Source organism: Excalfactoria chinensis, chromosome 26, assembly GCF_039878825.1.
Source record: "Excalfactoria chinensis isolate bCotChi1 chromosome 26, bCotChi1.hap2, whole genome shotgun sequence".
Taxonomy (NCBI): Eukaryota; Metazoa; Chordata; class Aves; order Galliformes; family Phasianidae; genus Excalfactoria; species Excalfactoria chinensis.
Window position 1 is genome coordinate 1,888,664 of NC_092850.1, and position 121,896 is coordinate 2,010,559.

The following is a 121,896-nucleotide window of genomic DNA, read 5'->3' on the forward strand; positions in this document are numbered from 1 at the left end:
ACTGCATACAGCGGAACGTGCCTGTTATCCACCATCCACATCCAGAGCTCCAAAGAAACATCTTCTCCATTCAGCATACAAGATAATGAAGGGGTCAGCTCAGCTCACTGAGAGCATCTTGTGATGGTCCCCTCCTCAGAGGGGTCAGTGCTGCTCCTGGTGCTGCTCAGTGACTTCGGGCCCATTCTCAGTAGCTTTCCTGACTTCTGGAATCCTCCTGTCCCTCCACTTCTGCTGCCCTCATCTTACTCTGAGTGCGGAACACCTCGCTGTCATTCTGGGGCTGGATGCATTGCTCTGCTGGTGCTGCTGGACTTACCCCAGTCCTCATCCGCCTCTGAACTGCTCTGTCTGCCCGCATCTGAGCAATAGGAACAGCTCGGTTCATTGCCATGTGGGTTCCGTCAGCTTGTAGAGAGATTGTGGTGTCCATTTAAGCTGCTTCCATCAGCCTCGTGCCGTGGCAGGGATGACAACCCGGGGCAGGAAGGGGATGTGGTGGCATTGCAAGAGGTAAATGCATCCAGCACCACAAAACGTGTATGAAAGGCTTTTGTGAAGGCTGCCCTTGGCAGCTGTGTTTTAAGGCTTTCATTGGGATGGGAATTTGAACTTAGGAGCGCAGCTGCGATGGGGTAATGCTGATTCAGCATCCTGTTCTGCTCAGCTTTGGCTTTGGGCTCTGGGCAAAAGATACGCTTTGTTTTTCAGATGAGAATCTAAAAGATATGCATGTATGTATATTAATATGGAATAGAGATTGGTATGTATTAGCATATATAAAAAGGTTTTAAAATAACTATTAACACCTTATGGCATGCAGCAGATAGAGACTGCTCCTGGAAGATGGCAGCTTCAGTTCCACCTCTGCTGCTCTCTCTGCTGCCACCTCTTTGCTTTTCCCCAGTCCCCCGAGCAGCCTCATGGAAGGGGGCAGAGCTGTGCCATAACCCCAACTGCTGTGGGCAGGGCAGCCAGTCTGGTGCTGTCCTCAGCTCCAAGCAGCAGGGTAGAAAGGATAGAGCGGGGTTTGCTGCCCCAGGTAAGGCCTTTGTCTTGCGGAGCAGCCTTGGGTGGCATTGGGAATGCTTAGCACTGAGGTGGGAGTGCTGCCACCTACACCTGGCAGACGTTGTAGTGCACTCCCATCTGCTCGAACAGAGTGTCCTCGAGCAGTTGGATCACGTTGTCTTTGGGATGCAGAAGTGGGGGCTCCGCAGCAGGAAACTTGTCTGTGTCGCTCACTGCGTCTTGCTGTGAGAAAAGATAAAAATGCTGGTTTAGTTTCTTACCCAACCACGTTTGTTTGTGTCTGTGTGGCCTCAGAGCACCCCGTGCGCCCAGAATAACCGGACGTACCTGTGGGGGCTTTGGGGCAAAGTCTTTCTTGCAGACGTGCTGTATGATGCCAGCAGCCAGCGCGTCCCCGAGGACGTTGGTCATGGTCCGAAATCGGTCCCTGCAAGAGAGAAATGCTGGGGCTGCAGCCAGTGGTCCCGTAAGGCATCGCAGCACTCGGGATGCAGCCCTGCTGTCCCTGCTGCTGGGATGGCAGCGAGTGAACACAGAGGGGTGCAGAGCAAAAGGTCTTACAGGGCCCAGTCCACCGCGACGATGAGTGTGATGTCGGCTGTGGGCAGCCCCACCGAGGTCAGCACGATGACCATCGTGACGAGTCCCGACTGGGGGATCCCGGCCGCCCCGATGCTCGCTGCAGTTGCTGTTATGCTGAGGAGAGAAGGCTGCGGGATTAGTGTCCTCAGAAGGTGGTGTGGAAGAGCAGGGTGAGCTCCGGGACGTTCCAGCACTGTGGATGGTTCGTCCGTGGGCGCATCCACAGGTGGAGAGCAGGATGGGATGCAGTGCCAGCACCTCCCTGCCCGCTGCTGCTCACACGTACCTTATGGTCACGATCTGCCCCAGATCCAGGTCGTACTCGTTGACCTGGGCGATGAAGATGGCAGCGACCGCCTCATACAGCGCCGTGCCGTCCATGTTGATGGTGGCACCCACAGGAAGGACGAAGCGTGCCACGCGCCGGTCGATGCCGTTGTTTTCCAGGAGACACTTAAGGGTGATGGGCAAGGTCGCTGAGCTGCAGAGCAAGGAGATCAAGTCATCATTTGCCACAGCATCACCAGTGCTGCCTTTGGAATTACTGAGCGAGTGCTGCAAAGGTGAAAGCCCTGGAGAAACGTAAGCAGGAATGTTGTACAGATTGCTGTGCCAACAGGAGCCATTTGCATCTCCTCAGCTTACAGCACCTGCAGGACACACGGAGCACATGCCATTGGACAGGCAGTGTGGCTGCAGTGCCAGTGGGAAACCCAGAGCCCCCCAGCACCACGGCATCCCAGCAGGGAACATCGCTCTTCCTTCTGCCCATCACAAGATGGGGAGCTGTAATGCAGGGGCTGCTGGAACTGGGTGTGACATATTTCAGCCACGTTTTCATACCTGGAAGATGTAGCTAAGGCAATCAGCAAAGCTTGCAGTATCCCCTTAATGAAAGCATAGGGGTTTTTCTTGGTGATGAGTACAAAGAGCAGCGGTAAGAGCACGAGTCCATGGATGGCCAGCCCCGACACCACGGTGATGGCGTACAGCCCCAGCTTCTGGCCTGTAACCGATGGGTCTTCCATCTCCAGGATCTTCCCAGCAATGAGAAACACGATGCCGAAAGGAAAGTACCTACCAGGGATAGGGGCAAGTGTTCAAGAGCACTAAGCACTGCAGCAGCCATGGCAGCATTTGGTGCAGCTGTGCTGCTCTGAGTCCATTGCTCACAACATACGTGGCATCGGCACCAGCGAGCGGCTGAGGAAAGAGCGGAACCGGTGACGACCCGACTCACCAGACGGCCATGGAGACGATTTTCATCACGGCCTCATTCAGACACTGGCACACGTTGACCAGCGGCGCTCCTCGCTCACCCATCTTTCCCAGGAGGAGCCCTACAGCCCAACACACGGACCTGTGCTACTGGGCAGCATCCGGTGCGCAGCACCACGTGCCCTTGGGCTGCGGATGGAGGAATCTAGACGGGGATGGACTGGCTTTTTGCTGACAGCTCCGCTGGTGCCCCCGGTGCTGCCCTCACCTCGCTGCCCCCACCCCAGGTCCTCGGATTGGCTCTCGGGTTCCTGATACGCTGAGCTCAAGCTCCTCGCCCTCACCTCTCCCCATAATCCGCCCCACGCTGATCCCATCGCCTCCTACTCTTCCCCCCCCACTCCCTCCTCTCCTCCTGCAGGTACCGATGGTCGCGGAGAAGATGACGATCCCAAGGACGTTCATCTCGTTGCTGGTCCCTGGCAGGGTCCTGTAGGTCATTTCCGGGGATGGTGTGAGCTCCAGAAACACGGGACGGTGGATTTCAGGGTTTTCCTCATCCGGTGCAAAGTAAATAAAACTGAGGGATTTCCCTGGGATTGCTGGGAATCGTGGAGACTTCACCACTGGGACAATGACAGTTCGATACTGGGATGGAAGCAAAGCAGAAGTTACTGTCCCGTGGGCAGCGAGCTCCAGCAAGTGGCCCTGCAGCTTCACCAGTGGAGTGAGAAGGCGGGCAGGGAAACAGCGGCTGGGATTAGAGGTGGATCCCTGCTGGGTCCCGGTGTGGGATGAGACGAGAAAACGTCGTGGTCCCTACAGAGGGGACCCTCCAGCCCCATCCTGGCACCCCACAGACTCCCCGTGCCATGAGCTCACTGTTCTCCCTGCACCCTGCCCGTCTTTGCCCCGTCTCCTTCAGCCCAAATCTCATCATTCTCATCCTCCTGCCCGCACCCCTCTGCCCTGCTCCCGACCTCACTGGGACTGGGAGGGGGATGGGTTAGGGACAGGGATGGAATTGGAATGGATGGGGACGGGGATGGGATGGGAATTGGGTGGGGATGGTGGTGGGATCAGAAACGGGCTGGGTCTGGGATTGAAGGTGGAACTGGGGATGGGAATGGGGCTGGGAACAGGAATGGGAAAGGGGCCGGGGTTAGGACTGGGACTGCAACTGGGGCTGGGAAGCCACCACACAACAGCAGGGCCCGACTGCAGTGCTGCAGAGCAGGGAGGCCAGGCTGCCAGGGGCTGGTTGCTCACCTGCTGGAAGGAAGCTTCCACCAAGTTGGAAGGGAACATGTTCCTGGAAGAGAGCAGCAGTGTGGGGGTTAAAGCTGCTGTGTGGGAGGCAGCTCTGTGGGGCACGAGGTGTGCTGCAGCCTTCCCAGGCAGTTCCACAGCCCCCACGCTGCTCCCTGACCCCACAACACACCTGATCAAATCCAGCAGCGCGTCGGCAGAGCTGAGCACCACCTTCCCTGCTGAGTAGTCCTCCTTCTGCGCGGCCATGCCGGGGTGGATGCTGACTACCAGGATGATCCCGATGGTCACCGCCATGAAAGTGGTCCAGAGGTAATAGGTGATGGTGATCACCCCCATCTTCCCACAGGCCCTGGGCTCCATGGTTGCCAGCCCAGACATCAGGCTGTGCCAAGAAACACCATACTCAGCACCCGCTCCCAAACTGCATGGGGTCAGCGCTGGGGATCCCGATTGGACCCCCCCATGTGCTGCAGGTGTAGGAGGGAAAGAACCCCAAGCGGCCCCCAGTTCTGCTCCCACCAGCCCAGGGCCTGGCACCCACACCTGGGCAGCCGCGTGTCCTGTCTCATGGTCCTTTAGATGCAGAAGGTGGTATCTCACCTGGAGGTGATCAGCGGCAGGATCAGCATCTTCAGCATCCTCATGAGCAGCTCCCCAGGAAAGGAGAAGTACTGCTTCTCCTGCGGGGAGCAGAGCGTTGGGAGGGGGGGGAGTGGGGAGGTGAGCACTGGTGGGCAAAGGGCTCCAACTGGGCAGATCTGCTCTTTTTCCCAACGGGACCCAGACGTGAACTCGCTTCCCTGGTGTGACAGTGTGGTTTCGCTGCCTGTCCTCTACCAGAGTTGCTGGGGGGAAGAAATCCCATTCCATGGGGAAATCTGGCCAGGAACTGAAGAGGGATTTGGGGCCAGCCCCATCCCAGAGGCCCATCTCCCTTTGGGAACAGCCCCGTGGCCACACTTTCATTGCTCCACCACTCTGGGTGCCTTCCTGCCAGCCATCAGTCCATCCATCACCCACTCACCCACCCACTGTCTGTCCACCCCTCTGCCATCCCTTCCTCCACTTACATCCTCCTGGAGGCTCCCTCCCTCCCATCCATCCACCCCTCCATCATCCATCCCTCCCTCCCATCCCTCCCTCCCTCCATCCCCCACCCAACCTTCCCCAGTGCCACGTGGATTTGTTGGGCACCCTGGGGTGGGGGCAGCGGGATGCTGCCTCTCTCATGGCCACGTGCATTGGGGTGCAGTGGGATTACACCCCGCTTCGGTTAAGTCAGATCATCCTCGCTGCGGGCAGTAATGCTGCGGGGTGTAATTGAAGTGACAAATGCCAAATCCTCGCAGGTTATGCAGGGCTGAGCGTCCCACAGAGCAGGGCTGAGTTAAAACCGCTGTGATTTTAGCACGGTGGTGGTTAATGGCCCTTTGGGAACAGGAGGGGACCTGGGAATCCCGTGTGCTTTGTGCCGGGACTCGCCGGGCACAAGCGGTGGAGGAGCGGCTGCGGGATGCCAGCGCTGCTGCCCCGTGCCGTGGGGCGGCCCCGAGCAGTGACGCCCAGCACAGCGCACAGGGCAGCGGCTGCCTCCCCCCCTCGCCCCCCTGCAGCCCCGCGGGGTCCCGGCGGAGGGACGCGGGATTTGTTTGCCTCTCTGGGGCCAAAGTTCGAAGCAAACGCGCCCTTTGGGGGCGGTTCTCCCCGGCAGCGTCCCACGCGCTCCGGGCCGAGTCTTCCTGCGCTCCCGTCGCTCCCAGCCCGTCCTTACCAGCTCCGTCAGCTCCAGCGCCCGCAGCAGGAAGCCCAGGAGGCAGCCGGTGGCCACGGACAGCATGGAGAGGGTCAGCAGCCCGTTCCTGCGCCAGAAGGCCCGGAGCTGCACCCCGAGCTGCGCGGAGCCCATCGACAGCGAGCCCAGCAGCGCCGCGCGGGCGCGCTCCCACATGGCCCCGCTCAGCAGCAGCTCCGCACTCCGCGCATCGCAGCCCGCGCTGTGCCAGCCCGTAATCCCAGACCGAGAGCCTCGGGAGCCCTTCCCGTAATGGAAAGTGACGTCCTGCGCTGCTTAATCTGGGCTCGGCTTGCAGCGGGTGAGCGGGGGGGGGTTTAACCCTTCCACCCTTCCCTGCTGCCCGCACCCCGCGGGGCCGCGTGCTCCTGGAGCGCGGATGGAGCTCCGTTCCCAGCGCGGTTCCCGGCCCGGAAGGATCCGTTCGAGGCCCGGAGGCGGCATTTTCAGGCAATGAATTCATCCCGTCCCAACCCGCAGTGCTGCAAAACCAGCCCAAAGAACCCAACCAAACAGCGCAGGCTGGACCAGACGAATCAGTGCCACGTTTCACAGCAATCAAACAAAGCGCCGCGGGCTCCATCTGAACGACCCTCCCAAAGCTCCGCTCTGCAGGGCCGGACCTCGCAGCCCCTCCAGCATCAGAACTTCAGCCCTCATGGTCCGGCGCTGCTCCGTGGCTTTGGGTCGGTCACTCTGCCGGTGGGAACAGACGTTCACCCACCAGCACCGCAGCGATGCAGCCGTCCCCATTTGGGCTGCAGGGCGCTCAGCAGGGATCCGGGGGGGGTCTCGAAGGACGTGGAGGGCTCCGCTTGGGGCACGTGGGACCGGCTTTACTCACACCTACCGTACAGATCAACATCGTCGTAGATGTCCGTGTCCCTGTGGGGGAAGAGCAGTGAGTGGTCCAGGCCCCCGCAGCCCCCACTGTGACGGGTCAGCCCTGCTGCTGCTCTGCCCCATCTCTGCCCCTTGTGCCCCCCCGGGCAGCTCCTCCGCAGAGGTGGGACAGCAGGTTGTCCTCAGAAGGAGCCACATCTCCCTGCGGCCACCGATCTCTGCCATGGGGGGGGTTGGTGCCAGGAGGAAGGGCTGGGGAAGGAGATACTCACAGGTGCAGCATCGCAGCGCGGGGCACGTAACCGTCTGCAATAGAGTGGGGAGAAGCATTGCAGGGGGGAGAGCAGGGAGCAGAGCAGCTCCAGGAATGGAGCTGGGATCCCTCGGGAGCGATGCTGAGCGTGGGGCAGCTGCTGACTTACATCTGCGCTGGCTGTTCCTGCAGAGGATCTGCTCCTTGTTGGTGAACTGAATGACATCGAGGATCTCACCCCGTCTGAGCGGAAGGTTCTTCCCCCCTCCCCTCTTCTCCGTCGTCGCGGGGTCGACCATCATCCGGGTCAGGACGGTGATGTTCCCTTCGAACTGAAACACGAGCACAGGAAGCTGAGCTCCAACCTCTTCCTCTATGAGCAGCACGGCGCTGTGCGCTCGCTCTGTCCTGGGGGAGCCTCGAAGGGGCGGCCGGCTGGGCACCGCCTGCTCTTGGAGCACGCAGCTCCTCTGCACAGCGTCCTCCCTGCGCAGCGAGGGGGAGCTCGGAAGGAAAAGCTCCTTGCTGCTCACCTTGAATTTCTTCTGAAACTCCCTGTCTGCTTTCTCTTCCTTCTTGCATTCCTTGAGCGTCATTGGCTTCGCCTTCCAGGAGCTTTGAGCTCCTCTGCAGAGACGTTGTGAGTGGTGGGAAGGTTTGGCTCACTGCCTTCTGCTGCCCCCCCGGTGCCCTGGCCCAGAGGTGCCTCCTCCTCCCCGTCCCCCCTCCCAGGGCCATTGGGGCTCTATGGATGGGTTCCCATTGCAGATCCAGTGGAGGCCACCGAACAACAAGGCACCGGGGGGGACTCAGCGCTCACCCCCCTCATTACCTTTGTGCAGCAACCAGCAGTGCGACCGTGCTGGGGGCCTGAGCAGCACCTCCCCCTGTAAAACCAAGCATGGAGAGAGCTATGCAGGTTGGCGGGGGCTGAGAGCATCACTTCCCATGGCCTCCAGGGTGCCCACACACCGTGAGTGCATCTGCACCCCTGGGACCAAGCAGGGCTGGTGTCAACAGGCCCCACCGGCCAGTGGGGGCACCTCGTCCCCCCCGCCCCACACCCGTCCCCCCCCCCCCTCACCTCCTCTGGGGTGCAGATGAGCTGGAGGCCGGAATGTGGGGGGCGGCGGAAAGCTTCGGTCTCTCCCGAGCAGCTCAACGCTCTCAACGTCATCGTAGATCTCCTCCCCACCACTGGGATGGAGCAGAGCACCGTCAGGGAGCCCAGGATGATGTCTGCACTGCCCTGCATCACGGGGAGCCCCGGCCCACCCCCCACCATCCCTCCTCATGCTTTTCCCCCTCGGTCAGAGACCCCCAAAGTAAAAGTGCCTCCCCAGTACTGACCCTGCTGCGCTCTGAGTGTCCCACGGCGGGAGCTGCATTGGGAAACCTGGGGGATGAGGGAGTGGGACCAGAAGGCAGCTGGGTGTGCGGCTCCCCCGAGGAAAGGAGGAGGTTGTACCACAGCCCACAGGCCTGGAGTGAGCCATACATCCATCCCTATGCCATACCCAGCTCCAATCCATCCCCAACCCCACGCCATACCCACACTCACCCTGTACCCATCCCCACACCGTACCCATCCCCATCCCGTACCCATCCCCATCCCGTACCCATCCCCATCCCCACGCCGTACCCAGCACCGCACTCCTTGGCCCCGCAGCGGTGCGGCCGGGCTCCCCGGGGGTTGCAGCCCTGTGGAACTTCTTCAGATCCACCCCCGGAGGCCGCCGTGGCTTTGCCGGTCTGGCTCCCAGCACCGCGGCGTGCGGCAGCGGCTTCCTGCGCGGGGGGTGCCCCGAGCCCCGGATCCCACCGGCAGCGGCTGCGCCTGCGGCGGGGAGCGCCTGAGCGGCCGCGTCTTTGAGCGGCGGCCATTTGTGAAGGGGTTGGTTCCTCGGGGGGGGATGGGAGGCGCCTCCGACCCCCTTGTTGTCCGCCGCGTCCCGTCCTCCCGGCTTGGCAGCGGGGGGGTGGGAGGCGGCGCTCGGAGCGATGCCCTTCTTGAGCCGCGCCATCCACTCCGGGCTCTGGGGGACGGGCATCGGACGGGAGCCGGGACCCTCAATGTGAGCTTTGCTGCGCGGCGGAGGGGTTCTGCTGAGACCCACCGTCCCGGCGAGGGGGGACGAGGGGGGCGGTTCGCCCTTGGAGCCCGACGTGGGCGCCCGTCCCGTCTCCGTCGCGAGGAAAGCTGCGGGGGGACCCCGCGCCCGGCCGGCCGCTGCGGGAGGAAGTTTCATGCCGTCCTTCAGCTTCGCTCGCAGGTGTCGCCCCGTCGCCTCTTTACCCTCCGGGTGCTCCTGCGGGGATGAAGGAAAGCTCCGGTTCTGCCCTTACGGAGGGAAACGGAGCCCGTGCCCCGCGGGGAACGCGGCGGTGCCTCCCCGAGCCCCCCGGAAGGAGCAGCGGCAGAGCTCCCACCCGGCGAAGCCCCGACGGCGCTGCCGGAACCCGTTTCGCTGAGGGCCAAAAAAAAAACCCCAAACCAACAACGGAAAGAAAAGAGGTCGAGAGGCGGCGGATCTGCCCCACTTTTCTGACCGGAGCGTTTCCTGCGCTGCTCGCCCTGCGGTGGGTGCACGGAATTGGGGCGCACGGCCGCAGCGCGGGGCTGCACCACGAGCATCGCTGCGGGCACCGACCCGGACGGGATCTACGCGGGGCCGAGGTGCTCTTCTCCCCTCCGGCTCTTCTCCCCACCAACCTCTCCCCTTTCCCTCTCCCCTTCCCCCGTTGCACACATCGCGGTTCTGCTCCACCCGCCCCGTCTCTTGCTCTGCAGTTCTGCCGTTCTCCTCCCGCCGGGATTTCGGTTCGTTTTGCTCTTGCATCATTTTCTTTTCTTTCACAACAGATCGGCCGGAGCGCAGAGAAACCAGCGCGACGTTTTCAACCGCGGGAGCTCAAATGTGGGGCATTAAATAATGTTCAATTGAGGTTAAATAGGGGCAGGTGCCCCCTCGTCCCCGGGCAGAACCCAGGGGGGCTCAGCAGCGCACGTCGCCCACGTCCGACACGGACGGCAGCGAAAAACGGTGGAAAAGGGGCTTTTTGTGCTCGGAGCGCGCCGAGGTTCCGGCCGTGACCCGTCCCGGTGTTTGTGGCCGCCAGAGCCGCTCTGTGAGCTGGACGCGGAGCTGCCCGCGGTTGCGCCGTCGGGGTGACGGCACCGCTGCCACCGCGACCCGAGCAGCGTCTCTGGCACCGCGCGGATTTCTCCTCTCTGTGCCCACCCGGCGCCGACCGCTCGTTCACCCACCCCGGGAGCCGCTCAGGGGGCTCCGGAGCTGCGATGGGCCCCGGCCCGGTGCTGCTGTGAGGAGTGTGGCTGCGGGTCGGACCCGGTTTTCCCGCACGCATCCCGGCGCGGCTCGCGCTCACCATTCCCCATCCGCGGACGCGTCCCACGAGCTCTGCTCCCTCCTGAGCAGCAGCTGAGCCGGCCGAGCTGAAGGACCTGGGGGAGCTCAACCCGCCCGGCGGGGCTCCCCGGCACTGAAAGCAGAAGCTCTTTCCTAACGTTGGGCTGCCGAGGAGCTGCGCGCAACGCCAGGAAGCGGCTGCGGACTGACGGCACGGAGAGTGGGGGGGGGGGATGGAGCTGCCGATGGCCCGTCCAGAGACGGACGTGGGTTTGGGGAGACCCCGGGCCGCAGCATCGGCACAGAACGGCTCGGGGCAGACCGGGCTGAGCAGAGCCCCCCATCCGTGACCGTGGGGGGGGATCAGAGGGGGCTGCAGGGCCGCGTTTGGGGCACAGGGCGGGCGAAGAGCTGAGTTTGGGCACGGAGTGGAAGAGGAGCCGCGCGTGGGGACACCGCTGGGGGCCGGATGTGGGCGCCGGGTGGACGGACGGGCAGTTCGGGGGCGCCGGGCGGACGGAGCGGCGGGAGGCGGCGGGTCCCGCTGGGGGCGCTCGGGACGCTCCGCTCGGCTCCGCGGCGCAGCGCCCCCCAGCGGACAACGGAGCTCGGCGGGCGCTCCGCCCTGCGGCGCGGCACTCACTGCGCACGCGCGGCGCGGGATGGCGGCGGCGGGGCCGGAGGCGGCGGCGGAAGATGCGGGCGGAGCGGGGCCGGGAGCGGCTCGTGGTGCCCGGCTGCCGCTGTCCCGAGTGAAGGCGCTGGTGAAGGCCGACCCGGACGTCAGCCTGGCCAGCCAGGAGGCCGTGTTCGTGCTGGCGCGGGCCGCGGTGAGCAGCGGGCACGGGCGGGGCAACGCGCTCCGATCCGTTCCGTGCCGTTCTGTGCCGTTCCGTTCTGTTCCGTGCCGTTCTGTTCCGTTCCGACACCGCCCGTTTCCGCCCCGCAGGAGCTGTTCGTGGAGAGCATCGCTAAGGACGCCTTTGTGTTCGCCCAGCAGGGGAAGAGGAAAACCCTGCAGAGGAAGGATCTGGGTACGGAGCGGCGCGGGGGGTTGGGTTGGGTTGGGTTGGGTTGGGGGGGTTGGGTTGGGTTGGGTTGGGGGCGTTGGGTCCGAAATGTCCCCAATCGCCGCGGCTGGTTCTCATCCGTTATTAGCGCTGAGCTCCCAGTCCGGCCCGGCAGCGAACGGCCGCTGATCGGCGCTGCCTCCTTCCCCCCCCGCAGCCGTTTGTCGGCGCTGAGCCCTTTCCCTTTGCAGATAACGCCATCGAAGCTGTTGATGAATTCGCCTTTCTGGAGGGTGAGTTCCGGTTTCCCCCATTAGTCCATAATCCCTCTCAAAGGGAGCAGCAGCCCCGTGTCCTCCTATATCCCTCCTGGGTCTGTATCTGGGCCTTCCAGCCCCACACCCCACTTGTAGCCCCCCCCTATAAACCTACAGCCTCCTATAGCCCCCTCCCCACTGCTCCCTGTGGCCACATATTCCTCTATATCCCTGGTACAGCCCCCCATAGCCCCCTATTTCCCCCCCATACTCCCTTTATCTGGGCCTTTTAGCCCCACATCCCCATATAGTCCCCCCCATAGACCCACAGCTCCCTCTAAACCCGAGTTGCAGTTTCCCTTCTGGTCCCTGAGGCTGCTTTGCTTCATCTTTGTTTTTGTTTCCAGGTACTTTGGACTGAGCTGCTCAGGAATGGGGTTCTGTGCAGAAGGGGACGGTCGGCACCGGCTGCACTTCCCGGCAGTGGGACACCAACGTGGGCAGCCGCAGTGCTCTGTGTCACCTCTGAGTCTCTGTAAAATCTCTGTTGAAAGCTTTGGTGTAAGTATTTTGTAGGACTCTGCGCTCCATGTTCTGCTGCTGCTCCCCAGCCCTGCCCCCCCCGGGCACCGTGGAGCAGAGAGCTCAGCTCCCGAGGCAGATCCCTGTTGGTTTATCCCAATGCTGCTTTGTAGATACATTATGGAAATGGATATTTTGGTCTCTGTGTGTTTTGGTGGGTTTCTTTTTGGCCAATGCAGCTGAAGGCGGAGCTGTTTTGAGTGGCTGCCCTGAGTGATCCCGTGCTGCTCTGCTGTTCCCGTGGCACCGATGTGGTTTGGAAGGGATGCTCTTCTCCAGGCACACAACTGAGCTCCAGAGAGGCTCGTGTTGCTGTTAGGGCCACACAGCTCCATGAAGTTCTGCGATGGTCACAGCTGGACAGCAATAAATCCCTGCTTTGAAGGCGCTGCCTGCCGTGTCTCACTGCTCTTCTCCTTTGCTCTCACTGCTGAACCTGGCCGAGCCCTTTCCCTGGGTGTGGATCTGCTGTGCTGCACTGCAGCCCTCCTTGCCCTTCCCAAAGCACAGTGTGCGGCCCCGTGAGCTGTGGTGGTTTGTGCAGAGCTGCACGGTGCCTTCTTTGCCAGCAGGTTCCTTTTGCTGCCCTCGGGGCTGATTCAGGCCCATTGAGCAGAGGTTTGCCTTTGGGCTGAGCCCACGAGCTGCCTCGTGGCAGAGGCTCAGGGATGCTGTGGAGTGTCCTGACAGGACACAATGGATCCCTTTGTTCACCGAGGGTCCGTGGCCTTCGGGAGCAGTTCTGGTTTCAGCTCCACGTGCAGCTGTAAAGTGTTGGCCACTAAAGTGGTGCCAGAGTCACTTAGAGATGAGAACTGCAGACCCAGTTGTCCCAAACAGCAAAACCTGCTGGGGTGAAGCAGAGCGGGGCCCTTTGGTGCTGCACTGTGAGTCAGAGGGAATGGAATGGTTGGTAGCATCCGTCCGATGGGGGTCTGCAGGGACACACAAGCAGCATGAAGTGCTCATTTCCAGGGCTGGGAGAATCCGAGCACCCCACAGGTGTGACAGGAAGGTGCAGTTGTCCCCAGGGTGGCTGATGGTGCCTCATTGGGTGATAACGGCCCAGCTGGGAAATGCCGACTGACCCCCCCCCCCTTCAGCTGTGTTTCCCACTGCCCCGGGGCCACTTTCCTTCTGCATTTCTGCTGTCCAAGCTGAAGGTTTGCTGCTAGCACCGGAGGAGGGGGGCTCAGAGAGGTTGTTGCTATTCTGTGCCTGCACATTGCTTGGATGGTCAACACCTACATGGTCACAGCATGGAGAGCTGTGGGATGAAGGAGCAACACCTGCCACAGCAGCTCGGAATGTGCTGCTCTTGGGGGGGTCCACCCTTTATTGCCCCTCAGCCATGAGGTGTCGTGGTAAAAACATCCCCCATTCCAGCAGTCTGGGGCTCTCATAAGGAGTTACTGGGGATGGGGGCTCCTTTCCAAAGCCAAGTGAGGGAGCTGAGAGGGATTGATTTGGGAGGCAGTTTGGTGGTTGGATGCCGCGTCCCCAGAACCTCCCTGTGGCTCTGCCTCCCCCGGGCTGTGGATTGGGGCCGCCCCCTGGGGTGTCCCCATCGAGGTGCTGAGGGGGATCTTCGCGCCTTTGTGTTGCAAATCTGTGCAGGAAATTGAGGTGGGAAGGAGTTGGGGCCGCTGCTCCTCGGGGGATCCCCGCCTGCTTAGGTAAGCACAGCTGCCAGCTGCCCCGGCCCACCACCCCGCCGTGATGCCCTGCAGCTCCTGGGCTGATTTGGGGATAACAGCTGAGCGGATTCAGGGCAGCACCCTCTGCTTTGCCTGCATCCATCCGTGCAGTGCTGTGGGCTGCAGAATAACCCGATGGCGACGGCGGTGCCCCACGGCAGCAGATGCAGATGGGGGGAGCTGCCGGTGGCATCCCCTGACCGCAGTGCCATCGGAGCTGCTCTGATGCCCGTGGGGTGGGATGGGGACGGGAGAGGGATGTTCTGCTGGTTGGTTCCGGCCGGGAGGGGCAGATCAACCCCCAAGGGCAGAAATCCCAGCTCTGTGTGGGCGCTTTGAGCTCCACTGGGAGGAAGGGACAGACGGCCCTTGGGTGAGGAAGGCAGAGCTGGGGCACAGGGGGTGGGGGGCGTCCAGCCCTGTTCAGAAGTGGGCAGGGGTGGCCGTCCAGCAGTGCAGGGGTGGGGGGTCATCAGGTGGGGCCACTGTGAGACCCCTGCCAGACTGTCTGTGCTGTATGTAAATGGCAGAAGGTGGCTTGTAGCAATGAGAGCCGCTGGTTTCAATGAGAGCAGCACTCGTTGGAAATGAACCCTCTGCAAAATGCTTGGCAGCTTGTAAGGTAAACAAACATTGCAGGCAATTGGCAGCTCAGCTCCAACATCCCGGGATGCTGCCCTGCACGTGTGGCGTCTGGCACTGCACGGCCAGCTGCTCTGTGCACAGCATGGGCAGAATGTGGGCAGGAGGGGGATGGGGGGGTGGGCACCTCGGGTGGTGTGGGGAGCAGCCCTGGTCCTATGGGATGCTGGTGGCAGGGAAGGGGAAGGAAAGGATGTGAAGAGCTTCCTCTGCCAATTAACCCAAGTCTATCTGTGTATTCTGGGTAATTAATGGCCCTTTCACCGTCGGAATGTGGGGTTGGGGTAGAGGACAGATGGCAGCTGGCCGTGCAGCTCGGGGTGCGCTGTGTGGATGTGCACAAGCAGGAGGTGGGCTCTCATCCCAGCACAGCGACCCTACAGCCACGACCTGTGTGGGAACAGGAGGAGATGCAGCCCGGTCCAGCCTGGCTGTGGTGTTCCTGTTGGTCCCATTGGTGCTGTCATTAAAATCCAGTTAGTCTCCTATGCAGAGCAAAGGCGGCCTGGGCAGCCTTGCTGAGGGGTGCAGCTGGACCCTTGTCCCCCCAAGCGCTGCTGCCAGCCCTCCCCTCCCGTTGTGTACTGGGGCTAATTGGTGCAGGGTGCCCATCTTTGCACCTTGTTAGCACGGCTATTAGCTCTCTTTACCCTCCTGATTGCCCATGTGCATATTTGACTCCAATCCATCTTTCCAGCCAGTTATAAATGCGGGGCTGGGGTTGCAGAGAGGAGTCGGGCTGGGACGGCAGAGCCATGCTGGGCGCTGTGCTGCTGCTGCTGGCCTTGGCACGGCCGGCGTCCCCGGAGAGCCGCAGGGCTGAGGCTCTCAAAAAGCTGCTGGAAGTTTTTGGCATGGAGGATCCCCCGCCCCCCCCGGCCCACGTCAAGCAGCCGCCGCAGTACATGGTGGATCTGTTCAACACGGTGGCCAACGCCGACGGCGTCACCAAAAACCCTGATGTCCTGGAGGGCAACACGGTCCGCAGCTTCCTGGATAGAAGTAAGGGGTGGGGGGGTCCCTGCGGTGCTGGGGATGGGGGCTGTGGGACGGGGGCTGTGGGATGGGGGCTGTGGGACGGGGGCTGTGGGGTGCAGCCATTTGGTCTCACTTCCCGACCCGTCCCTCCCTGCAGCTCACAGCGAGAAGATGCGGTTCCTCTTTGTCCTCTCCAGCGTGGCCAAGAATGAGAAGATCCTGACGGCAGAGCTGCACCTCTTCCGTCTGTGGTCGAGAGCCACTGAGGGGCCCAGGAGGCACCACTTCTGTCAGGTGAGGAGCCCAAAAGGACCATTTCTGCCAGGTGGGGGGTTGGGGTGCGGACGGGGGCCGGGATGTGCCCGGCTGTGCCCAGCAGTGATGCCGCCACTGCTTCCTCCCTGTATCCATCCTTCCCCCCCCTCCATATCCACTTCCTCCCCCCAGGCCGTGGCTGCTCACCGCCCTTTGCCTCCATCCCCAGGTCAGCGTGTACCAAATCCTGGACAAGGCTGGGCCGGACTCCCCCGAAGGACAGAAGCTGCTGGCGACCAGGCTGCTCTCACTGCAGGGCTCGGGCTGGGAGGTCTTTGCCATCACGCAGGCTGTGAGTGCCCCTTTTTAACCCATTTCACCCCATTCTGGGCCAGCGGTGCCCGCCCGAGGTCGGGGTGCGCAGCCTGCAGGGAGGGCTGGGGGTGGGTGCCCCATTGCAGTGCCGGTTCCATTGCTGTCCCACCGCCCACCCTGCCGTGTCCTGGGCACGTGGGGACACAGCTGCAGCCCCGACCCAGTGGTGATGCCGCGTTTGCTTCCCCAGGTTCGGGATTGGACCCAGGATGAGAGCAGCAACCGAGGTTTGCTGGTGACGGTCCACGGCCTGGGCGGGAGCACACTCGAGGCCCCCGCCGTGCAGTTTGCATCCAGTGGGGACCACCATGAGAGCAAGAAGCCCATGCTGGTCCTGTTCACCGATGACGGGCGCCGAGGAGCATCCCTGCCCGTGGCTGGAGTGCCAGGTGGGTGCCGCACAGACGGGGCCGTGCCCAGGTCCCTGCCTGCAGGCTCCAGCTCTGGCTTAGCCTGAACGTGGCCGTGCTCAGAGCTGAGCCCGTGCTGATGACCACCGTGGGGCTGCAGAGCTGTCACCTCGCAGTGGCTCTGCAGTGACTGCACGGAGGGGTGGCTCCGCTTTCTGCCCTTCCTTTCAGGCTGGTGCAGTCATTGACGGGATGGTTCTTTTATCTCTGGCAGCCTCGCAGCCCCGGCATTTCCCTGCCAAGCTGACCGGCCCGCGCAGCGCTCGCTCTGTGGATCGCCTGCAGCCCTGCCAGAGGCAGCCCCTGTCCGTGGACTTCGAGGAGATCGGCTGGTCGGGGTGGATCATCTCCCCCCGGGGTTACAACGCCTACCACTGCAGGGGCTCCTGCCCCTTCCCCCTGGGTGAGAACATGCGGCCGACCAACCACGCCACCGTGCAGTCCATCATCAACGCCCTGAAGCTGAGCGAGGGCGTCAGCAGCCCCTGCTGTGTGCCCGACAAGCTCCACTCCATCAACCTGCTCTACTTCGACGACGATGAGAACGTGGTCCTCAAGCAGTACGACGATATGGTGGCTGGGAGCTGCGGCTGCCACTGATGCAGAGACTCCCCCCCATCCACCTCCATTGCAGAGCAGCTCTGCTGGGGTCTCCCTTCGGCACCGCTGTGTGTTGCAGGAGAGCAAAGCAAAGGGGTGCCCGGCTGTGCTGGGGTGACCCCGTTGGTGCTGGGAAGGCTCGGGGTTGGACTCAGGGCTGATTCTGTGCGGGTTTCCCCGCCTGCAGTGGCTGTACCATATGTATATAGTGAGAGCACTAATATATGGCCGAAATCGGTGTCCTGTAAATGCCTGTACATTGCTGTGCTTTGTAAAATGAACTCAGAGGAACTATTAAACGTGCTGTTCTCAGTGGGGTTCCCTCTGTGACGATGCTGCCCGTGGGATGGGCACTGGGGGGGGGTATACGGGCAGTGGGTGCACTGGGTGCTGCTGCCCTGGCCGTGCAGCACAAGGGGTGAAGAGGGGTAAAGGGTACAAAGGGTAAAGAGCCCACTTGGACACAGCAGTGTGCAGGAGCTGCTGAACAGGGGCAGTGTTCGATGCCCTGCTGTCACGATGCTGCTCTGCGCCAATGACCCGAGACAGAGCACAGTTTGAGGCTGGTTTATTAAATCCTGCTCCCCAGCTCAGCTCCCCACACGCCCGGTGCTGGGACTCAGTGGTGGCCGTGGGGATCGGAGCGGCAGCACTCCGACAGCCTCCGCAGGACGCGCTGCTTCAGACGGAGCCGCCGGGAGAGCTTCAGTGAGAGGCTGCTCTCGTTCTCGTGTGCCTTCAGCTTGGCATAGTAGTCCGAAAACTTGTTGTAGAGGATGGAGATGGGCATGCCATTGAGGATGATGCCGAAGGAGATGCAGCCGAACGCCACAATCCGGCCGAGCACCGTGTCAGGCACTGTGTCCCCATAGCCCACAGTGGAGAGGCTGACCTGGAGGGGGACAATCATAGAATGGCCTGGGTTGCAAAGGGTCACAATAACCATTGAGTTTCAGCACCCCGTGCTGTGTGCAGCGTCACCAACCAGCTGCCCAGGCTGCCCAGAGCCACATCCAGCCTGGCCTTGAACGCCATCACCCACCCACGCTACAGCTCCAGTACGGGGCGATGCACTGACACAGCAGGGCCATGCAGGCTGGGGGTGCTGCAGAGCGTGGGCAGGAGACGGGGTTTGAGCGTGGGTTTGCTTGGGAAAAGGAGCACGTGGAGGTGGAAGCAGGGAAGGGCTGACGGCCCCAGCTCGGCTCCTCGCCGCCTCCACCCCATCCCACAGCCACACCGCAGCCCCCCTTACCGCTGCCCACCACCACGCGTAGGGGATGCTGGTGAAGTTGGTGCCCGGCACGTCGTGCTCCACCGAGTGCATGAGAGCGGAGAAGGTGAAGACCCCCATGGCGATGAAGAGGAAGAGGCAGCAGACCTGCTGGTAGCACTGCCTCATGGTGAAGCCGAAGGCGCGGAGCCCCGTGGAGTGTCGCGCCAGCTTGAGGATGCGGAAGATCCGCATGAGCTTGATGAGCTTGAGCACCTTGCCCAGCTTGCTCACGTTCTCCACCTTGTGCAGCTCCTCGTGGTACAGCGTCTCTCCCTCGTCCAGGTTTTCAAAGAGGATCTGGATGTAGAAGGGCAGGATGGCCACCAGGTCGATGGCGTTGAGCGCCGCCCGCAGGAAGTTCTTGAAGCTGGAGGAGGAGATGAGCCGCATGAGGTACTCGGAGGTGAAGAAGATGGCGCAGATCATCTCCATCTGCTCCATCCACTTCTTCCCTGTCTTGTGCTTCATCTCCTCCACCGTGCTCAGCGTCATGCCCACGATGGAGATGAGCACGAAGAAGCTGGACATGACGGCGATGATCTTGGCCGGGACGGACGAATACGGGTTCTCAATGAGGTTCCAGATCGCCCTGCGGAACTTCCCCAAACATTTGCCCTCAAACTGCTCCGCCGAGTCCGTGGGCTCCAGCTCCGCCTCCAGCTCCTTCTGGATCTTCAGGTACTCGCTGAGCTCGTCCTGCTTCTCCTCGAACAGGATCCGGCAGCAGCGCTGGGAATACTTCAGGTGGATCCCCCAGTACTCGATCTCCTCCACGAAGTTACTGGGGCACATCTCGTCCATGATCCACAGCACCCCGCTGCAGTAGAAGTGGAAGATGTAGTGGAAGATGGAAGGGTCTCTGTCGAAGAAGTATTCGTTCCTCTGCACGGAGTAGTCGTCACAGAGCTGCAGCTTCTTCGTGGGGTCAGTGCAGGTGGCCAGCTTACCCAGCCTGGTGACGGGGTACCGGGCCACCACCCTGCATGCGATGTGGAACAACTTGCCACCCACATTAAGATTGAGGAAGTACTTGTTCCTTCGAAAGGGGACCTTGCTGTCCTCCTGGCTCCGCTCTGCCACGTTCTGCATGGAGCTCCATTGCTTCACCAGGCTCTCCTGTGCAAACGGGATGTGCAGCTCCTCCTCCTCCGGCGTGCGGCAGCCCCGCCGTGCCCCGGCCTTCAGGCTGGCACACAGACTCGCACGCCGCCTCCCCGGCTGCCCCATCGCTCCCAGCTATGGGCTGTGGGGCGGCAGCTGCTCCATGGCTGTGCTGCCCCACACACCGGCTGCTGGGACGGCCGCCCCGAGCTGCTGCCCTGGCTGTGGTGGCACCTGCTGGGCTCCCAAAGCCGATTGCTGAGCAGATTGCACTGCAGGAGCCGCGGGCAGCTGAGTGTCCGCTCCTTAAGACACTAATGAGATTGGAGCAGTAACCCTTTATATAAGGAACTAATTCCAGCCCTGAACTTTTCCCTTACTCTGTTTTTATTAGCCGTATGTGCTTGGTGCACCTCACAGCATTGCCAGCAGGACACCCCTGCTGGTGCAGCCATGAGGTTGTATGCCTACAGCAGGGGCAGCTCTTGGCCCCTGTTGTTCCTTAAGCACGTGAGCACAAATGCAGCTGCCCCAGCCCTGCCATCACCCAAAGGGAAGCACTCAGCACCTCCCAGCCCATCCCTCAGAAGCCCACGGCAGCACAGCACAAAGCTGCCATGAGGCCCAAAAGCAGCTCCAGTCCACAACGATCAAAGCCACTGAGCCCAGGGATCAGAACAACAGAAACATTTCTGGTACGGAACAGAGGAAGGGAAATGGCTGTCACAGATGCACTCCAAGTCTTTGAGACCCATAACCACGGCCTTGCTTTCAAGCCCAAAGCACTCAGAGGTCAGTAAGCAAAGCCTGCAGTGGGAAGAAGCAGCCCGAGTTCACTCTCCAGCCTCACTGCTGACTGCAGAGCCCAGCAGAGCAGGACAGCACGGTTCAGCTCAGCAGCTCAAGCTAAGAGGATGATCCAGGACAGGCTGCTGACAGCTGACCTCTGCCATATGGCCCCGACACCACCAGCTCAGCAGCAGCCCCCACAGTCCTGTTGGGACACCTGAAGCACCCCCTGACCACCAGGCACCCCACACCTTCCATCTGCTCTAAGGAAGAACAATGAGCACGTTTTTCCTCCACCTTATTCTCAGGCTGAGCTCCATTTGTCACCTTCCAGCTGCACACCTCACCCCCGCTGCTCCATTCACTCTGCTCCCCATTTTTCACTTTCCCACAGAGCTGCTGTGCACTGCAGTCACAGGATCAGAATGGCAACAGAGGCAAAAGTAATGCAAAAACCAGGCGAATCCAGAAGTCATTCCAGCTTCACATTCTTTATTCTCCCATATCGTTCCCCAACAGCTACTCCTACTTGTCCCTATGGGAACAGAGGCAAGGTCGTGCATACAGCCTCTTGGTACAACAAATACTGATGTGCTGCAACGTGCCCAGCTGATCCCATGGGTTACAGCTGCACATTTCACACTACACACCAGCAGAATGCTCTGCTCTGAGGCTGATGGGGAGGGTCTGCTCTGCCCAGCAGCACAGAGTAGCTCTGCATCATCTGTGCACCCACTGAGCCCTTGGCAAGGAGCACACAGAGCAGAGCTCAGCACTGGATTAGAGGCACAGGTCGGTGATCTCCTGCCCTGCTTTCAGCTGGGACAGGTTGGGTGATTGCAATGTCTGGTACGATGCTGTGCTTTGGCTTTGGGGAATGAAGAAAGCTGCTACCACGATGTGCTTCAGCTGGGCAGCACCAGCAGGTGCTGAGCAACTCATTGTCCATCCTTTGTTTGTTAAATATATATATATTAATTACTTTTCCTTTCCCCTACTGGGAAGGAGGTGCTGCGGGGTGCTGAGCTGCTGTTGGGTCACACAACACAACTCCAACACTGTCAGTTCCACAAAGCGCACAGCACAGAGCCATGCAGAAAAAACTGCAAAGCAGAGCTCACAGTGCAGAGCTCACAACGCAGAGCTTGCAAAGCAGAGCTCCCAGCATCTGACCCAAGGAACTCATTATTTCAAACCGAAAGCAAGAGACACCGAACACTCAAAACCTCCAGCAAAAGGAGGCTCAGGGAGTGCACGTCTGATGTGGGTTCGGTGAGCTCTGCTGAGGGGGGTGGCAGAACAGCACCTGGCACTGCACCTCCGTGGGGGATTAAACCTTTAGGTTGAAGGCCACGGTGATGAGAAGCAGCTTTAATAGTCCTTGTAGGCAAAACGAGTGAGGGAATTTCCGCCACCTTTAGGAGGGGAGATTCCACAGCCCTGGGGAAGGTCCTGCCCTATTTTGGGTGCCACCATCCGGACCCATTTCCAATGGGAGCATTTGAGTGTTGTCCAAATTCAGTCAGGTTCCGTGGTGAGCAGCAGGCAGAGCAGGTCAGTCCCATCTCACCACCTCACAGCAAAAGATCCCTGTTACAGGACACAAAAACACGTGGTTGTTGGCAGCCCTTTTGCCATGAAATTCAGTTCCAATTCAGTTCCAATTGAGTTTGTCAGAAGTTTGGAAAATCAACCCACGGCAGGAAACGTGTCTCAGTGTGAGTGCTCAGAGCCCTCGGCAGCAAAGGGAGGTCAGAAGAGCACTGACAGAAGGCAGCACCTTTTCACAGCAGGTCGTGCGCCGATCCCTGAGCTCAAACACGAGCTCTCATGGCTGGCAGTGAGGAAGGAAGGGGAAGTTCTGCTGCTCCAGGGCAAACCAAAACCACAGGTGTGTGGCTGAGCAGCAGCAGGGGGGGCTGGGAAAAGCTTCCCAAAGGGAAAGCTGCTAGAAACAGGGCAGGAAGCACCGCTCCTTCACATGGGGGCAAAGAACTTACCTCTCAGGAGAACAAGTCTGCCTGGCTCTTGTCAGGCACCAACAGCTCCCTGGATGCGCTTTCAAGACTGAAGATGTCAGACCTGCTTTTTGCTTTGGACTTCCCCCATGCAGCGATACCACCCACAGCTACCAGGCAGCACAGGAGCACTAAAGAGAAGAGTGCATAAGCAGAGAACCTCTCACTGCACCTGGCCTGGATATCTGCACCAGGCTCTGCTGCTCAAAAGCATCAGTGAGAGATCAGCAGCCTGAAGAATAAAGGACGATCAGCATAGAAGTGTTAGTGCCAGCCGGGATGGAGCGTCGGAGGGGAGGATCTCTGAGGTTCTGACATCCCCTCAGGGTAATTAAGGTGAAACATAGTGTGCTCTGAGTGAGTCTCACATACCCGCAATGATCAGCATCCACATGCGGCCGTGGTTCCTGGACTGCAGAGCGCGGCCGGGCGCAAGGACAGCGGGAGCCTCTGCCATGGGAAAAGCCAAAAGTCCACCGGGCTGCACAAACACACTGAGCTCCACAGCTCGCTCAGGAGCTGGCAGGGCTGTGAAGCAGAGCCTGACCTGCTCGTACTGCCATTAGCCCACACCAGCAGCTGGGAAACTTTCCTGACCTGTCCTAGACTGGGAGGAGACAAACCAAGCGAGCAGGAAAGCTTGATTAAAGCAGAACCTGAAGCAAGGCGGCTGCAGCCATTGTACCCATAGGGCCAAGGAGCCCAAGGACAAGTTCTTCACTGTGAGAGCGGGGAGGTGCTGGCACAGCTGCCCAGGGAGGCTGTGGATGCCCCGTCCAGCCCTGGAGCTGTTCAAGGTCAGGTCGGGTGGGGCCCTGGGCTGCTATGAAGTGGGGAGGTTGGTGGCCCTGCCTGCAGCGGGGGGTTGGAGCGTCGTGCTCCGTGGGGTCCCTTCCAACACAACCACGCTGTGACCGTTCTGCGCTCCGAGCGCAGCGGGCCGGGAAGCGACGCTCCAAAGCTCTTCCTGAGGAAGCTCCGCGGCGCCTGAATGCTGCCCCCCCCCCCCCGTATCCGTACCTGTTCCGCCGGACGTGGGCACCGCGGGGATCGCGCTGGTCCCGCAGCCCCGCTCGTCCCGCCCGTCCTCGCAGTCGGGGTGTCCGTCGCACAGCCAGTCCCGCGGGTAACACTCGTGGGGAGCGAGCGGCTCCGAGCAGCCGAAATGACCGGGGGGGCAGCGGGACAACGAGCCTGAGGGGCGGGATGAGCCGAGCGGGGGAACCCGCCGTAAGGAACCAGCCATAAGGAACCCGCCATAGGGAACCCCGTTATAAGGAGCCCCGTTATAAGGAGCCCCGTTATTGGGGAGCCCCGTTATGGGGAACCCGCCACCCGCTCCCGGGGTGCTCGTGAGCCGCGTGCGGCGCCGGCCAATGAGAGCGAGAGCCGCAGACGGCGCCAGCCAATGAGAGCGAAGGGCGTGCGCAGGAACGCGATGGGGAGAGAGGACGGGGAGCCGCGGCCGCACTCACTCACCGTTACCGGCCCCGTTACCGGACTCGTTACCGGACTCGTTACCGGGCAGCGGTCGGGCGGCGCGCAGCAGCACCAGCACCGCCAGCAGCCGCGCCATGCCGGCACCGGACACGCCGCCGCGCGCCTATAAAGCGGGCCGCACGCGGGCAGGGCGCACGCGCGCCGCTCCGTCCCTCGACCAATGGGCGGCCTCGGGCGAGCGCGCGACCTTCGGGAAGCCCCGCCCCCTCCGCCAAGCCCCGCCCCCTCCGCCTCGGCCCGGCCGTGTGACCTTGTCCGGTACCGGACCGACCGCTGGGCCGCGAACCGGCCAATGCGTCCAATATGGGGACACCGGGCTGTGTCGGGACTCCCCTTGCAGGACTTGATACACAAACAGCTCATAAACGAGCTGAAACTCATACAAAGTCCCTCGAAACCGTTTCACATCCCAGACGGCAGCGAGGGACAATAGCAGGGACTCCAACAATGGACAGAAGGGGAGGATCAGCGGTTTTAAATACGTTTATTAGCGGTGTGTGCAAACACGTTCTGTAGAGCATCTTCATAATGGGATCCGCTGCAGGCTTACCAAAACGAGCTGCACGGAACGAACAGGATCCTGCAGCCCCGCCGGGCTCCTCCCTCACAGGTAGGGCTGGTCCTTGGAGAGCTCCCACCTCTTCAGGGCCGGTCCCGGCGTCACCGGCTTCTTGTCCGCCGCCGTCACCGCGGGGCTGGAGCTGGGCGGGTCAATGTTGGAGCAGGGGCCGCATTGCGGACAGGCACAAAGAACCGGCTCCTCTCGTCCCTTGGCTCACACCCACCCACACTCACACCCACACTCACACCCACCCCCACCCGCCCCGCTCTGTGCAGCTCCCACCCACCTGCCGCCCTGCGCCACCGCGCTCAGCGTTTTAAGGCCCGAGGCGACCACGACGGGCGGCACGTTCTCCCGGCGGCCGTCCCGGCTGCAGTAATAGTTGTCGGCGAGTTTGTGGCTGGGGCCCGTCGGGAGGCGGGGCGGGGGCTGCGACCTGCACGGGAGCGAGAGCGGCGGCTGCTGCCGGGGGGACTCGGCGCCGCCGGTCACACGGCGCCGCAAAGGCCCCGACCCGGCGCACGGCGGTACCTCTTGGAGATCTCCCCGTAGCGCAGCGCCAGCTTAGCCTGCAGGTCCCGCTGCAAGGCAAGGCGGGACGACCTCAACGGGAGGCCGCCTCGGCGCAACGGCCTTGAACGGGACGCGCGGGGCCGGACCCGGCCTTACCCCCGCCAGGAAGTTGCGGAGCCGCTGGATGAGGCGCGTCGCCGTCGCCATCTTGGCTGCTGTGAAGGGCGGGGGGCGGGGCGGGAAGGCGCGGCGCATGTCGGGTCTCGCGAGACTCGTGGAGACGTACCGCGAAGTCTCGCGGCGGCTCGTTGGGTTCCGCGAGATTTGGATGCGAGATCTGCCCCTATATAAGGTGGCGCCGGAAGTGTCCTCCCCCTTCCTGCCCTCAGAGCCGCCATGGACACGAGCCGCGTGCAGCCCATCAAGTTGGCCAGGGTGGGGGCTCGGGGCCGGGCGGGGGGGGTCCGTCGGGTGGGGGAACGTCCGGGTTCTGACGTGCCGCTCTGTGCCCGCAGGTCACCAAGGTGCTGGGCCGGACCGGCTCCCAGGGGCAGTGCACGCAGGTGAGCGGGGCCGCTCGGCCGGGCCGTGGGGCTGCCGGGCCGCTCCGGGCCGCGCTGACGTTGCGCTTCGCCGCAGGTTCGCGTGGAGTTCATGGACGACACGAGCCGCTCCATCATCCGCAACGTGAAGGGGCCGGTGCGGGAGGGAGACGTGCTCACCCTGCTCGAGTCGGAGCGCGAGGCCCGGCGGCTGCGCTGAGCAATAAGGGCCGCTCCAGCTGCCGGGCCGGCCGGGTGCGAGCAGCCAAGATGGAGAGAGGATGGAGCCGCGCAATAAAGGCGTTTTCCAGTAGCGCTTCGCCCGGGAGTCGCTTATTGTGTTCGATTTAAAGCGTCCTTTTGTGTGTGTTGGGTTCCATAGAGGGAGCAGAGCATCTTCTTAGGGCTGGTTGCACACAGTGCCTTCATCCTGGTGCTGCTCTGTTGTGCTCCTGTTGACTTCCTGCTTATAGCAGAACTAACTGTGGTTCCAGCAGCCCCATTTCTGCACGTTCTGCAGGTGCTGCTTGTAGTTCTATGGAGCTCTGTTAGAGTTTGGAAGTCAAGTTACCAGCCTGTGAAGTAACTGCCTGCAGCCTCAGCCCTTCTGCTCCCAGTAATTCTATCAGCCCTGCTATAAATACAGATCCTTGCTGTCTTTCCTGGCAGTCACCCACAGAGAACAAGGGCTCGTCTTTCTTCTTGGAGGTGTCAGTAAATCAACATCAGCTCCTTCAGCTTTTGTTTCTACCACAACATCAGCCAGAAGAGTTTATTTTAGGCCACTAAATAAAGGCAGAGGTAGGACAAAGTGTTAAGAATTGGCCTGCAAACTGTCCGAGTTCAGGAGGTGTTTTTAAGCTCTTCGCCCTTGTGACAGATTGGTGTTTTCTGGCAGTGATGGTTGTGATGTGTTCTAACTGAGCCAGGTCTGTGGTGGATAACTGTGGTCTCCATCATATATTGGTCTGTCTATGGGGACCTTTGTCTTCCTTTAGTGTCCTGAATGCCATTAAGGCAGATCAGTGACTGGCAATACAGTTTGAGCTCCCAAAAGCTGAGGAGAGCATTTGTGGAACTGAATGTTCAAATCACTGGGCTTAGGATTGTCAGGTATGTGCACGTGCTGCTGCTTTATCTGATTCTTGATTCCTCTTTGTGTCCCTTTAATTTCAGATCATAGAACGAGCCTGCCTTCCTTCGGCTCTTGTGACACAGCAGAGCTCTCAATGCAAGAAGCCTGCTGTGGAGTTCTCTTATCTGGCCACTTTTCATTCCCAGCGTAGCATTGGCAGTGACCAAAGAATGCGCTGTGCTGAGGACAGGCAGGCTGCAGAGCAGGGCTGCCAGCTGTGCTGCTGAGTGACACAAGGCATCGGCTGTGAGTGGCCGGCTGGACGGGCATATGCAGTGAGTGGGGTGCTCTGGAGCAGCTGTGGCCCTCCCAGTTGTCTCTGTGTGGTCACTGTGCCCTCCTGCCCTGCAAGGACCTCGCAGCCCCGTTCTGCTCTGTAACAGCGCAGCTGAATGGGCTCAACCCCAGGGAGCAAAGGGCTGCATCTGGTCTCAGTGTTACACTTGGTCCTGTGGAGTGAGACAGGCCCGAAGCCATCACCTCACAGGATCCAGGCTTCAGGTTTTCTGCTCTGAAACGCTTCAGCAGGAAATAAAAAGCATCACGGGTGGGTTTGGGCAGTTCCTGAGCCTGCAGGGTTGGAGGGCCGAGGGCTGGGGCAGCAGCCAGACAAAGAGGCAGGAGAGTGCTGATGGTGGCTGTAATATTTCAAAATAAGTTTCAGTTTTATTTGTCTTAAAAATAAACATCAGTATAAAAATGTCAGTAAACAGACGTGAAACAAAAGCGGTGAGTGTGGGGTACATACAGAGCGGTACTGGGGGTGGCTGGAAGCATCGTGGAGTAACTTCAGTGCAAAGCTGGAGCGGGGTGAGCGCGGCGCTGTGCTGCCCTGAGCAGCTCCTGGCAGCACCCAGCTGGGGAGATGGCTCAGAGCAGACCTGGTGTGCCTCAGTGGAGCCGAGGGGCAGCAGTGGGGGCTGCAGCATCGCTTACCTTGGTGAAGCAGGGCCTGCTTCACATGCAAAAGCCTTGTTTTGTTTGTCCTCATCCTTACCTCGTCTGTTCCCCCCCTGCCTGGTGCACGCACACTTGCGCAGACACGCGTTCCTACATACGCGTCCATCTTTGCAGGCCCTGGGCTGTCTCTGAGCTCTTCTTGCTGCTCTATTCTGGAGCCAGCAGCCACGCTCCTCCCCTTGGGGAGGCCGAGCAGAACGGTGCAGGCGGTGACAGCCCCGATGGTCGGTGGCCGTGGGACTTTTAAAATGGGAAATGCTTGTGGGGTGACTTTCATCTCTGCGGCTCCTGGCGCAGGCTGGGCAGGCTCCGTCCCTAAATGCAGCTGTGGCTCTCGTCTCCCTTCTGTCAGCTTGGCTGCAGCCCTGAGCACTCAGAAGTTTTGGCTCCCATGAAGAGAATCAAATCATTGAGTGATTTGATGTTCAACTTTTATATATATATATATATATATATGTATTGCTTAGTATATATATATAATTTGTCTCCGGTGTGCGTGTGTTAGAGAAGAGCCAGGGTTCCGCTGGGAAAGGAAATGCCAGGGAAGATGAGCGCATATTTCAGTCTGGAAATGCTGCTGTGGCCGTGAGTCAGCTGCTCCACGTCCCCCCTCCTGCTGCTGCTGCTCGCCCTCCCACAGCCCCGCGGTGCCCCCCGCCACGGGATGGTCCTGCACAGGGACTGCCTGCTGTCAGCGAGGTGGGAGACATCCGCAGCCTCAGCACGCGAAGGAGCAGCGGGAGAGGGGACACAAGTGACAGCCTGGCTCTGATAATGGCCAGCTGGCACCCGGCCGGATCCGAAGGTCATTCTAATTTGGCTTCTTTGGGCTCGCCGTGCTCTTGGTGCCTGCTGCTGATGGCCCCTGCTGCAGAGAGGGAGCAGAGTCACCGAATGTCACCAGAGGCCCCTCCTGTGGCTCCTGGTTGAGGCTGGCTGGGCTGTTCCCTGCCACCAAGGATGCACTGAGCATCTCCACCCGTGGGACGCTGCTGTTGCCTCCGCAGCACCTTCCTTGGGTCCTGTCAGCCCCTCTCGCTTGTCACGGCCCCATTCCCTTCCCTGTGCCACCAGGCAGCCCTGTCAGCGGTGCGGTGCCACCTCTGTGTCCCTTACAAGGGCTGAGGGGGCTGCAGCACTCACCTGCGGCTGCGCCTTTGTCCCGTTGAGGTGGGCGTACAGGAGCACTGCAATGTTGCTGTGTCCTGCCTCCAGCGCGATGGTGACGGCGTTGTTACCATCCTGAGGAGGACAGGAGAGCAGTTGGGAGGGGTCTGGGTTTAGGTTTGGGTCTGGGGGTGGGTGGATGTGCTCATGCCCCGGCAGCAATGCCTTACACTGTCCACAATGGAGACGTCGCAGGTGGGCTGAGCCAGCAGCAGCTTCACAGTCTCGACGCGGCCGTGCTCGCAGGCACACATGAGTGCAGTCGAGCCTTCCTCATCCTGCAGGTTCACGTCGGCCCCGCAGGCCAGCAGGGCTTCCACCATCTCCTGCCGCCCGTGGCTGACGGCCAACATCAGCGCTGTCTGCCCGGCCTGTGACACGAGGGATGCTGCCAGGATGCTTCTAGCCCAGCTGTGCCGCCCGCTTGTCCCTCTGCTGTCCCCGGGAGCTCCTGATGCGATGCCCTCCCCACACACCGGCCCCTCGTGGTGGGCTCAACATGGAGCCAGGAGCTGCTCGAGGGGTCAGGACGTGGGGACCCCCACCCTGCACCAACCTGGCTGGCCTTGGCATTGACGTTGCCCATGCTGAAGAGCCTCCTGACCACATTCATGTCATCCTCCTGCTCCACAGCTGCCAGAGCCGCCAGCATGAGGGCCGTGTAACCAGCTTTGTTCTGGTGGTCCACGTTGCAGACCCCTGTGGGGAAGGGGGGAGGGTTTGAGGCTGCTGCTCCCGGGGCATCCTGGCAGCGGGATGTTTATGGGGCGGTGCAGACCCGGGAACACCCACCTGTGTCCAGCAGCAGCTTCACAATGTGGAAGTTGGAGTGGGAGACGCTGTAGTGCAGGGCTGTGTTGCCATTCCCGTCGGCCAGGTTGACCACGTGGGTCAGGAGGGCTGGTGAGAGCTCGGCAAAGGCCAGGAGGTGGTTGGCAACCGTGTCGGGGACGGACGACTTCTGGCTGGACAGACGGAACCACTCCTGCAGGACCAGGCTGCTGCTGGCGAGCTGCGGGCAGCGAGTGGGGCTGAGCCTCTGCATGGCACAGAGGAAGGACCCCCCAGCCCAGCCCCGTGCAGGGACAGCCCCGAGTCTACGTGGGATTTTGGGGTACTCGGGCCGTGCCTTGGGAAGGGAAGTGCCGGTGTGAGCATTGCTGGCCCATCCTTGGGGAGGGCTGGCCTGGCGGTACCCACCCCAGCTGCAGCACCCAACTTACCGCCTCCTTGCTCTTGGTGGCTGTGGGGTGGCCCAGGTGGGTCTTGACAATGAGGCAGGCCTCCCGCATCCTGGGGCTCAGCTCGAACCTGGGGGGCACAAGGGTGGTTATGGCACCAATATGCCACCAAGGTCATGGAGCCGTTGCTCCCTTCCCCTCCAGCCCTGAGGTTTCACTCCTCCCCCTGATTTCTCGCACCCCCCCCAAGGAACATCCCTATTGCTGCAGTTCTTTGGCCCCGGGGGGTCCATCCTGTCAAACAGCCTTATAGGGACGTGCTCAGACACCGATCTGCCCATTTTTAGGCTGAATTTTTTCCCTTTGTTAAAAGATGCCTTTTTTCCCCTCACTCATGTAGGAAAGGCAGAGCTGCAGCCCCGCTCTCAGGGTTTCCTCAGCAGATCGGTGACGCTGGAACAGCTTTTCCTGCCCGCTGCCTTCAGCAGATGAGTGTTTTTCCCATCAGCAGCAGCTCAGTGCAGGCAGCACTTACTTCTCCTTCACCTCGGTGGGCTCTGGGGGGGCCGTGCTGGTCCCCTCCCCCTCCTGCTGCCCGCTCAGCTCGTTCTGTCCGTCCCCACACACAACATCCTCTTCTTCCTCCTCCGATGTGTCGTCGGTGCCCCCCGGCTCCTCACTGTCAGAGCTGTCAGCTGAAGCCTTCTCAGAGGAGCTGTCTCCTTCCTCCTCCTCCTCCTCCTCCTCACTGGATGTGCTCTCGTACCTGCACAGAGACAGGGGCTCAGTGGCTGCACCCACCTGGTCCCCCCCATTGCTCCATGCCTGGGTGCAGCCCCCGGCACTGTGAGGACCCCAGGCACGTACTCCCCGTTCAGCACGCCCACAAACTGCAGGCTCTTCTTGCTGCCCTCAGCCTCGCTCCGAGGTCCGTCCCGCTTCTTCATGATGGATTTCAGGGCTCCTGCAGCACAGAGATGGGATCAGGGCCTGGTGAGCTGGGGGGCACCCCGAGCCCCCACCCAACTCACTGGCTGCAGGGCTGGGGGCTGCTCTGCCGTCCTGTGCCGGCACCTGGCTGCCATCCTCCACCTCTGCTGAGAGGGCCGTGGGATGCGTGGCAGCCCCCATTGCTTCCAGCCCTGCTGCACGCTGCGCTGTGGGGGCGCTGGGGCTGCCCGGGGGGGGCTGCTGGCATCCGGCATCGCTCACACGGGGCTCCACCTGCTCACATGCTGGGACGGCGGGGCTGGGATCAGTGGGGTCTGTGCTGGTGCGATGTGGGTCGGCAGTGCCTGTATCAGCAGGACCTGCTCTGGGGGGGCCCGTGTCGTCAGGGCTGGAGTCAGCAGGGCCTGTGTAGGGGGGGCCTGTACCGATGGGGTCCGCGTCGGCAGGGCCCACATCAGCCTGGCTGCCTTTGTCTTCGTGGCCCACGGCCGCATCGGGCCCCACAGCCACGTCCTGCCCGCGGGGCCGGCAGCCGACCCCAATGCAGGCGGTCTGTGGGGCGCAGCCCACGGCCACGTCCGCCATCTCCACGCTCTCTCCAGCCGCCCGGCTCTGCGTGGCCACCGCCGCCTCCACCAGCACCTCGGCCACCTGCGGCCTGGCCGTCACCTCCTTGTCCACGCAGCTGCGGGGCTGCCGGGCGCACACCTCCATGCGCAGCTCCTCCAGCTCACGCGTGGCCTCCTGCAGGTGCCCCTCCATCAGGGCGATCACGTCCTTCTGGTGCCCCACCGTCTGCTGCAGCAGCTCCAGCTCCTTCTCCGCCTCCGGGGTCAGGCCCAGCGAGGACTCCAGCACCCACACGGCCACGTCCCGGCGCTCCCTCCCGTCCGGCACGTCGCTGCCGTCCCGCTGCGATCGGTAGTAGAAGACGGCGTCGCTCATGGACCGCTCCTCGCCCACCGCCACGGAGCGGCACTGCCTCTCTGCAGCCCTGGGCCTGCCCGCCATGCCTTTGCCCGGCACGCTGCGGCCACCCCGCTCCGGCACAGCCAGCTTCTCCGTCAGCTTCCTCAGCTCTGCTATCTTGCTCGCTCGTCCCTTTGCCGGCTCCCCTTCGCCCTCCAGCTCCGCTTGAGGCTCCTCGCTCCCATCGGGATGATCCGACACCGCCTTGCTGGGCTCCGCCGACAGCTTCTCCATCAGCTCGGCCTTCTCCCGCTGCAGCTCGCAGATCTGCATCTCCAGCAGCGGGATGGTTTTCACCTGCTCCTCCAGCTCCCGCAGCTGCCGCAGGGCTGCAGCCATCTGCTCCCTCACGTGCTGCAGCGGGGCCGTCCCGAGCCCTGCAGCTGGAGTGCTGCGCCCTGAGCTGCCGGGGCTCATCCGCACGGAGCCCGGCTGGCCCTCGGACCCCGCCGGCCCCCACGGGTGCACCTGGCTCGGGGCGCCCGGCTGCGAGCGGCTCTGCTCCTGCTCCAGCCTCCTGCTGGTCTCCAGAAGGGTCTTCTCCACCTGCGGGTTTCTTGCCAGGCACTTGCGGGCAGGAGGTGGGAGCAGCCGAACCGCGGGCGGTGGGGACGTGGGGAGCGAGGTTTGCTTGCCGGGGGGCTCGGGGACCGGCCGGCCGTGCGGGGACAGCAGCATTGCATTCCTCCCATCCTCACTGAGCGTGGAGGCCAGGGACTCGGTGGAGGTCCAGCCGCTGGGGTGGCTGCTGGGGCTGCGCAGCGTGCCGGGCTGCGGCCGCGTCCCTTTGGCCCTGCGCGGCAGCGGAACCTTCCGGAGCGTTTGGCCGCTTTGGATGTCGTCGACGTATTTCAGGAAATCCAGGTCCAGGAGGAACCCGTAGGGGGTTTCCACTGAGTACGAGCTCTTCTCGCCGTCATCCTGGTCCCTGTACAGGAATGGGCCCCCGAGATCTGCAAGGCAAGCAGAGATGCTCAGGCAGTGGCCCAAATGGGGCCATTTCTGCTGCGCTGTATGGGGATGCTGCTGCCATTGGGTGCTGCTGGGCTCTGCTCTGCTTTGAACTCAGCGCTGGGATGAGGAAACCCATCGGGATGGCTCAGGTCAACCCTGCACCTGGTGGTGCCCCCCACCCCCAATCCCCACATGCAGCTCCCTTTACCTGGCAGGTTCTGGTTCAGGTGTGCAGGCTGAGACATCTTCTCCCTGCAGTGCTGCTGAGCAGGGGACCATCAACCTGAAACAACAGCGGGGCCCCATGCTGCACAACGCCACAATCCAGGCCAACCCCCCCAGGCCCCGCACCGCTCCCCCAGCTGGGGTACCCCAGTCCCAAAGCCGGGCCGTATCCCTGCAGCCATGCCCCGACTCTGGCTGGGTCCCACCCGGTGCCTGAGGGCTGGAGCTGCTCCCAGGGATTGTTTGTACATTTAAGGAATGCTCTGCAGCCTGGGCTGACTGTGCTGCCAGCTCCGAGGGTGCAAAAAGCCATGAGTCAGAGTGGGGAGAAGGAGCAGGGCACTGAGCCTTCGGCAGCACAAAATCTGCCCGGGATCACACGAACAGCTGCTTCACAAAGCTATGTGACCACCAGCAGCTCCCAGCGCCCACCACTGCTTTGCACCACATCTCCCACCCCACCAGGGGCTGCTTGGTGCCCCCAGGAGGAACCTGGCTGCGTTCCCTGATGAAAGCACAGGAGGAGCGAAGGGGGGAAGGGGGGGGGGGGGAGGAAGAGGGAGGAGGGGATGGGGGGGTGAAATGGGAGCCTGGCTTTCCCAGGAGCCAGGCACGCGCAGGCTGGGTAGGAGCCAGCGGGATGCCCGCCCGCCCACGAGCCTGGCACCCAGCGTAAGGAGCATCGAGAACCAGAGCTTCCCTTCCCTGCAGGAAAAAGGCACACAAAGGGGCTGGGCTGCTCTGTGAACCCAACGGGAGGCGAAGGAAGGGAAATGGCAGCGTGGGCTGCGCTCCAGGGCTGAGCTCACAGCACAGGGAGCTGCCGCCGCTCAGCCCCAACCTGCTGCAGCATCTGCGCATGGGGCAGAGGGTGGGAAACAGCCGCACCACTGCGATCCCTGTGCTGGGAACGGCCCCTTCCCAGCTTCCCTGACCCATGGCAGGCGACTCTCATCCCTCAGCGGTGTCCCCGGGGCCCAGGGGCTGCCTGCATCCATCCCCACAGCTCTGGGGCCGCACCCTGGGCCCCATAACCCCATTGAAGCCACGCAGAGGGGAGCGCCAAGCCCCCAAAGCGCAGCGCGTCCCCTCCTCGCTGAGCAGGGAGGCGGTTGGTTTCCTCCCTGCAGGTCGTTAAGCAGCGCCAAGGCCAGGATAAACTTCCCCCGAGCACCGCAATGAATCGAGAGGGAGGAAGGAGAGCAACAGGAACGGCCGCTCGGCCCCGGCGCTCCCTTCCGCCCCGCGACCGGGAATTGTCCTGGCTGGGGCCGTGCCAGGAACAGCTCCGGCCCCGCTCCGGCCCCATAAGAGCCGGGCAATTCGACCCTTCCTGCACGGCTCGGGGGGCGCTGCCCTTCCTCAGCGCTGCTCCACGTGTGCGCACCCACCTGCGCCTGAGGACGGGAGAGCATCAGCTCAGCCCTGAGCTCGGGAAGCGGAGGCAGGCGGGGGTGGCGCACCGTGGTGAGAGGGTTAATCCTCCGCCGTCACCTGCTGGGTTTGGCTGCACAAAGCCAGCCTTGTCCCCTCGTCCTGCAGCCGCCAGCGCCGCGGCACCGCTTCAAAGAGCGGCCGCTCTCCGTGTCCCGGCAGGAGGACCGCGGTGCCTTTGTTGCTGCAGGTGGGGTCAGGGCACGGAGCACAGCGCTGGGCAAAGCCGGCTGTGCCCGCAGCCCACTGGGCACCCCCTGCTCCCCGGTGCGCCGCTCCTACGGGCAGGAGGACCCCGTGCCAACCCCACCGATGCTGAAGCATTGCTTCTGGCGCTGCCATCTCCCCAGGCAGGGGCAGAGTGGTGCCAGGCCCGGCCTGGCTGTGCCATCCGTGGGGCTGCAGTGGGGCGGTGGTTGTGGCCGGACACACGGACAGCACTCAGCAACCTTCCTCCGAGCCAAACTCTGAGGTCATGAGGAACGTGAGAGGAACAGAGTCCAGAGCAGCCCTGGCCGCTGCAGCTTGATTTATCTCTGCAGGCACGTTTCCCTCGAAGCTGCGCGCAGCGATAAGCCCCAAAGCCCGAAGTTAAAGGGAAAGCACTGAGCACAGACAGCTTCCTCCGCAGCGGGAGGGCCGGAGCTGCCAGCACCCCGCTGTGATTCGGGATCCTCGCATGGAACCATCGTGGTGACACGTCTGCACGTCCCCTGCGATGCCACCAGCAGTGCAGCAGGATGGGTACGGCTGGGGCTGGATGCTCAGCACCCCTCCTCCTGCCCCAAAGAAAGGGGACAACAGCTCTGCCCACACCCCGTGCCAGCAGGCTGTCCCCACTATGACTCCAATGCACACGATGTGCCTACAGCAGCCCAGGGGTCCCATGGCACCCCCAGGACCCCATCACCATCGCGTTCCCCAAAGAACCCCCAGCTCTCCATGGAGCTCCACAACTCCCCCAGTCCTCCAGGTCCCCATCACCATGAGGTTCCCCACAGCACCCCCAGGTCTCCAGTGCCCCAGGGAGCACCACGGCACCCCTCAGCTCTCCCTGTCCCCAGCATCGTGGGGCGCCCCACAACACACCCGGGTCCCCATCGCCATGAAGTGCCCCGCAGCACCTCCAGATTCCCATTACCGCGGGGTGTCCCGCAGCACCCCACATCTGTGGGTCCCCACCGCCCCGGGGAACCGCTCGGCACCCCCAGCCTCAGACCCCGCAGGGTTCCCCTTTCCCACGCCGACCCGCGGGGCCCGGCCCGGCCCGACGGAACGCAGCCCCCTCTCCGGCCCCGCTCCGCGTCCCGCCCGCGATGCCCGGGGCCGCCCCACCCCTCCGCGGTCCCGGCAGCTCCGACGCGGTCCCTCCGCGGGCCCCGAGCGGCGGCTCCGTCCCGCAGCCCTCACCGAGCCCCCCCGCCCGCCGCCCCCGCCGCCCTCACCTCGGGTCCGGGCCGGGCGCGGGGCTGCAGCCCTACGCGGGGCCGCTCGGGGCCCGGTGGCTGTAGGTCGGAGCCCGGCGGGGCGGGCCGGCAGCGGGGCCGGGGCGGGGCGGGGGGGGGGCGGGAGCCCTTTCCCTTTCCCTCCCAGCTCGATCCATCCCGAACCCTCGGGTGTTTTTCCGGCGCTCTTCCGTAACGCGGCTCGCGGGAAGAGCGGCACTGCTGGGAAGGGCGGCACTGCTGGGAAGGGCGGCACTGCTGGGAAGGGCGTTTGGGCCAAAAATGGAGGATTTCTGAGCCGGGAGCTGCGGCGGAGCCGCGCGGGGCTCTGCGGGGCGAGCAGTTCTGCCAGCCGACGGGCTTTGGGTCACAGGAAACACCGAACCGCTTTTTTAAGGCAGAAGAGCGTCCCGTAGGGCTCCTTTCCCTGCGAACCCAACTGCTCTGCTCCCTGCCGGCCCCGCCTGTGCCGATACGCGCGGCCGTGCCGCAGTTTCCCCATCGGGACTCCCGACCCCGCGGTGTCCCCCCCGAGTGCTGCTGCTGGTGCCGGCCCGGGGCAGGACCGCTCCAGCGCCACCCCCTCCATCTCCGTGTCCCCGCGCCGTGTGTCACCCCGTCTGCCCTCCCGGCCCCGCGCTGCTCTGCCAACCCCCGCGCAGGTTCCGGCTCTGATCTCGCCGGCTGCAGGTGCCACCCGTCGGGTTCCGGCTGTTATCTCTGTTGATGCCCGCGGGCGGCTCTTTTTGTGGCCGCTCTTCCAGCCCGGCCCTATTGGGGAACTCCTCGCGGCTCTGCCGTGCCGGGTTTGCTTTGGCCGCGGTCCAGCGGTACCGGGGTGAGGATCGGCCCCTTGCTGCCGTTACACGGCCGTAAACGCTCCCCAAAGGTGGGGGTGCCATCCCGGGGGGTGACGCCAGCTCAGCTTTACGCACTCATTTCCCCCCGCCCCGCAGGGTGGGATCGGGGTGGGCGCGCACCGGGGCACAGCGCGGCCTCAGGTCGCCTCCGGGCCCCCGGCAGCACGAAGGATCCCGGCCGGGTCCGCGGGGTGAGGCGGCCAGCGAACATCTCTCCGTCCTTCCATCGGAACTTTCCCGGCCGCTTCCACCCCCTGCCCCCCCCCCCCCCACCCTCCGCCCTCGGGCTCCAGCAGCCGCCCCTCGTTTGACATTTCCAGCAGCGCCCCCCCGGCCGCTCCCTGCCCTCTTTGGGGCCGCACAGCCCCTCCATTGACGGCGGCAGAAAAGCCGCATCTGTTCCCGGCGCACAATCGGGCCATTGACGGCAGCGACGCCGCGGGGCCGCCGATACTTTCCGCACCGCTTCCCCTCCGGGGGCCGTTCCGCACCCCCCCTTATGGCACCGCATCCTTCCTCCCGCTTGGAGCGGGTCGGTCCCGGGCCGCCCATCCCGGCCCAGCGCTCCCCGGGGGCGGCTCCGAGCGGAGCTCCGGGCACGGCCGGGAGGGGGCGGCGGAGGGCCGAGGAGAGCGAGAACCGCGGGGGGAGGTGCGGGTGGGGGCAGGGGGTTTGTGTGGCGGGGGGGTATGGGTGGGTGCTGCGGAGGGATAGTTGGGTACCTACGTGGGGTGCTGAGGGTGCTTGCGTGGGGTACACGCATTTCGGGGGGCTGCTCCATGCCAGTTTGCCCCCCCACCGCCCCCCTTGATGTGCCTGGAGCTCTGCAGAGGGTGTCTGGGGACAGGGATGCGTGACAGCCGTTTAGGAAAGCAGTGGAGGAGCAGGCTGAGCTCTGCCCGGCCATCAATCATTCAGCGCCGTTAATTTTTAATGTGCAAAAGCGGCTCCTGGTGAGCAGCGCTGCACAGAGTCGGGCTGATGATTAATTCAGGTGGTGACGCACCGATGTGAGCGCAGGGACGGCTGCTGGGCACCGGGCGTGGGGCACACGAGTGGCTCTCAGTGGGGCAGTTAAGCAGAGAATGACCCACATGGAGCCGTAGATGGAGAGGAAAGCACGGAGGGATGGCGTTCTGCTCCAGCAAACAGCCTGGCTGCGCTGCCTCAGGGGTGGATGGAGAAGATGCTGCTGAAAATTGGGTTTTTGGGGCCCTGTGTGGATGTGCAAGTCCCCAAATTCCACGTGAGACTCAGAGGAAGGAGCGCTAATGAAAGGGCTCCGCTTTTGGGAGGGAGAGCTTAAATAATTAAGCGGCGTGGTGAGGTGGAAATGAATGTACAGAAGGTTTGGGGCTCCCTGGAAGGGAGCAGAGATGAAAGGAATGGCTTTGCTACAATATTCATAAAGCTGCAAAGGCGGCGGCACGAGAGCCTGCAAGGAAGGTGGTGGTGGAATCATCAGGGCAATGGCACCGGGGGCCAGAGCTGGGAATGGGGCTGGAAAGCACCTAAAAGAATCTGTCCATAAGCAGCGTGGGATGGAGGGAGCGCGGTGCTGCAGCAGAGGTCAGGGTGCTCCTTGGAGGGTCCCAGTGTGGCACAGCCGTGCAGTGCTGGGCCCTTCATGCACCCCTGGGAGATGCACGCTTTGCAAACACTCGCTTGTCTGGGTTGTGGTTTATTTTGAGAAGAAGCCCATCCCAGCTGCTGCCTTTTCCTCCCCATGGGCAGGGGGGAGTTTTGCCTGGTTTCAGCTGCCCACGGGCATTTTGTGCTGCGTTAATGTGAGCTCTGGCACAGTGAGTGTTGGATCAATGCTGCGGGGTTCAGCCTGGAGGGACCTGGGCTGGCAAGGAGAGGGAGAGCCCCTGCTGCAGCCTCAGCACCCCCAGATGTGCCCAGGGCTGTTGAGTGCTGCGGATGCCCCACACGCTGCGGGGTGGCTCATAACCCAGCGGTTTGCTGAGCTCCATCACCATGGAGATGGTGACTAATGAGGAGGGGCTGTTAATGAGGTTCCTGGGCACTTTCTCCCAGTGTTACGCACCGTAACCAGCAACAGGCTTGGGGCTGCCCCTGGCTTTCCCCACAGTCCCAAGCCCTTGAGGATGTGAGTCCACTGTGTCCACAGGGGGTGAGGACAGAAAAAGAATGTGGCAATGAAGAGCAGCGCCCAGAGCCCCAAAACGTTCCAGAAAACAGCCTAAAAGCAAATAAATTGGTCTGGTGGTGGATGGTGGAAGCCCCATTGCGCTGTCCCCAGCCCCAAATGCTTTATGCCTGGAGCTCCTGGGGCTGGGATGCTTTCAGCATCACCCCAACCTCCATCACTGCGGGGAGGGCAGAGCTGTGTGTGACACTGAGGGGGTGTCACAGCCATCAGAGCGGGGCTGCCTGGGGGTCTGTGGTGAGGGGAGCTGGGGATGGGGCTGCCAAAGCTGCTTAAGGGATTGGGATTCTTAATCCCCCTTAGAAATTGATGTCCAAATCCCTAAAGTGGCGGCAAATCCCACCCCAGAAGTTGATTTTTCTTCAAACCAGAAAGGAACGCGGCCGGTAGGAGAGCAGCACCGCCTGCTGCAGCCACTGCATCTCCTCTCCATGTCGGGACGCTTCTCTCCCAGGCATTAAACCTGGGGGGCACAGCATCGCCCCCGCGCTGAGCCATCCATCCCTGCAGGAATCGCTCTCCTCTGCAGCCGCCCTTTGGGAATCCACGCGTGCTGCATCGCTTTGGTGGCGATCCCCATCTGACTTAACAAAGGGCCGAGCTGATTTTACACATGGCTTCCCTTCACACCTTGAAGAAGAGGCGGCTCCTTTCCGGATGAGCAGCACGCGTGGAAATGGATTGTTTGCCAAACGAGTGGGAGCACGCAGCGCCGAAACCGCGCCGGGTCACCCAGCCATGGGAAAAGGGCGGCACAAGTTGATCCAAAAGTGATTTATTTCCCCCCCAGGTGCGACAATGAGCAGCTCTCTGCATCTACACACACAGGAGCTGCAAACGCTGCGGTGGGGGCCGCCTTACGCTGCTGGCAGAGGTCGCAGGGAAGGAAAATCTCAGGGCACAGACACTGCGGGTGCCCGGCGCATCCGGCTGCTGAGCTTCCCAAACATCCCCGCCACGGGGCAGCCAGGAGCTGTCGGTTTGAATGGCGCTTTAGTTCAGGTTAATGAAGGGGTTGAGGCAAGAGCAAACAAGCAGACAGCCTGGAAGCGATGGAGGGCAGAGCTGAACCCGAGCTGACAGCCTCTTTTTTCCCTGTCAAACGGCGCTGCTGGGGGATGTGCTCATGAAATATAAATGTGAGACGCCAGGGATGAGCACAGGGCCTGAGCGTGCAGCATCCTACCACGGCTGTTGTTAATAATGTATGGCTTCCATACTGCAGGCTGCGGGCTGGGAGTGCAGCAGGGCCTGGAAGGGCTGCCCCAGCATTGCACACACACACACCAAACAGGATCCATCCGTGGCTCAGTGCTGTCAGGAGCCGGACACCGTCCCCACTGAGTGTGGGTGGTGATGGGGTAGCAGTGGGTCGGGGATGGGGTGAGGATGGGTGATGTTGGCCATGGGTACATGGTGATGGGATTGTGATGGGTGGGTGGGGAGCTGTGATTGGCAGCAATGGGTTGAGGATGAGTTTGTGATTGGTGATGGGCTGGCCATTGGTGGCAATGAGTGGTGATGGCTGCCCATAGCACCACAAATCTTCCCAGATGTGGAGCAGAAGGGGCAAAAAGAAAGGTGATGGCTTGTTTGGGAATGGCTTCCTCTGGATGAAAACCTCATAGCCATCCCTGGGTGAATGACTCCATATCTGCATCGCCCACATCTTGCAGGGAAGGTGACCCAAAACAGTTCAAGTCCAGTGACCCTGAGACTGTGCCAGGGAGCCTCTGGGATGAGGTTCAGAGGGGAAGGGACCCATCTGTGCCCATGTGAGGAGCAGCACGGAGCTGAACTGGGACCAGACCCGTGGCTTCTGACCAGGCTGTGATGTGAGCACAATTCCTGAGTAACAGCCTGTCGGCACCACGGGCCTGGCCGGCACATGATGCTTTCTGTTCAAAACAACGATGTTGCAAGGCACAGCTTTAAAGTCCTGTTGGGAAATAGTCCAGTGGGTGGCAGGGAAAGGAATAGGCTTCATCCAGCGATGCTTGTAAGTAAAGAAGTCCCCCTCCCGGCTCCTGCTCCGGTTTCGACTCAGTGTGAAAACAAACCCGTTGTTTTTTTAGTTCATTTCCAAACTTAGCTATCCCCACGGCCCCAAGGGCAGATAAAGGCAGGTTTATTCCTTCCCCCTGTTTACGGCTCTGCTGGAACATGCTGCTCCTGTGAATATGACACCAAGGGAGTGAGGGGAAGGCTCGCTTTCACTCTCACCCACATCTGCCCATCGCAGCTCAGTGTCCCAATGCAGGACCCCTTCCTGGTGCTGGTCCCTGTGCCACCAGTGTGGGGATGGCACCAACTGGGACGCATCCTTGCACTTCTTTGGCCACGTGGGCAGTGTTTGGTCCCATCCCAGCTCCAGGGCTCGTGTTCCAGCAGAGCCATGGGCTCGGACTCTCACCAGCCCAGTGCAGGCAGCACATTGCTCCTGGGGCTGTTGCAATGACACGAGGCTGAGAGCTGTGTTTGCTTTGCTGGAACAGCATATCACTGCTGACCGAGCTCTGGTTGCATCATCCTGATGAGGACAGGAGGGTGGTGCCCGGCCCCCACCCATGGGGACAGGAGTGGAGAGAGGAGGGGATGAGGAGGGATGGAGGCTGCTGGCCTCAGGTTGTGTTGGGGTTGTGTTGGTCCATGCAGGGATGGAATGGAGGCTTTAGTGGCTCTTTGTGAAGGTAGCCAGACTCACCCATGAAATGCTGGTGGGGGGAGGGATGCTGGAGAGCTTTGGGGCTTCCATCAGCACCACTGGGGCTCTCCATTAGCACCAGTGGGGCTCTCCACCCCTACCAATGGGGTGCTGCAGTGTGGGAGGACTTCATGGTCCCTGAACTCAGCCCCGAGGTTGGGGAGCAGTGGGTCAGGGACACCCCGAGAAGTGCTGAGCCCTGAGGGAGGGCATGAGGACGGAGAAGGAAATCAGAGATATGGGCAGGAAATAATAAATGTGAGTCAGCCCAGAAGCACTCGGGCAAGGGCAGTTTGGGGAAACTAATCTGTGAGGAGATAACTGGGGAAATCAGAGAACAGCTCATCGGAAGGGAGAAGCACGGCATGTGATGCTCCAGCGCCCACCGTGGTCCTTGTGCACCACAGCCCAGGGCAGCGTGGGCTGCAGCACACCAGCAGCCAGCCTTGGGGCTGCAGGACACGGAGGATTCCGTAGCCCCCCAGATCCTGCCCTGGGCACTGATCCCCTCACAGACAGGGTGAGCCAGCCTGCTTTTAGTCTGGTGGAGATTAAGCTCTCCGGGGCCTAATGGCAATTCTTTTGGCAAGCGTTCAGCGAGCCTTAATCCATCTGATCTCTGCTCTGAAAGGATGAATTCGGCTCCTCTCGGAGTGCGCCATGGGGAGCCCCAGCGAGGCAAAAGCTGCTGTGGGCTCCCTGGGGATGCCCTACATATGGCAATGGGGTGGTGGGGCACCTCTCTGCCTGGTGCTGCATCACTGAGAGCCCTGGCTGGAGTGATGAGAGCAATGATTTCAGGGCTCCACACCAGCACCAGCGCCTGCCCACTGCTTTGGCTCACTTTGATCCTCAGCGATGCCCCCAGTCCCCATCTCAGGACACCTGAGCACATCCCCCTGCAGTGCCACATCCCCACCGCTGCTCCCACACCAGGCACGGATTCCTCCACCCTGCTCAACTGCAAACCCGTCCTGACAGCACTAATAATAACTGCACTAATTGCGCAGCTCTCCCAGCTCTGCCTGATCCGTTCAGTCAGGTTTGGGGCTCCCTGTCACAGTAACATCAATGAGGGCTGGCATTCTCCTCCCCGCCGCTGTCTGACACCCGGAGCAGTGTCTGGGTCCTGGGGCAGTGAGTGCCACAACCAAGGGCACCGCGCATCAACCCAGGGCAGGTGCCCGCTGAGCACACTGAGCCCCAGAAGCTCCCGGGCTGTGTCCTGGCTGGGCTGCCCACCCAAAGCCATCCATGATGCGTCACCTGGGCTTCTCAGTTCCCTTCCATGCAAAAGCAGGGAACTGGAGCTGGAGGTTTCCCATTTCTCTGGATCGAAGCCGTGTTGGCTGCAGACATTTGGGGGCTTTGCTTGTTCCTGGTGCCCTGGTGTTCCTTGGGGACAGATGGACCAGGGAATTGCTGGATCCACCATCAGCACCAGAGTGGTGCTCATCTGGTTCAGTAATGGAGCCCTGAACTGTGGGGACAGGTCAGTGCGGACAGTGGGGACACATGGGTACAATGGGAGAGGACACCAGGGAAGGTCCCACAGCTGTGGCAGCTCCAGGGATGCGTTGTGGCACAGCTGGTTGTGGTCCCAGAGCTGCCAGGTGTCCCCGCAGGAGAAATGCTATGGGGCTCAGCCCCATCTCTGTTTGCTTCACCCCGAGCTGTGTCCTTGTCCCACAAGTCCTCGTCCTTTGGAAGAGGAAATGAATGAACCGAATGAAGGCACTGAGCAAGAATTAACTGAAAAGCAGAGAGCAGAGCAGTCTGTCAGTGAGGTGGGCACGAAGCCCTGCAGGAGCTGCCCAGCACCCAGCTGCAGCCGTGCACTCCGGTTGTTCACCCCGGCTCTCCCCACCTCAGCTCCGACCACTGGGTGCCCTCGGTCCGTTCACGCCCTGCAGAAGCCCCGGACACGTTGCATCACTGGCTGCACACGGCTGCATGCCACCCCCACAGCAACGAGCAGCTAAAAATGGGTAGAAAGTTTGATCTGAGCCCAGGCCAAGATTAATTTTTAATTGCTTCTAATTTCAGTCCAGCCTGGCAGGAAGGTCGGGCTGTGGGGACGGGTTACCTGCGGGCAGTGCTCTGTCTGTGTACCTGTGGGATATGAGAGCAGGCCAGCAGCGTTCGGGATCAGCCCTGCAGCACTGCAGGGTCACCCATGTAGTGCAGCTGTGGCCGTGCAGTGCTGCGTCCCCGAGCTGCCCCTCCACGGACGCTTTGCTTCAGCACATTCAAACAGGGAGCGCAGTGTTAGGATTTGCATTTGGTGCCAAACACCTTCTGGCATTCCTGGGTCCGTTCCCAGTGCCGGTCCCCCTCCCTTCCCACCCCACAGCCCTGCATTCAAGCAGAGGAGCACTGCTGGCTCTGGGGAAGCCCAGCCGCTCTGTTTGCATCCCTCCCAGCAGGGATCCACCGCCCGCATTCCCTGCGTGGTTCCTGGCTGTCGTTGTGGTGAGCGGAGCTGCAGACCTGGCACCTTCCACAGAATCCCCCGAATGCGCCGCGCTCGTGCTGACAGAGCAAACATGCCTTCAAATAGCAAAGGTCGGCTCTTCCCTTTTGACAGCTATTTTTGGCCCTTTTGCTAAAGTCCAAGGGTAAAGCACGGAGTGCCAGGAGCGAGGCTCCGTCCCTCCCGTGGGTTAGAGGCGCCTTCAGCACCGGTGTCCCCCCAAATCACCCCAGTTTGCTCCGGGCTCTGAAGGTGCACTCATGCAGGGGTTGTGCCGGCTCCCAGCATGGTGCTGCTTGCTCAGCCTGAGGTTGCAGTGCTGGGCACAGCGCTGTGTCCCCATGCACAAACAGCATTGCACTGAGGCTCAGCACCACCTGCAGAGCAGCATGTTGGTGCCGCTTTATGACCAACAGTGCATGGGGTCTGGACCTGCTGCTGGGACCAGCTCAGAGCTATGGCATCGGCCCTGCTTGGAGCTGGGAGATGCTGGCACCAGTGCAGGGATCTGTGCATCTCAAACACCTCACACTGCCTGTGCTGCTGAGCTGCAGCATGAAAATCCAGGAAAACCTCAGATAAAGAGTAAAACATTCACAGACCCTCCAGGAATGTGCCGTTGGTAAGAGGAGCTGCATTCTGTCACCTCCCATTGGTCCCGCAGCCTGTGCTGTCCCTTCCCATCACCTGCTGATGTGACCATCTGCAGCAGCAGGAAACATTCCCAGTTCCTGGATGCGTCACGATGCAGCTTTCCTGCAGCATACGGGGTCTGGGTCGCTGCTACCAGGGCTGTCCCTGTGCCTGGCTGTGGATCCGGATGGAGACTGAACCACGATCCGAGCCGGGAGGTGCTGGGCGGAGGTTTGGTTCTCAGCTGGGACTTTCAGGACTGTGCCAAAAATCCCACGTGTTCTTCCCTTTTGTTGGATGGATAAGGAGAAGGATAGATAAAGAGTATCCGCTCTGCCTGGCGTTCCCATGGCCGTCACCCGTGTTGTTCTGAGCTAACATCTCCCTTCCCATGGGAAACATGGATGTGGTCCCATGGGACAGAGGGGGACGCAGCATCCCACGGTCACTGCTGTGGTCTGTGGGTTCAGCACCATTATCAAGCAGATAATAACCATCAGCACCACCATCATCATCACCACCATCACCATTACCATTACTGTTACAGTCACCAACACCACCACTGTTATTTAATACTCCATTATACCAATGAATGCAGAGTCTTTCACAACACCAACCAGCCTGGTCCTTGTCACCGAGGTGCCCATGTGCCCCACTGTCCCCTTAAAGAGCAGCAAAGCCGTGGCCAGACGCAGTGCAGCACTCAGAGCACTCAGCCCCTGGGCCCGGCTCCATGGGGCTGGGAGCACACAGAGCACTTCGATGCGCATCACCCTCCTGGGGTGGACGAGCTGTGAGCCCAGCCAGAGAGAGCCTCTAATTGGAAACACGTGTTGTTCCAATTGAGCGATGACTGTAAAAATAAGAGTCTGATTTCTCTGCCTGCTGAGCCTCCCATGTTCACCAAAAGCCCTCCGGCTTCCTGGCAAGGGCGACCTTCTGCCCGCTGACCCAGCGCCGTCTGGGTGAGATGTGCCGGTGGGAAATCCCTCTGACCTCCTCTGGAACACAGCGATTGTTCCACTGGAGAACCTAAATTTATCCCCAAAGCGGTGACGGCACAACTCACACATGGCCCATTCCCCTCTCATTGGAGTCTCCCTTACGCCGCTGTTTGTAAGCACAATGGCACGCCGTGAGCAGCCTTCCCGTCAGGAGGAGGAATGCCTTTGAGTTCAGGCAGGGCTGAACTTTCACACAATGACCCCGGGGTCAGCGTGGGAAGGAGCGGGATGGAGAAAGGCAGAGAACAAAGACACCCACAGCTGGGGCTGCCCTGCTGGTGTGCAGCCAGATGTGCGGGCAGATGTGAGGGGAGGATGGTGAACTGCCTGCAAGGGGGGGTTGAGGAGGGTGATGTGAATCAGTCATCAAAAGGAGAGATCTGGGGGAGAAAGGAACACAGACAAAGTGGGAAATGGCAGCACTGAGGGATGGGTGCAGCCCTGGTACTGCCCATGGGATCTTCTGGTGCAGCGCTGGGGGTTGGTGCCCTCATATCCCACATGGGGGGAGATGAGGTGGGGATGGGGATTGGAAAGAGGATGGGGATGGAGATGGTAAAGAGGATGGGGATGGAGATGGGGATGGAGATGGGGATGGGGAGATGATAGGGATGGAAAGGAGGATGGGAATGGTGTTTGGAAAGAGGATGAGAGGTGGGGATGGAAGCAGTAGCGAAGATGGGGAGGTGATGGAGATGGGAAAGAAAATGAGGGAGTAATGTGGGTGTGATGGAGATGGGGATGAGGATGCGAATGGGGATGGGGAGGTGATGAGGCTCATAATGGAGAAGGTGATTGCAATAAGGATGGGATGGGGGCGATGATACGGAGGATCCCCTTTGCCTGCAAAGACAGATACCTCCACAATAAAATGACTTCTTTCTACCCTGTTGGGGCCGGGGTTGATCCCGACGGAGCATGCAGAGACCTGGAAGCTTTTCTCTTTCGTGTGTTAAAAATTCATATTTCTCAGGGCAAACTGGCAACGTCCCAACAGGAAAACACATCCAGAGTAAGATGCATTAATCATGCGGCTTCCGAAAGGGCCTGGGCTTCTCACATTGCCTCTCAGTGCAAACATTGCATACAAGCAGCAGGTTTATATTTGCTCCAGGACCCCCCACAACCCCGCTGCTCCCCACGCCGTGATGTGGGACAAACTCTGATGTTGGGTAACGCGGGCAGGGAGCTGAGTTGCTCACAGGATTCATTTCCCGTGACATCATTAACCCAGAGGAATTGCCAACACACGGAGCTGTGCTGCCCTGTTTGGCCCAATGACTCCGGGCTTCCCTGCTGGGACGGCTCTGGGGATGCTCCGACCTCCGGCCCTGCGGCGCAGCGCTGCCCTTTCTGGATACCCAGAGGTGTCAGGAAGGAGATAAAGAGATTTTCCATCGCTTTTATTTCTGAGGGGGAGGGGAATCCTGCCTTGGTTTCACGTAGGGCTGCGGTTGCCCCCCCCCGCACTGTCACCCATCCCGGCTCCCACCGCGGTGACACACGGGCCGAACGGCACCACAACGGGCACTTTTGTTGCTGCAGCGCCAGGAGGAATAAAGAAAATAATAAGAATCGGAAAAAAACGAGAAAATCCCTGTAAGTCGGGAAGAGGCAGCGCCCGAGGGAAGAGCTGCTGACGGAGTCAAAGACGTTTGTAAATGAATGGAGGGGGATGAATGAGCTCTCAGAGGGGCATTCCTGGGGGTGGGCTGCGCTCAGAGGAGCGGATGTCCGCCTGCACCAGAGCAGCTCTGCTTGTCTGCCCTGAACCCACCGCAGCTGCGGGTGGGGGCTCCATGGGGTGCAAAATGCACCAGGAACGGGGGCAGCCAGACCAGGGTGCGGGTGGGATCGCTAGAGGGGGTGGGATGGGGTGGGGATGGGGATGGGGTGAGGATGGAGATGGGATGGGAATGGGATGAGTATGAAATGGAAATGGGAATTGGGAAGGGATGGAAGTGGGGATGGAGATGGGATGGGATGAGATGAGATGGGGAAGAGGATGAGGATGGGTAAGAGGGGTTGGGGATGATGGAATAGGAATGGAAATGGGGATGAGAATGGGAATGGGGCTGGAGTGGGGAAGAGATGGGATGGGACGGGGAAAGAATAGGAACGGGAGTGGGAATGAGAATGGAATGGGGATGGGGTGAGGAAGAGGTGAGGATGGATACAGGGATGGCAGTGGGATGGGTAAGGAATGGAAATGGGACGGAGAGCAGTGCGAGGCACGGCAGGGCAGGGCTTGCAGGGGAAGGGACGGGGCTGCCCCGGGTGCATTTTCTGAACGGGGTCCGGAAGCGTTTGGCGGGGCTGAGCCGGGGCTGCTCGGCTGGGGCTGCGGGAAAGGCGGGGGCTGGGCCCGGCGCGGGGAAGGCGAACAAAGCGGCGGGGAAGGGCGGGGCGGGGCGGGCGCGGGGCGGGCACTCCCCGGCGCGATGCGTGGCTCTCCGCCCGGGCGGCGATAAAAGCGGCTGCGCGGCGGCGGGGCGCGCATTGGGACCGGCGGTCATGCAGCTTTCCGGGGCAGCGCTGCTGCTGTGCGCCGCGGCGGCGGGGATGGCGGCGGGACCCGCACCGGGACCCGCGCCGGGGATGGGCCGAGCCGGGACCGAGCGGCGGGCGGCGGCGGCGGGCGGCAAAGAGCGGCGGGCGCAGTTCGCCTCCTGGGACGAGGTGAACGTGATCGCCCACGGGCTGCTGCAGCTCGGCCACGGCCTGAAGGAGCATGTGGACAGGACCAAGGGGCAGATGCGGGAGCTCGGCAGCCGCCTGAGCGCCCACAACAGCTCCATGGGGCGGCTGCTGCGCCAGGCTCGGGAGACGCAGGAGCAGGGAGAGCTGCTGCGGGCCAGCGTGCGGGAGCTGGAGGGCCGCGGGCGGCAGCTCTTCAACCTCTCCGAGGCGCTGCGGCAGCGGTTGGAGGAGGTGGCGGCCGACAAAGCCGAGATCCAGGGTCGGCTGGAGCAGCTGGAGGGACGCGTGCGGCAGGCGCTGCAGGCGCGGCCGGCGGAGAACCAGAGCTCCAAGGACCTGGGAGCGCTGCAGGTGGGCGCGGAGCGCAGACGCGGAGGGCTACGGGGGGACTCGACCCGATGGGAGTAACGGGAGATGCCCGAGGGAGCGGCCCCTGGGGATGGAGAGGGACCCGAATCGAGCGGGGGCGGTGGGAGCGATGCGGGGGAACGGGAACACCGGAGCTGATGGGACTCGACCCGATGGGGGCACCGGGAGCGACCAGGGGGTGAGGCCCGTGGGGATGGGAGGAGACCCCACCAGAGTGGGAGCACCGGAGCCCATCGGAGTGCACCCACCCGCGTGGGGCACTGGGGACACTCCCAGCACGCGGGGACTGACTTGTAGGACCAGCCCTGTCGGGACACAGGGGACAGCACAGGGGGACTCGACCTGCCCAGGGCACTGCGAGCTGCCCGTGGGGACCTTGCCCCAGTGATCCGTGCCATGTGTGCAGCTCAGCAGCTGCGCCCGTGGCTGTGAGGTTCACTGGGCTCTTCCTCCCCTGCAGACCCTGATGGATGCCCAGAACTCAAGAATTGAGGAGCTCCTGCAGAAGATCAAGCAGCAGCAGTACAAGCTGGACAAGCAGAATCTGCAGATTAAAAGCTTGCAGAGCAAGGTGAGCCCCTGCACAGCTCCTGGGAGCACAGTGGGCTTCTGTCCCTTGCAGCCAGCTGGCACAAAGCATCAGTGGCAGAAGGAGCAGCGCTGCTGCTGAGCCCAGGCTCCAAGTGCCCTACAGAGGATGTGGCCCCGGTCCCTGTGCCGCAGTGTTGGTGCAGAGGTAGTAAAAACAAAAAGGCCAAACCGAACAGATTTGGGAGCTTCTAGAGAATTGGCACTGGGGAATGTGAAGCAGGGACCAAACCTCTCTGTGTTGGCCCATTTAGTTCATCTGCAGATTAAACTCATTAGCGTGGGTGTGAGAAACCACAGCTTGCCCCAGATTCCAACAGTTCCTTGAGCTTTCTGGGCAAGCCTGGCCCAGCTCTGGTCTGGAACACTTGGGCAGCAGCGCTGAGAATGGGCTGAGATAAAACCGTTCCAACTTGCAGCTTCTGGATTATGCTTTTTTCAGGTCAACCTGCTGATCCCTTTGCATCTGAAGGACAACAAGACGCAGTCTCCGAAGTGGAAGATAAACCCAAAGAAAAGCTTCAGCCACACCAACCAGAGCCATAATGTGAGCGTGGAGCCCATCCTGGCGCACGGTGAGTATCGATGTGTGCAGCTTCACCTCGCAGCAGTTGCAGCCATGCAGAAACAAAAGGTTCAGTTGTCCCAGTTGAGAGTGTGAGATTTGTGTGCAAAACCGGGCTGAAGTGGGGCAGGACCCGGCCCTTGGGATCAGTGTTAGTCCGGATGGAATTCAAAGGTTTAAGGGGAATTTTTCTGCCTGATGTTAAGAATGCAGTGGGAAGCCAAGGGGCCCTGAGAGCAGTTGTTTGTTTCTGCTCCTGGAGTCGGCTGCTGTTCCCCTGCTGTCAACTGCCCCTGGGGTGCAGGGGAGCAGCAGGAGGGTGCCCAGGACCGTGATGGGGCAGTGAGATCTGTGCACATCCCTCTCCCTCTGCTCACGTTTGGGTCTCATAGTTAAAAATGACAAGTGCCTCAGCTTGCACCGCTCAGAGGGCAGCGCAGACACCTGGGAGCAGGGGAGCTGGGGGCTCACAGCCCTGGCAAACATGCACAGCGGTGTCATATCCGAACCCACCCTGCTGTGCCGGGTGCATCCTCCTGCTGGTGGGCTCGGAGGAGCAGCACCAACCAAGTGGTGTTTCTGTGCGGTCCCCGTCGTGCTGCACCCTGCAGCTGGGAAGCAGCGGTCCTGCAGAGGTCACTGCTCGGGAGCAGCTGCTGTGCTGTTGTGTCAGCTCAGTCGCGGCGCTGGGGAAGCGTCTGTGCAGCTGTCTGGGGATGTCCAGCCTGAGCCAAACAGGGCGAGAATCCGCAGGGAATCCTGCCTAGGGCTTAGCGCAGGGGAAAGCACATGGGGATTCGTGTGTGCGGCGCAGAGCTGTCACTGGAGAGCCTCAGCACTGCGTGAGCAAAGCAAGGAGCCTGGGCAGATAAGAAGAGGAGCGATGCGGTGCTCCCAGCGCCTGCCGTCCGGCTCTGCAGGGCTGTCCAGCCTGCAGCAGGGCTGTGTGCTGCTTCCCTCGCTCCAAGCGGGGCCGTTGAGCTGCAGGTTTGTCTCCCAGCTCTGCTTTGTGACTCACCCTTGGCAGCGTTTCCTGCCCTGCGCTCAGGTCTGGGTTGTGCCGAAGGTGCGGTGTGAGGCGGTGGCTTTGCCAGCTACTGCTGTCAGGCTCAGGCGGTGCTGCTGTCAGTTCTGTGCTGGCTGCTGGGTGAGGTAATGCTGCGGGGCACAGAGAGGACCCACAGCCCATGGGGACACTGCAAGGGGAGGCTGTGAGCTCAGCACCGTGTGCCCTCCAGCTCCCATCAGCATCCCCAGCACGCCGGGCATCCCTCCATCCATCAGTGCTTCCTCCCCGCCCCGCCGAGCTCTCCGCTCCGCTGTGCTTGTCTAATCCCTGTTGTTGATATCGCTGTCAGAAAACAAATTGCCTTCCTTTCATTTCCAAGCTGGGTCGAGTTTTCTGGCAAGCCTTGAAGCAGGCGATACCCGGCAGGTCGGCCCCGTGCCCCTGCCTGGGGGGTTTGCAATAGCGCTTCTCCTTGTGCTGCGGCTGCTCCCTGCCCGGCATTGGGGAGCAGCAATGAGCTCCACCAGCAGCGTTTTCAAAAGGGCCCTTTCATTCACATCCAGCAAACACCAGGTTTTTTTTTGGGGCCAGGGATGGCAGCGCGCCAAGCATGTGAAAGTTGAAGGTTTGAAGCAGCCTGGAGAGCGAAAGGTTTAATCACTTGCAGAAAGAGGATCACGTCTTTAGGCAGAGGCTGCGCGCTCTGGCAGCCGGCCCAGTAGGGGAAGGGTAAAACCCCACACTCCCCATGGCTGGGACTCCAAAATAATGGGGTTGGGGCGGGTGAGGGGCAGGAGATGCAGACAGCCCGGGCGGGGGGGGGGGGGGGGTGTCACACCCTGCCTGCAGACAGCTCTGTGTTTATCCATTGGGTTGGTGACCTCCGTGTGCCTGGAGATCTGCTGGGTGAATCGGGTGCCGAGCCTGGGGCTGCTCCAGCAAGCTGTGCTGGTTGGGAGTCTCGTTTGGCTGAATAAAGAGGGAGGGAAAGGAAAACACGCCGAGCAGCCAGGAGGTCTCCTTGTTTTGCCAGTGCCACGCGGGTGTGCAACGCAAACTGGAGCTGACGAGTGTGTTCCTCAAACAAAGATTGAGCTGAGGCTGTTCAAGCAGCTGCATTACATTCAGCTGCTCAAAAAAGTCCCCGTTGGGCCAGAAGGAAAGAGAGACAGAGAGCAGTGTTTGGCCAGAACTCAATGGGGGTGCTGGGGGGGGAGGGAACAACGTGGGGACAGGGCTGAGTAACACACACGGGGAGCACGTGGTACCTGAGCATCTGCTGGGCTCCATCACTGCTGGGAGGAGGTGAGGAGCTGCTGCCTCTGCACGAGCCGCTGTTGCTGGGCATCACCCAGGGGGCTCCTTCCCCTGAGCCCCCTCTGGCTCCTCTGGCTGCTTTTATTACCTAGAAAGCAAGCAGAGCGATGCCGGGTGGTTTGTGTGTCGGGATGCTCTGTGATGCTCAGTGCACAATGCTTGCCGTGGCCTTGGAGAGCAGTGCTGGGGGCTGGGAGATGCTTCCCAGGGCCGGGCTGCAGTGGTGGGTGTGGAGGGGGGGGACATCCAAAGGGAGGAAAGTTGACAGCAGGGGGCTGGTGGGGATGGGGAGGGGGGAAGTGGGTGAGAGGTGGCAGCCGGTGTCACATTGCCATCCTCCCCCCCCACAACTGTTGACCTTTCCTCCAGTTCTGGTTCCAGCCTCCCTAAGAGGAGGGGGCCGTGGTGATGCCCTGCAGGCACTGTCCTCCCTTCCCCCCCCTCCCCACAGCCCAAAGGCTCCGTTCCCTCCTCAGTCTCCGGATGCAGCCCCACGTCCATGCAGAGAAGCCTCCCTCCCTTCTCAGACTTTGGGGGCTGCTACCGTGGGGGCCCCCAATGCCGTGGGGGCTCATGGTGAGGGCCGGGCTGGTGTTGGGGTCCCATCACTCCCCCCATGTGGGGTCACCCTGGCAGCAGCTGTGAGCCGCCCGCAGCCACCCCACAGCCAGAGCTGCCCAGGGAACAGAGCAGCTTTGTGTTGGGGTGACGGGGCTGGGGGCACCTGTCCCTGCAGACAAAGAGCCCCTTGACGTGCTGGCACCCCGTGGCCCGGAGGCTGAAGTCCCCACACATCCTCCTGCAGCCTTTGGTTGGGTTTTGTAACACTTTGTAAGGCTTTTTGATGAAGCCTTTTTTCCCCACCCGGGCGCTGCGGGCGGTGGTTCCCGATGGACTTTTGTCGGTGCTGTTGTAACGGTGCTTCGCTGGCAGCTGGGGACAAAGTCCCCGCGAGGCAGAAGGAGAAGTGGAAGCCCAGAGCTGTGTTGGGGGAGGTGAAGCTTTCCTCTTGCAGGCGGCTGCCTCGTGGCCCGTCCCTGCAGGGTGCTGGGAAGCACAGCGGGTGTCTGTCCTGCAGGGAAGCTGGGCGCTGCAGCCTGGCCCCGTGCCTGGCTCCTCTCTTGGATGGGAGCCCGAGGAGCTGCCTTTGGAGGAGTGGGAAGATATTGGGTCACTGGGGTTCAAAGTGCCGCAGAGCGGGGAGTCATCTCAGCATGCAGCCAGTGCTGTTGTGTGCGGCTCCCGTAGAGCTGCGCGTGCGGGGCCACAGCAGGAGCAGCAGCTGGGCTCTGGATGTGGGGCTGAGCTCTCAAACGCTTCCCCCTTCTTCCTGCAGAGCTCCCACAGGACTGCCAGCAGCTCTTCCTGGCCGGGCAGCAAAGCAGCGGTGTCTTCCAGGTGCAGCCCTCGGGGTCTCAGCCCTTCAAAGTCTACTGTGACATGACTGCAGGTACAGCAGAGGAGATGCCGTGCATCTCACAGCGCTTTGGAGGCTGCTCTTGTCAACAGTAGCCCTGAAATGTGTCTTCTCCCCCCTGCAGAAGGTGGCTGGACGGTGATCCAGAGGCGTACAGATGGCTCTGTGGACTTTGACCAGCTTTGGGATGCCTATAAGAATGGCTTTGGAGACCTTCATGGTAGGTGGATGGTGGCATCTGCCTTCTTAGCACAGCACATGTGATAACTTAACTGAGGACAATTAATTCCCCCTCACCTCCTCCTGCACAACTCCCATGTGCCAGAGCAGTGTTGGGGTGAGGAGGGGGGGACTCTGCTGGCACCCCCTAAGCCCTTTGTCTCTCTGACTGGTCCCGCACGTGCAGACGGTGACTCAAATGCTGCAGGGTCTGGGCTGCTCCTGCAGCTTGTTCATCTGTCTGCTCTGCCCCACATCTTTGTGCCCCGAGACCAAGGCAATGTTCTGTGTTTCAGGTGACTTCTGGCTGGGCTTGGAGAAGATCCATCAGCTGGTCCAGGAGGGAAGGTACAACCTCTTGATTGAGCTGGAAGACTGGGAGGGAAACTCCCAGGAGATTCAGTTCGAGTTCAGCCTCGGCGGGGAGAGCACAGCCTACACCCTCAACCTGCTGGGACCCCTGTCTGGAGAACTGGAAAATGCCATTGGGGACTTCAGGCAGCTGCCCTTCTCCACTCGGGATCGTGACCACGATCTCAAAGCGGACACAAACTGTGCCAAGCACCTCTCAGGTCAGTGTGGGCTCTTCCCCCTCCAAGGGATCATAGAATCATAGAATGGCCTGGGTTGAAAAGAACCACAATGATCATCTCGTTTCAACCCCCCCCCGCTGTGTGCAGGGTCACCAACCACCACACCAGGCTGCCCAGATCCACATCCAGCCTGGTGTGTGCTGTGCCATTTCCCTCCTGCCCCTGGAGGTGGCTGTGATTGGGCTGCCATGGATGGATTCAGCCCTTTGATGCTCCCAGCATCCTGGGATTGCTGCAGGAGGGGTTCTTGGGAGGAGCCATGCAGGATACAGGGGGGGATGCTGAAGCCATGAAGGGGTCATGGTTCAGGTCTTGTCCCAAGCATTTGTCTTTGTGACAGCTTTGCTGGCTGTCACCTTGCCTGGATCCATACCGAGATCGCCAGCACCTGGGATTCCTCAGGGCTGCACGAGGCCCTGTGAGCTCCCAGAAGGGGAGACATGGGGGAGATGGGGGCAGCAGCTGCCTGCAGGGTGGGTTTGCTCCTGGAGAAGCGCAGTGGGTTGAACCCTGCTCTGCATTGCATTGCCCCGGCAGGCGGTTGGTGGTTCAGCACCTGTGGCCACGCCAACCTCAACGGGAAGTACTTCCGCTCCATCCCTCGCCAGCGGCACGAGCGCAAGCAGGGCATCTTCTGGAAGACTTGGAAGGGCAGATATTACCCTCTGAAATCCACCGCCATGAAAATCCAACCCGCGGCGCTGGAAGCTGAGCCCTAAAGCTGCCGTTTCGGACTCGACCTTCCCTGCGGAGCGTGGATGTGAGCTCCAGCAGTTGGTGTTTACAGACAACAAACCTGCCCTCCCTGCGGAGACCCCCGAGGACTGTTTCTCTTGGCTGGCAGCCCCTTAGTGGGCAGGCGGCACAGTGCAGCTCTTCACTCACGTAAAGCAGCTCCATGTCGCTGAAGCCCCCCAGATGGGGGTTTCCAAAGCAGGAGATTGACCTCCAGTGCATGACGGGGGTCTGCCCGCTCGCCTCGAGCCCTGCAGAGGTTACTGCAGCTTTCTGGTGCTTTCTGCCCTGTCTGAACACTTCCGTGCTGGTTTTGCTGGGCTGGGGTGAAGGGAGGCATGAGAAGTTCTTTCACTGCCCTGCACCCAGTTGGGTGCTGAGCTTTGCCGTGTCCCACCTCTCAGTGTTGTCCCCACATGTGACCGTATGCACACCCTGTGAGTGTCCCCTGGCCCTCCTCCCCCACTTCGTAGCCCCATAAGGTGGGAGCCTTGGCAGCTCCATCTCATTTCTGCCTCGCAGCCCTGCTCTGGTGACTCCAACCCAATGGGAATATAGAATCCTTAGAGGTGGAAGGGACCTCTGAGTGCCATCTAGTCCAACTCCCCTGCAATAAACAGGGACAAACAGGGTGTCACTGGGAGGATGTGGGACTCCTCTGGGAGAAGCACACCTCGAGCTCCCTCGGTTTTCCTACCCCCAAAGCTTGAAAGCTGGCTGGAATTTGTTGGGAGCTGGGAAACATGCTCACAGCTCTGGGAAGTGATGAGCAAGATGATGCAGGCGGCTGTTGGGGGGGGGGTGCTGGGGGCTGAGTCATGGCTAAGCCTGGAGCTCAGCTGTAGGACGTGTGCTGGGACAGCACATGCATGGAGCAGCACCCAGCCACGGGCAGCCATTGTCCTGCTGCAGCTGTCTGCTCCTCTCCCAGCATGGAGCAATGCCTTCTCCAAAGAAAGCCCCCATCCTTTGCAGAGCCCCTCCTGCACACCCTGAAACACACCCTGAAGGCCAGGGGACATCGGGGCTGCCCTGCAAGAGCTGCTCTGCCTGGCTGGGTGCAGTTCTGCCCTGGGCTGGTGGGTGAAACTGATCCCCCAAAAGCTGTTATGGGCCAAGCTGCCGTCTTGGGGCTTCCCAAGCATCCTGCCCTATTGAAGTCATATTGACTGCCGTGCTAGAGCTCCTAGCTGCTAACTATTGTAAATACGTTTGTAGGACGTTGGATCTTTTTGATGAGTTTCTGGTTTTAATTTGTTTCCGTATTTAAATGCAGTGTCACTGTGGTGTAATTTATCAGCGTCGGCGCTGGGAAGCAGCAGCTGTACTTTGTGTATTTTAAACCTCGTTTTGTTTTGTACTGAAATATCTTTTCTGAAAATGTCTTTTAATAAAAAGAAGCCGGTAAGTGCCCGGCCTGGGTTGTGTCCTCAGTCTTCCCAGACAGATCCAGGCTGGTGCTGGGGGCAGACAAAGCAGCGACGTCTCTGTCTGAATACAGACATCCAACTGCAGAGCAGGAAGCAACAGCAGAACAACAAAAACCCATCAGTCCCACAGAACGGCTCGTTCCAGGAGTGAGAGACAAGAGCCAGCACGGCTCGGGAAGTCCCTGGGAGCAGCTGCACAAACACCTGCACACCTGACCTGCCTGCTCCTGCTCCTGCTCCATCCTTCCCTGGAGAAAACCACGGGGTTAACGCCAGTCCCAAGCGCAGCTGCACAAGGAGCCCATTAGGCCGCCCTGTGCTGCCCGTCCGCTCCCCCTTGTGTTTAGGTTGGATATCAGCAGGAAGTTCTTTACTGTGAGAGCGGGGAGGTGCTGGCACAGCTGCACAGAGAGGCTGCGGATGCCCCGTCCATCCCTGGAGGTGATAAAGGCCAGGTTGGATGGGACCCTGGGCAGCTTGGGCTGGTATGAAATGGGGAGGTTGGGGGCCCTGCCTGCAGGTCAGGGGCTGCTCTAAGAAACCCAGCTGAGCCTTCAGAAAGGTATTAAAGTCCAGTTTAAAAGGGGGTTAAAGGAGCCCCCGGCCCGACAAACCTGGGCCCTCAGCCCCCTCCTCACACCCCCCCGGCACATCCCCTCGTGCCACAAGTCCGTGTGGCCGCATCCATCCCCGCTCACACTGCGGCTCCCCGCAGCTCCGGATGAAGGAGAGGCAGCTCCCTCCAGTGACTGCGGGAGAAACGGCGGCGGAGGACGGGCACCCCAGGGCAGCCCTCCCGGAGCTGTTCTCTGCTGTTCTCACTGGTTACCCCATGCCCTGCAGTGCTGTGGGCATCACCGGTGGGGCCACACACTGCAGTCCGGTGGGGATACATGAATATCAATGGGACAAAGCAACAACACAATCCAGCAAAGCCTGGTTGTTAAAGATCCCTTCTGTGCAGGTTAAAAGGCCGATGCCTCGTAGCTGTATGTGAGCGCTGAGACTGCAAAGAAAGGGTGAGAAGGAAGATTTTCTCTCAGTTTCCTCAGAAACCTCCATCTGTCTGAGCAGAACCCTCGTGTGACCCCTGGGGAGGTGGCGAGGCAGCATCTTTCCTACGGCCTGCATCTGTGAATCCATTTCTTCCCTCCCCAGATGCTTCCATCGCTTCTTATGCAACGGAGGTGCCTACACATAGCACTGGGCTGCAGCACGTGCTTGCAACACTCTCTGTATCTCATCCCCTTTTCAGAGCCGTGTTCATAAAGAGAATCATTTTCGGCCAGCAGGAGCTGGGTCCCACCTCTGATGGGAGCTGTTAGCCCAGCTCTGCCTGTTCCCACGGCTCCCATACATTTATTAGCACTTACATCAGGGGAGAGCAGCCCGTGAGAAGCCTCCCCCGCCTGCCTGTGGAGTTGGGTTGGGGGTGTCAGGAGCCCAGTGAGGGCTGTTGGGGGCCGAGCTGACACCCCCAGCATCTCTGTAGGAAGACGCCAACGTGCACAAAGCTTTCTCCCTCCCTTCTCTCCCATCCTGGCTGCCGTGCGGTGCCGCTAATCCTTCATCCAGCTGAAGGCTCCTCCGGGGAAAGTAGGGCAGAGCGTTTAATGAGCAGAGCGAATGTTCTGGCACCTCTCAGAGCCGGGAGGGGACGGAGCCGCTGCCTTCCCAGGGAGAATCGGCCTCAGGCGCGGATCAGAAGCGCGGCAGCAGCGGGCGCAGCGCTGCCGGTGGGTGGGTGCCGGGGGGACTCAGTGAGACAGCGGGGCGGGGGGGACCGCCAAGCAGCAGAGCGAGCCCGGCCGTGCTGACAGCGGGGGCGGCTGCAGTGGGAAATAGCGGCGGTCGGTGGCCGGTTGACCGGATGCTCGTGGAGGTCGGTGTCTGCCCGGTGAGGCAGGCGGGCTGTCGGAGCAGCGGGGACACGGGGCTGCTCGGCTCGTCCCGCGGAGCCGCCGGACCCGCACGGACGCGCCGCTCCCGCAGCCCGGAGCTCCATCCCGCCCCGCCCTCCAGGCCCCGCCCACAGCCCCGCCCTCACAATAAGCCCCGCCCACATGTGTAGCCCCGCCCATTCGCTCCACCCCGCCCCTCCTCTCTCGCAGTGTCCCGGCACCCGCACCCCTGCGCCCCAGCTGCTCTCTCTCCATTGGACAGCGCGGCCCGCCACTCAGAAGCAAGCCCGTCGTCTATTGGGCGGCGCTGACGGGGCCGGTTCGACGCCCGCCTCCTGCGGGCTCTGGCGCGCGCTGATTGGCGGCGCGGGAGCGGCCCCCCCCCGGTTGGGCCGCGCTCGGTGCTTGGCAGCCAGAGGGTCGTTGCCGCCATCGCCATGGGCACCCGCGACGACGAGTACGACTATCTCTTCAAAGGTACCGCCCGGCGGGGCCGCCCCGCGCCTCTCGGCGGGTCCGCGGCTCCCGTCAGTCTCACCGCGTGCGGCCCGGCCCGCCCCGAGCGCGGCCCCGCGGCCCGGGCCCTCCGCCGCCGCTGTGAGGGGGCGGCACTCCCCGCCCGGCCGCGCCCTGCGGAGCTCGGTGTCCCCGGGTGGGGGTGGGACGGAGGTGGGACCGGGCCGGGCCGGGGCCGCCGGTCGCTGCTGGGATGTTGGCCGTCATGGCCGTCGTTCGGGTCGCCGTGCGGTCCGGGGATGCGTCCGGCCGCTCGTTGGGCTTCGAGGCAGAAGCGGGAAGAGCCCCGTGAGCTCCGGGCCGGGCTCAGCCTCGGGACGGCTCCGTGTGCGGAACCGGGACCGGCTCCCGCTGAGGCGCCGCACCGCCTGCCCGCAGCGTTGGGCTCCGCGGGGACTCGAGGGGCTCCGCGCGGCGCTGCTCGGTGTCAGCCGGGCGGGCAAAGCGCTGCTCGGCTCTACGGGCGAAATGAGCCCCACAGCGGGAGGAAAAACACGCAGCCCAACTGGCAAAGCCCCTTTTCCGTATCTGGTTGGCCTTCCGTCCGGCCTTCCTTCCTTCTGGGCTGTTTGGGAGCGGACAAGAAGGGATGAGCATAAACAAGGTCGAGTGGGATGAAATCTCCACTCTAGTAAGAAAATGAAGAGGATTGGCTCCCTGTTCTCCTCCTCTTTACCTTTCCAATAATGGAATTAAATATTGAGGGGAAATGGGTGCAATGGGACATCGGTTCCCTTGGAGCCTTCCGACCGAGCCCCTGTTCTGCTGCTGGGCTTCGAGCTCTTCAGCTGAGCACACGGAGCACAGAGTGGGAATGGCGATGGACAGCAGCGGTGCTGGCTGGGAAAGATGGATTTTGTTTTCTTATACCCGAGGTTGCCCAGAAATTCAAGTCATTTCTCCAGCCCATTTCCAAAGGAAACCTGTTTCCGCACACAGCTGGCTCCGGCTTTTTTAGCGTTCCCTCATGCAAGAGAACAGCAATCCGTGTTGTCATCCTGTGCTCCAGCAGTGGCCGTTCCAGCAGGGCTGTGGGAAGGCTGTGTGTTGTTGGCTTGTTGGGCGTGCAGGAGGTCCCAACTAATTCCAGCCTTGGGGATGTGAGCGCGGCTGTAGTCAGCGCTGCTCTGCTGAACCAGTTCCTCTCTGCGCTATTTCCCCTTTTCCTGCGCTCATCCCTGGGTCTGAGCTGCTCGTTTTATTGATCAGAACAAAATGCTGTTTGTTAACACAGCCCCAGGGAGAACAAGCTGGGTGCTGTGTGTGGCTGTGAGGGTCTCATTGTGGAGGCACCACGGTGATGTAACCCAGCAGAGGAGGCGGCTCAGAGCTCTGCTCCTGGGTAGGTCTGCAGCTGGAACCTCTTGTGATGGGTTTCGGGTGGTTTGGATTTGGAATTGAACGTCTGGCCTTTGAATATTGGTTCACATATCAGGAGCCATGTACCTATTGAGGTGTGACCTCTGTTGGTTTTCCTCCCAGGAAGATGGGCTGTGATTGGTGTTTATTTTACAAATGAAATCTGAGGTAGTGCAGATGTACTCCTGCCTTGTGGGGGCAAAAAGGGAGGATAAAAGCATCCAGAGGGGGGAAAAATAAGAGCTTTCTTTTATGCTTGTGGCAAATCAGAGTGCGCCGATCAGAGCTGAAGCTCAATGGGGCGTTTGGTTATTGGAAACAAATGTTTGTCGTATTATTCATCAATATCTGGCAACCTCATGTACTGAATATTTATGATGAGCTGTGCTGGGAAGAGGCTTAATCCTCTTCACTGTGTGAAGGAATAGTCTCCTTTTGACAGATAATTAACCGGTCTGTTTGAAATTCCACGATAAACCTGGCCCTGTGTTAAATGATCTGCAGTGCTTTGCAGTTGTTGATGGGTGAGCGCTGAGCAGCAGGTGGGCACGGGGCAGAGCTGGAAGCAGGGCAGGCTGAAGGAGCAGCCCTGCAGGTCTGGCTGTGAGCTGGGCACGGGGCATTGCCTTGTTCTGCACTTCTCCACCTGATGCTGACTGGTTGGTTCGGGTCATTTCCAAGTCCAAACCGGTGTTCCTTGCCTCTATTAGTGGGATCAAAGGCCATGGAAGGGGTGTGATTTCATGTATTCTCATGGATGTAGTAAGGATTTGGGCTCTTGCTTTTGGTTTGGGGCTTTCTTTTTACAGCTGCATTTGAACAGGCAATATTGTCTAGTAACCCATTCCCAAACTGAGGAAATTCCACAAGATCTGATTGCTTTGGTCCAGAAGCTTAAAGGCATCTCTTGCTCTGTTCCCATAGAGGTATGTGGGTCTCCAATCTTTGGACCTCCCTGCTAAAAGAGAAAGTCCTGATGGTTGATTGAGAGCAGCAAGAGGCTGATTGTAAGGTAGAGAGAGCACGAACTTGCTGCTGAGTTTGGATCAGGTTGCCTGTCTTTATTACTTCTGTATTCAGTAACATCTCAGAAATGCTCTCCCCAGCCCTGCCAGAGCATGGAGCAGCTGGGAGGCATCTGGAGGTACCCAGATTGCTGCGGGGAATTAGCAAAGTGCGGCAGGACCGCCTGAATTTTCCTCCTGCAGCCAATGGATCAATGACCCAGGGTCTTTGTGCAGAGTTTGTGCATGAAACTGGTCATCTTCACGGGCCAGAGGGCAGACAGGAGTACGGCCTGGAGAGGCAGCTGTGCTTCCTTGAGCCGTATGCTCATTGGGAGGTTTGCAGTGAGTGCTGTAGGCTGCTTGTGAGTGCAGGCAGAGCACTGCGTGGAGTTGGCTCCAGCTGTCCTGGGTGGGGAGAAGCGGGGTGGGAGCTGCCAAAGCTGGAGCCTGAAACAATGGCCTGAGCACAAAATAAAGCAAAGCTGAAATAACAGAGGGACCAGCCCAGTTCGTGGCCATGGGAGAATGCTGGTGAGCTAATTCAGAAAGCGTGCAGGGAGAGGTGTTCTCTAATCTGCTGTGCATGGATCGGGAGGGTCTAGAAATCTCTCAGCACTGATGTTTTCCTGTTAGCATGGCAACACCTTGTGCGGAGGCAGAGAGTTTCAGTCTTGTACTTCTCATCTAATCCACTGGAACTCGTTCTGTTGGGTGAAGTCCTGCTTTGTTTTCTGGCTTGTTTGTAGTATCAGATGTCTTCCTGTGGGGAGCATGGTGATGGCCGAAATAACTGAAATAGATCACGCAGAAGGCTGGGCATGCAGGGGACATCTCATCGCCCTCGTTACTGTGGGCCCTGCCTGAAGCAGCTCAGCAGCCAGGCAGCACAGTGCTGGTGTGGGGAGCTAACTTGGAAAACGATGTCCTGTCTTTCAGTTGTGTTGATTGGCGACTCCGGAGTCGGGAAGAGTAACCTTCTGTCACGCTTCACACGCAATGAGTTCAATCTGGAGAGCAAGAGCACCATTGGGGTGGAGTTTGCTACCAGGAGCATCCAAGTGGATGGGAAGACGATAAAGGCACAGATCTGGGATACTGCAGGGCAGGAGAGATACCGTGCCATTACTTCAGCGTGAGTACTGTGTCTTTCTTTGGTATTTCCAGGTAGGGACTGAATGAAATGCATTTGGATGGGACAGAATCCTTATGGCAGGTCTTGCTGTGGATCAGGTAATCAAGTAACAAAGCATACAGAACTGCAGTACCTGCATGAGCACAGCTTTCTGAATGGGTTTATTGGACCTCTCTGAACGTGCCTTTGTGTGCTCCCAGGTATTACCGCGGCGCTGTCGGGGCCCTTCTTGTCTATGACATTGCCAAACATCTCACCTATGAGAACGTGGAGCGCTGGCTGAAGGAGCTGAGGGATCACGCAGACAACAACATTGTCATCATGCTGGTGGGCAATAAGAGCGACCTGCGCCACCTGAGGGCTGTGCCCACCGACGAGGCCCGTGCTTTTGCAGGTCGGTATGCGGTGCCTTCAGGTGCTTTCTCAAGTTCAACGTGCTGCTGCAGACTGGAGTCACTCTGTTGTCCAATATTTAACTTTCGCCTTGTGTTTATTCTGGTGTGGAAAAAAAAGGGGTATTGGAGGTTTCGTAGCTGGCTTGTTAAATAGCGGATGGTGTTTTTTCCTGTTGAATCTGTTGGTAGCACATGTTTGTAAAACAGCATCCTTGAGCTGCCCGATATCCAAAGCATAAACACTTCCTCTAGGAAGGCTGAAAAACAGCGAGCAATGCTCAGAGGAGAAAATACCACATATAGATGTCAAATATCACAACACAGTGTCTTTCCTTCATTCCTAGAGGCCTGGTTCTATGGAAAGCTGCAAATGAATTCTGAACCTTCTCTTAGAAGGTGCAGTTTCTGCTCCAGAGCACTAATATGGATAGCAGAGTCACCTAGTTTCGTTTAAATGCAGTGATCATCAGACTTCTCCATCGGTTGTTTTGGGACAAGTCTAGTTGGTTAAGAAGTGCTGGTAAAGTTCCTAACCGAACCACTTGTTATTTATTACAGAAAAAAATAACCTGTCTTTTATTGAAACTTCTGCTCTGGATTCCACAAATGTAGAAGAAGCCTTCAAGAACATCCTTACAGGTATGGTATGTTATGGGTTCTGTGGACCTACCACAGTAGTGAATCTTCTTCATGGGCACAGTTTGCAGTTATTGAGACTGTTTTGGAAATGAGTGTTGGGAATGATTATTTCTTTGCAGCCTGCCTCACCTTACCTCTGTGTTTGACCCCCACTCCACGCACCTTTCTCCCCAAGGACCTGGATTTGTTCTGGCTCCTCCGTATTGTGCTAAGCCAAAAAAGCAAAGCAGAAGCATGGCGAAAGCAGCTTTGCTGACAGTCGTTTCCAGCTGGAATTTGACAAACTTGGTCCAAGTGCTTATTGGACCTCAGGGACAGTGCAGTTCAGCTCCGTCCTAAATACAACGCGTGGGGAACTTTCTCTTTCCTTGAGAGTGATGTGGACCCATTAGCCTGAGTTTTATGGTTAAATAGCTGAATTCTGGGAGGATAAACTATTTCTGTATTCTCACCCTTACGCACTGTTCTGTGGAGCTGTGCCTGATGTACACGTCCCACCACGTCTCCAGAAGAGCATTTCCTGAACATTTTTTGTTTTTTGGTGACAAGATGCTGATTTAACTTAAATGAGAATGAGCCTTTGTTCTGGTACTGCTCGGTTGTCAGGAAGTGTCTGATGTATGCTGCTTGTTGGACGCTGACCAGAGAATTGGCTTAGTATTGCTGTGCCTTGATTATATGTGGATGAGAGCCTATTACTGGGGAAATGGCTGAGTTCTGACCTGGTGAATTCTTGAAGGCTCTTTCAGGTTTGTTTTGCGGAGGTGTGCAGGTAAGCAGGCAGGAGCTGTGATGTTGGTCTGAGCAGCTCTGTGATCACAGAGGTGTGTTACAGTTAAGGATGACCAAGAGGAGGTGGGCAGGAGGAGAAAAAAGGGTAGTCGAGCTGCTTCTATGAGTAAAAAAGCCTGATGGATGAAGAGTGGGTTACGTTCTGCTCCCCAGCAAGATTTGGGTTGAGCTGCTGAAGAAGTAACTGGAGAATACTGCTGCTGAGACAACGCTGTAGAGAAGAGCAGCTGCAGCTCTTGTGCAGGGTGGCCTTGAGAGCAGGTGCTGCTTATCTGTGACACTTGGCTGGATCTGAGGTGACTCATGGTGCTCTGAGATGGTATCCATGGATTTAGTGCCCTGAATGTGGCTCAGCCATCACCATCCATCCTGTCTTCCCTTGTCGTGTAGTCCTGAGCCTGACCCTGCCTACAGAAAATGGCCAGAGGTTTTTGTAGGAGAGTTCAGTACTGCCTGATGTGACAGATGGAGCCAGAACTGGAGCTCCATCAAAACAAAAAGACCAAAGATCCCAAACCCTACAATTCCCCATCATTTAAAATCCTTCTTAAAGGCTTTGGCTGTTCCTGTCCTGCGGCTGTGACTGCTCAAATGTGACCATAATATTTACTGCAGGCTTCCAGGGAGGTGCTTGCCCTTTTCCTGTCTCACAATGGAGGGAAGTTGGAATGAGGTCCTACAGTCAGCGAAATAGAAATATTTCCACTTATTTCTACTGGCGGTGCAGGTGGAATGGTTTCCTTCTGAAAGCTTTAACCTGGAAGCCTGCCTTTAGCAGCTGGGCTGAATCTGTGTGCTTTCAGGCATGAATTATTTGGAGTCAATGAAATGAATTCTGTCAGGGATGGCATTTGTAGATCGATTCGGGGCTGCGTGGAACCTTGTTTTCATTGCCACGGATGGAGAAACTGATTTGTAACGGAGAGGAGCGGGTGGCACTTCGGTAGGGACGGCTCATCGGGAGCTGAAGGGTGAAATCTTTGGGTCTTCCAGGCAGAGCTGGAAAGCCAACCAGATGTTGCACTGCACAGCTGGTCAGCTGGGTTCCCTTTCACAGCTAGAATCTTCCACTCCTGGGTGCAGCCGTCCTCGCTGGCAGCTCGCTGCGAGGTGAGCGTGTGCTGCGTTGGAGGGAACGCCTTCCTGTGCCCCAACAGCTCTGTTCTCATTGCAGAAATCTACCGCATTGTTTCTCAGAAGCAGATTGCAGACCGGTCTGCGCACGATGAATCTCCTGGCAACAACGTAGTCGACATCAGCGTCCCACCAACCACCGACGGACAGAAATCCAACAAACTCCAGTGCTGTCAGAACCTGTGACCTCCCGTAGACGACTCTGATGCTCCTCACTTCGTCTGTGCTTCATTTAGAAACTTGTGTGCACTTCTTTATCTCCTGTGATTCAGTGACTCCCCCTCCTCCTCCCTTCACCCCGCCCCGATCTCCTCCTTTCATCTTAGAGCTTAACTTGTAGGGTTAACAGTCCCCTGCCTCTAAGATCCCCCTGAATGTGATGACTTTTGGGCTCGAAATGTTGGCACTGATCTGATAGACGTGTTTGTGTTGGAACATCTGCCGGATGCCATCCCACGAAACACTTCTCCCCAGCTGGGTTTGAGTTTTGTTCTGGGAGAGAAGCCGTGGGGGCTCGACCGTAACAGCTGAGGGAATAACCGCCTTTAGGTTACGAGGCTTTTCCCTCCCGTAGTCAGATTTTTCTCTCCTGTTCCTGTAAACGCAGGGGAGGAATTAAAGGAAGTAGCTGTCCTGCCCACCGCTCTGCTTGCTGTCCCAATGACGTTTCACAGCGAGGTTTTTAGCGGTCGCACACACCTCAGAGAGCTGTTGAACATAACGTGACTTACGATGTAATTACCACTAGTGCGGTTAGTCTGGCTGTGTAGTTTACTGTTTCCTGCCTGGGAAATCTTTCTCTCTTCTTGTTTTATTTGGGAACAATGAAGTACGTCTGCGTTGCTTTTTCTGCCACCACGAACAGCCGTGCTGCTGGTGCGGGCTTTGTCAAGTGGCTTAATATTTATTCATGGCTTACGTTAATCAGTTAACACTGTTGTACAGTAAGTGCCAGCATCTTCCTTTCAACCAAACCTGTAGGGCTAGGCTGATTTCGTACCGTAGGTCAGTGTCTGAGAGCTGGACCTTCCCTACCTGCAGATTTATTTTGCATGCTGCTTTTTCTCTAGAGTTCCCTGTTTCGAGTGAGTGAAGCAATATCTCCATGCCGTGTACATAACCTGCTCGGAAGGGTCTGGGTTGTTGGTAGAGAAACACGATTCTTTATACGTTTTGTAAAGCTGCTGCAGCACCATCACATCTCGGCCTCTTCTTTCACTGCTGACCTTGTGCGTAACCCTCCCGACCTCCACTGAGATCTCACACAACTGCTTAACCCGCTGCTTCCCCTTCTTGTGTCAGGCCGAACTGCAGGCTGTGATCCTCCACCATTGAACCTCACCGGGTGTATCGGCTCGGCAGCTCTGACTGCCGCCACCTTCAGTTCTTGCTGAACGGGAAGGACCTTCCCGCAGCCCCACGCGCTCACTCTCGCTATGGCTTGTGAGCTGCCCGCTGTGGGTCTGTCCGGGCTCAGCGGCTCATCTCACCCCGCATCCATCCCTCCGGTAAGCGTGGGGCTGTGCAGGATGAGGGGATGATGTGCTGCTCTCCGGACGCGAAGCAATTCGCAGTCAGTGTTTGCTCTGTAAACTTCCGAGTTCCGAGACCGTGCCTCACTTTGCCGAACCCACCTGCATGTTCCGTGAGCTGAAACGTGCCGATACGAAGCGAATGGCGACTGCGTTGTGCTGAAGGGGAAACCCGACATTCCGGTCTCAGCTGTTCTGTTGGTTGTGTAATAAAATCAAGGGCGGTTCAACGACTCGCGCTGTGTTCGGACACTGCACCAACAGCCGGGGTGGCACCTGGAGGGGGGTGAATGAATGAATGGATGAATGAATGAATGGCTGCAGCCTCCCCTTCCTTTCCTTCTTTCCTCCTCTCCCCTCTTTCCCTATTTACCCTCTAATTTCCTTTCTCCCTTCCCTTCCCTTCCCTTCCCTTCCCTTCCCTTCCCTTCCCTTCCCTTCCCTTCCCTTCCCTTCCCTTCCCTTCCCTTCCCTTCCCTTCCCTTCCCTTCCCTTCCCTCGTGGTTCCGCCCCGCGGCGTGGCCGGGCGGGGTGGGCGGGGCGTCCGAGCCCTTGGCTCGAGTGGGCGGGGCGACGCCCGTCAGCCGAGCCGCTATTGGCCAGCGCCTGTTGCCAGCGTGGTCGCGTTGCGACGCCGGCAGAGCGTCCGCGTAACCGATTGGGCGACAGGATCGTGACGTCATCGAGACGGCGCTCGGGGATTGGCCGGCGGCCGGCGATGCCCCCAGGTGGGCGGTCCGGCTGCGGGGGGCGGTTCCCGACGGGCGCAGAACCGGCGATGGGGCGGCGCGCCGCGCGCTGAGGGGCCACGGCCCGGGGCTGCAGGTACGGGCGGGGCGGGGCGGGGGCGGCCGCGGGGCCGGGAGGGCCGCCGTGCGGTAAAGGGAAGGTTCCCGTAGGCAGATCCCGCCCCGCCGTTCCTCACGGCGCTCCCGGCCCGGCGGCGGACACTGCGGGGCGCACCGGGGCCTTCGGGTGCGTTCTGCGGGCGGCGATGGAGGCCGGAGCGCGGCGCGGGCTGTTCGAGCGGGGATCGGACCGGACACGGCGCTCAAAGCGCGGGGAGGCGGCGGAACCGTGCGGGGAGCGCCGGGACCGGGATAACGGGATGGGGATAACGGGACGGGGATGCAGGTTGGGGATGCCGGGTTGGGGATAACGGGATGGGGATGCTGGTTGGAGATGCTGGGTTGGAGATGCCGCGCTGAGCACCGAGGAAACAGCAGCGAAACAAACGTGCCGTCAGCGCAGCTTCCAGCGGCTCCTCCCGTCGCGGGGCCGCAGACGGGCTTTCCCGTCCCGGGTTGTTACTGCGGGCCCGGATCAAGCAGAGGCAGAACACGAGCGCTGCCCTGGGAAGGAGCCGCAGAGATTCGTTGTGACAGCACGGCCAGAATCGAGCCCGGAGCTGCCACCAGCTGAGTGCGGGGCGGGCAGAGGCTGGATGTGGGTCTGAGGTGCTTTTAGTCCCGAGGGGCTGCGTGTCCTCACTGCGTGACCTCCCAGTGCTGAGATACAAGGGGAACGCAAATGGAGCAGCTGATCTTCTCTCTGTTGTTTAAACTTTCTTGGCTTTGGACTCGAAAAAACTCAGAACCTTTTAGTGGGAGGCGAGGGGAGGAGCCGGGCGCCCCAAACTATAAACTACAGGATGAGTTTATTTCTCCCCTCCTTCACTTTGGCTCCGTTTTGGATACTTGGAGTTTCCATTTTGTAAGCTTGGAGCGGCGGTTCTGTCTGCGGCGATGGAGCAAAGAGGACGAGGAGCAGCCGTGGTTTGGTGAGAGCACGGAGCAAATAACGGCTGGTGTCTGCAAGGAGGGAAGGAGGGCGATGCAGGAAGCTCCCGGCTCCGGCACTTCTTGCCCTCAGAAGTTTTGATGGCTTCAGTTCTGGTGCAAGGAAGAGCTGCCTGTGTTTGCTGTCAGCTCTTTGCCAGGTGCTGACTGGTGCTTTGCCAGTTGATTCCCTCACTGGTTTTGGATGCACATCCCTGCAGGCAGGTTAGTCAAGGCCTGCGTCTCCATGCGTGTGTTATGAAAATGGCCCGTCTGGGGCTGGGGAGACCCTCAGCAGCACCTCTGTTATTGCAAGTGCTGACCAGGGAAGGTCCTGCAGGGTGACTCCTGGGAGCTGAGCCACAGGATCTCATAGAAACGTGTGCTTTCTCCAAGAGCAAAACAGTGCTGCTGCCTTCAGCCCTCAGCACGGAGTACATTGGACAAACAGAACTGAAGAACACAAAGCCCTGCAGCAGCCTGGCTTGTTGTTGTTTGCTTTGAGTTCTCTCTGTTTGCTTCCATAGATCAAACCAGCTCTGCGGCCTTTAAAAAGCAGAAGTGCTGCAGGCCGCTCCTCATCCCATGTGTGGCAGCGGCTGGGAAAGCCTCTCACTTTGCTGGTGGTCACGCGATTAGAAATCACAGAGCCTCCAATCCAGGAGGGTTAGAGCTGGTTTGGGAAGGTGAGAGGTGGGAAGATTGTGGGGTTTGCTGTAAGTTTGCATGAGCAGCAGTTGGGTGTAGCAGCCCCCTGAGCATGGCCCTCCTGCTGCTGCAGTCACTCCGCTGTTCTGATCTCCACGCTGGGTGTTTGCCTGGCCTCTGTGCTTCCCCAGCTGGGAGGAATGGCTCTTAGAGCCTGCAGGGTGCAGACGTGCAGAGCTCAGGTGGGGACCCTCCAGCTCCTCAGCATTTCCTCATTCCTGCTGCACGCATCTTCTGGACGGGGAGCAGGTTTGCCTTGGTCTGCGTGCTTCGTGCTGCAGTCGTTCGTGGAGTTTGGAAACTCCTGCTGCCCTCTGGATGATGGCAGCGGGGCTGTGCTTCGTGCTGCAGTGCTGGAAGGCTCCATGGAGGAGGCTGTGCTGGAGCTGGGTGCTCGCTGTCTTACTGCGTGTGTTGGAGCTCTGCAGCCCTGCTGTGTAGTCGACTCTCCTGAGCCAAATTTCCACCACCATTTGTTTTCTCTTCAGTTTGAGCAATCTCTGCAAGCTCAGCTGTTTGCATCCTGGGTCTGCTCAGTGCGAGGAGGTGGATCCGTCCCTGACCTGCTCCACAGTGAGGCTGGCTTTGGATCCACCACGCTGCCAACAGTCGTGAGCCAGGAAGGGCCCGGCCTGGCTGCACACCCCGCTCGTGTCTGTGGGTTTGGAGCTGGGAGCACAGAGCACTGCAATGTGAGCTTTGGATTTTGGTTCCTTCCCCATGAGCTGCGCCGCTGCTTTGCCTTCGTGCTCCCGAGTGCTGTGAGTCAGTTACATATTAAAGTGGTGACTTCAGGCTCCACCCTGGGATGGACCCTGGTGTGGAAACGCCAAAGAAGTTGTAACTGAAATCCATGCGATTCCTGCTGGGCTGAGGGTGGCGGGTCCCATCCAGCCCCACACGCTGCATTGGATGCGCAGCACTGCGAGCCCACGAGGGACACAGGAGTGGCTTTATTCCAATGCACAGAACGGACCTTTTTATCCTCTGGGCTTAAAAATAAACAAGGTTTTGGCTGAACAAAATGGAACCGACCTCTTTATTAAAAGCACACATCTCCCCAAATCTGCTTCAGCGAGAGGCCTTTAAAACTGAGAGTGCTCCTTCGTGCAGCTGACTGAAGTCGTTCTGATGGTGTTTAGCATCTTTCCTTTTGCTCTGTAGATCCGACAGCTCGTAGCTTTGCTTTGTTCTCAATGGGGAGCAGTGGGAGAAGCAGCAGAGCCCTGCAGAGGGATGGAGCGGTTGGTTGGGGCGGTGCTCGCTCTGGTTCCGCTCCTTTGGAGTTGATGGGGAGATTCCTGCTGCTTTGGTTGGTTGATTCCTGAAGCTGAGCTGAAGCCTGTTCCAAATGCACGTGGCTTGGAGTGCTGGAAGGGCAGGGAATGCAGCTGCCCTCCTGGTGCTGTGAAGAAATACAGGATGAAAGTCAGAGGTGGCAGAGGGGCAGCTTCTGGGGTCGGGAAGCACTGGGGTGCAGGTGGGAGAGCTGAGTTGTATGGCAGTAAGTTGTGTGCACGGTGAAACGTTGCAGCTCGCACAGAGGGTTTGGATGTGTGTTCTTGGGTCAGCCCCGGTGCTCACAGTGTTCCCATGTTGGGTGCTTTGCTTTGGAAGTGTCCGTTGGGCCGAAGTCTGAGTTGGGGGCAAGGCGGGTGTGCGACACGAGGCCGGCGGAGATGGAAGTCATTGGGGGGGAGCAAAGCGCCCTGCCGGCACCTGGGGGTGAGCTGGGGGCACACGGGGAGGGCTGGGGGTCCCGTGCTGCTCTCACAGCCCTGGCCGTCCTGCAGGTCCCCGCGGCAGAGCGGTGCGGAGCTGCGATGACGACGGGCGACTGCTGCCACCTGCCCGGCTCCCTGTGCGACTGCCCGGGCAGCGCCGCGCTCTCCAAGTCGGTGGAGGATTCGGACCTCGGGCGGCCGCAGTTCGTCACCCAGGTCACCGCCAAGGACGGCCGCCTGCTCTCCACCGTCATCAAGGCGCTGGGCGCACAGAGGTGAGGGTTGTTTGTGGTGGGGGTCACCGGGAGGTGGTTCTGAGGTGACATTCCCAGCCCCTGCCTGGGGTCCTCGTGTGCCAGCCTTGTTGGTCGGGGCACCCCGTGCTGGCCCAAAGCCCCGTGTGTGCTCAGCTGTGCAGCAGAGGCAGAGCTCCGTGCTGGCAGGCTGCAATTTGAGGGCTGTGTGTGGCAAAGCCCTTCTCCCAGGGTGGGCTCAGAGTGAAGCCCAGCGTTGGTTCTGCATCCTGAGGATGGCAGCTGTGTGCTGCAGGACGTGCTGCCCAGCTGCTGCCGGAGGGGACACGTGTTGCCTTGCTTGGGCTCCTCTTGCCACGCTTCTCTTCACGTGTTTTGAGCAGCTTCTGCAATGGAGGACGCTTCACAGCATCGCTCAGCCCAGACGGTGCCAGCAGCCCAAGCTTGTGCCCCACTCCTACCCCAACCGCAGTGTGACTGCATGAGCAGCCCGGGGTCACCGCGCTGCTGAGGCTGTTTGGGGGTGGCCTCCTCCTCTCCAGATAGGAAGGAAGGAAAACAGGCTGATAAGGGGGTTTGTTTTTTCTCTCTCGCACTGTCAGCAAATTTTTTCCTTCTGGCTTGTTTATGGGTAGCCAAGGTTATATTAACGCTCTGGAAATATGAAACCCCTCAAACAGGAAGAGAAGGGATGAAATGTCTTACAGATGCTTTCGTTGGGAAATCACAGATGCGTGAGAGCACTTGGGGCCTGGGGTTCTGTTTTGGCCTGCACTGAGCCCTGTGGGTGTGCTCCAGTCTTGTTGCTCTGATGCTTTGCTGATGGGTAAGGAACTACTGCTGAGCTTCACCGCAGACCCGGGGAAGCTCCAGGCCGATCTCATGAACCTGACTGTGATGAAACCTGCCCAGTGCAGAGCTGAGAGTGGAGCCCCTCCAGCAAAACTCTTCCTTCTGCTTTCGGAGCCAAAGTTTGCTCTTCTTGCTGACTCACCTCAGCCCTTCTTGTCCCACCAGTGCTTTTCTCCAGCTCCTTTTCTGTGCATTGTGAATTGCTGTGTCTGTTCCAGAGGGTCTCGTTCTTGCTTTAGGTCATGCAAACAAATGCAAATAGTGCTGCTGCTTTTGTGGGCTGCAGATTGCTTGTCCTGCCTTTGCTCTGTTGGAATCCCACACAGGTCAGAATGGGAGCCAGGTGTGAGCAATGAGCTCCCACTGTCAGCAGTGTGGGCACAAAGGCTGGTGGAGCTCATCCTGATTTCCAGAGGGTGTGGAACGGGGCCTTCCAACAAAAGGTGTTTTTTCCTCACCCTGCTTCCCACTCCCAAACCTGTACAGCTGTGGATGCCAGAGAAAGGTGCTGCATCACAGAGATGGCTGCACTGGGAGCTGGGAGAGAGGAGGCACCAGTGAGTGACTTGCTTCTGTGGTTCAGGAAGGGTGGGGGGGGGCAGTGAGAGGTTCCCCGGGCTGCCCGTCTGACCGTGGTTTCCTTCTGTTTGTCTGTCTGCCTCCGTAGTGACGGTCCCATCTGTCGAATCTGTCATGAAGGTGGAAATGGGGAGGGGCTGCTTTCCCCGTGTGACTGCACAGGAACACTGGGCACCGTGCACAAGAGCTGCCTGGAGAAATGGTTGTCCTCCTCCAACACAAGTTACTGTGAGCTCTGCCACACAGAATTTGTTGTAGAGAGAAGACCGAGGCCTTTGACAGAGGTACCACTTTCTTCCTGCTTTGCTTGTCTGACTGATGTGCCCCGTGTCCGTCTGCTTCGTGCTGCATCCCCCCCCCCAGATCCCTGACAGTCACACAGGGTGGTTTGTGTAGGAAACCAAAGCTCTCCTTGGGCCCAGTGATGTTGTTCTGATGCTGTAGGAGCCAAACTTAGGTTCCATTTTAATGGTGGCTGCTTAATTTACAGCCCGCTGCCGCAGCCTGAGGTGACTTCAGAGCACTGCCTTTAGAAAAGCAATTTGCCCGAGGGCGTTACGTCAGCGCTTGGTGCTCTCTGAATCTTATCTCTTCTCTCCCAGCTGCTGCAATGTATCAAATCCTCTGTGACCAAAAAACTTTCAGCTGGTTGTTTCAGAGGTTGCAGACATTCCAGGCCATGCACAGCCGTGCCCTCAGCACGGAGCCCTTCTGAGAGAGCTGATAGCAGCCAGCACTTCCCTCCCACCCTCTGTCTGCCCTCTGCTGTAATCTCGTCCCCACACCAGATTGGGCTGAAACTCTTCAGCAGCTGCTTTGGGGAACTTTCAGCCTGGAGCTGTTGGTGCCTTTCTCATAGTAGGGCTGGGATGGAGGCTGCTTCGTCACGGGGGGATGACGTGGTTCCCCGTTGCCTTATCTGTGCTCCTGTCCTTCCTTGGGGATGGATGGGGATGGTTTGGAACTTGTGGGGAAGCGATGCTGACGTGTGGCTGTGCCAGGTCACAGCTGTGATGGAAATCCACTGTTTGCCCATCAAACTGGAGACACTTTAGGGAGCAGCTCTGCCACCCCATGAGAGCCGCAGCCCTGTCACTGCGAGAGTGATTCGAACACGCAGCCACAGAGCAGCCCTTACCCACGGCCTGCTGCTTCATCCCTGCACAGAGCAAACCTTCCTGTGGGACCTGCTGTACCTCTGCACGGCACAAAGCTTCCCCAGAGCCTGCCGCATCCCAAGCACTTCCCAAATCCCCGCCATGGTGCACGTTGTTGTTCTCTGTGCTGGGGCAAGGAGCTAAAGATGCAGGGAAGGGGATGCTCCCAGATTGCCAAGCATGTGCAGAATGCTTCCTGCTGGGTGTGTGATGCAGCCCAGGAGCACGCTGTGGTTTTGCTCCCGCTGCTTTCTGTGTGTTTTATTACGCAGCAATTGTTTTGCCTATGGAAAAGAACTGCTTTGGGGCTGCTGTGGCTGCACTGTGTCCAGTTCGGAGAAGTGAGCTGTGCTGTTTGCTCGTCCCACCCTTCCTCCAGCCTTATCTCCGTGGCAGACGGGCTGTTTGCTTTGCTTTCCTCGAACTCCTCTCCCTGCCCCATTCTCCATCCCCTCCTTTCAGCCTTGCCCCAGCTTCTGCTCTGATCTCTCCTTTCTCAGGGTGAGCTCCTATCCAAGCTCTGCACCAGTAAAACCAAACCCCTCCTGGCTCCAAGTGAGCCCAGTTCTGCTCTTGTGTTTCACTTTATCTCTGTTTGGAGGCAAAGCTCAGGATGTTTGTAGCCCACAGTGCTGGGCACTGCTGGGACAGCTGCTCACGGGGCAGCTGGGGGTGCGATGTGCTGCTCCCTGTGCAGGGCTGGGCTGTCTGGGGCATCTCTCCATGGCACTGAGCACTGCTCTCAGCACCCAGAGCAGCTGCTGGTATCCCAGAGCCTCCCTCTGCACACCCTGCTGCTGCTGCCTCCATCCTCCCCTGAGGCTCAGCTGCCATGGGCACAAAAGCACCCCACAGTCAGACCTCTCATCCCACAGCCCTGTATGTCCCCAGGGGAGGAACATCTGGGAAGGCCCCAGGGCTGCGCTGGAGGACAAAAATAGGTCTTGTCTCCCGCAGGGAGGTCGTCCCCAGTCTGAGAGCTGGGTCACAGCTCCTCCTCTCCTTTTAGGCACTCTCATTTGCAGCATGGAAGCAATTGTTTTTGGACTGGGGCTGGAAGAAGATCACGTTGCCCTTTTGTTGCTTTCCCATGTTTACTTGACGGTTTTCCCTACAAAAACTGTTTAATCTGACCACTTTTTGGATAGTTTACAAGGTTTGTTTTAAGCCCCATGTGCTTCAGTCTGCTGCTGTGCCAGAAGCCCCGCGCCCTCGGGGTGGCTCATTGTATTCCTCTTTTACTGTCTCAGTGCGTCTTGGCAATGTAAATCAACTACTTCAAAAGGAAATTAATTTGCTTCCTGCCTTTACATGTTTGGCTCCCATCTTGGGGAGGATGGGGGACTTTCAAAGGTTACAAGGAGTATAAATAGAACAAGATGCAACAGAACATCAGTTTGCCTTTGGGTTCTTATTGTACCGGGGTCAAAACTGACCCAATATGTCCTCATATCCAAAGACAGGATGCTGCAGGACTGCTGCTGGGCCAGGTCAGATAGGTCACCTGAGTGCTGCGTGCCCCAGGCATGTACAGGGCTGAAGCTGGGAATGCCAGGTTTGGAGCTGGGGTTGAGATGGCTGGGACTTGGGGTCAAAATGGTTGGGGGTTCAGATGTCTGGGGTTGGGACAGTTTGAGGTTCAGATGTTGGGGTTTAGGAAGGCTGGGGTTTGGGGTTGGGATGGCTGAGGTTGGGTCTTATGAGGGCTGAGGTTGGGATGGCTGTGGAGTTACTTGGGGTTCAGACAGCATGGCTGCCAGCACGCTGACGTAGGAGCAGCTGTGCTGTGCAGTGGAGCTGCTGCCCGCCCTCGCTTCCTCTTAGGGCTGTTCAGGGCTGTGTGTGTGGTCCTTATCTCCCCCATGCAGTTCATCACCACTCATCTCTGTGGAGCTGCATGGAGGGTGACTTGCAGGTCTCCCCCCTCTCTTGGCCAAGCCACAGTTGTGGCCACTCTTTAACTTCCTGCTGGCAGTCGGACCGTCCAGCCATGCTCGGGAGGGCTTTAAGAATGCCTTTAGCTTGTTCTTTACACTGCAGCATTGCTTGGTCCCCAGCTGTGCTCCTCAGCTCGCAGCCTGCCTAGCTCTGTCTGGTCCCCATGTTGTTTTGACCAGTGCCATCTTATTAACTCCTTGCCTACCTTCTACACCCCCTCTGTGTCAGGGGAAGGGGCTTTGTGTGCTCTGTCCCTTTAAATCCTCCCTTTTTGAAAATGGGTGCCCAAAATGAGGATGGGCAGGTGAGGGGACTTCACTGCTGGGTGTGGAGGTGACTTGGGAGCAGGAAGTCCATGCAGCAAATACTCGGCCTGAAATCAGAGCTGCACCCCACAGGTGGCACCAGCTTCAGTTCTTAAGCAAGAAAAAGCCCTAAATGAGGGCAGTAGTTCTGGTGCAGGAAATGGAGGAGGATCCGGCAGCCCCACAACCAGCAGCTGGACAAAGCTCGTGGTAAAACACGCTGCAGCAGCGCTGGGTGCTGGTAGGAACCACAATGTTCGCTGTTCTAAAAAAGGAAAGGCAAGGCTGAAAATAGCATCATCCCAGGAAAATGGGAACAATTGCTGCTGTCAAGGACCGGTGACTAAAGGGAACCCGAATTTGGAAGCAGGTCAAGGCTCTGGGAAGTGGTGCTTCTTTAGGGGTGTGCTGGGGGAACCGGCCTGCAGCAGAGCTGTGATCTGTCTGCTACCTGCTGCTTTTTGGGCACTGCCAGAAGGAAGTTTGCAGAGCCTCTCGGTGACACACAGCAGTGCAGTAACGCCCCCTTTGTGGTAAATCATTGGGTGCGTGGGGAGCAGGAGAGCGATGGGATGGGCAGCACTGTCTGTCCTGGACCATCCTGGCTGTGTGGGTGTCTGCGCTCAGCCTGGGTTTACTTCCATCTTTCCCCCCCACATATTCCTCAGTTTCCTCTTCCCTTTCCCTCGGTGGTTGCTAAAAGCAGCCTTGGGTTGATGCGAGCTGAGCGCTGGCAGCAGATACACGCAGGCTGCAGGAGATGCATGGCGGCTCCCTGCTGCAGCAGCCCCGCTTTGCCGGCACACTGCGTGCTGCTGACCGCCCTCTTCCCCTCCATCCCGCAGTGGCTGAAGGATCCCGGTCCCCGCAATGAGAAGAGGACGCTGTTCTGCGACATGGTGTGTTTCCTGTTCATCACTCCCCTGGCGGCGATCTCGGGCTGGCTGTGTCTCCGCGGAGCTCAGGACCATTTGCAGTTCAACAGCCGCCTGGAGGCCATCGGACTCATAGCACTAACTATAGCACTTTTCACAATCTACGTCCTTTGGACGCTGGTAAGTGCACAGCAGGGCTCAGCCCGCCGCTCCCGGGCTCGGTGGTGTTCAGAGGGGATGCTGCGTTGTGCCCCTCGGGAGAAAACCTCTTGAACGTCCATTTGATTGTTTGAAAGGGAGCTGCTGGAGCTGGGCCCGAAAGCAGGCAGCAGTTCAGCTCGCCTGGCTGGGAGCCCCGGGCTGCGGCTGGCTGGGGAGTGCAGGTTTCCCCATTTCCTATTCCGTTCATGTCAGCTCTGTGGTCACTTCCCCTCCACCCATCGCTCCCATCTCTCAGAACGGGGCTTCCCCCAGGGTTTGGGGGTTGCTTGGGAGTCCCCATGTGGGTCCCGGTGCCGGGAGGTGGAGCTGGTGCAGGAACTGCTGCATGTGAGCTGCGGGTCTGGCTGCAGCTTCACTCCCATAGAAAGCCAGACTAACCGCGGGAAGCTGGAGAGGAGCTGCTTCCCTCTTCTGGGGGTGAGGGGGGTCCGGAGGAAGCAGAGAAGCGTGTTGTGACACATTGAGCTGCGGCTCCAGCTGCTGTGGTTCTGCCCCGCTTCCTTGCAGGGAGGGACGCGAGGTGGAGCCCTTGGCTTGGTTTATTGAGCTGTGTTGGTAAGCGGCCTGATTCCCAGCTGGCCTGGCAGCAGGGCAGGGTTGCACGCAGCCCACGGCCGCAGCGCTGCAGTGTCCCACAGCATCACCCGTCGCTGTGCTGCCGCCCGCAGGTCTCGTTCCGCTACCATTGCCAGCTGTACTCCGAGTGGCGCAGGACCAACCAGAAGGTGCGTCTGATGCTGCCGGCCGCCCGCAGCCCCCACCCTGCGCCCCGCTCCCTGCTGGCCGCCAAGCTGATGAAGAAGGCGGCGGATGAGACCACGGTCTGAGCCGCCCCCATCGGGGTGAGCAGACGGGGCTGGATCTGAGCCTGCAGGGCTGTGGGAGCACCCGGCCCGCCCGGAGGGACTCCATCCTTTGGCAAGAGCAGATCGGGAGCATCTGTGACATGGAGCAGACCAAAGGAGCCGGCTGGGACACTGAGCTGCCTATAGCACCGTACGTGGAAAATCTCTCACATCTATATATATATCTATATATATATCTATATATAGTATTATTTTTTAATGGCCATGCATATTGTGTTTCAGTCCTTTATGTGTCGATGTTCTAAGCTTCAGTATAGAAGCTGGCAGCCTGATCTCATTCCGAGGTTAAATCTATGCCTTTTCTCCAAGCGAGTGCACGGAGCACTTCTTGTCGGCCCCCCCGGAGCCTCCCCTCCTTTGCACTGAATTGTTTTGATAATATTGCAGCCTCCTTTCCCGTCACTTCCTGGTCTTTTCTTGTGGAGTTTCTGTCCTTTCTAGAGAAACTTGTGTGTTTTTAATGATTATTACAACCCAGAAGGAGTTAAAATGACGTCGATGCTGAATGGAGACGTTTTGTATTGTAAAGCACCGCAGTTCTGAGAGTTCTGGGTCAGATGGTGCCCTCCAAGATGGAGCCCTGTCATTTCTTGGACACAAATTGCCCCGAGCCATTCCTGCTGTTTTTCCTTTCACGTCTGCTGCCCTTTGGTTCTGTCCCTCTGCCTTTCCTTAGGCTCCAAGTCCCTGGTGGACACAAGGCTGCACCCTGCCTCTCCCAGCCCCGGGCCGTCCTCTCTGTCTGCTTCATTCCTCTCCCATCCCAGGGCAATCACCTTGCAGCACCCCCTGCCCGCAGCGTGCAGGTCCTGGCAGTCTGCTGGCAGCATGAGGGTCTCATTCCTTCTCTCCCCATTCCCACCTGCTGCCTCCCCCTCCGTGCAGGTTTGCAGTGGGGCTGTACAGCAGTGGTTCTGCCCTCTCAGAAGGGCTCAGCCCTCCCCTGGGTGCCACAGACTCTCCCCCACCGGCGGCACCACCACGCTGTGCCTTGTCCTGGGTGCCTCCTGTCAGCCCCTCCGACAAACCACAACCTGGGCTCTCAGTGCAGCCTGGCTGCCTCCCAGCAGCTTGGTGGTCCAATGCGTCCTGTTCCGGCAGTGCATGGGGATGAGCACTGCCACACTGCGTAAAGACTCGAAGGAGGAAACCCACTGATGGTCCAGACATGCAGCTGGGAAAGCCAGAAGTGCCCATGTGGGGTGGATGGAGCCCTGTGCTGCTGCACTGCCACAGCCCCATCTCTTCTTCATTGTCTTCATCGTGGTTGCCAATTGCTGGAGCGGCTGCATGCGGCCCTGTGAAACCCAGCAGTGACTCTCTGAGTTTTCTCCTTCCCAGAGGAGACACTCAGCTGACGGGTGTGGGAAGGCAACGTCTGACCTGGTGTTGGGGGGGAAACGGGCTGTGCAATCCTGTAAATAAAAGTCAGACAAACTTGGGGCTGTGCTGTTGTTCCTGCTTTGTTCCTGCAGTTGTTCCTGCTGTTGTTCCTGCTGTTCCTGCTGCGCACAGAGGGGCGCAGGGTCCCCACTGCTCTGGTTCCCTCCCAGCCCCCGCAGTCACTGCGGTACTGAAGGCAAAAGGCCCCAGAGGTGCAGCCCCCAGCCCTGCAGCCACGAGTTCAATCCAGAAACACGTCGGGATTTGGGAGAAGCCTCTTTCAGACACTCAGTTTATTATTATAAACAACACACGAGAAACTTCCCCCCTCGCTTTATAGCGCCAAAATGGCTGGTGTGCATGAGAGCTTCGTTACCCGGGATCCCCCCAAAACAGACTTCTGTTTGTTTATCTCCTCTCTGGATGCTGCTGATGTTCTGGACGGTATCTGCTTCTTTCTCCCTTTTATCGTGATGTTGGGACTGCAAAGGTTTCTGCCCAGCAGAGCAGGCAGCAGAACTGCTCACATATCAGGGATGTGCAGCCCTCCCAGCGCCCCCCACCCACATCTGGGCTGTTGGGTTCCTGCTTTCCGGTTTTGCCCCGGCCCTCCAGGCTCCCCCCACATCAGGGGCACAGCTTCAGCCACGAGTCCCTCCCCACCCAAAGCCATGGGTAAAACATCTCCCCAGGACACGAAGCCAGGCAGAAAGCGAAGATCTGCTCTTTGCTTTCAGCATCAGCAAATACCACCTGCCCGCCCCCACAGTCCAAGGAGACCTGGATGGCCCTGGGCAGCTGGGCAAGGTGCAGGGCTGTCCAGTCAGGGCAGGTAAAAGCGAAGTACTGCCCGAACCACTGCCCCACCGCCCAGATCCCCTCCTGGGGGGTGAAACTGAGCACTCCCTTCCTCCTGACAGAGCGCTGGGCCACCCCCACCGCCCACCAGTCACCTCCATCGGCCACCTCCACCTCCCAGCAGTGCCGCCCCGACGAGAAGCCGCGGTCGCCCAGCACACACGGCTCCGTGCCGAAGCGCTCGGGGCCATCGGGCAGTGATGCCCACACATCCCCACGTCTCACATCTCGCCCATCATCAGCCAGGAGGAGGAAGGGGTTGGCAGTGTTCGGGTCCAGGGTGACATCAGCTGGGGACAGAGGAGAAGCCACTCAGGACAGGCAGCAGAGCGTCGTGTCAGAGCTGCACCCACCCAGCAAGAGGAGGGATGGGGTGAATTCCTCCCTCCTACCCAGAGATCTCCATTGTGGGGTGAGGACCCCCCTGTGCTGGGCTGCCCAGCTGCACCTGCTGTGCAGACACCTGAGCCTGAGTGTGTGTTCTCCTTGTGCTGCAAGAGAGAAGCAGGCACAGCTGGGCACAGACCAGCACCAACCACCACTCTGGGCCCAGGACTGACCGCCCATGAACTCACATTCCCTTTCTCTCCAATGGTGGGAGCCAGGATGGCAACTCAGCTGCCAGGTGATGCTGGTGGGTCTGTAGATAAGCCAGAGGAATCCAACACTACGACAGGCCCAGGAGCTTTGCCCCTTTCTATCTCTTCCATAGCAGAAGCAGGATGCACTTTTCTCCCAGACAGCAAGTCACCTCTAAAACCTCACCTCTAAAACCTCACCTCTAAAACCTCACCTCTAAAACCTCACCTCTAAAACCCCACCTCTAAAACCTCACCTCTAAAACCTCACCTCTAAAACCTCACCTCTAAAACCCCACCTCTAAAACCCCACCTCTAAAACCTCACCTCTTTCGCTCCTCTCCTCCTCTTCATTGGCCAGAGTCTCCATCTCTTCTCCCTCCCTCTTGGAAGTGAGCATTTCTGCAGAGCATCAGCATGAGCAGAGACGTTCCCTGCTGGAAGTGGAAGCTGTGGGACACAGAGCCCATGTGAGGATACTAAAAGGGAACCTCCTTTCCAGGAGCTCGGGGAATGCTGGAGGAGTCAGAGCATCCCGGTGCAGTCAGCACTCACTGCAGGCTGACAGTGGCAGAGAAGGGATCCGATGGCTCCCAACACCTTCAGTTTTCTCTCCGCTCTCCGGACCTCATCAGATCGTGGCTAGGAAGGAGCGTTCCCACACCGTCCCCACGCTGTTTGCAGAGATGCATGGTGGGAATCCCCGCATTTCCCCCCCCCAGCCAGCTGCAGGCTGCTGATAAGGGCCCTCTGTGCCTCGCTGGGTCCCCTGCCCATACTCAGGCAGGATGTCAGCTGGGGACACCAGCCTTATCGGGTGCCCAGGTTGTGCAATGTCAAGATGGAGGAGCTCGGGCTCCTTACAGGCTTGTCCAGCTGTGCTGTGCTGCCAGTGGGTTGTGGGTTGTGTTGCCTCAATTGCTCCATGTCCTGCTGCTGTGTGAGCCCCCAGCAGCCCCCGAGCAGCACAACAGCATTTCCAGAGCAAAGATCTGTTCAACAACTTTCACTTTCATTTCTGAGTGGAGGAAGTGCAGAAGGAAATGGGCATCCTGGTTGTGACATCTCACTCAGCGGCTGCATTTCCTGCTCCCCTCCCTCCAGCCCTTGCTGACAGAGCCAGGACTGCATGGTGGTAAGTTTGGGGCTGGGGGCGGTTTGTGATGTTGTTTCCCTCCATTCCCATCCCAAAGCAGGGATTATCCCTGTGAACGTCCCTATTGGACCCAGCGCTGTGGGCACTCAGTCAGGTTTCTTGTTGTCACCCTGAATGTTTCCAGCTCCTAATTCGGGGCTGGATAAGAGCAGCAATAACTCCATATTCAAACAGCTGCTCGCTGTGTGCTGCTCTGGGCACAAAGCATCCATCTGATACAAAAGGTTTTAGACTGGTTCTCAATAAAGGACAAGTTACAACATCTCCTTTAAGGCAGTAGAAAAGTGGCAAAGTTGGGTGGCTGATGTAAAATCGAGTCCAACCTCGGGGATTTCAGCCCTGGACTGGTGACAACAGAAACTGTGCTGAAATTAGCAAAGCAATTCCCTTAAAAGCACATCACTCCCCGGAACGATCTGCCGTTCTGCTTCTCTTCTCACCTCTCTGCTCTCCCTTCACTTCCCCTCCTCCATCCTCAGGGTGAACTCCATGAAGACGATGTTTTTTGGCTGCTGCCTCCCACGCTCTCTGCTGGTTGCTGTCATTTACAGCTTCTTTTTCCACGTCCATGAGCTGCAGTCAGGTATGGGCCCCTCTGGCTGTGGTTGCTCTGCCCGTGTGATGGCACAGCACAGACTTCCAGCCAACTCACAGTGATTTCTTGCTTTCCTCCCAGCCCCGTTCAGCGTGCAGGGCCCCCCCGACCCTGTGGTTGTGGCTGTGGGGCAGGACGTGGTGCTGCCATGCCGCCTGTCCCCGGAGCAGAGCGCGCAGGACATGGAGGTGATGTGGTTTAGGGACCAATTCACACCCTTCGTGCATCGCTACAAGGACAAGAAGGAGCACTACGGGGACCAGGAGCTTCGATACCAAGGGCGCACGGAGATGCTGAAAGATGGGCTCGCCAATGGCAGCATGAACTTAAGGATCTTCCGTGTCCAGCTGCCTGACAGAGGGCGTTATACCTGCCTTGTTCGCAGTGATCTGGGATACGACGAGGCTGTGGTGGAGCTGAAGGTGACAGGTCTGTACTCTGACGTGCCGAACCAAACTACAACCTACGTAAGGTTATAAAGCAGACGTGTTCATTATGGTGCTGGCTGCAAGGGGGATATAATAAGGTAAAATATGCTTGGGTTCATGCTTTTATATTTCAATATCCAGACCTGGGGATTACTTTATAGCAGCCTGCAGGGCAGGTGTTTATGGAGAAGGCTGGATGAGAACCTGGGGGGTTCTCTGCGCACAGAAACACAGAACCATCTCAGAACGGCTGCTGGGAGGACCTTAAAGCCCATCCAGTTCCACCCCCTGCCACGGGCCAGTTGTCCCCCAGCCTCGTACCCAGCATCACCCCCACCCCATTATAACCCACGGCCCCCATTTCCCACAGCCAGCGGCTCAGCCCCGCTCATCGCACTGCAGCGCTACCAGGACGGTGGTATCCGCGTGGCGTGCCGCTCGGCTGGCTGGTTCCCGCAGCCCCAGCTGCTGTGGCAGGACCCCCACGGGCAGCAGCTGCCCCCCCTCTCTGAAAACATCACCCAGGACGGGGGTGGCCTCTACACAGCAGAGAGTGTCCTCATCCTCGCCAGCAGCGTGAGCCAGGAGCTGGCCTGCGTGGTGAGCACTGCGCTGCACAGCCAGGAGAAGGAGTCCTCGTTCTCCATCGCAGGTACATGGAGCACCGTGCTGTGTGCATGGGCTGCCTTTTCCCTGCAGTGGACATAAAGCTGTTCCTGCCTGCAGGGTAACCGAAGTCCTGAGGGGGTCTTTTATGTTTCAGATCCCTTCTTCCAAAACGCCAGACCATGGCAGATTGCCCTGAGCGTGGTACTGCTGGCGCTGGTCGCTCTCTCCATCTTTGCTATTTATCTGCTGAAAATGAAAGGTAGAGTCCCAGGCTGGGGCTCCTGCCTGACTCACTGCTCAGGCTCTGGGGGGACCGGGGCGGCAGGGACCCCTCTGGGCTTTGGCTGCCGCTGCCTTGTGTGGGGTTGGAGCTGCAGATGTAGATAACCAGAGTATTATCTTTCTGTTTTTATTCACAGGAAAGAATGAGAAAAAAATAGGTAAGCTTCACTTTGCCATGAATTGGAAAACTGGAGAATTCCCTCTGGCTGATCCAACACGGCATCTTAAGGGTGGGCGGTGCAGGCAAAGGGGTGCAGAGCAGCCATAGAAAATTAAGGAACTGATTTTGGGAATGACAAAAGGATGAAAGTGTGAAATGATGCTGCAGTTTTCAGTGAGCTCATGGCACGAGCAAAGAGAGAGCAAGGATGCTGTATATCAGCAGAGCTTTGCTCTGCAAAGGGCCCTTCCTAATGGAGATGGCGGGCTGGGATCTCACATTTTGTGTTGCTGTGATGGTAACGAGTTCCTCTGGTTCTCTTTGCAGCAGCACAAGCTGCAGAGCTGGGTAAGTCCCATCCTCCCTGGTAGAATCCCCCTGCACTGCTCCATGCAACCCTCCAGCTGCCCCCAGCGCAGCGGATCCATCACTAACTGGGGACCTTCTCTCTGTTGCTTAGGGGACCGTGACACCAAAATCGGTGAGGCTCATTCTCTGCAGGTGGCTGTGGGGGAGGTGATGTCCCAGCTGGTGTCCCACACCCATTTGTGCTGGTTCATTGTTTTGCAGAGAAACAAGCTGAGGAACTTGGTGAGTACCGCTCTTCTTCCTATATGGAAGTTGGGCCATTTTCCCCTCTGAGTATTGCACTGACACCCTGGTTTGGGTCTGCTGCTGGGAAACGAAGATGCTGAACTCACTTCAGAAGCATTGACGTCCTTTATGGTTTTAAGTTGCTCCCCGTACTTCTATACTAAGAAAAAAAAAACTGCTTTCTGTTTGCAAAGAAGGCACACACAGACAGTAAGTACAAGTGTGAGTCAGGCCCGGAAATGGGACTGCATTTCTCAGAGCCGGATGGGGCACGTCCCATAACCAGACCCCAAAGGTTGGAAGCCACACACCACAAAATGAGTTTCACAAATGCACCAACAATCTGGGAGACACGCAGCTGCGTGGCCTGTCGTTATCCCAGCCAACCCAGTGCTGTGGGTGCGTGTGGGGTCTCTCTCATCTGTGTTTGTTTTCTAATGTTTTTTCAAGCGTGGAGAAGATACGCGGTGCCGATTGAAAACGGTAATTGAAGCTCTGCCTTCCGGGAGCTGAGCCCTCTTTGCTTTACTCTCATTTCCTGCTGTCCCCTCCGCAGTGATGCTGGGATGCTCACACTTAGCAGTGCTACGCTCAGGGCCCTGCTTGGTGCACACCCCTCACCAAGGCACATCTGAGAGCTCTGGGCCCCAGCAAGGGGTGCTGGCTTTGCTCTGGGGATGTGGGGATTTTCTCAGCCCAGAGCTGTGCTGATGTTCCTCCTCCTGCCCATGGCAGAGGGGTTGAAACTAGGTGACCTTTGAGGTCATTTTCAGCCCAGGCCATTTTATGATCCCACGATTCTCCTCTCTGCTCTGGGCTTTCTGCAGTTCACGTTCTGCTCCTCACGCCGCTGCTTTGTGCATCTTCCCACTTCTTCGCGCCCTCCCCCTTCTTCCTCAGCAGGAGAACTCTGCCCAACGTGTGCCTCCCTCTGCCCACAGTGGAGGTGGTTCTGGACCCAGATACTGCCCACTGCGACCTGGTCCTGACTGATGATGGCAAGAGTGTGAAGCGCACAGACCGACGGCAGGACATCCCCAGCCTCCCTGAGCGCTTCGATCCCTGGCGCTGCGTGCTGGGCTGCAAGGGCTTTGCAGCAGGGAGGCACTGCTGGGAGGTGGAGGTGGTGCTGGATGGAGGGGGGTGGACTGTGGGGGTCTCTCGAGAAGATGTGAGGAGGAAAGGGGACGTTGAGTTTGGCCCGGAGGAGGGTATCTGGGCTGTGGGGCAGTGGGCAGGGAAGTTCCAGGCACTCACTTCTCCGCAGCGCACGCTCCTTCCCGATATCCGCACTCCCACGCGGGTCCGGGTCGCTCTGGATTATGAACTGGGCCGGGTGGTTTTCTTCAGCGTGGATGAGGAGATCCCCATCTTCACATTCCCACCGGTGTCATTCCAAGGGGTTAAAGTCCACCCCTGGCTCTGGCTGGGTCCTGGTACACAGCTCAAAGTGTGGCCCTGATGGAAGGAGGAGGAGAGCGAAGCTCCCTGTGGGATGCCAAACAAACCAGCCTGTAACAGCTGGGATGAATTTACCATCTCCATCTCCAGGGGTAAATGGTGCTACCTCTATGGACCTCTGTCCCAGGGCTGTTTGCACTTTATGCAGCTCCTTCCCCCATCCGATGTGCAGCAGGCACGGACCTTCCCAAACGAAGGCTTTACCTGCATCGCCAGGTGCATGTTTTAGTTCTGAAAATGGATGGGAACACACTCGTATGTGACCCCAATAAAGCCTGTAGATACAGCCCAGGAGCGCTGAGCCTCGCTGCGCTGAGCCCCAAGGGAACAACTCGGAGATGCAGCGCGGCTCCGTGATACAGAGCTCTGGGTCCCCCCGGTTTGGTGGCGGTTTCTGATTGACTTCGCATCCCTTGTGTTCATTGCTGATGGATTTTGCCATGACCTTTATCCAACTCCCACCATCTCAGCCCATGGCTTCCACGCTCCTGTTCTCTGCTCCGTGCTGCTCTGGGGTCAGCAGGAAGAGGCGGGAGCTGCTCAGCTGCTGCCTGGGATTAACCCGAGTCCGCAGCACGGAGAACCGACACAAAACCAACTTAGTCAACATCGGCCCTTGGAGCTCCTGTGTGAGCCCTGACCTGTGGTGCCCTGCGGGGCTGCAGGAACTGAGGGCACGTCGTGGCGCTGCGGAACCGATCTGTGCCGGAACGTTACCGCACGGGGACACGGAGGCGGCGGGAGCACCGGCCTGGAGGCGCTGATCTCGCGAGAGGCTCGGCTCGATCACGCAGCCAGAAGCGCGCTTTGGTCTCGCGAGATCTCGGCGGTGCCCGTGCCCTTGCGGCATCATGGCGGGCTACTGGGACGGCCCCGAGGGCGAGCGCTGCCCGGAGCGCACCTGGCTGACCACGAGGGTGGGCGCCGCCGCCGGTGAGGGCCGCTGCGGGCCGGCGGGGGGGGGGATGGCGTCCCGCCCGGCTCCGCTCCCGCTGACCGCCCCGCTCTGCTTGCAGGCCTGCTCGGCTCGGCCTATCGCATCATCCTGCTGCGGCCCGGCTCCGCGCTCGCTGCGCTGCAGATGGCGGCGTCGGACACGGTGACGATGGGTAAGGAGCGTAAAGAGCGCAAGGAGCGTAAAGAGCGTAAGGAGCGTAAGGAGCCGGGCGAGGAGCGGCTCAGCGCCGCCCGCCGAGCTGCCGCCTGTCCCCGCAGCCCCCGCAGCCCCGCGTGGGGCACCCGCCGCTCCGCGCCCCGCCGCTCCGTGCTCCCGTTCCCGTTCCCGTCTCCCCACCGCCCGGCGCTGTTCCCGTGTCCCCTTCGGCCGCCCCCCGTGTGTCCGGGTGGCCCTGGAGCCGCACAGCGGGCTCGGCAGCGTTAGGAGCTGCAGCTCCGAGTGCCTGAGGCCGCAGCCCGGCAGGAGGAGCGTCCTGTGCTGAGGCTGCAGGCCGGGATGGGAACACGGGCTGCTTCTCCTCGGTTTTCAGTCCGGTTCAATCTCTGCCCCCCCCGCCCCCCCCCAGCCCCTGCTCTGAACCAGAAGCCGATCTGCGCGTGACCCAGCTCTGCAGCTGCCCGCTCAGCTCCTCAGTAGCGACTTGAGCTGTAGAAGCTCATTACGATGGCCCGGATCACATCACCAATTATCGCTTGGATAAAGCCTGTAATCCCAAAGCAGCGCGCTGAGCCCTCCTGCTGCGTCACATCTGAGGATAACTGCGTGCTGGGAGCCCGAGCAGCTGAACTCCTGAGGGCTTTTTTCCTTGCTCCAGAGCAAGCAGAGAGCTGAGGGGCTGTGATCGTGGGCTGTGTTTCCTGAGTGCCCTTTTAGCTCAGTGTCATCACATTTGGTGCTGGAAAGCTGCAGAGCTTTGTAACACGGGCTTCAGTTCATCCGTTACATACGGACTTGGCTGTGGAGGTTTTTGTGCTGGTGTTGCTCCCAGGAGGGGCAGAGTCTGGAGGTGGTGCCCGTGTCCATCTCATCAGACATCCCCACATAAACCAAAGCAGCTTCGTTTCCTTTCCGGAGGAGCTGTTTGTGTCTCCGTGTCTCCCAGCAGCACATTTTGCTTGAAGAGCTTTTGCTGAGTTTCTCTGCCTTCTGTTCACAGCTACGCTGGGCGCCGTGTTCGGGCTGACCACCTGCCTCAGCGCTCAGGTGCGGGAGGAGCCCGAGAGCCCCTTGGACTATTTCATTGGGGGCTGCGCCACAGGAGCTGCCTTGGGAGCCAGAGGTAAATGTGGGTGGTGAAAAAAACCCACCTCGGTTGTGGGGCTGATTCGGTGGCTCCATCTCTTCATCTCTGTGTGTGGATTCCGTTTGGTGCCGGTTTTGCTGACGTTTCGTTGTGTGGCTCCGCTCAATAAATAGCGCGGCAGGAGGAGATTTACAGCAGGTGGACGGAGCTGAGCCAGCACTGCCCGTTATAACCACCGATAATGTGGAGTTGCGGGATCTTAAAGCTGTTGTGGTGGAAATCTGGGCAACAAACGTGATTTATTACACGTGGAAAATACGAGCTGTCATCTGTTTTGTGAATTCCTCTCGCAATCTGAGGGCAGAGCTGTCATTCAGCTGTCACTCCCGTGACGTTTCCAGGCCAGGTTAAGCCCTGCAGACACTGATCCAGCTCTGCTTTCTGCGGGCGTTTGCAGACTCAGTAGTGAAGGACTGAGGGATTTTATTTGTAAGTTCCAATTGTGGTAAAATCGGGTTTCTCTGCTTGCTGAGCCGTGAGTGCTGCAGTCCTTGAGGTAAGCAATGGGGGCTTCCCTGTATGCTGAGGCAGGCAGTGGGCTGCAGGTGGCTCTATATCCCAAACTGGGCAGAAAGTGTGAGAGAGAACTTGGAAATAAACCCACTTCTCTGGTTTCTCGTGACAGCCGGCAGCGCTTACAGCCAGAACACGAGGAGTCTGCCCTGCTCTGCTCTGTGCCTTACGGATCGTTTCATTGCTTGTTTTTTCCCAGCTCACAGTTACATGACCGGAACCGTCGCGTGTTTGGGCTTCGGAACCACTGCTGCATTGATGAAGATAGGGAATAAGGAAGGCTGGAGGCTGACGGGGCCTCCCAGGCTGTAAACGTGCTGTTCCACCCTGCAAGCTGGATCTTGAGTGCTGTGTGCAATGCGACGCTGTGTAATAAAGAATGCTGCCAACCGGGCACATCTTCCTGCTGTTGGTCGGGTTGGGCTCCTGCAGAAAGGAGTGAGGAGCAGCTGGGAGCGCGGCTGGGTTTGTTGTGGAGAGCAGAGCGGGTCTGGTCGGATGTTGTACAAGTTCACGGTTAGGAAGAGACATTTGGGTGCAGGGAGATGAGCGTGGGTGTGTGGGCAGAAAGAGAAAGGTCTCGTTGGGATGGACCGCAGGAAAATGGACCCGGAGAAGTCGGGAAAGCGGAGCTTTTGGGGACACAAAATTCAGCCGGATGTGGGAATACGGGGCAGGGGGACGGGGAGGTTGGGGATGGGGAAGCGGGGGTGCGGGGTCGGGACAGCGCGGGGTTCCTGCAGCCTCCTGCCCGAGGGGGGTTAAAATCCCACCGCCGTCCGACCGCCCCGTCCGGGCACCGGAGCCACGTCCCTCCCTCCAGGCCTGTCCCGGCTCCGGCGCCGCGGCCACGTGTCCCGGCAGGGCTATAATTACCCGCACACATTCCTGCGGGGTCACAGGCGCGTCCCGGCGCTGCGGCGGAAAGGTGGGATGAGCGCGCGGTCGCAGCGCGGCGGTGCGGGACGCGGCACGTGGAACGAGGCAGCGCTGCGAAGGACGCGGCACCGCGCAGAGAGCGGGGGGATGCCGGGCACCGCGGGGGGCGGGACGGGACACGGAGCGCGGAGCTGAGCACGGAGCGGCCGCGGTGCGGGAGGGACCCACCGTGCGGGGTTTGCGGTGTGCGGCACCAACGGGACGGAGGGACCGCTCCGGGACAGCCGGGCTGCAGGGCGGCGCTGGTGGTGGCGGAGCAGAGGCGGTTGTGAGCTTGGGGCGGCAGCTGGGGGGGGAGGGATGATGGGGGGCGCTGGGCTGCGGTGTTGGGTTGAGCGCTGAGGCAGGTGGAGGGCATCCGACTCAGCTTAGGGACGGGAAAAGCCCGCAGGTCTCGTCCGTCCTGGCAAGAGGCGTCAGATCGAACCTTGGGCAGTCGTAGAGCGTGGTGGTCTCGAGCCTTTGGCAATGGATCCCGTATCTTTTGCCACGGGGCAGCGCCAACAGCAGCCCCTGTGCCCACCCAGGACAACCTGGAGGTGGCACACTGACCTCACTCCACGTGTTCCCACAGGCAAGATGTGGGTCACGGAGGGGCCAGCCCCAGACCAGTGGCACCTGCGGGATGGGGACCACGCCAGGCACTTCCTGGCCGTGGCCAAAGATCTCCGCACCGCGGGACAGCTGGTGGATGTGGCCGTGGGCCCGGAGGGTGATGTGGCCCATGCTGTGGTCTTAGCCTCCGTCAGCTCCTTCTTCCTATGTTTCCTGGAGGACGGGACCCGAGAGATGCGCCGGGGACCCCCATCTCATATCCCCCTGCCACCAGGGGCCACACTGGGGGGCTGGCGAGCCCTCCTGGCCTTTGCCTATGAGGGAACTGTGCCCCACGGCAGGGAGAGGGAGGTGGAAGAGTCCGCTCGTGTTCTGGGGGCCCCGCGGGTGGCTGCCTGCGCAACCCGGCTGGAGAGCGACCACCAGGAAGAGGGTCCCAAGGCCCTGGAGGAGCAGTGGGAGACGCTAAGAGCCATGGAGCAGCTCCACGCCAGCGGTCTGGGCTGCGACCTCCAGCTGCAGGCAGGGGATGAGGTCATCCCAGGTGAGCTGGGGGTGGGGGTCCCATGGGCGGAGAGAGGACGGGGTACGTTGGGTCCCTGGGGCTGGAAGAGGGGACAGAGAGGCACTGCCTGCCACCAAGCAGGGATGGAGTGGGGGGTTTCCTGCGGCTGGTCCTGTGGGGATGGAGGGGGGGATCAGTGAGGGATGCCTGAGTGTCTGAAGGTCTCTTAGGCACCGGGTCCTCCTCCAGCCCTCATCCTTTCTCCTCCTTGTCCCCAGTTCAGCGACTGGCCCTGAGCTGCTCCTGTGACTTCTTCCGGGCTCTCTTCACTTGCCCCATGCGGGAGGCGACCCACGACCCCGCCGCCCCGCTGACCACAGGACTGACCCCCGCGGAGCTGCGCCTCCTCCTCTCCTTTGCCTACACAGGGGCCGTGGTCGGGCCGTGGCCCGCGGTCCTGGAGGCAGCCGAGACCTCTCTGCGCTACCAGGCCTGGGGGCTGCTCACCCTCTGCATGGATGTTTTCACTCGTGGCCTGACCCCAGAAACCGGCCTGGACGTGCTGGCCTTTGCCGTGGCTTACGGGCTGGCCCAGGTGAGCCGCACAGCAGAGGACTTCGTCTTGGCCACCTTCCCTACCGTAGTGGCCACTCCAGCCTTCCTGGATCTTCCTGCCCACCTTCTGATCCGCCTCCTCCGCTCTGATGGTCTGAACGTCCTCCATGAACTGGAAGCTTTGGAAGCGGCATCCCGGTGGCTGAAGGCCAATGGAGATGGCCAGCAGGACCTAACCAAGGAAGTTCTGTCATCCGTTCGCTTTGCCCTCATGTCCGGTCAGGAGCTGAAGAAGATCCCATCGGTGACCGCGGGGGTGGCGGACCCGGGGCTCCTCCGCCAGCTGGTGCTGCAGAGTTTGGCCCCCACGGCCCAGCTGCCGTGCCGGGTGCGCTCCTTGCAGGAGGTGCTGGTGGTTTGTGGAGGAGACAAACTGACGCCCAACATGGCTGCCCGGAAGCCCAGCAGGAGCCTCTGGTTTGCCCACCGCTACCTCAGCGCCGTGGGGCTGGTGAAGCACGTGGAGTGGAGGGCGCTGGGGCAATTTCCCGACGGCCCTCGCTTCCGCCATGCTGTGGCTGTGGTAGGCAACGCTCTCTACGTCCTGGGTGGAAAGCGCTACTACGGGGTCCATGACACCCTGGCCAGTGTCTACAGGTGAGGGCCACGTGGGGCTGGAGGGAGCAGCGGGGGAGGGAGAGCTGCTGCACGGACCCCTGGCTCCACACGTGGCCCCGAGATGCTCCGGTTGTCTGCTGGGCCGGGGTGTCTCTGCCCCTCGGAGCCGTCCTGCCCTGGGATGTTATGGGGTTTGTGGGGGTTGGACAGGGAGGGCCCCAACCGGAGCTGCCATGTGGTCTCAGGGCATCGTGGCCTTGGTGCTGCCAAGGAGATGTTCCTGTGCAAGGGGAGCCCCGTGGGGTTGTACGGTTGGCTGCCTGTGGGTGGGTTGTCGCTCGCAGCAGTGCCGACATCGCCTCGTGCCATTGTGGATAGCAGCTGCCTCTCGCCCCCAGGTATCAGCCCATGGACAATTCCTGGGAGCGCCTGGCCAGCATGAGCTGTGGGCGAAGCTACTTTGCTGCTGTGGCACTCGAGGGCTCCATCTTTGCCCTGGGGGGCAGCTCAGGTGATCTCTACTGCACGGACACTGTGGAGTGTTATAATGTGGCTGCTGACACCTGGAGGTGAGACCTCCCCACTCGGATACCTGCTTTCCCCTGCCTTAGCAGCCCCTGGCATTGGCCACCGGTGCCCCTCGAGTGCTCTTTGTGTCACTGACACTCCAACAGAGGAGGCGTTGTTGGGCAGTGATGCCCGCTGGGTGGTAGATGAGTTGGCTGGTTGTATCTGTGAGGGTCTGTTGGCTCTGCTAATGGGAGGAGTCATGTAAATGTCTTCCAGCTTTGCTTCTTGGGTGATCCATTGGGCACTGGCCAGTACTGCCCACTGGGGGTTCTCCTGGGGCTTGCTGGGTGTAGCCTGCTGAGTGCTCAGTGGGTCCACGCCTCGCCATGGCAGTGGGGATCTGCTGGGCAGGCAGTTGCCGTGGGGTATCCTGGCCTTACCTGCCCTTCACCCCTCCCTCTCTTCTCCCCCAGGAGGTGCCAGTCGCTGCCAATGGCTCTGTGTGGACACGCGGCGTGTGCCCTGGATGGTGCCCTCTATGTGTCAGGGGGGTGCGATGATGCGTACCAGTGCCAGACAGCCCTTCTGCGCTACATCCCAGGTGCACCAGCCACACTCCTGGCCCCTATGAACGGCCAGCGAGCTGGACACGTCATGGAGGAGGCGGGTGGGCAGCTCTACGTGGCCGGGGGGCTGTGCCAGCGGGATGGGCAGACTGGCTACAGGGACCAGCTGGCCTTTGAAGTCTACAGCCCCAAGTTAGATATCTGGGTCCTCCTCAGCCCTTTGCCCCACGCCCATGTAGTGGGGGGTGCAGCTGTGCTGGGAGGGGAGCTGCTCGTACTTGGAGGGTACAGCCATGAAACATACCGGGACACACACTTGATCCACGCCTACCAGCCGGGTGCCCGGCGCTGGGTCACCCGGGGCACTTTGCCCCACGCCTACACCGACCTCCAGGTGTGTGTCCTCACTGTGCCCCCAGCACTCCGTGGCCCCAGTTGCCTCGAGGACCCCTCGAGATCACCTGATGCCCTCTGTAACACGTAGGGGTCATTCAAAGCTCTGGGCTCCCAGTGGGCACCTCTGTGGAGTAAAATGTCTCCCAGGCTCCTCCCCAGCCCCCAGTTACACAAAGCCCACCCTGTACAACACCACACTGCGCCTCCAGGAATGCTCACGATGTTGCCCCCCCCACCCCAGGCCCTTCAGTGGGAGCTGAGGATCTCCCAGTTCCCCCACACCGCTGTGCTGAATAAAAGTGGCTCCTCAGCCTCCTGTCTGGGTCTCCTTTGTTCTGCTGGGGAACCCAGATGTTCGGATGCTTCTCTTTCACAAATAACAGGAGAGCAGGGACTGGAGAGCTGAGGGTCCTGGGTGGGTGATGGGGGGGACCAGGGCTGCCTGCACTCTGGGGTCCACTTGGGAGTGGTGAACGTTCACCTTCTGTCTCGCCTGTTGCCCATGTTGCCCATTCCCTGCTGGTCTCACTGGAGGTCACTTCCAAAGCACCACGAGCAGACAGACTCCAGCTGGGGAAAAGTGGTTCTATCTATTCCCAATTGAAATAGAGTTGGATGGGGAGAAACAGGCGCATCTCTTCCCCCCGTCCCCACCCAGCCCCCTCCTCTCCCCTCCCACCACGGGTCCAGATCTGCTCCTCTGCCTCCCTCGGTGACCTCCGCAGCAGTTCTCCCCTAAACATAGGCACTGCAGCTGTCTGCATCACGAGGCTCCATCCCTTGGTGCCTATTAGCACAGCTTTCAGCAGCTGACAAGGGACCCCGGTGCTGGTGAGGGTGGCAGCGGCTCCCTCCTCTCTGACCTTTCCCTGAGCACTCGGGTGGGCAGTGAGGACAGAGGGAGGGCAGCTGCCCTGCTCCGGCCCAGCTGTCCCCATCAAAGCAGTGCTGTGCGCTGGGCTTTCATGTCCACCCATCACTGCTGGAACCACAGCACCGCTCCACCACCATCAAGTGGCAGCCTCTGCTCAGAAGGGTTTAACTGAGGAACTCCAGAGAGCCAAAAAAAAAAGAGCTCTCAGCACCTGGAAATGGCCCCAGAATGGCTGGAAGCAGCGAGGAATGAACGGCACCCAGCTGCTGGGCAGGAGGAGGGACCCGCAAGGAAGTTTCTCCTGCTGCATTTCAGGAGCCCTCGGGATGGTTCCAGGAAAACCCCAAATTCCAAACGGGTCCAAAAAACCCCAAGAGATGTGGAGAAAATGTGCAGCTCTTCACCAGGTTCTGTGCGGCTGCAATGGGGCTCCCCAAGGGCCAAACGTTTGGGGCAGAAGCCAAGGCTGACGCTGTGCTTCCTATCTCAAATCCTCCAGCTCTTCTTCTTCTCTGGGTCAGGAAGCTGCATCTGAGCGGATGTTTCCTCTGGTCTCTGTAGTTCCGAGCACTGACAACAATTTGCCATCAGCTGCACTCAGCATTGCTGCAGGTTGAAATGGAACCAGCCACGTCTGGAGTCCAGACAAAGAAAATATTTATTGTGTGATTCTGTGATAACGTGACTGAGCTGGAAGTGCGATGCATCTGTGTGCGCCATTTGAGCAGAAGCAGTCAGCACACAGTGAAAAAGCCAGCTCTGCTTTTGCACACCGACCCCAAAAGCTGACATTTCGGCCCCAAGCTCTGCCTTAGGACAACTCCTACCCCAGCCACACAGCCCAGAAACCACAATGAATGAGAGCAGTGCCAGGACACGGAGCTGGACGCCTTCCCTTTCTGCGCTGAGATCTTCCTGTTGTGTAGCAGGGAGATGTGAGCCGGAGCCAGGAGCCCCATTTCCCCTCTGAAGGTACAGGAGCATTTACAAGGTGCTGGCAGCGTATTCCGCCCCGACCTCCCTGTCCAGGCTGTAAGCAGAAGGGCTCCGCAGTGAGCTGGGCTTTGTGGCCGTCAGCTCCGTGGGGAAAGGACTGGGTGAAGCATTCACAGGGCTGTGGTGGATCCACAGCTCCTTCGTGGTGCAGAAGGACTTTGCAGGAGGGCAGCGCTGCACCCCCAGGTCTTTAATTGTGCAGTAAGTGCAGGATGTGGCAACTTCAGGGCACAGCTCGACTTCCTTGGTGGTGCAGAAGGTGGAGCGCTGCTGGGGGCTTCGGAAGATGCTGAGATGCGTGGTGTGACTTTCTGCTGAATTCTCCCACCTCAGCAGTGGATGCTGCATCTCTTGGGCCTGCAGCAAGTCGTGTTGGCTTGTCAGACACATCCACGCCAGGCAGCAAGCTAAAGGCAGCACGGACAGGAGCAGCAGAGCCAAGCAGGCCAGGGAGAGCAGCCAGCGCAGGAGGCAGCAGTGGCTGAGCACCCGGTGCTCCCAGCGCAAACCCTTCACACCCGTCTGTGAGTGCAGCACGGATGGAGGCTGTGCTGGAGTTGAGCACGGGCAGAGCAGGGGAGGTGGGGGTGGGGGGGATGGGTGGGGGATGCGTGAGGGGTCCAGGGGAGCGGGCAGCGTAGGGGTGTGAATGGACAGCGTGGCGCTGGGGACCAGCAGAGCAGCAGGTGAAGATGTGGCTGAAGTGCCCTGTGGGCTGGTGGGGGAAGGCAGCGCTGAGGGACCGGCAGAAAGTGCTTCAATGGGCGTCGTGAGAGCGCGGGAGGTGAGGGGGCTCTGAGGATGGCTGCTGGTGCTGGGAGCAGGTGGCAGAGAGACAGGGCTGTGCGTGGAGCTGGGGGGAGCAGAGCCACCAACAGGGGCAGTGCTGGGGGGCTGAGGGGGCTGCACGGTGCTGGGGGGGGTGATGGTGGAACTGGCAGATGCAGGAGGGGTGGAGCTGGAAGCTGCGGTGCGTGCAGGGCTGGTAAGGGAAGAGGTTGGGGTGAGACTGGGGCCAGCGAAGGTGGAGAGGGGGGGACTGATGGATGTGGGAGGGGGCTGAGTAAGAGCGCGCGGGGCCGTGGTGGGCGCTTCGGAGCTGGGTGGATACGTTGGGGGCAAGGAGTTCCCAGGGGAGGTTACAGGGGTCCGTTCCTCATCATAGTAGTCATAGTCTTCCTCTTCCGCATCCCCCACGTGGCCGCAGTTGGGCTTGAAGCGGATGATGGGCTTCAGCTGGTGCTCGGGGGGGCCGAGGCACAGCACCTTCTCCGGGGCCAGCTCCACCTTCAGCTTCCCCAGGCCGCGCTCGGGCTCGTAGACGCTGCCCTGGTTGTTCAGGATCCAGGAGCGCAGGTAGAGCAGGTCGCAGTCGCAGCGCCAGGGGTTGTCGGTGAGGAAGACGTAGGCGAAGAGGTGCCCCTCGGGGAAGAAGCCGGCGGGCAGCGCGCGGAGCCGGTTCCCCGACAGCCACAGCGTCTCCAGCCGCTCCAGGTCCCGCAGCAGCCCGCCGGGGAGCTCCTCCAGGGCGTTGTCTGACAGATCCAAGTCCTTCAGCGCCCGCAGCTCCGCGAAGGCGTCCTCGGGGAGCGTCCGCAGCGCGTTGCCCCGCAGGTCCAGGTCCTGCAGCAGCGGCACGGCGCCGAAGGCCGCGGGGGGCAGAGCCTGAAGCCGGTTGTGAGCCAGGGCCAGGCGGGTGAGCGCGGGCAGACCCTGCAGGGCGGGCAGCGCCTCCAGCGCGTTGCGGGACAGCAGCAGCTCCTTCAGGCTCGGCAGCGGCACCTCGGCGTGCACGGCCCGCAGGCCGTTGTCGGACAGGTCGAGGTCCTGCAGGGCGGGCAGCGGCCGGAAGGCGGCGGTGGAGACGGACGGCAGGCGGTTGGCGTTGAGCAGCAGGATGCCCGTGTCCTCGGGCAGCCCGGCGGGCACCGCGCCGAGATCCCGCCCGGTGCAGTTCACCTCCACGATGTCCTTCACCTTGTTCATCTCCCACGGGCAGGGCGGCTCCGCGGGGACGGCCGTGGGCTGCAGGGCTGCGAGGATCAGCGGGAGCAGAGCGGGGAACCGCACGGCCTGCGGGGAGAGCCGAGCTGTGTGCGCTGCGGGCCGGCACTGAGACGGCCCGAGCACCACAACCAACCCCGAGCAGCACCACAACCCCGAGCAGCACCCGCAGCACAAGCACCCCGAGCACCTCAACGCCCCGACCCCAAGCACCCGCAGCACAAGGGCCGCCGCTCCCTGCGCTCACCATGACCCCGCGCCGTCCGCTCTCCGGCTGCTTCGCCTCCTTTCTGGCAGCAGAGGCTGGACCGGCCCCGTATCAGCACCCACAGCCGCTCGGAAGGAAACTGTGGTCTCCGAAGGAGCCGGGCTCATCCGCTGCGCCTCGGCACCACCTCCCGTCTCATTGCGCCGCCACGGCTCCTTGGAAAAGCCTCATCCTGCTGCAGACCAGCCCGGCCACTTCTCGCTTCTGCAGCGCAAAGGGCTGAGGGTCGCACGCAGAGCAGCCCGTGCTTCACGCCCCAACGGCCGCGTCCCTTCCAGCCCCGGGACGAGTCCCTTGCACAGGGATGCGCCCTTCCCTGCCTCAGGCAGCTCCTCTGCAGCTCTGCCCAGGTTGCAGCGCTCCCCACAACAAGCATTGCTAAGGGCCTGCAGAGACACACGGCCCATTGTCCAGCCTGCAATGTGTCTGCAGAAAGGAAAGTAACCCTTTCATGCAGTCCAGGAGGAAGAATGGCCACCCATCCCAACTCTCACCCCACAGAGAGGAAGCACTGAGACCACACGTGGGTTCCACCTGCAGCAGGAGCAGCTCGGAATTACACACAGGGAAACACATTCTGGCTTTTATTGGGGTGGAACAGAACACAACATCCTTCAGCCCAAACTGCTCAAAGCCGGCAATGTCACCTTATTCTTCATGCTGCAAGACTTCAGGAACAGGAGAGGGGCAGGAAGGGTTAAAAGTTAATTTTTCTATTAAGGCTGTTAATTCAGCAAGATCATTAAAAACGACTTGGCTCGAAGCAGGAATAGTTGCATTGACCTCAGTCAGATGGTTCACATGTAGTTCAGTCAGGCAAGTGCTTACATGGCTTGTTGAATCAAGCCATTCAATGAGAGCTGCTTTGCAATGGGTTTGTTTTAATGGCTGAGCAAGCTCATCACATGAGCCTCGTTGGTTCTCCAGAGGGCTAACAGCTGTTTGCTCATCCACCTTTCTGCAGGTGCCACCTGTACGCCTCCCTGTGCTTAGTTGCAGCCACGGAAACAGAGAATTTGCTAAGAAAAACCTGTATGCAACATCTATGATATAGAGTGGCTTAGCTCTCCCTTAAATATTAACAGAAAAGAACAGTACAAAACAATGGTTTCACGTTCAACACACAAGAGCATCTTATTGAAAAAACTAAAATAAAATATAAACGTTATCACCACAATATAAACCCCCCAAATAATGATGAAATGGGAAGAAAGAAGAGTTAGCAAAACGTCCGGTGGACTTCAGAGTCTCTTATTAACAACGTTAAAAAAAAGAAAAGCTTCTCAGGTGAATCCCACAGCGAGGTCTCTCTCTGTTCACAGGGCAGGGAACAGCATCGCCCACCACCTACCTCAGGATTCAGCACACAACCTCAGCTGCCCCATCTGCTGTCCCAGAGGAGCACGAAGCCAGCAGGGCAGTCCATGGGTGCAGGGATGCGGTCTCCCTGTGGGTGGCAGAGACTCTGACGGGAGAAACTGGGGTTAAAAAAGCCAAATTCCTGTTGGAACCATGTCAGAAAGTTCCGTCTCGGAGGCCTGCAAAAAATGAACTACTGAAGAAACAGTCACAGGGTCCCAATGAAAAGCCGTGACAAGCTGTAATGTGCCATCTCAATTACAAGGAAGAGGGGAAGTGTTTGGTTTTGTTTGTGTTTTCTTTTTTGGCTCATCAATATGATGAGCTTTCTCACGTCCCAAACCACATTCAGGTAGTTTCCAAGTCTGCTGTTTTGTGTGTGTGTGGAATCTACTGATCCAGACCAAGAAACCAAACCAACAGAACGGGGATGCACAGTTCTTAAGTCCTGGAGCCTTCAACACTGCCTGAAACAAGAGCTGGCCTGGGGGGTCCAGAGAGAGATGCCTGCAAGATGGTGTTCGTAGCAGCCTTGCAAGCAGGGGGCTCACGTCTGCTATGTGCTGCCGGCGTTCTGCCCGTCACGCTCATCGCTGGGACCTGAAACAGACAGGAGCTGCGTCACACACTCCATTTCCTGACTCAAACTAAGACCCCACTGGAGACGCCCACCATGGCTCAGAGTTGGCATCTCACTGACAGATGAGAATGCTGCTTTCCTCCCCTCAGTTCACATTTCTTCTGCTGATTAAGTTCCACCCACTGCAGAACTTCCTGCTCTTGACCAACCCGGCTTTGGGATCCCAGAAGCACCCAGAGCCCACAATTACATTTCCAGCCTCTCCAAATCCACACTGCTATTTTTTCATACCCAATCCTGCTTTACAATTGTTCCTCCTGCAGTGAACCAGGATGGAGTTCTGATCGTGGAGGAAAAGAAAGGGCTGTACTGAGCCATAGGAAGACAAGGTACAGATGGCCCAAGGTCAGGAGAGAGAAGCCTTCCCTCAAACTGCTAAGCAGTGCTTCATTACACTACAGCCTCTTTGCAAACCATGAAACAGTTTTACTCCTCCCACTCCTTCCAGGAATCCCCTGCTTTGCAGACAGCACTCTATTCAGCAATCAGCACTGATGTTTGCTTTTGGTTGTCAATGGCACCTCTCTCTTGCTTACCGCTTCCTACTGATCCTGAAGGTGCAAGGACATCGTCATCGCTGTCCTCCTCATTTGATTGTGTTACTTCTGGCTCTGGTGCCACATTCTTGACCTCTTGCTCTTGTTCCACTCTGCTCCGTAACGCCAAGATCCGGTGGTGCAGCGCAGCAAACAGCTGCCCTGTGTCCTTAGAGCTCGCCTGTGGTTTTCAATATTCAGCAACAAGAAAAGAGTTGTAATTCCTTGCACCAGAACGAAACACTCAATACACCACAGTAAGGCCTACTTCTGTTTTGGCACAACTTCCTCATATTTTCTTTTACTCTCCAAAGCTTATGGTCACTATACAGCTTTAAAAAGAGTGACTTTAGAGCTGTCAGACAAAGCATTCTGTGAACATCATTATCTATTTGAAAGAGCTCCCTTCTGCATATGATGAAGCTCAGTTTTCACATCAGTGAATTCCTCACCATAACTGCTATCACCATCACCCCAAATTAGCTTTAACTCGGTGAGATGGCTACCCTATGTCCTAACACATTGCTCCCACATAAGCCCATCCTGTCACATCTACCACCTCTGCATCTGCACAAGTGTTACTTCAACTGCAATGCAGGCAGTGCCTATTGAGTAGGGATACTGTGGTGTAAATGACAACTGTACTCACTGATATAAGAAAGACTTTAACCCCCTGGTCCTCTGTATCCATGGCGGTGATCCGGATGCTCTTTTCACTGGCTTTGTCAATCTGCATCTGAGCCCAGAGCTTGGTGTTTAGGATTAACCTGAGGCTTCCTTGAGTCCTCATCACTAAAGCAAACACATGAGATGGGTTAGGTGGAAAAAGGCAACTGGGAGCTCAGAGCAGCCAAGATGGCTTTTTGTTTTTTTTAATGGAGTTTTTTTTAATGGAGTGTTTTTTTTAAATGGATCGGAGTTGATGACCTCAGGCCAGTGCACAATCCTACCAGTCCAAACCATTGTGCACCATTCAGAAAGACCCAGACCCACAGGCACCCCGGTCCTGGAGAGCTGAAAGCTCACATTGAAGGTCCCCATAAATTTCCAGTCAAACATTTTGGTTGGTAAGCGGAGCTCACTTTTAGGGGAAAAAGCAAGCAAGCAGAATGCATTTGTTAGAATAGGAAGAGATTTTCATATATTCTCTTTGGACTAGATGGTCATCAGGTGAGAGAAAAGGCCCAAATTTCACTTTAAGCTGCTGTAGCTAAAACAAACTGGATGGTACTGGTCCCTGGTTTCTCTTACCCAGTCGAGATTGTAACGTCCCATCATCTGTTGAAGCCATGTCATTGAGCCTCAGAAGCCCTCGACCTCTTTCCACCCAAGACTGAGAGTTTTTATCAAATACAAACAGCTTGCACTGAATCTGTAACAGAAAACATCTCTGTGGCACAGCGCTTGACTGAAGCAGTTTTATATTTCATCATATTCAGACAATCCAATTTCATACTGGGATTTCAAACTGCTTGTAGACATGTCATCATGTCCTTTGCAACAGACCCTCAAATTATGCAGATATTGTAAGGCTTTTATGAAGGCAGATATTCTTAAAGAATGCCTGCATTCAAAAATGAAAAGCAAGAATGACGTTCAGACAGGGTGCAAGCTCCCTTTCTGCCCTGCTCCCATCTTTGGAAAGAGGAAATGAAGAATTGAGTGAGGATCCATTAGTAAATACCTCAGCCCTGCACTGTAACATCTGAAAGCACATTAGAGATGGAGAAAGTGGCTGAGCAGCTGGGAATGGGGTGGTGTGTGTTCCCTGGATGCTCAAAGTCACCCCCACAATCTCACAGATCCTCTGCATGAGTTTCTTACCTGTAGAACGTTACTTTCTGCTTCCTCCCCAGTAATTACTTCCACCTTCGCTAACAAACACTTTCTTGCTGTTGCTTTCGTATAGGCTGCAGCAGACTCAGCCAGGGACTCTGAAATATTATTAGCTGAACAACATTTTGAAAGTTTATTTTGAGAACAATCCGTCACACGGTGCTTCTAAGGTCTCACAGGTACACCCCAATCCAGAGAAAAACCACAGAAGATGGCAACAGAACTGCAAGGAGCCCCAGAAACCCGGGAATCCAGCAAACAGTTCTCAGTTCCAACACCACATTCGGTGCACATACACAACACGCATCTGATTTGAGTGTTCAATTACCAGAAGTACAACAAGGTTTTGTTACAAATAGTTTGCCACACTGTGTAGGGCCAAAGTATCTGTCCTGCTCACACTTGCTGCTTTCATTGCTGAATTCAACCACATTGCTGCAGAAAACCCATGAAAGATAGCATAGCCTGTACACGTTATATATTAAAAATGAAGACAATCTATAGCATCCAATACATCAACCCCACCCCAAAAGGCTCTATCTCTGGTTAGATTCAACAATAAAAGCAACATTTACTTTTTTAAACAAAGTAACAGGATACCAAGGCTTAACTACCGTTCCTAAACATTGCTTTGGCTTTTACCTTTCTCTGGTGTGGCTTCCTGAGAAGATGATTCAGACCCAGACTCTGCAGCAGCATTCTCCTTATTACTCTCTGTGCTGCCTTCATTTGATTTTGGTGGACTCTATCACAAAAAAGGAAAATGAGATAAACAGAAGAGGAAAGCAGACACTGATGTTCTGCAAAGCTAATAAGACTAGTGATGATTTACTGAGGGATGACACTGCTGTTTGTAAACCACATACAAGAATCATCCCAATGACACTGCTTTCACATCAAGAGCCGCATTACAACCTCAGGGCAAGGAACTGGAAAACAGGTGAGGTAGTTATGAATGCACAGAATAAAGGGCTTCCCTTTTGCAACATGTTTCCTGAGTGAGAACCTATAGCAGAAGCTGCACAGAAGATGGCAATGTTTCACAAGCAGTGGATACTCACTAGGACTCGTTCACTCATGTTCTGTCCGAAAACAAACTTGTTGCTTGATGCATCTGCACTGTTTGTAGAGTTCTCTATACTGGAAGGGAAAAAAATGTTTCTGTAAGTCAGTAAAACATATTTATCCTCTACTGATAAAATTCCTCTGAAAGTGAGCAGAGCAAACTCCAAGTACTACACATTCTCAGGTCAATTTTCAGAGACAGCCAGGAGAAGAGCAGAAATAAAGACCTGCAGTGGGGGAGGTTTACGTTAAATATTAGGAGGAAGTTTTTCCACCCAGAGGGTGGTGACACACTGGAACAGGTTGCCCAAGGAGGCTGTGGATGCCCCATCCCTGCAGGCATTCAAGGCCAGGCTGGATGTGGCTCTGGGCAGCCTGGGCTGCTGGTTGGCAATCCTGCACACAGCAGGGGATTGAAAAGAGAAGAGCACTGCGGTCCTTTTCAACCCTGGCCATTCTATGATTGCATGATTCTATTTAGACAACTACCCTATGGGATTCTCCGTAGTCTCACCTGGAACTGATGTACTGTAGGAAATAATTTGTTGCAGAAGGTGTGTCTGATGTTGGAAGGCCAGCATTCTGCACATCAGCAGTTTCATCACCTTCATCTCCCAGCTACAAAAATAATATCTGTTAGGACAGTTTAACTACAAACCAGAGTCTTCTGGTTCTCAGTCTTCTACTGAACAGCCAAGCTGCACACACAGCTGCTGGCTTCACACACACAGTGGTTTTAAGTCCATTATGCAGTTGTTTTAAACAACTTAGAAAACAGTGCCTACAAACGATCAGCTCCACTGTGTTTTATCCTCACTTAAATACATTAACTTAATCAAGATAATGAGTATGTACTTACCTTAACTCTATCTCTTAAGTTTTGCCCAAATACAAACGCTTGCTGTGCATTTAATTCTGCCTTCTCACCACTGTCATCATCTGAAGTACTGTTGGACTCTTTCTTCTGACATTCTCCTGCCTAGGGAAATAAATTGAAAATATTTGACTGATTAATGATTAAGACAACTTGCTTCAAGCAAGAAAAAAAAAAAAAAGAAAAGAGTCCATCTCCCTGGTCTGGTTTTAAAGATGATGTTGGCAAAAATCTGTCAGAGACCTCACTAAAGAATGGGAAACAACAGAAAAATAAATATTATTCTCTGCAGAGCCAAGATGACTAATAAAACCATTCTGGTTTGCCTATGGCATTTTAACTCATCAAGATTGTGCTACAGTTCTTGATTTAGCAAGTAAGAAAAGCCACAGTGTGCTACTGGGACGGCATAAAACCTACTATTACTCCTGAAGTACATAATACAGATAAGTAGAGCATCATCACTGACCTGCACTCACATGAACAGATTCTATTCAGAGAATATTTAAGTTCTGACAAACTTAGTGTCCTTTAAATCCTTCTCCAACTCACCTTGTCTTCTGAGTCAGAGCTTTTCAGTGTTGCATTACTTAGTGATTCTGATGTTGCTGCAGAATCTGGTGGGATATTTACACCATTGGTCCCACTGCTCAGAACTGCAACAAGAAATAAGAAGCTGACATTAATTTTCTAGATGTTTAGAGCATCCTAAAGGAAGTAACAATTCTCTATAGCAAATGACATGCTGTTGCAGCAGCAGAATTCAAAATGTATGTAACAGGTCCAGCAGAATGTTACAGTCTGTAGAAATACTGCACGGGCTTCAACACACACAATGGCAAGCAAGCCAACTCCACCAAATCTTGTACTTCAGGGCTCCTCTTTGGCTGATTTAGCTACACACATACTGAACTCCTACTGTAAATCTGTACTCCAGTATTTGAGTCCACTGTAGAATCCAATCTATGACATCAAATAAAAAGCTTTATTTACCCATCTGTGAGAAAGCTTTTGGCTGTGGTGCCTGTAGGACTGCAGGACGGAGCACACTTCGCTGCTGTTCCTTCGGTTTCTGGCTTGGGAGACCTGCAAGTGGAAAAGTTTTTTTGAGAGCTATGAGGAGCTGTCACGTAGTTGCCATGTTCCAATTACAACATACATCCGAAAACTCCAAAGTACATTAAAAGTGTCAGAACTACTATTGTTTCATTCTACTTCTGCAGGAAACACTGAACTTACCTGCACTAGGAGCTTGACCATGAATAAGGATGGGTGGTTTTAACCGGAATCCACTGCTCTTTTCCTCTAGAAGCAAAACAAAAAAAGATAGCTGTAAAATACAACGTGTATAACCTACTTTAAGACAGTCACAAAGTGCTCGTGCTGTTCCCATTGTGACAAGCCACAAGCTTTGTAAATACCCAAAGCAAAATCATAATGAGATTTCCAAACAAGATCCCTTCCTCCGGGTGAAGCTGACATTCCCAGTGATCATCAGAGCAGACATGCATTAAGAAAGAAACGAGTTGTTCAATTATTCAAAATTAGTTTTCAGGAGAAGCACAAAACAGCATTTTCACAAGAGAAATGGAGTTCCTCCTAGCATAGATTGTGAGAATCATACTACAAAAAGAATGACAATCATCAAAAGCAGGATGGAGATGACAGATGCTATCAGGCACAAACTGTTAAATATCACAAGCTAAGTAAAAATTGTTTCATTAATTTCATATAATTGCATTAGCTGCCATCTTACACTTTCCTAGTGTGAAGGTGAAAAATTCCTACAGTCGTACTTACTGGAGATGGAGCATTTAGACAAAACACCCATGGAAATACCTGCATTTCAAAAAGTGCATAAATCCCCAACTACTAATACATCAATTTCCCCAAAAACCTGAAAGATGTAATCACTAAATGCTATCTTTAAGGGGGGGTAGCAGCTGCACTTGGAAATGGCGACCATCTCAGTACCCTCATGTACTTCATTATCCTTACGCTCATTAAGTACCAGATGAAAACAGTGGCACCAATACAACAAGCTGATGGAACAACAGATGATGTGATCAACAACAGATGAAGCAGTAGAGTGAACACCAGGTTCAGAACTCATGGTTCAACGTAATCACAGCCATTGGCTATGGATGATTTGACTTATTCCAGAGAAAAAGAAACTTGGGTCAAAAAATGACACATCCCTGAAGTTTCACCTTGATGTTAACAGATGGGAATAGAATGGTGTTGCACTCCACCACTCCCAAAGCATTTATGAGTTTTGATATTTGTTATCAACTCAGGCAAGTATGAGAAAAAGCAACGAAACAAGTAAGAAAAAATTGAAGACTTCCATGGTCCAAGATTGGATCTGGCTTCAGAAGTGCCTTCAGAGTATTCTGAACTGTGATACTCAGCACTCTGCTGAGGAAAAACGAGGGAAAAACAGGGAAACTCACCCGGCTCTGAGTCAGAATTGCCTGCAGAAGGTTCACAGAAGCTTGATGGCATAAAGACATTGTTCTTTGTTACTGTTGTCAAGTAAAAAGAAAAATAAAAGAAGCTGGGTATGCCACTCTTGATTATAAGTTCCTTTCCCAAAACAAACAGTGTTTCTGATAATTTGCTTTACTTTGTTATGGTTTTTGTTTAGTTTCTTTCTACACTAGAATAGTATTACAGATACAAAAATAAGCAGATCCTTGCAGCTTAGTTTCTCCTGTAACAGCAACATTCACTGCCAGGAGGGAAGACAAACAGTGTTCCTAGTTTGAATTCTATCCTGAATTACAAATCAAAAGAGATCTCACAAGGTTCCTTTGTGACATGATTTGAGATATGAAAGAAATAACAGCCAATTGCTGAAGTGGATCTCAAAGATCTGCTATCACTGCACAACCTATGGGAGCCAGAAAGAGAATCCAAGCTGGTAATCCACGAGTGGAGAGATGATTTCCAAGTCATGACTACTCTGTGTCTCCCCATATCTCATATAGGTCCTGTCCAGAGGAAATGGGAACACCACCTGGTAATTGGAATATGAAGAACAAGGTATGCGGAGATGTCTTTGCCTCAGTCTTCACACCACACTGCCCAGGCCACAGAAGGCAAAGGCACAGACTGGTAGAACAAGTAACTTCCTGCTGTTGGACAAAAATCAGATTTGAGACCATCCAAGTAACCTGAATATACACAGGTCTATGAGACCTGCTGAGATTCACCCAAGTGCCCCTGAGGTAACTGGTGGATGAAGTTGGTGAGCCACTCTCCATTCTGTTTGAGAAGCTGTGGCAGTCCAGGGAAGTTCCCAACTGGAACTGACTGGGAAAGGGGAAACATAACTCTTGCTTTTAGAAATGTAAAAAAGGAAGTCCTGGGAAAATACTCACCTGCATCCATGATCACAATCATAGAATTTCCCAGCCAAGATGACCAAGAATGGACTCAGGTCTGCCTTAAGCACCACAGTATCTCAGTTTAGATAATCCTCAACTGTGTGTCTGTCACACCAGACCACTCCAGTGTATATGAACTAGAAGAACTTATCTGTGCCCTTCATAGTGATCTGCATCTCTTGCAAGTGCCAGGTGAGAACACCACTGAAATGCACTGAATTCTCTCCTCTTGAGGAGGAATGAGAAAAGGAACTGATGAAGGGAACTTGAGTGCAAGCTGAGATTAGATTTTGTCTGACAGCACAGAACAAAATTTATGCAAATTCTCCGAGAGGTGATTTTATCATGACTTGTCACAAACAAAAAGATATCTGGTAAAATTCTTCCATTGAACAGCATAACATTAGAAACTCCAACTGGTGCAAGTGTATGAAAACATACAAGTTTGTGCATCAAAATCTGTTGAGCTTGATTAAATTTGCTATCACAGATCATAGGGAAGTCAGTATGTGGCTGCTGTGGTCATTCAAGGTAAAGCAAAGCAGGCAGTAATAAGACTGCTGGTGTGACTCGGAGAAAACGGAAATAGGAAACCCAGCTCATACAGTACAGTAATAATTAACATTTACCTGACTGAGAAGGAGGGAACTGTGTTAAGGATGAAGTTCTCTCGCGCTTCACAGGCGGACAATAATTCCCATCTTCTCGATCAGATTCTGTAGAAAAAAAAACAAGATTATTTTTGGAATTCTATTTATCTACCAGCACTTCTCAAGTTTACAGTCACATTTCTTACCATCTCCATCTTCTGGACTTGATCCATCTGCTGATCTCTGAAATCAGAGGACAGGGACAGTTATCAGTTCCTCCAACAAAACACCAGTGTTGGAGAGACAGCCTACGATATCAATTCCAAAGCACCAGAAGGAAAAGCAAGCAGCATCACAGGCTGCCCTTTGCCACAATATGAGGTATTTGAGCTTTCACATCTTCTGAGGATTTCTACATCACTTCCCTGTTCCCACAGAACTGCCCACAAGGAATCCCACGTGCTGCAGGAGGCAAATGGAGCAGCATCACCACCTTCTCACTACAACATCTACCCACATACATTCACCTTTACCTATGCAATACAGTTTTCTGTTTTAAGATGACAGAAGAGTACAGTGACTTTACCAGCATCCCAGTCACGTAGCTTTGAAATCTCAGTAAGGAATTAAGAGCTATTTGCAGTTTTAGGAATAGTTTTCCCATTCCAACACTCATCCGTCAATCCAATGCAGTAATATTGCGTTTGTTGTCCACACCATCCCCACGTAACTCACCAAGTAATCCACATTACTGAAATATGGCTTTCATAGGCACTCCTGTTGCCAACAAACACTACTTTCCTGAAAGCTAAAGTGGAAAACCCACAATATCTTCTATTTTAGCAACCAGTGTTCAAAGTCAGAAAAAAGCTGTTTTGTATAGAAAGCAGATACACCAACCTGCATCAAACTGCACATCTGCATGTGCAGAAAATCAACAAGACTCTTCCCCCCAAGTTCCAAAACCACCTAAAACTGTTAAATGATACTAAAGCATCAAGAATATAGTATTATTTTAAGAATATAGTATTATTAGAATTATTATTTTTTAATACTTGCTTCCAGCAAAAGGCACATCCCTGGTCTTTGCTGTTACAAAAACACTTGCAGGCAACACTCACTCCATCAGGTGGGCACTCACCAGTCAGGACACCTCTGCCCCAGGGACATGTTTCAGGCCCCCTTTTGCAGGCTATCAGTTGGACTTCACAGCACTGTTTTTACAGACGTAAGCTACACAACAGAACTGAAAGCCAGGACCAGCTCACACAGAACCATTACAGTGACCCAAATGACTTCACTCTACTCAGCTGTTGGAAATCAGGAGCTGTGAGACAAACCCGTAATCCCTGATCTGACCCCATTTGCTCACCCAGTGTAAGAGCTTCCTTACTCCCTTCCCCTACCTAGAAATCCAGCTAGAAAAAAGTTATAAATATTTCTCAATAGCAGCTTCTGCAGTCTTGACACATCCCTCATTAACCAAATTACCTTTTCTACAGGCACCCAGCTGCCTTGTAAGAGTGGAAGCGAATGCAGATTAATCACCATGTGCTCAAGCGACATCACTGCACCCTTACACCCACTGCTTCCTCACCCTGTTTCTGGGCCACTACATGCACTGCAGGTGCTACAGTCTAATAGACATGAGCCTATGGCAACTTCAGCAAGTCTGGCAGCCTTTGTCTCTCCCTGTTTGGTACCTCGTGAGCGTTATTCATTCTGAATTGGGCCAAAAAAGGCCCACCCCGGACAAGGAAAAGAAGCACACGTCCCACGTGGAGTAGCCCTCATAGGCAGAACTCTATGAAACACACCCAGCATGTGCAGTCACAATGAGGAATGCAGACTCACCTGCACCAGGAAGCCACGGCTCACCAAGCAGAAAGGATAAGCTTAATGTTAAAACTGCTCTGAAAGGCTGCAGGTAGCAGTCCTCCAGTCAGCTCATCTTTCCAAAAGTGTTTACCTGCACCATTAGCAGAAATAGCTTATACTGGTATTACCGAGAGCTTTATCAAGTACTTAAATTCAAAATTCTGCTTTAGCATCCTCCTTGGTGCTGTCAACCTGCTAAGAACATCACTGGTTAGCATAACAAGCTGCAGCTCACAACCAAACAGCATCAGCCACTCACTTGGTCAAGTCACAGCATTCTGGCCGAGAAGGAATGAAGGATCCTCCTCCAACTGCTATGAGGCACCACCTCACATACAGCTGCTCCTCACTCATCCACACGAACCCTCAGGAAACGCTCAGTTGACACAGTAAACTCGAATTCATCCTTGACGCACCTCCTGCCATTCTGCCCATTAGGAAGATCAAGTGATCTTCATTTCTACCAACTGAAACAATGCTTAGAGAGGACTAAGGAGATCGGAGCTAGACCAAGCAAGCTAAGCTGCCTACATTTAACAGTAACAGACTCCTAGCAGAAGGGATGTGTCCTCCATCCCCTCAGCAGATTTGCACTTACCCCTGCCAGTTCCTGTTGAATAGGAGCAAGCTGGGCTGCAGCAGCAGAACTCGGGGTATCACTGGCTGAGGCCACAGCAGGAGCAGGAAGGTCAGGGTCACACTCCTCAGCTGGTTCTTTGTGACCCAGAGCATGGTGGGGGGGCTCAACCTCTCCCTGAGGGTCCTCACCTGAATCCAATAAAGCTTTTTGCTCTGCAGGGGACTGGGAGTAAAAAAAGACAATGTCCCTTCAATGCAAAGGTGCCACCCAATGGAGCAGCTGTCCCAGTGAGAGGACCTACTAATCCCTTCCTAAATTACCCTGTTTTAATGGCCTGGCAGAAGGAATTGCTTGCTGCTGAGGCTTCAGTTAAGATATGCTAGGCCCTGCTGACTGAATTAGCTTCCCTCCCCATAGGGAACACCAGCTGGGGTAAATGAAGTGCTTGGAAGAACTGCTGCAGCACCAATCAGAGGAGCCCTCCTGCACCCACAAGGCTCAGCTGCTCTTCAGGCTGCTCGGGCAACTAGCTGCTTTAGCCCCTGGTCCACAGACAGCAATTAGACAGTACCCACAGCTAATTGTACTCTGCTGGTTCTTCTGACCATGTCTGAGAGAGAGAGTGAGGTTGATCGCAGAGTTATCCACACTAAGGATGTTGTTGTAACACCCACACAGGACAATATCCTCCCCTTTTACATGAGCGTGAATACCCTGAAAAGCAACAGCAATGTTTTATTTTGCACATTAAGTAGTAAGCACACCTACTTCAAGGCAGATGATGGAATACCCAGTGCACAGTACTGGGAGTTGGCATTTGCTGTGTTCCCATTTCTGCCACAAACCTTTCAACTTCCAAACAAACAGCAAACTACCAAAGCAATTCTGTAAGCACCAGAGATGCCACTTTCTCTCACAGCTCGTGCTGCATGTCCCCTCCACATCCTCCTTGTGCTGGGCACCCCAGGACCGGATGCAGTACTACTCACAGGGCCTCATGAGGGCAGAGCAGAAGGGACAGTCCCCTTCCTGTCTGCTGCCACCCCTCTGTTGATGGTGTTCAGGATACCATCAGCCTTCTGGGCTGCAAGCACACACTGCTGCCTCATGTCTGGCTTTTCATCCACCAGGACCCTCAAGTCCTTCTCTGCAGTGCTTTTCTCAGTGAGTTCTTCTCCCAGTCTGTACACACATCCAGCACTGCTCTGACCCAGGTACAGCACCTTGCACTTGGCCTTACACTTTCTGAGCCTGCCCAGGTCCCTCCAGATGGCACCCCTTCCTTCTGTTGCACTACCCACACCACTCAACTTGGTGCCATCAGCAGACTTGCATAGGGTACATCGATCCCACTTCTATGTTATGAAGATGCTGAAGAGCAGTGGTCCCAAGGCAGACCCCAGTCACCACTTGCCACCAGTCCCCACGTGTACACAGATCCATTGTCCACAGCCCTCTGGCAGCAATCAGCTTGGGTTAACCTGATCCAGTCAGGATCCCAATCCTCAAACACAAAGTGTTTTGGCATTTAAGCTTCTACCCCATCTGCCAGTAGTGAGCAGAGCCAAACTTCCAAAGACATTGCAAGTTCAAAGTAGATCATCCTTGTATATGGACCAGACCAACCTTGGGGTAAGATAACTGTCACCAGGGTCCAGGTGCCACCAGACTGTGGCACAGCTCTTACCTCAACACTGCTGCTTCAGATCCAAAGGCGGGGAACAGGCACACATGGGTAGAGGGATTACCAAAGAAATCAGACATCATAGCTTACTACACAAGGATATACGATATACAAATACACTGATGTGAAAAGCAATACGCTAGACAGTGGGATTTCTTTCTTTGCTCTATTATCAGAATTAAGTTTTTGCATGAGAAAACCACAGGCACTCCTTGGCCACCTGTTCCTTTCAAGGTACAGTTTTGAAGATGATAGTTTCTCTCCTCAACTTGGTCTGCTTTCTGTCTGAAGAGCTACCCACCTTGTGGCATCTTCATCATCCCTCTCCCCACTTGCATCCCTCTGCTTCACCCTGTGCCTCGTTATAGTGTTAATGCTCTGTTGTCCACCTTCACCTTCAGAACAAAACTCAAATGACTGCTCACCAAGAAACATGAATTAGGGCTACAGGACGAACAGCAATAATATACATACCAACATCACCTTACCTTCTGTGCTTTATCCTTCTGAAATACAAAGACAGGTGGAGCAATGGCAGGTTTTTCTGCAAAAAGAAAAACTGTTGTTTTTTCCAACCATATTAATTATTAACTAATATGACAGCATCACAGTCTATGAAGCTTCTACAGAAAAAACTTCAAGGATACAGTTACATTTCAGTTACACAACTTGTTTCAACTGGTTCCCAGCAAGGCGTAATTATTACAAAGATCTTCAAAGGGTAGAAGTGTATTAAGAACAGAAATACAACTGACTGATACCCAAAAGCTGCACAGACTCACTGTTCTCCCCAGATCTATTTCAGAACAGTCCTTCCATCCTATGTGAGTACATCAGCAGCAAGAGGCTCTTTGCTGAGAGTGTAATTCTTGAGCACATGTAAGTTCTGCCAGCAAAAGCTTTTCCTTTCCCAGAGTATTGCACCAATGCAGTAGATAAGACACACAGGACGAGGGGAAATGCTTTACACTATTAGTGGATAGAGCTTACAACTTAAGACCCTTCCCTTCAAGGTGATGAAAAAAAGCATTTAGAGTATTTCAATATTAATTAATGACAATTACAGGAACAACAGCTGTGCTCACCATTGCAGCAGGCTCGTTCTTCACCATGGACCCAGAAAACAACACTGCTGGGGACACGGGAGTGCCCTGTTACAACGTTACACAGCTGTTTAGCAGAGGATGCTTTCAGAAGGTTCCTTGCACTAAATCAGCACTATTTTTTTTTATAGGTTAACCAATTTTGTGTGCTTAATTCAATTTCTGTTCCACATACATAAAGCCTTTAAAGGCATGACTGCGTTACTCATACAGACTCACCTCGCTGAGAAGCACAAGAGGGCTGCTCTTTATAGTGAAAAACACAAGCAGTGTTGGTAGTTACATAAAGGACATCCTTCACTTCATGTCCTTTCTGAGTTCTGCACCAAGACCGCATGGAAGAGCTCGCTTCATTCCAGCCCAAGGCAAGAGCTGAGCACTGCGTTTCCTGATGTGACCTTCAGAAAACACTGCACATTTTCTGAGCTTTTCTGAGGAAGCACTGCCAGCAAAGGCAGGAAGACAGAACGTTACTTCCATGGGGCACTCACTGCCTCACTTGTTAAAAATTAAAACCCAGAACACAAGTGTTATTCTGCCCGAATGCATTTACATACACATCACATTAACTGGAGGCAGTATTTGATGCTTCCCTTGTGAAAGCACTGGGACTCTGCACAAGTCCCTTTCCATACTGCCTTTCAGTAAACAGGACAAAACCAATCCCTTGTAGGACATTCCCTGTTATTCCAACATCTGCCTCAAACCGAACCCACGCTGCAGAACCACTGCACTGACATTCTAGACTCAAGAACTGCTTCATTTCTCTTCCTTCCCTTCCTCCCAAGTGCTTTTCCCAGTCATTACCACCACAGAGGTGATGCGTCCTGCCTCACTTCTCTTCTTCTCCTAGACTGATCTCACCCTCTGCTGTGCTGAAAAGGATTTACTGGATGAGTGACCAGTGCAAGCACAAGCCACACTTCCATGTTTAGTGTGCTTCCATTCCACCAGGCATGGGAAGGTTTACATACAGCAAAACAGCTACCAAATACGCCTTATGTACTACCACACATACACAGACACACTATCACCTTGCTTCACAGGCCTTGGAAACCAAATCATGGGCTGCTACCTCAATTGCTCAGAGGTACCACATCTTCAATCACGTATTCTATTAAATGAGATTTTTATTTCTTTCACTCTGATGCGTGACTACATACAGCTGTTTCAGAGGCTACAAGGTCAGCCACGTTCCCTCCAACCAGACAAAACATGACCTCATTTTACCCCTCCGACAGCTGACATCCACACAGCCACAGGGGCTGGGCATGGTTTCTGAAATACAAGGATTTCAGCCTTCACTGCAGCACAAAGTGCCCCATGACTGAAAAGCCCAACGGATATTCTGAGTGCACAAATATCAGAATCGTGTCCCTTTACGAACCCATTCTGGAAGGCACCTACAGCACGGCAAATACTTCCTTATGGAGCTCCATTCCCCCAGCTCAGTTGGTGGGAGCAGGATGAGCACCAAAATGATGTAAAGCCAACACACAAATGAACAACAAAACCAGCTGACAATCGCCTAAAAAAGAGCACAAGGGGGGGGTGAAAAGAAGGCTGGGGGGATCCCTACAGAATGGGCTATGAGGAAGCAGCAACATGCATCCTTGTTAAGGCTTGATGTAAGATCAGCACACTACAGACAGAAGGAAAAAATGGCTATGTAGATATTTCGGGAGGTTTTCTTTACTCTTCCATCAGATTTGGGCAAAAAGGAGTATTCAAAAAATCTGGAAAATAAAAACAATGGGCAAAAAAAGAAGGATGTTGCAAACAGAACGAAGTGCTGGTTATATTGGTTATATGTTTGTAGCCATCTTCTCAGCATACCTCACTTCCTCACCACGCAATCCGCTCTTCCTGCCTGCTCTGGTACCACTGAAATCAACTATGAAATAGCAGCTGAATTATACACGTATAGAAGCCCATATGGCATCAGGCCTGGAAATAACTGCAGGTGTTCTCTTTATACTACAGTATGGCAGAGAAAAGTGGTGGAACTTTTGGTTTCAGTGGTGTCAGCTGAAGAATATTTGATGGCAGCAGCTTACAAAGGAAAAGAACGCAGGTAAGCAGACAATATCTGATCTGAGAACACAATCACACACACAGACTGCTCCTAGTTAACCAACGCAGAACAATCAGGCCAGAAGGATAAGATAAACAAGAGACCTGGGCATTTGTGTTTTATAGAACTCCAAAGGGGCAGATAACAAAACAAGACTCTTCTTTTCCAATAGCTATGAATAGACTGAAAGCAAGAAGAAAGCTACGAAGCCAACAGCTGATCACTGAAAAAGACCCCACAAGCAAAGTCCGATCATACTTAATGACACTGGATCATTCATACCCAGAGTTCACCAATGAAGTCATGGTGAATATAAATTACAACAGGATGGTGGGGGAAAAGGGGAAAAAAAAGTATACTTCTAGATACTTCTACCTCACTTTGAGGACTCTGCATTCAAGACGTAAAGCATGTGACAACTGGTTAATCTTCAAACCCTTTTTGTCTCTGATCACATGAACAAGCGGGCAACTTCTACAAAGCGCTGCCACAGCTGGTATGGGAACACAGAGTGCCTCTTACATACCTAGGAGTAATTAGAAAGTTTCATACCATTTTTAAAGCACAAACCTCTTGTGTTGGCAGATAAGGTGTTATTTCATCTCCCAAACCCTGGTGCCATCAGCAGGTTTCCCTCTGCTTTAGGTAGTTTCATTTCAGCTACTTGACATAAAGCAAATGTTAGACGTCAGGAACGGGGAAAAAATAAAGAAGCTTATTCTCAGTAGATGGGAAGAAGGAAACCAGTTAAAGAAAATCCAAGCATTAGTACAGAAATGGCTGTTTTATGTATTCAAATGAAAACACCCAGATATGGGGAAAGAGAATATTCACGCACGGGCCCAGAAAAACCTAACAGGAACGTGCTAAAAATGAGGAGAAAGTGATGAAAGGCACCACGGAGCATCACTGAAATGTCAGAGAGCACAAACAGTGCAAACAAAGCTTTCTGAATGCACTGACTTCCTGCAGAAGGATGCCACTGCCATAAGCACGTGCTGCTGCACTACTGTGCAAAAAAGCAGATACTTCAGAAGTGGAGCTGGTGAAAAGAAAGCTAATACCAGAAAATGCATCCAGCCACATCAGAACAAGCCAACAGTAAGTCAGGACTGAGCTGGCCCTGCTCAACCTCAAGGAAGTTACTCTTGAGAGAAGAAACATAACGAGGAAGGATGAAGGATGACAACCCTGGAAGTAGATGTGAGCTAAAGAGATCTGCAGATGAGGGAAGTGAAGTGAAGGACTCGCGTGAAGCACAACAGCCATTCCTAAACTTCTGGTGCTAAAACAACACCACGAGACAAGGGAATTCATTATGAAGTCTTGCACAGTCACCAAGTTTCTCACCAATAATCACTGTATTTTACTGCTGCTCCCACAACTACTTATTGTGCCTCCCTGAGCACTGACTGCGCCTCTTCAGTTTGGGAGCCAACAGCCCCACATGTGCTGCATGGTAAGATTCCCCCAGTGCTTTTGGTGTAACACTGGTCAGCTGCAGGCAGGATCCTGCCCACAGGTTGTGCCTACTGTAGGTACTTCCTTCTGTCTAACGTTAACATCAGGGCTGTACACACCTCTGCCATTTAAGCCACAGCCTGCTCCCCTCGGAGCCGAACTCCCGCTCTACACCTCCACAGCCCACAGCCCTCTCAGCTCCTCAGAGCTCTTTAGTCCCAAGGTTTCTAAGCCAAGAAACGCCTGTTACGCTCATCCGGCCGCACACAGCAGCCCCGGGGGCTCCCCGCGCCAAGGGAGCGGCAGCGGTACGAGCGAGGCCCCAACGGCCCAGCGGCCCGGCTCGGGGCAGCTCTCCGCCCGCGGGGACGGCGCAGGGCGGGCGGTGAGGGACCCGGCGGGCCCGGCCCGGCTGGAGGCCCCGCGGGCGGAGCGGGCAGCGCAGCGCGGCCCGGCGGCGCCGCCTTTGTCCGGCCGCTCCCCCGACGACCGGGGCGCGGAGGGGCCGCACGGAGGCGCTGCGCTGAGGGCGGCCGGGAGCGGATCGCGGGGCCCGACTCGGACGGACGCGGGGCGGGCAGGAGCCGGGCCCGGCCCGGCAGCGCCGCGCACAGCAGCGGCCGCCTACCTTCGTTCGCGAGGTCCGCCATTTTACTTCCTCAATCACGCCCGAAATGCATCGCGCAGCCGGACGGCTCCACAACCGGCGGGCCGCAACGCGCGTGCGCCAATTTACGGCCGCTCGGCGCATGCGCGAACGGCCGGCCAGGCGGGGAGGAGGGCGCTCGATGGCGGATGTCTCCGCGCATGCGCGAGGCGGGCCGGGGTGTGGCGCGTGGTTCCGTTTCGGGGCGGTCGCGCCGGTTGGAGCTCGGTGCCGTTTGGCCGGTAGAAGCTTTTCATTGCGTTCCACCGTTCTTTCCTTGCTTAAACCAACTTGCCTCTATACGATGCACGACGCTGTCCAAGCAAGGCACCCCCAGGCTCCGAACGCAGCACTGCAGCCGTGGGGCAGCGGGCAGTTCCCCTACAGCAGCGGGGCCGGGTGGGCGCCGTCGGGTCTGATCGCACGAGAACCGGCACTTCCACACGTTCACAGTGCGGCTCAATTTGCTCCAGTTGGTGCGGAATTGGAGCCTGTCCCAAAGCGGACACTGCCCGCAATGAGGCAAACAGCCCCGAATCGGTGTGAGAATAATTACCTGCTATGTGAGCATCTAAAAAGCAGTAATTACATCGGGAACGTAAGCTGGTGTTCTGGTGCCTTTATCCATCGCAGAGCGTTCCACAGCCTGGAAGCTGCTGACAGCAGTGGGAGGTGGCAGGCGTTGATCTTAGCATGAAGAGTTGGGCAGCTTTAACTCCTGCACTGCTGTGCTGTGGTTCCCTATTGAACGCTGGCACTGACACGGTGCGAGCTGCGACCCGCTGCGACCCAGTTCAGGGCTGTGATTTAGCAGGAATTCAGCTCCGAAAGTCACACTCTAGACCTTAGGAACCAGCAGGTCACAGTGTGCTCCCTATCCGTGCTCTAATTAGAGCTCCTGCTTCTCCGGTATCATTAACACAAGAGAGGCAAATTGACAGTTTAATGCTATCAGAGTTTGGAGGCCAGATTCTGGTTTGATTTACCTCTAAGTAAGTCTATAATAATGGCAGAGTAGATGTGATTCTGGCACTTTATGACTTCAATAAGAAGTAAACTCCACCCATACCAACTTCACAGTTCCTGTGACTTTTAGAAATTAATTACCAGAGTTATCTGTACCCTGCGAGCTTGTCAACTTGCTGATATAACTAGAATCTATTTCGGGTGCACGCCATTAAGATACTATAAATGCCGTGCTTTCTGATTAGTACTATTGTTAGGTCAGCATTTCTAAAGGGACGTGGCCTAAAAGTCACCATGACTTTGACAAACTACATGTTTTTTCCACAGCTCTCCCTCCCTCACTCACTGTTGCTCTGTTTGAAGGTTTGCTTTCTTCTGACACTCTGTGATTTGGATGAGCTCAGGCTCTGCCTCCATCACATCCCATTTATCTGCCCCATCCCTTTGCCATGACTGAATGTTCAGAACCATCTCAGACATCACCACTGCAACGTTCACTTCACCCCTAGTCAAAGAAGAGCAGAAGTGGCTGTTCTGGCCCAAAGCATTAACCACGACCACCTCTGTGCTGTGTGAAGCTGTTGTGTTAGCACTTGATCTGATCTGCACGTCTTGCCATCCATGCTGGACATCTGAGGGGCTAATGATGGGCCATACAGGCAGGTGTGTGCTCTGCCCAAAGCCAAAGTTTCTGGAGCAGGAGCAGGCTGGGCAGGCAGTGTAGAAGCCAGGTTGTTCTCCTGCCCCTCTTCCATAGAGGGACACCGCTCAGCCACTCCGATCTGCTGCTGGCATCTCTGGGAAGCCACAGCAGGATTCGTCTTTTCAGGGACACGGCCCCGTTTCCTGCCGGCACACGGCGCTGCCCATCGGCACATCACCCTTGGGCCAGCTCAGAACCTGGTCTCCACACGCCATCGCGGAGCCCTCGTCTGTGGCTGCGATGTGACCAGCACCAGGTGGAGCCCCAGCACAACAAAAGGAGGAGGATCTTTTACAGCAGCCCGAATCCTTCTGAGCGCAACCACCAGGTGGCGCAGCAGGACTTCGTTCCGCAGAGCCTCAGAAACTTCCCTTCTCAGCCGTCGGTAGTTCGTTCCGAACGGCAGGTTATCGGCCATCGTGACTTTTACCACAACTTTGTGCATTTAGTGGAAAATCTCTCGTTGTGTGCATTTCTGTTTTCATTCCAAGTGGCACCTTCCTGCAATAGGATCTCAGGAGGCACTGCCCAAGGGCTGCAAATGATGCAAGGTGTGAAAAGAGCCACGTAACTGAGGCAGGTTCCCTCATAGGCTTTCACCCAGCACTAAACATTGTTCCCAACTGTGGGAATTTCATTCAGCATTTGATTTAAGTTAAATTTTCAGGCTCAGGAAGGAGCTCATCTGGCGTTTTGCAGTTGCGCTCACACTGGCTTCCAGCCCGGTGGGGAGGGCAGCAGCGCGGCCTCGCTCTTGGAGGCCAGCAAGAGTCAAAGTCACGAGGAGGAAAAAGAAGCAAGTCAGACGTGATGCCGTGTGGGGCTGGTGGGTAACTGCTCCTCTCCAAAGGATTTCTTGCCCTCCCAGCTCGGTGCCTGGCTTCTCCTACAGCTGGGAGTTTGCAAATGCTGCCGTCCAGCCTTGGCAGGCACAGGTTGGCCTCTGGACAACGCTGGGCTCCCTGCTGCCGCCCGAGCCCTCCTGAAGCTTCACTCCAGGTGGTGCATTGCATGAAGGCACAGTGAGGGCCCTGTAAAGGTAATGCTCGGTTTGCTGACTGATTTTGCATGAAGGCATTGTTATCCGTGCGGGAGATTCCAGACCTGGAGAGGACTCCTGTGCCAGGGGAAGTATGAAATGTGCTAAGACTTGCAAATGCTGGGAAATACTTATTCTTCTTCCTGGGGTTCATAGATTTTGTGCTGCTTCCCGTTCTCACAGCAGTGGGTGACGATGGGATGTCTCTGATACAGTTTGCTCCTCTTACAAAACGTGTGCACCTCCAGGCTTTGTGAGCAGGAGCTCCCACACCTGCACCTTTCAAGAAGCAGCTTTCATTTGTGGTTTCATATAAGCAAAGGCAGGACACTGACTGTCACCCCACTCACTTCACTTCCATCTTTCGCATTTCCTGCAATAACTATGCGAAATAGGCACTTAAACCACAACTCGAGAATTAAATTATGTGCTGGATGCTGGAAATGTTGGTTAGAGGAAGCAAACTTCCCTTCCGCAAATGTCTGTCCCTCTTCTGATACCTTATTTTAAAATAGCTGACCTGGAAAGTGGTAACAGACCTCCCCCATCAACTCATTTTTGAGGCAGAATTTCAAATGTGTGGATAAAACTTTGACATGCTTCTAAAAACCGTCTGAGGGGATGCGTGCAGTGGAATGGAAGCATCAGCAAATAGCCTCGATATTCAGTACAGAGGGAGAATCCTTCAGAGAGCGCTTCCTGCCTGCACCCCGCTGCCCTGGTCAGTGCCAGGAGCAGGTTATGGCTGCAGGGTGCACACTTGTTTCTTGCCTCGTGCATCCTGTGATCGCGCACAGCTGGGTGCCTCGTGCTCGATAGTAAGCGAGATGCTTTTCTGGGGGTGTTACATTAAAAGTCTGAATGTTTCTCGGTTTGCTGTTTAAACACGTAGGATTCTGAGATGCCCTCTGTGCTCCTTCAGTGTGAAGTATTAAAAGGAGCTCAGCAACAGTAGTTCAAAGTGTGGAACATAGTTTCCAGGATTTACAGCTGCCTAATTCCCGTGGGATTTATTCCCGGTGGCTACTAATGGGTGTATGTGTGACCTGAGTGACATTGTAACACCAGGCTTTCCACCCAGGCACTTGCAGGCATTTCTCACTTCCTAACGGGATGAAACACCTACAGCGAGCACAGCTGCCAATCCAGAAGGTAAGAGTGTGTGGATGGGAGGAAAAGGGCAAGCATTAAAGAAGAAAGAGGGGAAAGGTGTGCAGAGACAGGCAAAGAGAGAGACTGGGGCTGGTAGGACTTGAAAGCTTTCAGATCCTCAGATTTCAGGTTATTCTGGGGCAGGGATATCCATGGCTGATCACGTAGCAGAGGTGCCAATAGTGAGAACATCACACAAACTGGTTTCTTGTGTCCTGCCTGGCCAGAGCCACAGGAGAAGCAGGTTCTGCTGGCAGCCCTGTTCCGGGGCTTCATGTCACCCTGTACTGACTGTCTGCAGTGCTAAAAACA

At 57.4% G+C, this 121,896-nt stretch overlaps 18 protein-coding genes across 34 annotated transcripts in view; 9 read left to right on the forward strand and 9 right to left on the reverse strand.

Moving 5' to 3' along the window:
• LOC140262855 (excitatory amino acid transporter 5-like) overlaps window positions 1-6,239 on the reverse strand; it is a 9,657-nt gene extending 3,418 nt beyond the window's left edge. Inside the window, exons 1-11 of the mRNA XM_072357469.1 lie at window positions 5,876-6,239; window positions 4,705-4,784; window positions 4,274-4,486; window positions 4,102-4,144; window positions 3,258-3,480; window positions 2,855-2,954; window positions 2,458-2,691; window positions 1,901-2,095; window positions 1,594-1,728; window positions 1,360-1,459; window positions 1-1,254 (exon numbers count right to left, since the gene is read on the reverse strand). The exon at window positions 1-1,254 is cut by the window's left edge and continues 3,418 nt beyond it. Coding sequence (XP_072213570.1) covers window positions 1,117-1,254; window positions 1,360-1,459; window positions 1,594-1,728; window positions 1,901-2,095; window positions 2,458-2,691; window positions 2,855-2,954; window positions 3,258-3,480; window positions 4,102-4,144; window positions 4,274-4,486; window positions 4,705-4,784; window positions 5,876-6,052 — 1,638 coding nt within the window. The 5' untranslated portion in view covers window positions 6,053-6,239 and the 3' untranslated portion in view covers window positions 1-1,116. The remainder of the gene's footprint in view (window positions 1,255-1,359; window positions 1,460-1,593; window positions 1,729-1,900; window positions 2,096-2,457; window positions 2,692-2,854; window positions 2,955-3,257; window positions 3,481-4,101; window positions 4,145-4,273; window positions 4,487-4,704; window positions 4,785-5,875) is intronic.
• A 168-nt stretch (window positions 6,240-6,407) lies between these two features.
• PRAM1 (PML-RARA regulated adaptor molecule 1) lies at window positions 6,408-10,565 on the reverse strand. The gene is made up of 10 exons (XM_072357470.1): window positions 10,383-10,565; window positions 8,635-9,301; window positions 8,343-8,388; window positions 8,077-8,189; window positions 7,825-7,879; window positions 7,526-7,619; window positions 7,162-7,324; window positions 7,012-7,045; window positions 6,747-6,781; window positions 6,408-6,592 (listed from the first exon to the last, which is right to left on the reverse strand). Exons 1-10 carry the CDS (start codon window positions 10,383-10,385, stop codon window positions 6,588-6,590), a joined length of 1,215 nt encoding a protein of 404 aa, XP_072213571.1. The 5' UTR covers window positions 10,386-10,565; the 3' UTR covers window positions 6,408-6,587.
• A 453-nt stretch (window positions 10,566-11,018) lies between these two features.
• POLE4 (DNA polymerase epsilon 4, accessory subunit) lies at window positions 11,019-12,601 on the forward strand. 2 transcript variants are annotated; one of them, XR_011905868.1, is made up of 5 exons: window positions 11,019-11,193; window positions 11,313-11,397; window positions 11,625-11,666; window positions 12,038-12,191; window positions 12,392-12,601. XR_011905868.1 is itself a non-coding variant. In XM_072357480.1 (4 exons), the coding sequence occupies exons 1-4, from the start codon at window positions 11,026-11,028 to the stop codon at window positions 12,049-12,051; spliced, it is 309 nt and encodes a 102-aa protein (XP_072213581.1). In that variant the 5' UTR covers window positions 11,019-11,025; the 3' UTR covers window positions 12,052-12,601. The 2 variants fall into 2 exon arrangements, 1 of the variants encoding a protein (XP_072213581.1); XM_072357480.1 differs by having other exon boundaries at window positions 12,038-12,601.
• Window positions 12,602-15,306: 2,705 nt separating this feature from the next.
• LOC140262956 (bone morphogenetic protein 2-like) lies at window positions 15,307-17,169 on the forward strand. The gene is made up of 5 exons (XM_072357667.1): window positions 15,307-15,553; window positions 15,687-15,823; window positions 16,014-16,136; window positions 16,350-16,548; window positions 16,784-17,169. The coding sequence occupies exons 1-5, from the start codon at window positions 15,307-15,309 to the stop codon at window positions 17,167-17,169; spliced, it is 1,092 nt and encodes a 363-aa protein (XP_072213768.1).
• A 619-nt stretch (window positions 17,170-17,788) lies between these two features.
• Window positions 17,789-19,672, reverse strand: LOC140262964 (potassium voltage-gated channel subfamily V member 2-like). The gene is made up of 2 exons (XM_072357681.1): window positions 18,425-19,672; window positions 17,789-18,061 (listed from the first exon to the last, which is right to left on the reverse strand). The coding sequence occupies exons 1-2, from the start codon at window positions 19,670-19,672 to the stop codon at window positions 17,789-17,791; spliced, it is 1,521 nt and encodes a 506-aa protein (XP_072213782.1).
• A 1,129-nt stretch (window positions 19,673-20,801) lies between these two features.
• On the reverse strand, window positions 20,802-23,991 carry CD320 (CD320 molecule). Of its 2 annotated transcripts, XM_072357539.1 has the most exons (5): window positions 23,833-23,991; window positions 23,374-23,547; window positions 22,726-22,803; window positions 22,336-22,484; window positions 20,802-21,925 (listed from the first exon to the last, which is right to left on the reverse strand). In XM_072357539.1, exons 1-4 carry the CDS (start codon window positions 23,927-23,929, stop codon window positions 22,339-22,341), a joined length of 495 nt encoding a protein of 164 aa, XP_072213640.1. In that variant the 5' UTR covers window positions 23,930-23,991; the 3' UTR covers window positions 20,802-21,925; window positions 22,336-22,338. The 2 variants fall into 2 exon arrangements, with proteins under 2 accessions (XP_072213640.1, XP_072213641.1); XM_072357540.1 differs by lacking the exon at window positions 22,336-22,484 and having other exon boundaries at window positions 20,808-21,925.
• A 329-nt stretch (window positions 23,992-24,320) lies between these two features.
• NDUFA7 (NADH:ubiquinone oxidoreductase subunit A7) lies at window positions 24,321-25,188 on the reverse strand. Its single transcript, XM_072357516.1, has 4 exons — window positions 25,085-25,188; window positions 24,947-24,996; window positions 24,702-24,851; window positions 24,321-24,554 (listed from the first exon to the last, which is right to left on the reverse strand). Exons 1-4 carry the CDS (start codon window positions 25,181-25,183, stop codon window positions 24,458-24,460), a joined length of 396 nt encoding a protein of 131 aa, XP_072213617.1. The 5' UTR covers window positions 25,184-25,188; the 3' UTR covers window positions 24,321-24,457.
• Window positions 25,189-25,256: 68 nt separating this feature from the next.
• Window positions 25,257-25,783, forward strand: RPS28 (ribosomal protein S28). The gene is made up of 3 exons (XM_072357517.1): window positions 25,257-25,363; window positions 25,444-25,491; window positions 25,568-25,783. The coding sequence occupies exons 1-3, from the start codon at window positions 25,325-25,327 to the stop codon at window positions 25,688-25,690; spliced, it is 210 nt and encodes a 69-aa protein (XP_072213618.1). The 5' UTR covers window positions 25,257-25,324; the 3' UTR covers window positions 25,691-25,783.
• Window positions 25,784-27,239: 1,456 nt separating this feature from the next.
• Window positions 27,240-35,994, reverse strand: KANK3 (KN motif and ankyrin repeat domains 3). Of its 2 annotated transcripts, none has more exons than XM_072357514.1 (11): window positions 35,892-35,994; window positions 32,996-33,070; window positions 30,945-32,786; window positions 30,781-30,877; window positions 30,449-30,679; window positions 29,956-30,043; window positions 29,525-29,744; window positions 29,289-29,431; window positions 28,903-29,103; window positions 28,709-28,807; window positions 27,240-28,433 (listed from the first exon to the last, which is right to left on the reverse strand). In XM_072357514.1, the coding sequence occupies exons 2-11, from the start codon at window positions 33,030-33,032 to the stop codon at window positions 28,377-28,379; spliced, it is 3,015 nt and encodes a 1,004-aa protein (XP_072213615.1). In that variant the 5' UTR covers window positions 33,033-33,070; window positions 35,892-35,994; the 3' UTR covers window positions 27,240-28,376. The 2 variants fall into 2 exon arrangements, with proteins under 2 accessions (XP_072213615.1, XP_072213616.1); XM_072357515.1 differs by having other exon boundaries at window positions 28,242-28,430.
• Window positions 35,995-48,178: 12,184 nt separating this feature from the next.
• ANGPTL4 (angiopoietin like 4) lies at window positions 48,179-56,663 on the forward strand. Its single transcript, XM_072357493.1, has 7 exons — window positions 48,179-48,789; window positions 49,268-49,378; window positions 49,838-49,970; window positions 53,623-53,736; window positions 53,828-53,923; window positions 54,219-54,494; window positions 55,053-56,663. The coding sequence occupies exons 1-7, from the start codon at window positions 48,253-48,255 to the stop codon at window positions 55,232-55,234; spliced, it is 1,449 nt and encodes a 482-aa protein (XP_072213594.1). The 5' UTR covers window positions 48,179-48,252; the 3' UTR covers window positions 55,235-56,663.
• Window positions 56,664-58,901: 2,238 nt separating this feature from the next.
• Window positions 58,902-67,317, forward strand: RAB11B (RAB11B, member RAS oncogene family). Its single transcript, XM_072357419.1, has 5 exons — window positions 58,902-59,058; window positions 62,400-62,595; window positions 62,796-62,989; window positions 63,549-63,629; window positions 65,596-67,317. The coding sequence occupies exons 1-5, from the start codon at window positions 59,019-59,021 to the stop codon at window positions 65,739-65,741; spliced, it is 657 nt and encodes a 218-aa protein (XP_072213520.1). The 5' UTR covers window positions 58,902-59,018; the 3' UTR covers window positions 65,742-67,317.
• Window positions 67,318-67,826: 509 nt separating this feature from the next.
• MARCHF2 (membrane associated ring-CH-type finger 2) lies at window positions 67,827-79,782 on the forward strand. 4 transcript variants are annotated; one of them, XR_011905874.1, is made up of 6 exons: window positions 67,827-67,912; window positions 71,367-71,572; window positions 73,071-73,266; window positions 77,228-77,437; window positions 78,148-78,475; window positions 79,022-79,782. XR_011905874.1 is itself a non-coding variant. In XM_072357685.1 (5 exons), the coding sequence occupies exons 2-5, from the start codon at window positions 71,397-71,399 to the stop codon at window positions 78,304-78,306; spliced, it is 741 nt and encodes a 246-aa protein (XP_072213786.1). In that variant the 5' UTR covers window positions 67,827-67,912; window positions 71,367-71,396; the 3' UTR covers window positions 78,307-79,782. The 4 variants fall into 4 exon arrangements, 3 of the variants coding, with proteins under 3 accessions (XP_072213786.1, XP_072213787.1, XP_072213788.1); XM_072357685.1 differs by having other exon boundaries at window positions 78,148-79,782; XM_072357686.1 differs by lacking the exon at window positions 67,827-67,912 and adding an exon at window positions 67,939-68,062 and having other exon boundaries at window positions 78,148-79,782.
• Window positions 79,783-79,987: 205 nt separating this feature from the next.
• LOC140262913 (E3 ubiquitin-protein ligase TRIM7-like) lies at window positions 79,988-81,844 on the reverse strand. Of its 3 annotated transcripts, none has more exons than XM_072357611.1 (3): window positions 81,720-81,777; window positions 81,492-81,601; window positions 79,988-80,876 (listed from the first exon to the last, which is right to left on the reverse strand). In XM_072357611.1, exons 2-3 carry the CDS (start codon window positions 81,562-81,564, stop codon window positions 80,356-80,358), a joined length of 594 nt encoding a protein of 197 aa, XP_072213712.1. In that variant the 5' UTR covers window positions 81,565-81,601; window positions 81,720-81,777; the 3' UTR covers window positions 79,988-80,355. The 3 variants fall into 3 exon arrangements, with proteins under 3 accessions (XP_072213712.1, XP_072213711.1, XP_072213710.1); XM_072357610.1 differs by having other exon boundaries at window positions 79,995-80,876; window positions 81,492-81,614; window positions 81,720-81,844; XM_072357609.1 differs by having other exon boundaries at window positions 80,057-80,876; window positions 81,492-81,598; window positions 81,720-81,818.
• A 68-nt stretch (window positions 81,845-81,912) lies between these two features.
• On the forward strand, window positions 81,913-87,071 carry LOC140262969 (butyrophilin subfamily 1 member A1-like). Of its 2 annotated transcripts, XM_072357688.1 has the most exons (11): window positions 81,913-82,299; window positions 82,800-82,903; window positions 82,997-83,344; window positions 83,714-83,995; window positions 84,107-84,211; window positions 84,372-84,392; window positions 84,722-84,742; window positions 84,855-84,875; window positions 84,965-84,985; window positions 85,439-85,471; window positions 85,930-87,071. In XM_072357688.1, the coding sequence occupies exons 1-11, from the start codon at window positions 82,208-82,210 to the stop codon at window positions 86,448-86,450; spliced, it is 1,569 nt and encodes a 522-aa protein (XP_072213789.1). In that variant the 5' UTR covers window positions 81,913-82,207; the 3' UTR covers window positions 86,451-87,071. The 2 variants fall into 2 exon arrangements, with proteins under 2 accessions (XP_072213789.1, XP_072213791.1); XM_072357690.1 differs by lacking the exon at window positions 85,439-85,471.
• A 154-nt stretch (window positions 87,072-87,225) lies between these two features.
• NDUFA11 (NADH:ubiquinone oxidoreductase subunit A11) lies at window positions 87,226-89,616 on the forward strand. Its single transcript, XM_072357691.1, has 4 exons — window positions 87,226-87,382; window positions 87,466-87,558; window positions 88,564-88,686; window positions 89,423-89,616. The coding sequence occupies exons 1-4, from the start codon at window positions 87,301-87,303 to the stop codon at window positions 89,533-89,535; spliced, it is 411 nt and encodes a 136-aa protein (XP_072213792.1). The 5' UTR covers window positions 87,226-87,300; the 3' UTR covers window positions 89,536-89,616.
• A 1,096-nt stretch (window positions 89,617-90,712) lies between these two features.
• KLHL33 (kelch like family member 33) lies at window positions 90,713-94,183 on the forward strand. The gene is made up of 4 exons (XM_072357615.1): window positions 90,713-91,261; window positions 91,501-92,434; window positions 92,794-92,964; window positions 93,379-94,183. Exons 1-4 carry the CDS (start codon window positions 90,742-90,744, stop codon window positions 93,953-93,955), a joined length of 2,202 nt encoding a protein of 733 aa, XP_072213716.1. The 5' UTR covers window positions 90,713-90,741; the 3' UTR covers window positions 93,956-94,183.
• Window positions 94,184-95,525: 1,342 nt separating this feature from the next.
• GP1BA (glycoprotein Ib platelet subunit alpha) lies at window positions 95,526-98,297 on the reverse strand. The gene is made up of 2 exons (XM_072357650.1): window positions 97,989-98,297; window positions 95,526-97,810 (listed from the first exon to the last, which is right to left on the reverse strand). Exons 1-2 carry the CDS (start codon window positions 97,989-97,991, stop codon window positions 95,726-95,728), a joined length of 2,088 nt encoding a protein of 695 aa, XP_072213751.1. The 5' UTR covers window positions 97,992-98,297; the 3' UTR covers window positions 95,526-95,725.
• A 283-nt stretch (window positions 98,298-98,580) lies between these two features.
• RANBP3 (RAN binding protein 3) lies at window positions 98,581-117,845 on the reverse strand. Of its 8 annotated transcripts, none has more exons than XM_072357424.1 (18): window positions 117,707-117,821; window positions 112,929-112,984; window positions 110,775-110,978; window positions 108,505-108,541; window positions 108,338-108,424; window positions 106,773-106,844; window positions 105,559-105,624; window positions 105,313-105,405; window positions 104,872-104,975; window positions 104,305-104,424; window positions 103,960-104,063; window positions 103,442-103,520; window positions 103,023-103,125; window positions 102,369-102,478; window positions 101,796-101,916; window positions 101,194-101,336; window positions 100,545-100,725; window positions 98,581-99,968 (listed from the first exon to the last, which is right to left on the reverse strand). In XM_072357424.1, exons 1-18 carry the CDS (start codon window positions 117,726-117,728, stop codon window positions 99,925-99,927), a joined length of 1,746 nt encoding a protein of 581 aa, XP_072213525.1. In that variant the 5' UTR covers window positions 117,729-117,821; the 3' UTR covers window positions 98,581-99,924. The 8 variants fall into 8 exon arrangements, with proteins under 8 accessions (XP_072213525.1, XP_072213524.1, XP_072213526.1 ...); XM_072357423.1 differs by having other exon boundaries at window positions 102,369-102,493; XM_072357425.1 differs by lacking the exon at window positions 106,773-106,844 and having other exon boundaries at window positions 102,369-102,493; window positions 117,707-117,845.
• Window positions 117,846-121,896: the final 4,051 nt, after the last annotated feature.

What these genes read in the sequence shown, in the direction of transcription:
- LOC140262913 (XM_072357611.1), bottom strand. Translation starts at nt 81,564, where the DNA reads ATGCTCACTTCCAAGAGGGAGGGAGAAGAGATGGAGACTCTGGCCAAT. An exon ending in GGAGGAGAGGAGCGAAAGAG is followed by an intron (nt 80,877 to 81,491) that starts GTGAGGTTTTAG and finishes CTCTGTCCCCAG; the next exon opens with CTGATGTCACCCTGGACCCG.
- ANGPTL4 (XM_072357493.1), top strand. Translation starts at nt 48,253, where the DNA reads ATGCAGCTTTCCGGGGCAGCGCTGCTGCTGTGCGCCGCGGCGGCGGGG. An exon ending in GGAGCCCATCCTGGCGCACG is followed by an intron (nt 49,971 to 53,622) that starts GTGAGTATCGAT and finishes TTCTTCCTGCAG; the next exon opens with AGCTCCCACAGGACTGCCAG. An exon ending in TGGCTTTGGAGACCTTCATG is followed by an intron (nt 53,924 to 54,218) that starts GTAGGTGGATGG and finishes TCTGTGTTTCAG; the next exon opens with GTGACTTCTGGCTGGGCTTG.
- CD320 (XM_072357539.1), bottom strand. Translation starts at nt 23,929, where the DNA reads ATGGCGCGGCTGCTGGCGGTGCTGGTGCTGCTGCGCGCCGCCCGACCG. An exon ending in CGGTAACGGGGCCGGTAACG is followed by an intron (nt 23,548 to 23,832) that starts GTGAGTGAGTGC and finishes CCCGCCCCTCAG; the next exon opens with GCTCGTTGTCCCGCTGCCCC. An exon ending in GTGGATGCTGATCATTGCGG is followed by an intron (nt 22,485 to 22,725) that starts GTATGTGAGACT and finishes TCTTCTCTTTAG; the next exon opens with TGCTCCTGTGCTGCCTGGTA.
- POLE4 (XM_072357480.1), top strand. Translation starts at nt 11,026, where the DNA reads ATGGCGGCGGCGGGGCCGGAGGCGGCGGCGGAAGATGCGGGCGGAGCG. An exon ending in TCGTGCTGGCGCGGGCCGCG is followed by an intron (nt 11,194 to 11,312) that starts GTGAGCAGCGGG and finishes TCCGCCCCGCAG; the next exon opens with GAGCTGTTCGTGGAGAGCAT. An exon ending in CCTGCAGAGGAAGGATCTGG is followed by an intron (nt 11,398 to 11,624) that starts GTACGGAGCGGC and finishes TTCCCTTTGCAG; the next exon opens with ATAACGCCATCGAAGCTGTT.
- RANBP3 (XM_072357423.1), bottom strand. Translation starts at nt 117,728, where the DNA reads ATGGCGGACCTCGCGAACGAAG. An exon ending in GCTCTGACTCAGAAGACAAG is followed by an intron (nt 104,425 to 104,871) that starts GTGAGTTGGAGA and finishes TTATTTCCCTAG; the next exon opens with GCAGGAGAATGTCAGAAGAA. An exon ending in GACGTTACAATCTCGACTGG is followed by an intron (nt 101,337 to 101,795) that starts GTAAGAGAAACC and finishes TGTTTGCTTTAG; the next exon opens with TGATGAGGACTCAAGGAAGC.
- MARCHF2 (XM_072357685.1), top strand. Translation starts at nt 71,397, where the DNA reads ATGACGACGGGCGACTGCTGCCACCTGCCCGGCTCCCTGTGCGACTGC. An exon ending in AAGGCGCTGGGCGCACAGAG is followed by an intron (nt 71,573 to 73,070) that starts GTGAGGGTTGTT and finishes CTGCCTCCGTAG; the next exon opens with TGACGGTCCCATCTGTCGAA. An exon ending in TCTACGTCCTTTGGACGCTG is followed by an intron (nt 77,438 to 78,147) that starts GTAAGTGCACAG and finishes TGCCGCCCGCAG; the next exon opens with GTCTCGTTCCGCTACCATTG.
- PRAM1 (XM_072357470.1), bottom strand. An exon ending in TCATCTGCACCCCAGAGGAG is followed by an intron (nt 7,880 to 8,076) that starts GTGAGGGGGGGG and finishes TTGGTTTTACAG; the next exon opens with GGGGAGGTGCTGCTCAGGCC. An exon ending in CGCGCTGCGATGCTGCACCT is followed by an intron (nt 6,782 to 7,011) that starts GTGAGTATCTCC and finishes CTTCCCCCACAG; the next exon opens with GGACACGGACATCTACGACG.
- KANK3 (XM_072357514.1), bottom strand. Translation starts at nt 33,032, where the DNA reads ATGTCTCAGCCTGCACACCTGAACCAGAACCTGCCAG. An exon ending in ACGTCTCCATTGTGGACAGT is followed by an intron (nt 28,808 to 28,902) that starts GTAAGGCATTGC and finishes TGTCCTCCTCAG; the next exon opens with GATGGTAACAACGCCGTCAC. An exon ending in GGACAAAGGCGCAGCCGCAG is followed by an intron (nt 28,434 to 28,708) that starts GTGAGTGCTGCA and finishes CCCTCTCTGCAG; the next exon opens with CAGGGGCCATCAGCAGCAGG.
- RPS28 (XM_072357517.1), top strand. Translation starts at nt 25,325, where the DNA reads ATGGACACGAGCCGCGTGCAGCCCATCAAGTTGGCCAGG. An exon ending in AGCCCATCAAGTTGGCCAGG is followed by an intron (nt 25,364 to 25,443) that starts GTGGGGGCTCGG and finishes CTGTGCCCGCAG; the next exon opens with GTCACCAAGGTGCTGGGCCG. An exon ending in CCCAGGGGCAGTGCACGCAG is followed by an intron (nt 25,492 to 25,567) that starts GTGAGCGGGGCC and finishes GCTTCGCCGCAG; the next exon opens with GTTCGCGTGGAGTTCATGGA.
- NDUFA11 (XM_072357691.1), top strand. Translation starts at nt 87,301, where the DNA reads ATGGCGGGCTACTGGGACGGCCCCGAGGGCGAGCGCTGCCCGGAGCGC. An exon ending in GAGGGTGGGCGCCGCCGCCG is followed by an intron (nt 87,383 to 87,465) that starts GTGAGGGCCGCT and finishes CTCTGCTTGCAG; the next exon opens with GCCTGCTCGGCTCGGCCTAT. An exon ending in GTCGGACACGGTGACGATGG is followed by an intron (nt 87,559 to 88,563) that starts GTAAGGAGCGTA and finishes TTCTGTTCACAG; the next exon opens with CTACGCTGGGCGCCGTGTTC.
- LOC140262956 (XM_072357667.1), top strand. Translation starts at nt 15,307, where the DNA reads ATGCTGGGCGCTGTGCTGCTGCTGCTGGCCTTGGCACGGCCGGCGTCC. An exon ending in CCGCAGCTTCCTGGATAGAA is followed by an intron (nt 15,554 to 15,686) that starts GTAAGGGGTGGG and finishes CCCTCCCTGCAG; the next exon opens with CTCACAGCGAGAAGATGCGG. An exon ending in GCCCGTGGCTGGAGTGCCAG is followed by an intron (nt 16,549 to 16,783) that starts GTGGGTGCCGCA and finishes TATCTCTGGCAG; the next exon opens with CCTCGCAGCCCCGGCATTTC.
- LOC140262969 (XM_072357688.1), top strand. Translation starts at nt 82,208, where the DNA reads ATGGGCATCCTGGTTGTGACATCTCACTCAGCGGCTGCATTTCCTGCT. An exon ending in CGTCCATGAGCTGCAGTCAG is followed by an intron (nt 82,904 to 82,996) that starts GTATGGGCCCCT and finishes CTTTCCTCCCAG; the next exon opens with CCCCGTTCAGCGTGCAGGGC. An exon ending in AGCACAAGCTGCAGAGCTGG is followed by an intron (nt 84,743 to 84,854) that starts GTAAGTCCCATC and finishes TCTGTTGCTTAG; the next exon opens with GGGACCGTGACACCAAAATC.
- KLHL33 (XM_072357615.1), top strand. Translation starts at nt 90,742, where the DNA reads ATGTGGGTCACGGAGGGGCCAGCCCCAGACCAGTGGCACCTGCGGGAT. An exon ending in ACCCTGGCCAGTGTCTACAG is followed by an intron (nt 92,435 to 92,793) that starts GTGAGGGCCACG and finishes TCTCGCCCCCAG; the next exon opens with GTATCAGCCCATGGACAATT. An exon ending in GTGGCTGCTGACACCTGGAG is followed by an intron (nt 92,965 to 93,378) that starts GTGAGACCTCCC and finishes CTTCTCCCCCAG; the next exon opens with GAGGTGCCAGTCGCTGCCAA.
- LOC140262964 (XM_072357681.1), bottom strand. Translation starts at nt 19,672, where the DNA reads ATGGGGCAGCCGGGGAGGCGGCGTGCGAGTCTGTGTGCCAGCCTGAAG. An exon ending in ACGCGTGGTGGTGGGCAGCG is followed by an intron (nt 18,062 to 18,424) that starts GTAAGGGGGGCT and finishes GTCCCCCTCCAG; the next exon opens with GTCAGCCTCTCCACTGTGGG.
- NDUFA7 (XM_072357516.1), bottom strand. Translation starts at nt 25,183, where the DNA reads ATGCGCCGCGCCTTCCCGCCCCGCCCCCCGCCCTTCACAGCAGCCAAG. An exon ending in TACGGGGAGATCTCCAAGAG is followed by an intron (nt 24,852 to 24,946) that starts GTACCGCCGTGC and finishes GCTCCCGTGCAG; the next exon opens with GTCGCAGCCCCCGCCCCGCC. An exon ending in GCGGTGGCGCAGGGCGGCAG is followed by an intron (nt 24,555 to 24,701) that starts GTGGGTGGGAGC and finishes TGACCCGCCCAG; the next exon opens with CTCCAGCCCCGCGGTGACGG.
- RAB11B (XM_072357419.1), top strand. Translation starts at nt 59,019, where the DNA reads ATGGGCACCCGCGACGACGAGTACGACTATCTCTTCAAAG. An exon ending in GTACGACTATCTCTTCAAAG is followed by an intron (nt 59,059 to 62,399) that starts GTACCGCCCGGC and finishes CCTGTCTTTCAG; the next exon opens with TTGTGTTGATTGGCGACTCC. An exon ending in CTTCAAGAACATCCTTACAG is followed by an intron (nt 63,630 to 65,595) that starts GTATGGTATGTT and finishes TTCTCATTGCAG; the next exon opens with AAATCTACCGCATTGTTTCT.